The sequence below is a fragment of the Ochotona princeps genome, chromosome X (genome assembly GCF_030435755.1).
Source record: "Ochotona princeps isolate mOchPri1 chromosome X, mOchPri1.hap1, whole genome shotgun sequence".
Classification (NCBI taxonomy): Eukaryota; Metazoa; Chordata; class Mammalia; order Lagomorpha; family Ochotonidae; genus Ochotona; species Ochotona princeps.
In genome coordinates this window covers 85,799,954-85,944,132 of record NC_080865.1, presented here as the reverse complement: position 1 = coordinate 85,944,132, position 144,179 = coordinate 85,799,954, and the positions used below count along the sequence as shown (strand labels likewise).

Here is a 144,179-nt window from a genome sequence, read left to right as displayed (position 1 = left end):
CAGTTGTCCCAACAGCATTTATTGAACAGATCTTCCCATTTGCCTGGATTGTCGTTTGTCTTTTTGTCAAAGATTATTTGGCTGTATCTGTGTGGGTTTCCCGGATAGCTAGAACCATCCTTAAGAACAGGAAGTTAGCAGGGGGAATCACAGTTCCGGACCTCTGGACATACTATAGGGCAGTGGTTATCAAAACAGCGTGGTACTGGCACAAAGATAGAGAGGAAGATCAATAGAGCAGAATAAATTCTCTACATTTTTAATGGCTTAATAGCTCATTTCTTTTTAGAAATGTTTACTATCTCACTTCTGGCTTACCACAATTTATTCAGTCACATACTAAAAGGACAACTAACTGATAATTTTTGATATTCAGAATCTTTTTTTAAAAAACACCCTGGTTTGTAGCATTTTTTTCAGATTTTTTCATTGTAAATGGTTTCATCATGGCTGAATTCAAGCTATTAAGTTGATGTCACCTAATGTAGGTTTGGAAAATGTTATTAATTAGTGCCATTTTGTGAGCTTGTGTGAGCCAACTCAAACATACCTCTTCCCCTCTTCCTCAGCCAGAAATTCTTCTGCTGGTCACACCTTGTGGTGTGACTCAGAACCTCTTCACTGCGGCCCTGAAAATTATATCCTTCTCAGACTGGGATTGTTACATTTGTCCATTTACCATTGCCACTAAGCAATATACTCCTCTCTTCCAACAAAACAAGAAAACAAACAAACAAACAAAAAAAGCCTTTACTACTGCAACTGCCCCTGACGACTGGCAACTATCTTCATTTCACCATGCCAAGAGCCACGTATATAAAGGAATGTTCATGCCTGTCCTTGGGTAGATGGGCTAGCCCCCTAGGATTGGATAAGCGTCTTCTTTGTTTCTGAGCTCCTATTATTGAAGCACAGAATACTTAAAGAGTCAAAGAGTTAGACTTGAGTGTTTTCAAATCTAGCCAAATCTGGAGTCACTTTAATTTGAGACATACAAACACAGGATGTTTTAAGCTTGAAACAGGTGTACAAGAAGTAAGGAAAAAAAAAAAACAAGAAATTGTCCTTTTTTATCAGCAAGAGGAGTCCTGCTGCTGGTTCCCCATACCTGACTGCTGTCATCTTGGGTGATGTTATAATGTGTCTAAGTAAATATGCCTATATTTTGTTCTCTTACTTTAACAAACTTTTTTTTCATATCTGTCTGGTGGGGAATCCTTCATGCACCGTGAAACAAACAACAATAAAATAAGTTTGTACATAGCATAACGGGAAGTGACTTCCTTGTTAATATAGTTATTCTCTTTGGTACCTACCAGGTCTTTATTTCTAAAAGCGTACACATCACTTTCTGGAATGAAGCCTCCTATCTGTGGAATTTGTCCATATGTGCTTATCTTTGGAAAGATTCTCAAGCTGGCACTAGGGACTAGAAGGAACCTCACAAAGTAAATAAATGTGGTTGAGCCATTTAGAAAAGACAGATGTACATTTGGGGAAAATGTACTAGAAAAAAACTGAGGGACAATGAAAACTGAAGTCGAATCTCCTTTTAGCTTCGGGACTAGCAGGAGAAGATTCCCTGAGAGAGGACGCAGCTTGCCTGCTTTAATAGACCAAATGAGTTGATATTTTCTGCTTTAATTAGGCACACAGATCTGCTGTAAAATCACATGGTCAAATGGAATAACATGGAGGAGCACTTCAGCTAAAATAAATCCCGGGGAATACTAGATTGTGATATAAAATGAGTTTTTTTGAAGTAAGTTTCAACCCAAGTACCTTCCCAATTCTCCCTCAAACAGCCTTCTTTTGTTGTCTTCCCATTGCAGTGCAGAATTCATAGTTGAAATTTTACATAACTTTTTTAGTTTAACTGACACTAACATGGGTTATCCAAGTCCATGAATTTGAAATATCACTACTGACAACGCAGAGTTTGATCACATATTTCCGTATCTCCTTTTCATTCATTTTTGTCACAAAAACATGTGTTACTAGAACAGAAAGGCAAATGCAGCGATTATTGCCCTAGTAGGCATGAATCTAAATATTTGAAAGCATTTGCAACTGCTATAATATTGCATGTAAATACATTTAAATTAATGGTCAACATTACAAGTCCTGATGATACAATGGCAGTTTATGGACTACAATCATTTTCCAAAATTTGGTTTGGAGTTTAAGTAAAAATAGAGAAGTAGTTGTGCTCCTAATTTTAGTCAAGGAATTACTGACTTAAGTGTTCCAGTTTAAGAATCTTTACTCTAGCCCCTGAGCAGTCCTCAGAAAAAGAAGAACAGTCAATTCCTTCAGGACTCAGAAGAGGAGCCTTCTCTGGTCCTTACTTAGCTCCAACTTTGGCTTCACACCCTCTCTTGCAATGACCATCAGGGTCGCTCTGGAGCCCCCAAAATTATATCAGATAGACAGAGAGAGACCAATAGGGAAATCTTAGAACAGACAAGAAAAAGTCAGCCTGGACTCCCATATACCTTATTAGGTAGGACATGACAATCAGATACTCCTCATTAAGGTACTGAAGATTTCTCTGCACACCCCTCCTAAAACCATTTTGTTCCTCAATCCTTAACATATGGCTTGTTTGAGGTATAAGCCTGTTTGGACTATCCTAAAATTAACGAAGCTCAGTAAAAATCACGCTTGAATACTATAAGCTGCTAAATATAAATATGAAGGGGAAAAAAGAGGGAAAAAAAGACATGAGACAGCTGAATAGTACCCTATAACCATTTTAAGGTTTATAGCAGTCGGTTATGTTTAAACTAAAATTGAGATGTCAATGAAGTAGTCACAGGATATGGTTAAGAGCTTGCATTTTCTAACACATTGGTCACTCATGTCAATTAACTTCATGATGTTGTAAAATTCCATGTTCCTTCCTGTTGTTGAATTTGTGTAGTGGCTTTCATTGGAGGGGATGATATTCTTCCAGCTCTGCTTTCAGACCAAGGATGGTCTCCCAGTGAAACTGCTGAATTTATCTGGACAATAAAACACTGGACTCTGCTTTGTTTCTTCGGTTGCACCAAATGTCTGCTCAGAAAAGCGATGATCCAAATGTTCAAGAGCCACATGTATCTGGTGGCTGCCATTTAAGAGCACAATCCTGCGTCAATATCAATTAAAAGCAGTTAAATAACATATCAGATAAATATCATATATCTTTAAACAAAAACATTATTTTATAAAGGCCTATTTATTTTTATTTGCAAGGCAGGTTTACAGAAAGAAAGAAAGACAGGTAGCTCTTCCATCCTCTAGTTCACTTCCTAGATAGTTATAAAGGCTGATCCAATATCAGAATCCAGGAGCCACAGTGCTCTTCCAGTTCTCCCATATGGGAGCAGGCGGCTACAGACTTGAGCTGTCTTCCCAGCCCATCAGCAGGGTGGGTGGGAAGTGCAGCATTCAGGCCATGAAATGGCACCCATATGGGATGCTTGCACTTGCAGGTGGAGGATTAGCCTGATGAGCCAAAGCACCAGCTCCTAAAAAGTATTATTTTAAGTTTTAGAAAAATTTTAGGTTATAGAAAACATTGCAGAGATAGTAGTCACAAGATTATCAACCTCATCTCTCTCCAAACATCAAGACACAAAGATAGTAATTGTACACTGAGGACTCAGAAGGAAGTGTCAAGTCATTGCATACTAGCATAGTGTTGGTCACTCCATGAACAGCCCAGAGCAGAATTGCAAGGCAATGATCATAGGTTGGTAACTACAGATGAAGCATCTGGACCATCTGTGGCCTCAGACAGAAAAAAACCTATGTGAACAACTTTTGAGGTTTTTTCCTAAGTCTGGTCTTTCCTAAATCTAAGTCTTAGGGTATTCTGTATTGCTGAAATAGTAATAGCATACCAGCAGTCAACTTGAAACATAGACTTAGGATGTAATCTAGTGGTATAATAATGGCAGTGATCAAAAGCTCATAGAAACTAAGCAGTCTATATAGAAATAAAGAATATAAAACCCGATTACAAAGACTTGCATAAATATCTAATTCTTCAATATTATTGCATGTCAACGAGCATCAAGAACTTTCAGGGAAACATACCTTCACCAATAGGATGAAAAGGAATGCAGATGAAACTGACTGAGAAATAAGGAATTGTACAATCTCTCAGAGTATTTAAGGCACACTTTTAAGGAGATTCCACAGGTTTCAGGAAAACACAGAGAAAAAGGAAAGAAACGGACAAACACAGCAGAGTTAAAAGCTAAACATTAAAAGAAAATCAAAATTTATGAGCTGAGGCGTACAATAAAAACAAACAGAATGTAAGAAAAACGAGTGTGCTCAAAGATAGGGGTTAAAAAATACAGTCATAAAATTTAAAAAAAAAATGAAAGAAGGAAGGAGAGTGAAGAAGTCTTATTTGAATATGTGAAACCTATTAAAGAGCAATTAGGCTTACTGGAACTCAAAAGAAATCTTGAGAATGCCATAGAAATTAGAATATTATTGAAGAGGTAATAACACAATGTCCTAAGCAAATAGAAAACTACAGGTAAACAAGTTCATGAACACAAGCATCACATGTCAGGTTCAACTCAATCAAGTCTCCTGCAAGAAAGAACATTAGTATATCAGCAAAAGTAAAAAAAAAAAATTACTGTCTACAAACATTTCAATTTAACTTGACAACAAGTTACTAAATAGAAATGTGACAGGCCAGGAGAGAATGGAATGAAATAGTTACAGTGCTAAAGCAAATAATCTGCAAAACAAGAATAGTAACTTCTCTTTGTTTCTTTTCCTATCCTGAAATGCAATGTTAAGGTCCAGCGTGGGGGGGCTTAACAAGTAAATCTGCCTGAAGCACTGACATGCCACATGGGCACCAGTTCATGTCCCAGCTACCCTACTTCAAATCCAGCTCCCTGCAGAGGATGGTTCAAGACCTTGGGCACCTGCATTCACTTGGGAGACCAGCAAGAAGCTATAGGTTACTGACTTTAGAAGAGCTAAGGTTTGGCCATTGCGACAATTTGGGGAGTGCAATAACAGATGATCTCTCTGTGTCTCTCTTTCTTTGTAAATCTGCCTGCCAGATAAAGGTGACCATTTTTTTAAAGTACGAATTTAAATATCAGTAATGTCCTTTGATCTCTTTGTTGTAAGTGAAAATTTTAAAAAATCATAATAGATAAATCAAAACTAATAAAGTTTGGAATCATAATACACTACTAGAAAAGATCACTTAATCATAGGAGAAAAAAGGATAAAGAAGTAAGACAAGGGGGTGGCTGCTGTGACACAGTAGGCTATGCCTCCCTGCCAGTTGTGTATGGACCCATATGGGTGCTGGATCATATCCTGGCTGATCTACTTCTTATACAGCTTCCTGCTTATGAACTGGAAAAGAACCAGAGAATGACTCAAGTCCTTGGACCTCTGCACACATGTAAGAGACCCAGAAGAGGCTCCTGGCTTCCAATCAGTTCAGCTCTGGCTGTTGGGACCATTTGGGGAGTGAACCAACAGATGGAAGATGTGTGTGTGTGTGTGTGTATACCTCCTTCTTTCTGTAAATCTGCCTTTCAAGTAGAAATAAAATTTTTCTTTAAAAAAAGAAAATACAACTATACATTGCTTATAAGAATCTTCATTTCTAAGGACATACATAGACTGAAAGTGAAATAATGGAATAAGCCATTTCATGGAAACAACAGTGAAAAGCATCAAAGGTAGCCATTATTTATATCAGATAAAATATACCTGTAAGCAAAAGAAAAATGTCTGTGACTGACAAATGAGTTAATATAGAAAGAGGAATTAACAGTTATAAATGCACAAATATTTGAGTCCTCAAACAAATGAAATGCTAATAAACAGTGATAGGTAGAGTACAGTAAAATAACAACAATGGGCTTTAACCCCTCACTTTCAGTAATACACAAAACAACCAGATAGAAAATCAACAAATACCAGAATTAAATTACATTCTAGTCAACTGGACCCAGCATTTACAGACATTTGCAGAATATTCCACCCAAAAGTTCCAGAACACATATTCTTCTTAATTGCACATATGTCCAGAAAAAGGTTTAAACAAAATCAAAATTACAGAAATTATATCAAGTGTCTTTTCATACCCCAATGGGATAAAGGTAGAAATCAGTAACAAGAATAATATTGGAAACCATGTAAGCAACTTTTAGAAATTAAACTACTTACTCTGGAGCAACTAAGAAAAAACATAAAACTTAACAATTTTTTTTAAATTCTTGAAACAGATGAAAAACACAGAAAGATTTTGAGTAAACACTAAATTTACTAATCCCCCCCAAAAAATAGAAAAGCAAGAAAAAGCAAGCAGAAAGTCGGCCTAAGAAAAGAAAAAAATAAATAAACAGTAGAAAAAATGAAGTAGTGGCTTTAAAAAAGAATATTTAAAGGGTCAATGACAACTGAAAATACACCGACCATGTGATCTGACTATCCAACTTCCGGGAATATGCCCAAGGTAATGAAATCTGCGTAGCAGAAAGTGACCCGTAATCCTATATTTACAGCAGCACGATCTACAATAGTGAACACACAAAAACAACCCAGATGTCTTCCAAAATAGGAATTGAAAAATAAACTGTGGTGAATCTACTCAGTCATTAAAAAGAATGAAATTCTACCATTTGCAGCAAAACGGTCCTAAGCAGAGACCCTTATGCTCAGTGAAGTAAGCCAATCCCAAAAGGACAAATATCATGTGTTCTCTCTGATATAAGGTAACCTTCATGCAGAATATATATATATATATATATATATATACACACAAATACATACACACATATATATACACACAAATATATATACACATGTATTTATACACACACGCATAAATATTCACCTGGAGGAACGGTGTAATATAGATTAGCATACCAAGAAGTGAAGATATATTGCAGTTTGTATCTCTACTCCCAAACAAAAGATGAACTCCAAATAAACTGTTAAATATATATTGACAAGAAGATGCTGGATTTTCTACCATTATCTATACTGATAATGTCAGGATACAGTTAAATGCAGAATGATGCACCTATGTCTGTTGCTGAAGGACTCTATCATTGTAATAATATGGGGTGGGGGAAGAGTGGGGGAAGAGTGATTTCCCCTACTTTTCCCTGATCCTCACTTCTTTCCACCCTGGTCAACCCTATAATTACAATCAAACAAATAAAAAATAAAGAAAAAATCAATGCAATTAAGAGCTGGTTATTTGGAATGACAACCTTAGATATACTGAGAAAAAATGAAATCAGTTGGAATAAGAGACATAATCATTGAAACCACTGAAATGCAAAGGACCACTGGAGATTCTTACAAGAATGAACAACCATACAATGATAATTTTTACAACATGGAATAAATGAAAAGACTCCTGAATACATAGATTTTGCTAAAGTTTAATCATATAGAATCAAAAAACCTAAACAGACTAAGGATAAGTAATGATACTGAACCAAAAATTTAAAATGCTGTATCAAAGAGAAGTCCAGAAAGATGACTCACTGCCAAAATCTACGAAACATTTAAAGAAAAATTAACACAAATTTTTCTCAAAGTATTTGATAAAACAGAACACAGAAAATTCTTTCAAACTCATTCTACATGGTCAGCATTATTACTGATACCATTAATATGTGCGCAACTCCACGCACATCCAGTTGTATACACTAGACATCTACAGCTTTTTGTTCACCAATACTACCTCAATAAAAACGGTTTAATGTTAATTTTAACTCTGCAGTGAAAATCTTTCATATGAAACTTATGAATATATCTGCATTAATGCTTTTCTGACAATGCAAACTATATTTTTACAGCTTATAACATGCTAATTAATTGGTAAGGAACTGAAGCACAGAGAAGAATAAACAATATAAGTCAAACTATAATACATGCAGCTAGTAAAAATACACTTTTTGTGCTGTCTATGAAATATTGGTGCAAAGCAGAATTTCCAAGTGCTAGTAACTACAAAATTGAAGAAATAACTTTTTCAATGTGTCAATGTAGCTTTAGAATTCATAATCCTAATGAATATGGCAGGAGCCTGCCTCCTCTTTCCTTTCCTTCCTTCTTTCTTCTCTGAAAAAGACCCACATTAAAACTACTGTCACCTGTTAACCACCATGTTTGCTTCCAGTAAAAATAGTTGAGAGGGGGTAACATTAGGGGGCTGGTATCAACAGACACAAACTTTCCAAAAACTGCCACAAATGTTACAAGTCAAAAACTACAACTGGGCTACTTCTATTGTTGTTATTTTTCTATTTAAGAAATAGTGAAAAATAAGCAATAATCTTAAATATGTTAAGATGCGTTTTATTTGTTCAATTCAAAACATCAAAGTGTCTTTCTTTTATATAGGTTATTACCTTGTTACAAATGTACTAACTTAGGTTCATGTAATCAAACCCGTGTCACCAAGATTTCTGCCTTTTGGCCAATATTGGTTAAGTTCACTACTTTTCATGTAACTACAAATCCACAGACATAATAGTGAAGACCAACACATCTAAAATGAGCTATAAATTTCAACTTGCAACACCCCTGTCATACTAGAGCTAAAATCAACAGATAGTGACCTTGCAAACATTCTCTATGGAAGTTCTTGCAGTGGTGTTTAAATCAATACTTCCAAAGCAAAAAAAAAAAAAAAACTGAAATGCTAAACTGAAGAAAATAAAAAAAAATTATGGAAATATTTTGACAAATTTTTAAATGGGACCACATATTTTCTTGGCCTAGGCATACAGTTAACAGTGGCCTTCAAAAGGAAAGATAAGTTAGAGAATTTATTATCCTGTTTATTGCAGTAATGTAAAGAGAGATGAAATATTGGTTGTTCAAAGTTTTATACCTTGATCAGAAGTGGTGATATGCATAATTGCATACTAAGCACAATCCCCAAGAGTAAAATTCAGGATGTCAAAATAAACATTTGTTAAATCAACATCTGTGCATTCACAGTTTTATGTAGTTATAGTCCTGTAAATGATGCCCTCTTTTTACTTAATATGTGTTTCCCATATTGTTACATACGTGTAATTATAATTTAAAGCCTACTTTGTATACTATAATTTACATACCCACTAAACTATTTTTAGACATGAATGTGGGTTCCAAATCTCTGCTATTATAGATAATGATCTAACAAATAGAATCTTAGGCTCAACTCCCAAGAGTAAAATAAATGGTCAAACTTTATGGCTGTACATATATATTGCCAAATTGTTTTACTTGTTGCACTAGTTTACATGGCTAAAAGCAATTTAATCATAGACTTGCTTGCTTTGAATAGACTCAATTTTTCTAATTTAATAGGTGTAACCACAATAAATTATTTTCTTCAAATACTATTGCTTTACCTATTAGCATCGGAGTATTTTCCCTATATTCTCCCTGAGGTTTTTTTGCTTTATCTCTTACTTACCATTCATTCTCTTTATTCATTGACATGTGAGAGTCATATAAATTAGAAATTTCTTTTTAGTCATTATTGATGCTAATTTTTCATCAATCATACTCAATAAAAGCATATAGATTTTTTCCTTCTTTTTGTTTTATGGGATAGATTTTTTCACTTATATTTCATTGGATCTATTAAATTTTCTTTTTAAACCCTCTCCAATTTTTTCAAATTGTAGAAACTTTTCATCTATCCAAAGCTCACATTCTGTTTTCAGTTTCCTTTTTTTATCACATGCCACTACATATAAGTCCTTAATTATTCTGAAGCTTATTTGGAAATGAAAAAATTTGTTAATTGGAATTTTCTCCAGATGATTTCACCCAGTTGTCCTCAAACACTATTTATTAAATAATTATTTGTATTTTAAGATATTTTCTTTTATTACATACTTAGGTTCACATATAATTTGCACAACTTTTGGACAACACAATATCTATTAGCTGAAACTAATATTATGTCTACAGTCCAACATCTACTGTAACCAATTTGTCCTGTTTATTTTTTTGAGTTTTAAAACCTCACCTGCTTTTGAAAGATTACTTTTGAAAAGACTGTAAGATCTTAACTCTGGTATTACATGAATATATAAATTAAAAGATGAAATTACTTAAGTTTATGGCTTATTCTTGTTAGATTTTCTGCCATTCAGTCAAGCTGCCAGTAATAAGGAATATTAGTTGTTTTATTACAATACTTTTACATGTTCTCACTCTATAAAGTCTCATTGAATGTATCAGAGTAATAAACATTAGCAAGCAATGCTGTTACAGAAAACTGAGCTGGAATTATCACAGTAACTTTTTGAATTCTTTGGTAGATCTAGATGCATAGTGTAGATAAAAGTACTAAGCTAATTTACTTTTGTAGCACCATCATTAATATTATCCAATTAATCTGTCATTTGAATTGCAAGTCTGCATGTGTAATTATTTGTGTAGACAGCACAACACAATTTGCTGAAATAAGCATTTTTAGGTAATTTCAGAAAGTGACACTTGAAATAACAGTAATCCCTTCCAGGTTCCAATAAGCTTGTCTCTATGTTTTGTATTGCAAATAAGCAATAAAAATATATCACCAGTCTTTGTTTTTACATTTATTTGAAAGTCAGAATTATAGAGAAAGAAAGATCTTCCATTTAGTAATTCACTCCTCAGATAGCCACAAAAGTCAGAGGTGGGCCAAGCTGAAGTCAGGAGCCACAAATCCCTTCCACGTCTCTTGCCTAGGTGGCTAGGGCCCATGTACCCGGGCTATTTTCTGCTGATTTTCACAGGCAACGAAAAGAGGGGTGGTACAACTCTTGCAGAGCTGAGGTGCTGCAGCATATTGGGCAGGTCTTTGATAATGCCTTGTGGGATAGCTTTGGTATCTATGCCAAATATCTTGATTTTGATTCTGTGTTCTCCAGATGGTAGAAACCTTTCACCCTGTGCCCACAGGATGATGGGGTTTCTCTTGCCATTGCCAGGCTTCTTGTAAGCCTAGAGAGAGAAGTGGTTACCTAGAATCATACTGAGGGTTCATGTGAGGGAAGTACATTCTAACAAGCGGGTCATTCAGTTGACAGGTAGGCAAATGGGTTTACATAGAGTGGGGGAGATGTGACTTCCAACTGGTGATCCTAAGATAGTTCATCTATGCCAATTAATTCTCCCAGAGATTTTCAACCTTTAAGCTTAAGGGTTGCTGAAGGGCATAGATTCATCACATTTTCTATAACTACTTCTTACTAATTAGGAACTAAGTCTTGCCTCTCCCAGGTTCAGAAATCTTTCCCTATCATCTCTAACGGATCTGTCTCCTGAGCCAGAGAATTTCCAATCAGTGTCAATTGGTTGCGTTCCCCACATAGCCTTCATTACCAGACCTCTGCCTGTGTAGCCAAGCTCTGTCCCAACCAGGCCTGCTAAGCTGGTGAGATCAGGGCCACCCCTGCCGATGCAAGCCCAAGCCTTAGGCCAGATGATTTGCAGGGCCGGGTAACTAACCCCAGCCTGCTCATTGGCAAACTGCCCTGGCCCTCTTCCAAGAAAGAAGGAAAGAAGGAAGCTATACGTCTATGTAGTCACTTTTTATGATGTCAAGAAATTTTCTTATATTCTTAAATTGTTTCTTACTAGTAACAAGTGTTAAATTTTGTCTGATTCTGTTGGCATCTATTATGATTATCATATTGCTTTTCTTATTTAAAATAACATCATTTATTAGTGACTCCCCCATGCTGAAAATAATGGTTACCATCGATTATATGATTATTATGTATTTTGTACATATTGCTTTATTTATCCTCACAGTAAATCTGCTCGTTAGATGTACTATTGCTTTCCTAGGACTGTTCTATTAAACTACCACAAAGCAGGTGATTTAAAAGAAGCAAAACTTATTTGCTTTGGATTCTTAACATTAAAATACAAAAATCAATATTTTGGCAGAGCCCCAATACCTTTGAAGGCCCAGAATCTGTGTTTCGTTGACTCAGCTGTTAGTGGATCCAGGATATTCTTGGTGCTTCTGTTCCACAATCACATGGCCTTTCCTGCTTTGTATATCTCTGTTTTGTTTCTATATTAAAAATGCTGGTATTGGAAGTAAGGATGGGAACCCCTCGAGATCATTGGATTAATCACATTTACAAAAGTCTATGTCGATATTAAGTCATTTTCATAGAAACTAGATTGTTAGATCTTAAAGATATTTGGAGGAGCTATTGTTCATCCCTGAACAATCCACCATCTGTACCCTCACCCTGTTCAAATTTTGTGATCATTCCACAGGAAATATACATTCATGTCACTCTCACATTCCCAAAAGTCTCAACTCATTTAAAGCATAATGTTCAAATCCAAACTCTCATGCAAATAATTATCTGGGTTGAAAATATACAAATGATTCCACATTTTACCTTCTAAGTAATCTTAATCTCACCTGTTAAATGATGTAGAGCAGGTATGGGTAAGACCTTGGATTTGTTTTGTCCAAAACCCCCTCTCATTCTGTGGATGTGTCTACATAGAAGATGGCTTATCTACCTCAAAATATAGAGATGGTACAGGCATAGAATATATAGCCCCACATTAAGGGAAAAAAAAATAAAGGAGTCACTTACTGGTCACAATATAAAGGGCTGAGTTTTTGTGCCTGAGAATAATGCTTTGTAGCTCACAGAGTCCTCCGCCCTCTGGGCCTGTGGTGAATCCCACAGACCTATGATGACTCTGTTCTCTGGACCAGTGGTGGCTCCACTTTTTGTTCCTGCCTCTGGCTCACAGAGGTGACTCTGTCTCGTGTAGCGGTTGGGCTTGTTTCTGTATCTGCCTCTTCCCTTGAATTTGCCTCTTTGGTCTCAACCTCTCCATCTATGAAACAGTCTTTGTTTTGTAAAAGTGGCTATGTTTGCAACCAGGTAACATTCTCAACCCCAGTTCTTGTTTGAGGAATTTTGGAAGACCAGTGTCCCCTTTGTACTTCGTTTTTTCTCAATCCCCTTCAATTCAGACTGGTGATATTTTGCTTATACATCCCAACCAGTATTGTCAATTTCCTGTGTATCAAGAGAGTGCAGTCTATTATTCCAGAGGGCTCTCCACATATCCTTTCTCCCATCTTCTTTCCTGAAATTTTACTGAGATTATTGATTAAACCATGAGTCATCCACCTAATCTCTTCAGCAAATTTTGTTCAACAGCACTCAGGACCTTAATCCCAACGTATGTTCCCTGAAAAATGAATTTAAAATTGGTGTGCCTATGGGATTTTGAAGACAAAGAGCTTTTATACCAGCACCTTACTGGCATCTCTGAAAAACAGCAAATGTTATAATCTGAATAGCCATAATTCCCCAGATCATCAGATGCTGGTGGGTTTTTTTTTTTTTTTTTTTTTGGCTTTACAGTTTCTTACTTAACCCATCTTTCCATCTCATACTTTACTAAAGAAGCAAGGAAAACTTAGGCCACTCTTCCAGTACTTTGCTTGGGAATATCCTCAGCTAAATATTCAATTTTGGGGCTAATGTGATGGCACAGCACGCTAATCCTCCACCTGGTGGCACTAGCATTCCACATGGGCCCTAGTTCAAGTGTCTGAACCAGCTCCCTGTTTATGACCTGAAAAAGGAGGGCAGGATGGCTCAGATCCTTGGGATCTTGCACCTGCATGGGAGACCTAGACGAGGCTCCTGGCTCCTGGCTCCTGGCTTCCAATCAGCTCAAGCTCTCATTATTGGGACCATTTGGAGAGTGAACCAGCAGACAGAGGATCTCTCTGTGATTGTGACTTTCAGGTATTTAATTTTATTATTTAAGTTTATTTTATTTATTTTAAATATTTTTCTTAGCAAGTTTTTTTTTTCTCTTTACTGGAAAAGCATACAGAGAAAAAGAGAGGCAGAGAGAAAGATCCTCCGTGCACAAGCAGGGAGATGGATAGTAAGTGGAGCAGCCAGGACGCAAACTGACGGCCATGAGATGCTGACACTTGAGGGTGGAGAACTAGCCCGTTAAGCCACAGAATTGGTCCCAATTTTTAAATATTCTTTAAGTTCTATTTATTATACTTATTTCAAAGGTAGAGCCAGAGAAAGGTCTCATTCACTGGTTCACTCCATAAATGCCTGCAGTGGCCATTAGTGGAGCAGAACCCAATCTGGAAGCTAGGAAATCAATCCAGGTCCCCACATTGATCACAGGGATCTAATTAGTCTAGCTCTCATCTTCAGCATTTCAGGATGAGAATCTGGGACTTGACCCAAGGCCTACCAATTGGGATATGTGGCATGCCAACTAACACCATAATGATATTACAACAAGCACTCCACCCTTGGAAATGTTTACAGTTTATTTATTATTGAAAAAGTGACAGAGAACAAAAAAGAAAAGGAGAACTTCCATCCAGTGGTTTATTATCCAAATGGCTGCAACTACCAGAGCTAGGCCAAGCCTCCGACAGGAGCCCAGAACTCTGTCAGGGTGTCCCACCTCGGTTTTAGGAACCCAAGCACATAGACTAACATATATCATCTTGCCAGATGCATTAATAGGAAGCTGGATTAGAACTGCAGCACTCAGAACTTGAGCTGGCTCTCCAATAAGTATAATTCTTGCATTGCAAGAAACACTTTAACCTACTGCACCACCACACAGGCTTCAGGACTACACTCTCTTTAATGGTAACTTTTAAAGCTATATGTTGTGGGGCTGACACTGGCATAATGCGGCAGGCATCTGCCTGCAGCACCAATATCCCATATGGGTGCCAGCATGGGCTGTTTCACCTCCAATCCAGCTCCCTGCTTATGGCCTGGAAAAGCAGTGGAGGAAGTCTCAAGTCCTTGGTCCCCTGTACTCACATGGGAGACCAGGAAAAAGCTCCTGATTTCTGGCTCCTGGCTTTGGATCAGCTATACTCCAGCCACTAGGGTAATGTGTGAAGTTAACCAATGTTTGGAAGGTTTCTCTCTCTCTCTAACTCTCTTTCCCTCTTTCTCTATAACTCTGCCTTTAAAATAAAAATAAATCTTACAAAAATAATTCTGTAAAAGTATATATTGTATATGATTTAATTCATTCTGGATGATTTAAAACATTTACAGTAGTGTGTTAAGAATGTAAATCGACATGATACAAATACAAGCTTATAATTTGCTCAGTAATTTATCTATGGTTTATCCTTTGTTCTTAGGGTCTAAATGTGTTACAAAAAATTCATAATCCCCAGTGCAGAGGTATAGACAGGTAGAGACTCTTGAAATATGTTTCGGTAATGAAAAGTGTCTCACTGAATAGATTAATAGCGTATATATAAAGGATTTACAAGAATGGGTGTTCACTATGCTTGCTTCTGACATGGGAAGACAGCTGTACCCACCTTCCCATGCCCTTTTACCATTTTTTCTGTGACGATGCAGTAAGATGGTTTCCAGCAGATGCCAACACCTTCATCTTAAGCTTTTTTGCCTCCAGGAAAGAAAAGTATTTCATTCTTTATGAACTATCCAGGTTCTAGTATTTTATTGTATCAGCACAATACTGAATAAGATACCTTTCATCTGATTTTATAACTATTGGTTGTCTCTTTTCATATCTCTGGTTGTCTCTCTTTATATCTCTTTTATAAATAATACATAGTAACTATTTACTAGAATGTATCTCTCTATACACATGCACACACATCTATGTAACTTCCTTGGATCAGGAAATAGAACATAATCAATATGCTAGAAATTCACCATGTGCCATCTCAATTCTCCTTTTCAAAGTTATTGTATAAATATCTTAGGGTTTTCTCCTTGGACAATCATATTCTCTGCATTTAAAATATGTGATACGGTCCCGGCACGGTAGCCTAGCAGCTAAAGTCCTCACCTCACACTGGGATACCATATGGGTGCTAGTTCATATTGTGGCTGCTCCACTTCCCATCCAGCTCCCTGCTTGTGGCCTGGGAAAGCAGTCGAGGACAGCCCAAAGCCTTGGGACCCTGCACCCACGTGGGAGACCTGGAAGAGGCTCCTGGCTCTTGGCTTCGGGTTGGCTCAGCTCCAGCCGTTGTTGCAGCCACTAGGGGAGTAAATCATTGGACGGAAGATCTTCCTCTCTGTCTCTCCTCCTCTCTGTATATCTGACTGTGCAATAAAAATACATATTTTTAAAAATAAAAAAATATGTGCTTCTTCTTAAAATTCAATTATTCACCATTGACGAAGAATTATGCTGCAGTGTAGAGTAGGATACAGTGCAAGTTCCAGTCTGTGAAGGAAAAGCATCAGTATTTCATTATAAAACATAGTAGCTGCATAGTTTCTTCTAGATGTGCTTTATCAAATCTGGAAGGTTCCTTTTTTAAGATATTCCCGGATTACATTTGCTAAGCATTTTGTTGAATTATTTTGCATCTATGTTCATGAGGCGCATTGGTTTGTAGTGTTTTTATCTTTTCTAATTTTGCTAGGATTTTTGGTTGCTTGTTTTCAAGTTAATGCTAACTCCAATAAATTTCATGGAAATTATCAAGACTTCTGTTTTTTTTCAATAACTTGTTTCAAATTATGCTATTTCTTCTTTCAATGTTAGAGTTCACAGATGCAAGCATGGGATTTTTTTAAGATTTATTTTTTGTTTTTATTGGAAAATCAGATATACAGAGAGGAGGAGAGACAGAGAGGAAGATCTTCCATCCACTTGTTCACTCCTCAAGTGACCGCAACAGCCAGTGCTTTGCCAATCCAAAGCCAGGAGCTTCTTCTGGGTCTCCCACACAGGTGCAGGGTCCTAAGGTTTTGGGTCATCCTTGACTGCTTTCCCAGGCCACAAGCAGGGAGCTGGATGGGAAGTGGGACCACTGAGATTAAAACCGTTGCTCAAATGGGATCCTGGCACGTGCAAGGTGAGGACTTTAACCGCTAGGCTATCGCGCCAGGTCCAACCATAGGTTTTTAAGCCATCAATCCAGTAACTTTAATTGGTGTAAAATAATTCAGATTACTGATTACATATTTGCTAATTTATGTTAGTTTGTAATTATATTAGTCTCCTGTGTGCTTTTGGAATAGATTATTACACAGTAAGTAATTTAAACCAATGCAATGAACTCATATAGTAACGCATATCAGAAACACTTAGGAAGTCTCAATGGGTTAAAATCAAGGTGCTGGCAGGGTGGCAACCACTCACAAGAATTTGGATCTCCTATTTTCTTGTTATATCTAAGCTTCCATAGCTGAATTCTTTGTATTGGTTGGCTCAGGAAACTGTCCTTTGCCTTCAAGACAAGAGATATAATTATCTTCAAATCTCTTTTTCCTTCTGCCTTAAGAGACCTTTTTCTTTTCTTTCTTTCTTTGAAGGACACTTGTAAACACGTGTGCCTCACCTTTCTAATTCTGAATAGTCTCCCTATACTAGGCTTCAAACCATACCAGCAAACTCCCCTTTCTGCCATATAAGATAATATTCACAAATGATTATGATGTGTACACATTTTCATGGGGAGAAGGAAAATTTTAAAATAAACCACACTGGAGTTTGCGGATTGGACATTTTCATTTAAATTGTTGGAAGTACACATGAATAAATGTAGCATTCTCTTGCTAACCTTTGCGTGTCTTTATAATATGCAATTTTATTTTGTTAGTAATTTTTAAAGATTTATTTATTTAAGAAAGTGTTGCAGAGAGAGGGAGAGCAAACAAAGAGAGAGAGCTTCCACTTGCCTGTCCACTACCCAGATGTCTGCAATAGCCAGGGCTGAGCCAGGCTGAAGCAAGGAACCAGGAATTTCTTCTGGGTCTCCCATGTGGGTCTAGACGCTGACACAACTGTGTCATTTTCCACTACTTTCCCAACGTTTTACCCAGGAACTGGATTAGAAGCTGCGATTAGAACTGGATTAGAAGTGTCCATATGCAATGCCTAAGTCACAATCATTGGCTTTACCTGCTGTGCTACAGTGCTGGCCTGAATAGTGATAATTTTTGTTTTACCTCTTTTTAAAGTCTTGCTAAAGTTGATTAAACCTTATCAATTTTCATGAAGATCTAATTTTTTATTTCATTCAATTTTCCCTTTGTCACTTTTTGCTTTTCACTTAATAAATTCCTGTTTAATCTTGATTTTTCCCTTAAATGTATTTGAAGTTATTTAATTAATTTCTAATTTCTTTATTTGCAAAGCTTAGATTACTGACTTGGGATTTTTTTTAAAGATTCATTTATTTTTATTTGAAAGCCAGAATTACAGAGAAACGAAGTAACAGAGAGCTCTTCCATGCACTGGCTCTCTCCTCAAATGATAACCACAGCTAGCTCTAGGCCAGAGTGAAGGCAGGATCCTGGAGCTTTCTATTGGTCTCCCACATGGGTTCAGAGGCATAGGAATTTGAGCCATGCTCCATTTGCTTTCTAGGTCATAAACAAGAGCTGAATGGAACGTGGAGCATCTGGGACACAAAGTAGCACCAATAAGGGATGCTTGCACTGCAAGCAGAGGACTAATATGCTACACCAGGGCACACACACCTTTTTTCACTTTCTTGTAAACTTTTAGTGCTATAAAGTTACCTCCAAAACATCTTTAGCTATATAAGATTTTGCTTTATTACTAATAATTTTTCAACTCAAATATCATTAGGTTTTCAGGCAGTTAGAATAAATGTTTTACAATAGCATTGGGAATGCAAAAATTAAGCACTGCTAGAGGTGCCTTTAGCGACTCACTTTTACATCTGCTTTTCACCTCCATTCTTGACGTATGTTTTCACTGGATATATAACTCCAAGTTGACAGCACTATTTATGTCATCCTATTTTCTTCTGCCATCTGTTGTTTCTGATGAAAAATCAGTTAGCAGAATTGCTGTTTCCTTATAGATAATGAATACATCTTCTCTGGCTTTTTTCACAATTTCGGACTTAATTTCTAGTACTTTGACTATGAAATGTTAAGGCTTACATTTTTTATTTTACTTAACAATATAATTTTACACATTTATGTTCAATATCTGCACAAAATATGTACCTTTCCAATCAGAGCAATCAAAACTTTCCCTTCTGTGACATTATTGGAGGCTTAGAAGTTCTTTTTTTTCATATTTGTTCATAAAATACATGCTAAGTTACTATTAACTATATTCATGCAACCACATTGTTTAGCAACAGAAACATATTCTTCTGATCTTCCTCTGACCTGGCTCTCACTACCCCAAATCCTTCTATCCCTTGTTACCTCTCCCAGCCTCTGTCAATCAGTATTCGGTGTTTATATCGACATTTATTTTAACTCCCATGTAGAAGGAAGATCATATTTGTCTTTCTGTGTTTGATTTATATCATTTAACATGATGCCCTCCTCTTTAACATGACGTCCTCCAGTTTCATCCACTTTGCTGTAAATATTGTATTCTCTGTTCATTCAATGATGGACACTTGGACTGATTACTAATCTTGCCTCTGGTAAAATGCTGCTACAGCAAATCTGATGGGGTTGATATTTCTCTGATACAATTACCTCATGTCTCTTGAAGGCATACCCAGCAGTGAGATTTCTAGATTACATAGCATCTCTGTTTCTAGTTTTTAATGAGTCTCCATACATGTTTTCATAATGTGTATTATGAAAAAAAATTATTTTTCATAATACAATTCCACAAGTTCAGGGATTTCCCCTTCCACTATCTCCATCTCCCCACCAAGAATTTGCCCTATTATATTATAATAGTATAATAATCCCAATAATCAGCAATAATCCCAAGTCCATCATTCTGCTATTTAAGTGTATCATGACACTATAGTTATAGATAATGCAGAAAGTTCAGCATCTTACTGCCAAGATATATTTGACATATTATTTTGTATTCCCACTGAAAGTATGTAAGAGTTCTCCTTTCTCCATACCTTCACCAGCATTTTTTGCTTTCTATAATGTTGATAACAGCCGTTATGGCACAGGATAAATCATATCTCACTGTGATTGTGATTCTCATTTCCCTGATGGATGGACGGTGGTACAGAGCATCTTTTTTCAGATATTGGTTAGACATTGAAGTTTCTTCTTTTGAGTACTGTTGGTTTTGTTCATTCTTTACCTATATCAGTTGTTTGCTTTGTTTAATTTTTTCGAGTTTCTCATATGTTGTGGATTAATATCCTATGTTGGACAGCAGCTTGTAAATATTTTCTTCATTTCTGTCAGATGTTTATTCGTTCTGTTGATTATTTCCTTTGCTATGCAGCTGCTTCCAATTTTGATGTGATTCCATTTGTCCAAATTTCCTTTTGCTGTCTGCACTTTGGGGGGTTTACTTTAAAAAGTCATTTCCTGCAGTATTTGACAGTTTCAAAAGCTCCTTTACCTGTTTTTGTTTTCACTTAAACTTGTGAAGTTCTGAACTATTGCTTCTTCAAAATTTTCATTGTTGCACTCTTTCTTCTATATTTCTTGAATGTTTTGAACATGAATAGTTGGTTCTTTTAACTCAGCTCATTTTAATTTTTAATCATTTTCCTCCTGTTGCTCAGGTTTTGTCACTTCTATTGATCAATTTTCAAGTTCATCAATGTCCCTCTGCTACTGAGCCATCCAGTGAACTGGTTTTGTATTTCAGTCATAGTATATTTTTGTTATAAAAAAGGCTGCTTCTTTCTACATTTTATTCTCGATTTCTTTTATACAACTTCATATTTAACAGCTGTTGCCAAAGTTCTCATATTCGTCCATTTGATCCCTTTTTTATATAGTTTAACAGATACTGGGGGTCTCCCTTCCCCCTCCCTAATATTCCTCCCCACTGTTCCACCCTCCAGTCTTAGAATGAGTGTCTTGTGTGTGTTTTCACAAGTCCATCATGCTGTCCCTCAGGGGTCCCCCAACAATGGAGGAGATTATCAGCAGTTTCATTGTGAGTCCATCCCTGCACTGTACGCACGGGGACATACCTCTCTCCGTTTTCACCTAAGAACATACTTACTTCTGCCACACTTCCACTATACATCCTCTTATGTATAGTCTACCACAGGCGGAAAAAATAGTGACTCTTCATCCCCATGAAGTGAACGTACTTGTAACAAAGGTATGAATGTGACATTAGGGTGTAAGAGAGTTCAACATCTTCCTGTATGAATAAATGTCAGCATATGTCTCATGCGACTCCAATGAAAGCACAATAAGGACTAGATTACCATTGCTTATGGGCAATAGCAGTAACGGTGGAAAGGGGGACATTAATAATCTCAGGTGATGGCAAGCAATTAGTCTCATATGGGTGATTGATTTATAGGTTACATCACAAGATCTTATTATGAAAAGTACAAATAATTAGGAGGTGCAGTAAGGTTAAATTCACAGGTAAAATCCTTAGATTTTACGTCATATTATCTTATATTAGAGCAAACATGATATCTGTCCATTTGATCATGTTTAAAGTGTCTGCCAACTAATTGCCACTCCGGTCTAATTTCAGCCTTAGGGCCTCTTTATTCTTTTTTTCTCAAGACATTTTAAATTTTCACGCACTTCATATATCAAACAATTTACAACTGTGCACTCACCATTTTCCTAATTCATGAAGCTGTGGATGTTACTCAGATTTTATTGAGTGTATTGATCATTGTGCTGTATCACGCAGTCATCCTGGCTAGGCTCATCATGCAAGTTTCAGCCTGCCTGTGTGGTCTGTGGCCACAGTTCCAATTTCAAAACGTTTTTAGCGCTCTTCAGTTATATTTTGGTTTGTAGTCTGTGGACGAGGGTGTGGTGTAGCTCAGTCCATCAAAGTTCTTTGGTATCCTATTTTGGATCAGTCTTATACATGTGTCACTTTGAATGAACTTACAGATTTCCCCAAAACTCTCCCCCTCCATAACTTGACTCATATTTTCAGGGTCCACATGACAAAACTAGGGACTGCTGCTTCTGTTTAGGAATGAACAGAAATGTTCCCTGCCCTTCCTAAGAGCTTGGATCCTTCCAGCTCTCATTGCTGGCTGTTGCCTCCGGCATCGTAAGATCAGCTGATTGTTAGTGGAGAAGAGAACAGAAGAAAAAAAAAGTGCCGTGTTGAGTGAACTCATTGGTGATTTGAGTGTACTTCAGATTCTAATGCTGTTCGCCACTCAGTTCCTGCTATTGACTTTGCAATTGGAATTTTTGGGCATGTTTTTGATGTGATTTGAGTGAAGGCGAGATAAAGCAACAGGCATAGATTTTTTATCTTTTCTATGTCTAGAGCTGCTCTAGCCCATGGCTTTGAAAAGAGTTGATGCTAAAAGATATTTTTGTATGATTTCTGAAGTTAAGTGGAGAGCTTTAAATTCTATGTTTTATTATATTAGCTGCTTCCTTAATACTCAATATTTTCCAGAGTTCACCAGTAGCTCTAGTTTTCTAAGAAATTTACCTTGAGTTTTATCAAATGATACTTGCATGTTTATTGAGAAGGTAAGGTCATTTTTCTGCTCTGATAGCCAATTTCTGTGACAATTTTTTAAAAACTTACTTATTTCTTTGGAAGGCAAATTTACAAAAAGACAGAGACAGCAAGACAGAGAGACAGAGAGAGATCATCCATCCACTGGTTCACTCTCCAGACTCAGTGGCTGGAGCTGGCCTGGTCCAAAGCCAGGGCGCTGGAGCTTACTCTCACAAATGTGTGCAGGGACCCAAAAACCTGGGCCATCCTCGGCTGCTTTCGCAAGCCATTAGCAGGGATCTCAGTGGGAAGGGTAGCAGCTGGATTTCAAATTAGGCCCTATGTGAGTTGCTGATACCACAAGCAGCAACCTTACCAGCTACTTCACAGTACTTCATAGTCTCAAACAGGAAATTCCACATTTCCAAAATAAAACCAAGTTCATCCTAATGATTTACCCTTTCCATTAACTCAAATTCCAATTTCTTACTACTGTTTTATCTAGGAATTTTGCATCTAACTTGATAGTGTGGGATTTAATTTTCTCTTCCTTTAGTGTCCATAATAGATTTTGATAAGTTATTCAGACATATATTTTTCACTCAAAGACAGCAGGCAGAAGATGAATAATCTTGGCTTTAGGCTCATGTCACATGTTCACTTTCTCATACATTTCCAAAATGAAATATTAGAACAATCAGTAGAGTATGAAATTCATTTCAGTCTGTAAAATGCCACCTGGACTTCATATCAGGAAAGCCGAATGAGTTGATCTATTCATTAGCTTTTCCTTGGTCATACTGACCTCATTCTTTCCTGCTTATTTTTACATTCCTGACTGTTCTCCCATTTCTCCACATTACTTGGTTCTTTGATGCTCCCTGATTTTCTGTTGGATGCAGTTCCATTTACATAAACATTCCTGGGCCTGTTTTATTCTATCACACATAATACCTTCTACGCTTCAGCTGGAGTAAAGGGGACTTCTGAAGTCAGTGCAGAGATAATACTTCTATGAATATATTTTTTATCTTTTTAAAACACTTTTCCCATATATTTTATGTATTAAAAATATGATTTAACAAAAAGAGGAAACCAAAATTGAAAACCAGCCAATGCAAAATTAATTGTATATAAAGTTGGTAAAATAATCATACAAAAAAATAACATTTTAAGTGATTTTAGAGACTGCACATCACTAGCAGAATATATTTTATAATAAAAGAACAGAAAGAATTTAATACTGACATAATTTTACTCTTCATGAAAATATTCACTGTCAGTGGCAATATTGTCCTTTTAATTTTAATGTTGTTAAATATATTGTACTTTAAGTCAAATAAATAGTTTATATGTTAATCTTTCAATAAAATCGAAGAAAAACAACATTCAAATATAAAAAATACTTTATCAAAAATTGACTTAATAATTAATCTTATTTAGTATGTAAATGACAACTAATACCCTTCATTATAAATAGATTTCTTGGTTTATTGAATAGCTAGATTTAATGACAATAATCCATATATGTAATAAGAGATTAATAATGAAAATGTATCAGAAAACCAACCAACTATATGAAAGGAAAACAAATAATCCAGCAAAAGAAGGAGGCATAAAAATTGCCATCAGATATATTAGGAATACTTACCATTCGTAATTATTTTAAAATTTCAAATTGAAAACACAACAATAAAACATCTCACAACTGTTGGAATAGCTTTTATAACAAAGGCAAAAGAAAACCAGCATTGGAAAAGATGTGTAACATAAGGAAGAGGTATACACTCTTAGTGAGGATGTGAATTAATGAAGCTACTTCAAAAAACCGGAAACAGGTTCCCAAAACAACTGAAAACAGAATTACTATAAAATTCTGGATATTTTCCTAAAGATGTGAATTCAATCTATCATAGGGACCTGCATTCCCATGTACAGTATAGCATTATTCCTAATAACAAATGCATGGAAGCAATCTAGGTGTGCATGAATAGAATAAGTCAACTGTGATCATATGTGTATATATATATACATATATATGTATATATATATATATATATATATCCTAAAAAAAATTCCGACACCCTTGCTGGAACTGTACAACATTATGGACTATAAACCCGGAATAGAAAGGCAAATATCACATTTTTGCTTCTACATAAAAACGCAAATAATTGAACTCAAAAGAAGCAGCATAGAAGAATGGTGAGTACCAGAGACTGGGGTCTGAGTAATTGGGGAAATAATAATTAAAGACTATAAAGACTAACTTAAGGAAGAATAAAGTTTTCTTTATTCTTTGAAATATATTTTACAGCATGGTGAAAATAGTAAATAATAATGCATCATATATTTAAAATAATCCAAGAAAATAAGTTTTAAATTCCACCATAAAATATGCATATTTGAAAGAAGACATACACTAATTGGTTTGATCTGAACAATCTATGATATATTATCTTAACATCACTTTGTGCCCAATAAATAAATATATATAAAACTAGAATTTGTCCATTATAATTTCAAATTGTGGTATACATACATGATGGAAGAATCTTAATCATAAAAATGAATAATCCTGTCTTTTACAGCAATGGATGCAATTACAGGCCATTACCTTTACTGAAATAAACCAGTCCTCAAAAGACCAATGCCATGTTTTCCTTGATCTGTTGTAACTGATATACAAAATGCAAAAAAAGTAATACATGAGTGAAATTCACATTCTGAGATTTGATTACTGTTTATACCCCTTGTCCATGTGCTGCTTGAAGAACAGTGACTTTTCCACTCCTTAGTTTTGAATTCTTTGTTTAGCAGTGACTTAAGCTTATGATCATAAAGTAACACATTGGTAAGAACTAAAAGAAACATAAAGGAGGATGAAGCATGGAAGTGAGTGAGGCACAGAGGGTAGGTAAGAATGATTATGCTCTTAAAACTGCATATACTAAATGCATGAAATTTGTTCCCTATATAAATAAAAAAATACAATTTAAAAAGGGAACTTGGCATTTTGTTACAGCATGTGAAGTCACCACTGAGGAAGCCTGCCTCTCATACCAGAAGGCTGATTTGAGTCCTCACTATTCCACTTCTAATCTGGTTTCTGGTTAATGTTTCCTCCAAGGCATTAAATGATGGCTCAAGTATTGGGCTCATGTCCCCCTTTTATGGTGTTCTGGGCTCCTGGCTTTGGCCTGGTCCAGGCCTATATATTGCCAGCTTTTGGTGTGTCAATCAGTCAATTGAACTGTATCTATCTACCATCTATCTATCTATCATCTATCTTTTTATTTGTCTATCATCTCTTGCTCTCACCCTGTAACCTTTTGTCTAATTCTGCCATTTAAGTAGAAGAAAATATTTTTACATAATCAAAACATTTTTAAAACAAGCAGACACCAGTATCAATAAGCACATCTTGTCCACAGATCTTGGTTTCTAAATACTGCTGTTAACTGACATAGATCACAGCTTCTTATTGAAATGATTTATTCCAGGCCTTGGATAAAGGATAAGGACACCTTAGTCAAGGGCACCCACTAATGACAGAATGCAAGGAGGAGGATCAATACTGTATCAACAGCAGGAGTTGACATTTTTTAAATCCAGCTTGTGATGTTACATTGGAGCTTGAGAACCAAATAAAGATTTCACAGTTGCAGTATCAACCTAATAGTAGTAATAAAGTATAATGAGCTTTTACTCATTCAGCATATGAAGTATTTTTCGCTAATGGTATTTCACTGTGAATCAACTTTCATTATGTTCTTAATGCTTCCCAGAGTTCCACCTTGGTGATTATATGATACTCTATTATTCTGTATAGCAATCACTTAACAGTACTTTTGATCTGAGTTCTATTTCCCCACTATCTTTACAATTACTGTTTATTTGAATTTGGAATCTCAAAAACATATTATGAGTGCTTTGATTAATGTTTTGGATGGCTCTGAGTAACCATAGAGTATGTGTTATATCCGTCAGTTATCCTCTGAATGGGCTAATGGACGTATTATAAAATCTGCTGATTTCTATTGTAGAGTGTAATGTGCTTGCATGTATGTGAAGATAAGGATATATGAAAAGATAATACTATTATTTGCTTTATAATATCTGCTGCTGTTTTATACCACTTACTTACCAGTTAATATATCCTACACATAAAAAAAAAAAAAAACGCCTTTCTTAATAAAATGTTGTATAACACTGGTAATTCTTAAAATTATTTCGGTCTTGAAGAGTTGACCTGGCTAAATCAGTATTTTTGATTTTTATTTAGATATTAACCTTAAAGGAGAATTAATCAATGTTCCTTCCTTATTTTACTAATTCTTGCTCTGATATACTATATGGTGATTTAAAAAACATTGAAAATTAGCTATATTATTATAAAACATATTTGTGAAGACACAATGCAATAGTTTTCACTATAAACAGCGCTGTGTAAACTCATGAATATGTAAACTTAGACCACTGCCTATACTCTGGTTTCTCTTCCAAGTATAGCATCACTACTCTAATCTTTCCAATGATTACATCCCATTCTGGTTTATATGTTTCCATTATGTTTTGCTATTCATAAGTTAATGAACAGTTTGGTGGTTTCTACTTATTGGCTGTTATATGAATATTATTTTCACAAACATTTGCATACAAGTTTTTATATTAGCATATGTTTTCAATCAACTTGAATATATGCCTAAGACTGGAATTGCTGGGCTATGCTGTCCCTTGTTGTTTATGTTTTTCAACATTCTGAGAAATTGCCAGTTCTCAGAATGGCAGTGAAATTATAATCCTAACATCAGTTAGTATGGTTTCCAAATTCTTATCATCATTACCAACATTGTTATTGTGCAATGGTGATTGTTGCATTTCTAGTGGATGTGATATCTCATTGTGAATTTGATTTTCATTTGCCTAATTAAGGATATTTAACGCCTTTTCATGTGCTTATTGGATATATGTATGCCCTCTTCAAATAAAAACTTGCTATTTAGATTATTTCATTTTTAAAATGAGCTGCTGCTTTTAGTATCATAAAGTTACAAGAAACATTTGTTCTGCTTACCTTAAGTTCATTACTAGATCCTCAGTGAATTTTTCTTCCATTCACTGTTCTGTTTAATTTATTAATATTCTTTCAGATTTAGAAAGGGTCTTAATTATCATGCAGAACAATTTCATCTGCTGGTTCATTCCCCAAGTGGCTGCAGAATTCAAAGCCAGGAGTCAGGAGTTTGTTCCAGGCTTCCCACATGGGTGCACGGTCCCAAAGCTTTGGGCCATCCTCTACTACTTTCCAACACTATAAACAGGGAGCTGGATCGGAAGATAGAGAAGAGATAGGCTGTGATGCCAAAGTCACAGAGAAGGCCAGGTGACTGCAGTTTTCCACCCTCAGTCTCAGAAGTAGATAAACAACTCCCCACCAGCAGGCCTCAAGACACAATCTTCTCTGTCCTGCAAAAATTACAACTAAAGAGGAGGATTAGGCAGTAAGAAGGCAAGGTGAGCTCACCACACAAGGAAAACTTTCTTAAAGGATCTCATACAAACTTTATACAAAAATTACAAAACCTCCAGATCACTACTTTTCCACGACTATTCCCTGTTGAAGAATCTCTGGCTGCCTTCTCAAGGGCATTCCTTCTACTGCTTGGAGTAAAACTCTTTTGCTAAAAATTTCCTTCTCAGTTTGTTTATCTGCTTAATACTTCATGTCATGGAAGACAGAGCAAGTACCCAGGATTCATGTCAGCATTAACAATTTTAATTTTAATATTTGATAGTCTAGAATATTTTGCTTCTGGGGAATGATTCATGAATGCTTTTTTTTAAAGTGTATTTTTGCTGTAGTTGATTGGATTGTTTCACAAATTTGTTTATTATTGGTTTATAGAACAGTATATTTTTTCCACTGGACTTTGCAGTTGTCCTATGCAGTTTTGAGAGTAGGGTATTGAATTCATTTTAAATTATTTATTATTTCCTTCAGTTCTGTTAATTGTGCCACATTGTAAGGAATTCAGTAGACTGATAGAGCCAGGTCCTTGGTGAAGGAGAAAAAGGAAGAAGTATACAAGATGGTTGTTTCTGATAGGCAGTTTTGCACCATGAATCCCACTTCCATGAATTTCCAGTTTTATCACAATGTATCAAGGAAGCAAGAAGGTTTCTTTTTCTTTGTATTTCATTTTCAACCCATTTGGAATTTTTACAGTCTGAAGTCCCCCGGAGAGAGCATTTGATGCGAGTTGACCAAATCTATCCCAGAAATGAATCAGAGGCAGACTCACAGAAATCAGGAGTCTTTATTCACCAGCTGGCACCAACCAGTGACCGTCCAATACCACTGCTAAGTGGAAAAGGGGAAAGGCTCTGATCAGCTGTGTTCAGGGGTTTTTAAGCAACAGTTATCCAATCAACAAAGAGTACTGGTACATTAAACAAATCATTCAATCACCCAAGCTTACAACAGTAATCAACTGTAGTGGTGTGAAATACAGATACCAAATCAATTTAAACATTATGCATTTTAAATTACCCAGTCAGTAAGAGCTACATTCTGTCTAAGAGCAGACAACTCAGCCAGGTACACAGGTCACTCCTATTCCATGTAAAGAGACTAATTTGGGGCAATTAGGTAACCACATGAGCTGTAAAACAAAAGCAAGATCTCATCCCAGAATGAGATATTTTCTTGGGGTAAATACACTAAAATTCCCAAGACTTTCTGAGAACCCAAGGTCGTGGCAAAGGTTGGGTTACAGACATGTCCCAGACATGTTTCAGGAGATCTAGCCTTAGTGTAGCCATTTTATTTATTTATTTATTTTTGGTTTGGGCCTATCACAGATTTAGTTAGAAGTTTCATGGAAATCCAATCTAATAATTTCTAGCTTTTGATTGGACAATTTAGTATATTCACATTAAGTATTACTATAATACAATGTATATAAACTATTTTGTATTTTGTGTTTTTTACATTTCAGCATTTTCCATCTGTCTCTTTTACTTCTTTATTTTGTATTAAAGGGAATTTCTTGCATAGCATTAAAAATTTTAATAGCCTATAATATTTGAATTTTTATTCTAATACTTTATTGTCCATAATACACAGATTAACTGATATATTCATTCCAGATATATATTTACTTAATTCTAGGGAAGAAACTTTGCTTGTTTATTTTCCAATGTCTTATGCTCTAATTTTACATACATCTTATCTATATATATTTAATTCTATCAATACATTGTTCTAAATATCGCTCTACATAATCAATGTTTGAAAGAATTTTAAGAAAACAATTGAACATGGTGTGTGCAAATATAATTTTGAGATAAACTATTTATTTGAAAGGCATAATTGGCGAGAAAGAGACAAACAGACAGAAGACCATTCAGGTCTTCCAGGTGGATAGCAGGGAATTAAGTACTTAAACTACCATATGCCATCTTACAGATGCATCAGTAGGAAACTAGGTTAGAAGTAGAACACTGATTTTTGATCCTAGGCACTCCGATCTGGGGTGTGAGTTTCATAAGCAGTGCAGAATTGTTAGCAGTAGCTATTCTGCTTCAACATTTGTAATTTTCTTCTTTTTTTCCTGTGGATTTGTTGCCGTCTGGGATCACTTCCCTCCTCCAATACTCCAATATTGCTTTTCTCACATCTATTATCTTTGCATTGTTATTGTCAAGCAGATTATGGTTATGCTAAAACCTCTACGATACAGCTATCTGCAGCTGTTTCAATTACTTTCTTAAATCAGTGAAGAGAAAAAAGGGAATCAACTTTCAATTATAGTGTCTTTTATATTTCCCTGTGTAGTTAACATTAGAGGTACTCATTATTTCTTCATTTGGATCAATTTACTATTAATGTATTTTCATTTGGGCCTGAAGTATTCCCTTAATAATTCTTGTAGGATAAAGTTTCTAGTGAATAATTTCATCATATCCTGTTCACCTTGGAATATTTATTTTTACCTTCATTTTTGAAAAAAAAATATTTTTAGAGCACAATACATATTTTTAGCACTTAAAATATTACAAACTTCCGGCCTCTGCATTCCTTTATTGCTAATGAGGTGTCTGTTGTGAACTCTAGTTGGGCTACCTGGCATGTGATTGAAAATCTTTTCTCCCAAAACTTTCGATTTTTTTTTCTTCAACATTTTTCATTGTGATGTGAAGTGTGGGTCTCTTTGTGTTTATTCTACTTAGAGGTTTTGTACGGAGTAGATGGATATGTTAACATTTCAAATCAAATTTGAAAAGCTTTCAGGAATTATTTCTTCAAGTATCTTCTCTGTTCCCTTGTCATTCTCACCTTCTGTTATTTCCATTATGCATATTTGGCCCAAGAATCTGAGATCACCTTTGTTTTTCAGTATATCTCTATTCTTTTGAATAAGTAATCTTTTTCAATCTATCTCCACGTCCCTTGGTTGTTTCTTTTGCTAGCTAAATGTCACACATTTCATTTCTTACCAAGATCTAGTGATTTTCTAAAGGTATCTGCATTTGCAATATACATTCAGGACAAAAATGCATATATATAAAAGATGTAAATATATAGAAAATATATAAATATAAAATATATAAAAATGGGGCCCGGTGTGGTAATCTAGCGGCTAAAGTCCTCACCTTGCACCTGCCGAGATCCCATATTGGCGCCAGTTCTATTCCTGGCAGCCCCGCTTCCCATCCAGCTCCCTGCTTCTGGCCTGGAAAAGCAGCGGAGGACAGCCCAAAGCCTTGGGACCCTGTAGCAAAGTGTGGTAGATAGGGAAGAGTCTCCTTGCTTGTTGCTTCGGATCAACTCATCTGCAGCCACCACGGCCACTTGGGGGGTAAACCAGCAAACAGAAGATCTTTCTCTCTGTCTCTACTCCTCTCTGTATATCTGACTTTCCAATAAAAAATAAATATTTTTTAAAAACTTTAAAAAATATAAAATGCCTTCATATATTTTAATAAAATAAACACTTACTTAAGTTAAACAACAACACAATTAAATTTTGTATGTGAGAGAGCTACCCAAATGAAATTATCTACATGGTTTGAGAATTAAACATAGACCGTGGGTCTGGTGCAGTAGCCTAACAGCTAAAGTCCTCACATTGAATGTGCCGTGATCCCCTATGGGCACCAGTTCCAATCCCGGCAGCCCCTACTTCCCATCCAGCTCCCTGCTTGTGGCCTGGGAAAGCAGTCAAGGACAGCCCAAAGCTTTGGGACCCTGCACCAGCATGGGAGACCTGGAAGAGGCTCCGGGTTCCTGGCTTCGGATCATCAGAGCTCCGGCCGTTGTAGCCACTAGGAGAGGGAATCATCAGACGGAAGATCTTCCTCTGTCTCTCCTTCTCTCTGTATGTCTAACTTTCCAATAAAAATAAATGTTGAAAATAAATAAATCAATAAATAAAGACTGTGGGGAAAAATACAAAGATAGGGTTGCATATATTAATAACAAAATGAGTAAAGAAGATATATTATTGTAAAAGGAGTGTAATTCAGTAAATACAAGTTATAATATCCATCCACCAAACAATATGGCATCCAAATAATCAGCACAGAAATTTAGGTTTTTTTTACTCATCAATTGTGATTTTGTTGAAACTTCAGGACAATCTCATTTATAATAGTTACAAAATACTTTGAGATATATTTGCCATAGTACTTGAAAGACATTGATAATCGTTTCCACTTAAGTAGTTTGGGGCGAGAATATATATATATATCACCATGCTCCTGTACAAGTCATTCCTACTTCAGTAGTTTTCAGTTTATTTGGCTTTAAATTCACTTTGGCATCCAGAAGCATGGTTGCTCCAAAAACTCTCAGATAGCTATATCCCTTTTATTGTGTTAGTTTACAAGAGTAAAGGGGGTTTTAGTTTGCACATAAAATTAAGCTTACTCATCTGCTGACCATGAAATAGAGAAATTATCCTAGATTATCTGATTGAGTCCAATGCAATCAAAGGGTTCTTAGAAGTAGAATTGGCATACCAGAAGGGTCAGTGTCAAAGTGATGCAATTTGAGAAAGACTCATCTAATCACTGTTGGTTTTGATGATGGAGGAACAGATTGCGTGCTAGTAAATAAGAGATGATTGGTTTCTTAGAGCCGCAAAGAAGATTTCAGCTCTCACTCACATGAAAATTCTGAGTTAGAGAACTGTAAGATAATAAATCTATTTCACTTTAAGCTATTGGATTTGTGCTTATTTTTTAGAACAGCAATGGAAAGCTAATGCACTCAAAAATATACCACTCACTTCGTAAAACTTCCTACTCTCTCTGCATTTCAGAGTTGTCTGGATAGTAGGTCCGAGGCTTATTTGTTGTAGCCTTGCTCTGCAACATACTTATGCAGGTACCATCGGAAGGGAGAGATACATTTTGATATCCCAGTCACACTTAAATCACTCTAAAATTTTAATTGCTTTACTATCTCATAGACATCGTACTGTTCATTCTTATAAAGATATTTTATAGAAAGCAAAAGATATCGTGACAAGAACTATATGCATTGAAAGTGTCCAGAGATTCCAGCTGCAGGTTTCCTTTCATTCCATTACCGGTTCATGCAATGATGTCCTTCATTACCAAATCGCAGAGCCTTACCTGTGCATGTTTAGCAGCACCATTTTCTTTTTCTATTGTTTATCTCTTTTTTAAATGATTTATTTATTTCTATTATAAAGGCAGATTTATAAAGAGGAGAAAGAAAGATTTCCCATCTGCTGGTTGCCTCCCCAAGTGGCTACAACGGCCAAAGCTGAGCCGATCCAAAGATAGGAGACAGGAGCTCCTTCGGGGTTTTACACATCGATGTAGGAGCCCAAGGCTTTAGACGATCCTCTACTGCTTTCTTAGGCCGTAATCAGGGAGCTGAGTGGGAAGCAGCTGGTACATGAACCAAAAGCCATATGTGATCCTGGCACTTGAAAGTGAAGAATTAGCCAATTGAGCCATTGTGCTAGCCTGAGTACCATCTATTTTTAATTAATAGATGTCCTAACTTGGCCAGAGGCAATACTTTTGTGTAAGTGTGAAATCAATTTAGATTAGATGAAATTAATTTATACTATGCACATTTTTCCCTTGTTTCATTGCACTCCAGTCAAGTATCATCCTGACATAGTAAGCTAACTCTTGTGGTTTTATATGTATCAATATGATTTAATATGCCCTATATTTGGTTTAATAGCTTGGACTGATGTAGATTTACAGACTCAAAAGTCATTTAAATGAGAAGATGAATGGCACTTTATCCATTACCCAGTGCTATCTGTGAAAATTCCGATGCCAATCTGAGTACTGCTTTTTTGTGCTTGACCTCTTTGTGGTGTTTTGCTTTGTTTTTCTTTCCTATCTTATGTGCTATACCTTCAGAGTCCTTCAATCTTTGGTGTTCCAAACTTTCAGAGAAAAGTAGTAAGGTTTCAATGGTTTGTTTTGTCTCTGTTTTACAATACTTCATCTCTCATATTTTTCTTTTGGGCACATATTTAGGCCTTTGAATCTGAAATATAACATTTTTTACGTTTATATAACAGGAAGATATAGGGAAGAAGGGAAGGAGGAAGAGAGAAAAGAAGAGGAGGAGGAAGAGAAGAAGAAACACAAAACAATAAATGAATGCGACTTTTCGTTTTCCCCTGGAAAGGAGGAGCTGCACGACGGACCCTGGCATGGTGCGTTGGCCTGGACAACAAAGTGCTGAGACTTTGGCCAACAATGGGAAGAGGCTCTTGTCATCACAAAGCGTACCTACAGGTGTTTGCTGAAGACAACTTCACCAGATCACAACTTCCTGTAAGTGTTTGGAATATTCTGGTGCAAATTTTCAAGGAGCAGGCAAGCAACAAGACATGAGCCAGCAACTGAGAAAAAGGGCCAAGAATGGTGGCCAGAAGTGCCCTGGTGGGAGAGCCCTCCGGGGCACTAAAACAAAGCAAGCCAAGCCGAGCCAGACGCAGCAGGCGAAAGTGGAGCTCCTCCAGCCAACATGGCCCTTCCGTGATGAGGACGCATGCTTTGCACGTGACCTTCCAGGTGCAGGAGAGGATGACTTCCCTGACTGCTACATAAAATGTGTCATCAGAGGTGAGTTTCCTCAGCCGCTCCTAGAAGATGACTCACTTTTTAAGTCTTTTGAGGGAACCGAACAAGATATTTCCCAGCAAGTTCTTGAAGCAAGCGCTTTTCTTGAATGTTCTTTGTAATATATGAAAAAGGGGGGAAAACAGCAACTTCCTCAACAGGAGTTTGGAAAAAATTCACGTCCCGAGTATTCAGAGTACGTGACAGGCAAGCAGCGTCCTCCTGGAGGAATGCCTGGCCTTGACTTAATGGATCCCAAACTGCTGGCAGAGTTTGCTAAGAAGTCGAAAGCAAATAAATGTAATGAAGAGACATTCGCTTGTCCTGAGAGTGGATGTGCAAAAAAGTTGAGGGATAAAACTGCCCTGAAAAAGCATCTGCTCATTCACGGCCCCCGACACCAGGTCTGTGCTGAATGCAGGAAAGGGTTCTGCGAGAAGTCAAAGCTGAAACGCCACTTTCTGGTTCACACTGGAGAGAAGCCCTTCCAGTGCACCTTTGACGGATGCGGAAGGCGCTTTTCCCTGGACTTCAATTTGTGCACACATGCACACGTTCACACTGGTGAAAAACCTTTTATGTGTCCCTTTGACGGTTGTAACAAGAGATTTATTCAGTCAAATAACCTGAAAGCTCACATCATAACTCATGCAAAGACGAATTAGAATCAGTGGAAAGAAAGATGGAAAATAGCTCCCCAATGGGACAAGTGTATTTACAAAGGTGCGATTGAAAACAAATATGCCTTTTTAAATATTATTTACAGCAAGGAGGTTTAAAATCAATAATGCCACCAGGCCAATTAATTCCATAATGATGTAAATTTTTGCTGATGGTATGTTGGAGCTTTCAATTGACTGGGATGATACTCTGCTGGCTCTGTCTTCAGACCAGAGAGGGTATACCTAAGAAGCCGTTGAACTTGACGGGACAATAAGATACTGGACTCTATGTTTGGTATACGCTTGCAATGGGGAAATCTCAACTGAACTTGAGCTGTGGTTATGCAACAAGGTGGAGGAATCCACCATGGTGGGAGGGTTTGGGGAGGGGTGGGGAGAACCCAAGTATCTATGTAACTGTGTCACATAATACAATGTAATTACTGAAGTTAAATAATAAATAATTAAAAAAAATCAATAATGCAACCCTTGAAGGCATATTTTCCTGTTAGTAAGGTGCACCTAACTACTTGGTGGTACTTACTTTTAGAACATTGTGTGTTCAAAGTCTGTTTCTGACAAGAAGGTCAGTGATACATTACTTTAGATCATTATCTTTAATGCATTCTGTATTAGCTGAGAGTAGGACGAGGCTAGGGATAAGTTCCAGATGTCTCATGCAGGTGGCAGGAACTGCTTCAGCTGTCACTACTACCTTCCCCCCCACCCCCAACGTGCACATTAGTGAAAAGGAAATGGAGCTGGAACTGAAAAGCAGGTACTCCAGTGTGGGATGGTGCAGTCACTGAGTCAAACGCTTGCTCCATGAGGTCTCATGGTAGTTAGCTTAAGGAAACTGCTCCTGCTGTCATGATTTCCTTCTCTCCATCGTACATGTTTTCTGCTTCTAGATTCTTTGTAAACTGAAATTGGAATACCTGGATTGATTGCTTTTCTTAAAGTTTTCTGTCCACGTAATCCAGTTGAATTTATTTGCCTACAATTTTTTCTACTATTCTCTGGTAATGTTTTATTTCCGTAAGGTCAATATGTCACTGTCATCAGAAAAGTGTTGTTTGTACTGTTTTTTTGTTTCTGTTTTTTTGTGGAATATATCTATCCTATAGAACTTCTTGTCTTAATGAATGAATGTTTATTGTAGAGGCAGAACAAGATATACTGTTGTTATTGTATGGATTGTGGATTGTTATAACAGATATTTGTTAGGTTTACTTGATTTATAGTACAAGTCTCTAATTTCTAGTTTCTAGATATTCTATCCGTTTTTCACAGAGAGAGATTTATGTGTCTTACTCTTAGTATTGAATTGCCTATTTGTGCTTTAAACTCTTTCAAAATCACGTACTTATTGTGGGGATTTCTGTAACCAGGTGTATTTATAACTGTCATGTCTTCTAAAATAATTGCTCTTTCTATCATGAAAAAAATTCCCCTGGGGAGTGAACTAGAGGATTAAAATTAACTCTCTCTCTCTCACTCTCTCTCTCCTTTCTCTCTCTCCTTTTTCTGTTACTCTGCCTTTAAAACAAAATATTTTTAAAAAATAATTAAAGCAATAAAAATTAAAATTTCTTTTGTTTGAAGCCATTATTGTAGTTCAGTGGCCTAAGCCACTACTTACAACATCTGCACCCCACGCAGCAGCACTGGTTTGAGTCCTGCTAGCTCTACTTCTGGTCCTCAAAGGAAGATGGCTCACGTGCTTGGAACCATGCCAGCCACATGAGTAACCCAAATGAGTTCAGTGCTCCTGTCTTTGGCCTGAACCAGTCCCAGCATTTACATCATTTGGGGAGCAAATCAGCAAAGGTAAGATTTGTTTCTCTTTCTCTCTGTGTGTCACTTAGCCTTTCAAATTAAAAACAAAATTAAGATACCTTGTTTAACTTTGGAAAAGTTTTGTCTTCCACTCTGTTTAATCTAATATATAACCATTCCAGTTCTCTTTTATATAGTTTGAATGGCATAACTCTATTTTTTAACATTAGACAAATTAATTTAAATTAATTTATCTACTTGCTGTAGATAGCACATATTTGAATCATTTTTAAAATCCATTTTACAGATTTTGATTTTGACTCACCTGACGAATATACCTACATGCAATATAATTAATAATGTACCTTTCATTTTGCAATCTTTTCCTGTGTATCAGTTTTGTCCCCCTATCCACCTGTTCTTTCTCTGAACTACAGTTATTTTTTTAAGATTTATATTATTTTTATTTTAAAGATAGAGTTACAATAAAAAAGGAGAGAGAGAAAAATCTTCCATCTACTGGCTTACTTTCAAAGTAGCCACAATGACCTCAGCTGAGCCAATCCAAAGATAGGATCCCACGTGGGTGCAGGGACCGAAAGAATTGGGCCATCTCCCCTGCTTTCCCAGGCCATTAGCAGGAAACTGGATTATAAGTGGAGCAGCGGAGACACTAACAGATGCCGATAAGTGATGCAGGCACTGAAGGCAAAAGTTTAGCATATTATCCCAGGGTGCCAACCCCCATCTGCTATCTCTTGATTTTGTGTCATAAAGATGTTTTCCAGTCAGTGCACCTTAAATATATTTGTATGCCTATAATACAAAGAAATTTCAAAAATGTCATGCACATTTCCATAAAACACTTGAAGTTCACTCATTAATGTGTGTGTTCACCATTTTACTAGTAACCCTGAATATTACAATTAAAATCTTGTTACAATTGGGCCAGGCACGATGGCCTAGCAGCTAAAGTCCTCACCTTCAATGCACCGGGATCCCATATGGGTGCTGGTTCTAATCCTGACAGCCCCACTTCCCATCCAGCTCCCTGCTTGTGGCCTGGGAAAGCAGTCGAGGACAGCCCAAAGCATTTTACATTCATGCATTTTGCATTCATGCATTTTACATTCATGCATTTTACATTCATGCATTCATACAATAATATTTCAAATGAGAGCAAAAGTACAGTTACATATAAGTGGAATTATACAATGTTTTTGTATATTTATATGTATACTCAGTTTTTAGGTGTCCTTTGTAGATGTATGTATATTCATATTACTGTTAATAGTTCCTTTTCTTTAATCTAAAGACTCTGGTTGGTAATTTTGCATGACAGCTCTTTTAGTCTGTTTGTACTATTATAAGAAAATTTCTTAAGCTGTTAATATATCAACTAGAGAAATATATTTCTTACAGTTCTGTAGATAGAACTGCAGACTCGAGGAGAGGAAACTTTGATGCCAGAATTAGTTTTTGCTTTCAAGGTGGTTTTTTTTGCTGTGTTTCCCTGTGGTATATACACAAACACATCCATGCATATAGATAAACAGATATACACATTCATTATTACATAAACACTAGATATAATCAAGATATTACAAAGTAAATAAATTAAAATATGAATTAAACATGCATGTCTGCTTTAAGTAGGAATTCAATTTAGCAACTTTAAAGGTGCAATTAGGGTGTGACACTCGGGTTTAATAGACTGTGTCAAGCCTACAGCACCAGCAAATCATCCATAAGCCAGTTCGAGTTCTTGCTGTTCCTCTTTGATCCAACTCCCTGCTTATGGCCTTGGAAATTAGGAGAAGATGGCTCAAGTCCTTGGTGCCCTGCAACCATGTGGGAGCTTGGATGAAGCTCCTAGCTTCAGGCTGGCCTAGCCCCCACAATTGTGGTCATTTGTGGAGTGAACCAAGTAATGTAAGATCTCTCTCTCTCCTCCCCACTCTGTCTCTCTGTGTTCTCCCTTCTGTCCTGTAACTCTGCCTTTCAAATAACAACAGGCACAGTTAAGCATTTACAAGTGTTATCAAGACAAAATAATGTTAAAAGATAGAGATGTGCCATTCAAAGGGGGGGGGGGGAGTAAGCAAGCTGGGATGGTTTTACAAAATACCACAATTAAATAGCTGATCTAAGATAAATTTATTGTCTCCCAATTTTTGATATGAGAAGCATATTATTGGTGTGTTAGCCAGTAGGCTGTTCTCCTGTGGCTTCCCTCCCTAGCTTGTATGTGATCACCTTTCCCCACTGTCTTCACATGAGCTATCCTCTTTGTGTGTGTCCTAACCCCTCTTTTTATAAGAACACCTGATATCTGTGATGAGAGCCTCCACAAATTATCTAATTTTAGCTTCATTACTTCTCTAAAGATTCTAAATACAAAATATGCACACTCTCAGTTGCTGAGGGTTGGGAATGCAGCATATAAATGTATAGGGGTTTTCAATTCAGACCAGATCTAGTGCTTGTTTTGCCATATGTCAGCAGTTTCAGAAAAGTTAAATGTTAGGCTACTACCTAACATTGGGTTATCATTGACACTTCATGCTTTTCCTTGAGATTTGTATAATTGATTCATGAATAAATTATTTTTTCAATGAATATCCTGCTTAACTGAAACTCATGACATTGTAAGGACCCCAATATTAGAACCATTTTGCAAATTGCATTATTCAAATAATAAGATAAGGTTAAGATTTTGCCATTTAAAATAACCTCTCTGAAGCTGAATTTCTATTTACCACACTATTCTGCACTCTTTAAAGTTACCTTCCCCATAAGATGTATCGTGTTTACTATCTCAACGTTGTCTTCTCCTCCATACTCTTCAACTAATTCCAATAAAACTTTTTCTCTGTGACTTCATCAAAGGTATTCTTGACTAAGTCAACAAAGTGGTGCATTTTCAGGACTTATTTTACATAGTCTAACAATGGTGGTTAATAAGTACAATGTTTTCTTCTCAAAAAAAAAACACATACTTGATTTTCATAACATTCTATGCTACTTTTTTCCTTTCTATTTACATTTTATCCTGTTTCAGTGGGGAAAATGGCTAGGAAGGAACATGAATGCCCTTGTTAGTGTACTAATTTTGGATTTATTGAACTATGTTTGATTCTAACTACTATAAAAATATTGTAGAGTGAATAGGCTACAAACAACAGAAATTGATTTCTCACACTTCTGGAGCCTTGGAAATTAAAGATAAGGTGATAAAATATTCAGTATCTGGTGAAGGCCTGTTTCTTGGCACATAGGATGTACTTTCTCGCAGTTCTCACAGGCTGAGAGAAGGCAGCTTGCTGGGACCTCTGGGCATCAGCCCCAGTCATGAAGGCGTTGTCATAATTTGATCTCCTCTCAAGGACACAGAGAAAATATTTCATCATTTCACTTACATATAAGATATAGAAAACTTGAATTTATCAAAGTAAAAAATAGAACTATGTGACCAGAAAATTCATAGTGGATAAAAATGAGATATTGAGCAAACAGTACAAGTTTTCATTATACATGTGTAATAAATTTGATAACATATTATGCAGAATGCTTATTATAACTAATAATAGCAAATCATATAGTCAGAAATTGCTAACAGAGTGGATTTTAAATATTTCTAAAGAAAGAAACAGTAAGTTTGTGAGGTGACAGATTTTTTTTAAGAAGCCTTATTTAATCCACATTGTAAAGTCATATCATAAATGCTCATCTTGAACAAAATTATAGGACAAAAGGACTGATGGGAATATGAGAATATTCAATTCAAAATCAGCAGAATATATGATCTCAAGCATGTATGCAACATCTCCAGAATAGCTCACGAGTTAGTCCAAAAGAAATTCTTAAAAAAGATTAAAACCATACCGGGTATGAAGAAATAAATCAGCATTAGAAGAAAAACTGAAAAACAAACAAATATTCACAAATTATACAATGCCAATTTGTCAAAGAAGAAACGAAATGAGAAATTAAAAAAAATATCTTGGGACAAATGAAAATGAATAGAGCATGAACTAAAACTATATAGCAAAACATATAACAAGAGGGAGCTTTACAGCAATAAAATACATTAAGAAAACAGAAGACTCCTGAATAAACAATCTATATTAACATTTCAAAAAATCAGAAAAGAAGAACAAATAGTCCCTTTATTAGCTGAAGAAAGGCAATAAAATGTTTATAGCAGAAATAAATGAACCACACAAAAACTACCCGAAACATCAACACATCGATTGTCTCGTCAAACAAAACAAAAAAAAGAATTAATTAACAATATGAGAAATCGGAAACCTTAAAACTGAAGTCAGAGACAAAAACAAATCACACACTGCAGACTATGAAAAAGTACACACAAAATATTGGATAACCTGTCCAGGTGGATTAATTATTAGAAACATACAGCCCACAAATGCTAAATCATGAGGAATACAAATTCTGAAGAGACATTGCTAATATGAAAATGTAAGTAAAAATCAAAAGCCTTGCAATAACAAGCTTAAAGAACCCTAAAGAGAATCAACCAAAAAAGGTCTTCACCAAGGCTTATCAGAGTCAAATTGTCAAAAGTTAAAGGAGAAAACACTAAGACAGTAACAAGAAAGCATCAAGTTCCTTATAAAAGAAAATAAATTATATTAATATCATACTTCTCAACAGAAATTCTGCAGACCAGAAAACAGTGGAATGATGCATTCAAGGTGTTAAAAGAAAAAAAAAAGTCCAATAAGATTATTATATCCAGCAAAGCTATCCTTTAAATGAAGGAGAAATAGAATTCTTTCCAGATAAGCAACAACTGCAAGAATGCACCACCACACCAGTTTTACACAAAATTCTGAAGAACATCCTGAAGTAAGCAAAAAAACACATGTCACCATAAAATTTACCAACGAAACAGGTAGAATCATTTTAAAATCAACAAAATGAGCGCTTCTTGTTCCTATCTATCAATACTAACCTTGAATGTAAACAGATTAAATCCATCAACCAAAAGACTTAGTTTGACTGACTGATTTTAAAAGAATATATCAAACAAGATCATACTCCCTGTTGCCTACAAGATACACACACATATTGATAGTGAAAGATTGGGAAAAGATATACAAGACAAATGGAAATAAAAAATATCTTGATATCAGACAAAATAGACTTTAAATCAAACACTGTAAAAAAGACAAAGAAGTAAAACAGATTTTTGATAAAAATTTCAATTCCTCAAGAAAATATAATCACCACGAAACACATATACACCCAACACAAGACCAAAAAGATATATACTGTAAATACTATTAGACCAAAAGAGAAAAATAGACTCCATTATAAAAATAGGTGGTGATGGGGAGAATCAAGATGGCGGAATAGGGTAAGGACACGTTTGTACAGACGGAAAAACATTTAACCAGGATGAAGCAGAGAGGACATATTTCAGGAAATAGGAAAGGACAGAACAACAGAAGAGGGCTACCTGGAGACTGACAGACACAGGAAAGCAGCGGACACAACGGTGTGGTGTTGCAGTGACTGATATTCCAGCACGCAGATCTAAACTCCACAGCAGCCAGAACTCCACCAGCAACCAGGTGGGAAGGGACTTTCACTGGGAGCTTGGGTGGTGAACCCAGACAAAGAACTGTCCATTCTGCTGGTCCGTTTGATTTGACCAGGAGCAGATAAAGAGCAGATCTCAGACGGGCAGTGTGAGAACACAGTGGATTTCAAAGTCCAGTCAGCCCCCTTGAGCTGAATTGGGCTCCATTTTGCGTAAGGAGGAAAGGGCAAGGGAAAGGACTGAGCATGCGCTAAGCTGGGAGTGAGCTCATTTCTGTCTCAGTGAACTGCAACGACGTGGCATTCTATGGGTTCCACCCAGGGCAGGTCTGGGATAGCCCTCGGATCTGACGACCAGCAAATCAAGAACCTTAGTGGTTGTACGGCAGGCGCCATTTTGGGCACTGTGGCAATAACTTTGGGACTGCAGGGGACAACAGTGAACTGCGCATGTGCTGATCTCGCGAGAATTTGCTGAGGTCCGAGACTGCACTGGTCCCGCACAGGAAATTAATACTGACTATGGCAGCGTAAGGGTCAAAATAGGTCCGTGTGGCACCCAAACCTAACGTCCAACAGGTTCCGACAAAATCAACGCCACTAACAACCTAATTATATAGGACACATGGTGTCTCTCTAATCCTGGGACCTGCTCCAACCGAAAGTGGGAGAAAGGTTGCAGAGACAACGGTGCAGCCTCAGCACGGTATCACAGGAAGTGGTGAGTGGTGAGCCAAGAGCTGGGGCTGTGGAGACTATGGTGGAAATCTGACGTAAGAACCCAGACCTGGAATTTGCTGGAGGTTGTGGCACAAGGGGCTGCAAGGAAAAAGTTGTGTACCAACCGCAATAAGTAAAATCACATTGTATCCCTGTGGGTGACACAGCTTAGAAACCTACCCCAAGGAGAAGACTCTGCTAACCAGAAGTACAATGACCAAAAGCAAAAGAAGAGACAAAGGCACAATGAATATTACTGAAAACTCTCCTGCAAGGGAGCAAAACCCTATGCCAATCTCAGAGTTAACTGAGGAAGACATCGAGAAAATGGGGCACACAGAATCCATAAGACTCATTTTAATGATTCTGATCAACAATGAGAAGCTCATGCAAGAGTTCAAAGAATTTAAGGAAGCAATAAAGCAAATCAAGGCTGGTATATCAGAAATTAAGAACACAGTAGAGCAAATTAAGAGTACAGTGGAGAGCTTCCAAAATAGAATGAAGCAAGCAGAAGAAAGAATCTCAGAATTGGAAGATATTTCCTGTCATCAGGGGGAAGCAAACAAAAAACTGGAAGCAGAGCTGGATCAGGTCAAAAAAAGTATTCAAGAATTGAAAGACACTATTAAGAGGCCAAATCTAAGAGTTATGGGAGTCCCAGAAGGTGCAGAAAGAGAAGCTGCGTTTGCAAATGTATTTAATGAAATAATAAAGGAAAATTTCCCTAATCTAGAGGAAGAATTGGGAAACAAGTTCCAGGAGGGGCACAGAACTCCCAACAGGCTTGATCAAAACCAATCTTCACCACGACATATGATCATCAAGCTCTCTTCAATTGAACATAAGGAAAAGCTCCTTAAATGTGCATGTGAAAAAAATAAATTGACATATAAAGGAATGCCAATCAAACTCACAGGAGATCTCTCACAGGAAACTCTACAGGCAAGAAGAGAATGGAGTGACATATTCCAGATTCTAAAAGAAAAAAATTGTTGGCCTAGGATAACATATCCAGCAAAGCTTTCTTTTGTCTTTGAAAATGAAATAAAATTCTTCCACAGTAAAGAAAAGCTAAAAGAATCTGCCTCTTCCAAACCTGCCCTACAAATGATACTTCAAGATGTTCTCTTGACAGAGGAGAGGAATAGCACCTACCAAAACCAAAGGCAAATGTGACGAACATCCCAGTAAAATGACAACAGAAGACTAAACCAATGAACAACCCATCCCTAAAATGACAGGACCAACGTCACACCCATGTATATTAAACTCTGAATGTAAATGGCTTAAGCTTAATCAAACATCATAGAGTAGTAGACTGGATTAAAAAGCAAAACCCAACTGCTTATTGTCTGGAGGAGACACACTTCAACAAAGATCAGCGGAAACTATATCACATGGGTTTTGTTATTCTCTGTTAGTTTCATCTCTTCAAAACACTTCCTTCTGATTAAATCATTCAGTGACTCGTAGATCATACGGTAGCATCATTTTCTTCAAGAATGTTCTTGATTTTCATTTCTTCAGCTACACATTAGTCATTTAATAGCATGTTATTTAACTTCTTGGTGTTGTTAATTTCTTTTTTCTCCTGGATGTTGATTTTGTTTTGTGGCTCTTCATTTAAGGGGATGTATAGTAGCTGTGTAATGGAGACTGCCATATCTAGTAACATGTCATTTAACTTCAGGCATTGTAAATTTCTATTTGTTGATTTTGTATCATGACTTTTCATTTAAGGGGATGTATAGTAGTTGTGTAATGGAGACTGTCATATCTAGTAACATGTCATTAACTTCATGGCATTGTAAATTTCCTCTTTTCTTTCTATTGTTGATTTTGAAACATGACTTTTCATTTAAGTGGAAGTACAGTAGCTGTGAAATGGAGACTAACATTCAAATGTGAGGATGTAGTGTGGTATGCATTTCTGCTTCCAGACAAAGATGGACTTACAATGAAACTGTTTACTATTTCTTGACAATAGGATTCTGGACTCTGCCATTGTCCAGGCCCACAATGATGGACATATGACAGAGTATGAAGAACTATATGTTAGTAATGATATAGAGGAACTGGGGGGGGGAGGAACCTGGGGAGGGGATAAGGGAATATGAAACTGTGCTATAAAATAATAAGGATAATAATAAAATGTATAAAAAATCATTTCTAACATATTAACAAAAAAAAGGTGGTGATGTCAACATGCCACCCTACTCAAAGGACATATGATGGAGAAAGAAAATCAATAAAGGTGCATTGTAGTACGACATACTTTTGAGCAAATGGACCTAACAGACGTTTTCAAGACATTTCACGCAACAGCCACAGAATATACATCCTTTACATCAACACATGGAGCATATTCTAGATAGACTGTATCATGGGTCACAATTCAAGTCTTAGCAAATTTAGAAAGTTTGAAGTCATACTGTATATCTTCTTAGATTATAAAAGAATAAAAGTATAAATCAATAGCAATAACATTTGAGCACTCATAAATTAAACAATGTGCTACTGAATAATCAACGAGTCATTGAAAAAATTAAAAAGGAAATTAAAAACTGTGATACAGCAAAAGCAGCATTAACAGTGAGGTTTATAGCATTAATTGCTTACGTTAAAAAAGAAATGTCTCAAAGTAAATCTCTGACATTGGATTTCCTTCCTCCTTCTCTCTTTCTTTCCCTCTCTGCGTGAGAGAGTTTTCAAAACATGAAAATAAATCCTAGTGCCAGCTCTGTGGAGTAGTAGGTTAAGCTTCAACTTGTGGCACCAGCTTCCCATTTTGGTACTAGTTCAAGTCCTGGCTGCTCCACTTCTGATCCAGCTCCCTGTTCATCTCCTGAGAAAGCAGCAGAGGATGGTCCAAGTCCTTGGAAGTTCCTGGCTGCTTGCTCCTGCCTGACCTTAGCCACATTTGCTGAAGCTACCTGGGGAGTGAACCAAATGACTGAAGATTCTCTCTCTCTCTCTCTCTCTCTCTCCCCAGCTAGATAGATAGATAGATAGACAGATATCTGTAACTCTGCATTTGAAATAAAAATAAAATACATCTATAACAAATGGAAAGCGGGTAATAATCAAAGGTGGAGAGGTACTTCAAAGTGCTAGAGTTAGTAATTTTATCTAGTTTACGCAAAACAAAGCCATCAGGGTGTGATTCTTAGCTTTTTCTATAAGAAGCTGAAGGCTTGTCTCCTTGCTTTCTCAGGATAAAACTGGAAGCACAAATAGTCTCTTAAAGAGATTTCCTTGCTTCCATAATATTTTGTGATATAACTGCACATTCCAGGAAGTGACATTCACATTGTAGAAACTGCCAATCAGCCGGTATTTTCATGGTAAAACTAGAAACTCAGAGTGGACTGGCACTTTGATCTTGTTAAATACAGCTCTTGGGGAAAAATAAGCATCTTATATGCTTTTACAGAAATTCTTCTTAATTCTACAAAAGACTTGACCCTATCTGCCTGTTAGTCTAGCTCCTTACCAGATTTTATGTTGAAATAAGGCAATTAGACTTTCACATCTGTATTTATGTATTTCCATATTGTCTCTAATATTTTTTCCAAACACAATTCAAGCACTAATCAAAAGAACACTCTAGCATCTTCGTTCAATAGACTCACAGTATTTGCATAAATAAATCAGAAAGCTGGAGTCTCTGAAGTTTAACTCTATAATTTTAAAATTCTATACTAGGTTAATGATTCTTATTGTGATATAATTTTATCAACTGGTCATTTAAAATGTAAGTTCCGATGTGAAAAAATGCAAAAATGTTAAAGGTTGTTATTTTTAAAACAAACTGTGAAAGGCTTAATTTGGAAGCAGATGGGGAGAAATTTTGTGTGGTGCTGAAGCAATGCTATTTATTGTATGTGTATATATACCACAAAATGGAAATGCTCAATATTTTCAAAAAGGTCTTTCAGAACTGCAAATATGCACAAATCACTCAGCTACATGCATATCCAGTAAATATGTGTACATGTGCATGTGTTTAACTATAATTTAATGTTAATGTGTTTCCAAGTTATTTGTTTTATTTAAGACATCTTTCATTAAATTTGACAGTTTTAAAATATCTTAAAATATTTTTTTCTGTACTTTGTTTGGCTTATTTCACTTACTTAAGAAAAAAAATCCATGCTGGAGTTTTCCGCTAGTATTTTTCTTTATATAATTTCATGTTATCATTTTTAAAAACCTCAGAAATTTTCAGATCAATCTTCGGCTGCATAAATTGGAATGTTTCATTGTCCTGACTGCTTATTATTTTCACAAACTGTGATTTAGGAGGGAGGAGATGGCACAAAAGTATCTTTCCATGCTAGCCTGTCGCAGGCAGCCACTCATCTGATTCCTGTCACAATTCATTATTTTAGTCTTCCAAGAATTTATGTAAATGAGTCATAAATATAACGGTCTCCTTGAGTCTGACTACATACAAGGATGATGTTTATTTTCAGATACAGCCATGTGAAGAATATCTATAGTGCATCCCAAGTCATTGCTGAGTAGGACTCCACTGTGTAAATATACTACTCTGCTTATCCATTTCATTGCTGATGGCAGTTTTGTCTATTTCTAGTTTAGAGATGAGTTAAATTCTATTAAAGCTAGTGTGTATATATGTATATATGCATGCTTTATATCTATCAGTTATTTAAAAGTAAAATAATTGAAGCATATATAAGCCATGTGTTCTTACAAAGAGTAAACTGCTTATTTTATATTTTCAAATAAGTACGCATGCAAAAATCATCACTACCATTAAGATAATTAACATGTCTATCATCTCTGTGATGGTTTCTACTTGTAATTTGTTCCTACCGTCCCCACCCATGTTTCCATCTGGCATACATTTTTTTATGCCTAGAGAACTTCCTGTTATGCTCTTGAAGTTCATAATTACTGGTTATAAATTATATCAAATGATTGGTTGATTTGGTTTTTTTTCCTCTCACAGTACTGTAATGCTGTTGCTCTTCCTACTTTTCACTTGCATCATTTGCAGTAAGAAATATGGTGTCATCTCTATATTGGTTCTTTTACTTAAAGCATGTTTTTCCCCATGTTAGTAGCTTTGAAGATCTGTTAATCACTGCTTTCAGATAACTGATTTCAACATCTACTAGTGGGTTTATCTTCTTGCTTTAATGTGCTTCACATTCCTTGTATTTGTCGGGTTTTTGAGTTTATAATTTTCATCAAATTCAGAAAATATTAAGCTATCTTCTACAAAATATTCCTTATTTCTTCCTCCATTTTAGAGAATTCTAATACACTCGCATTAAATCACTTGAAGTTACCACAAAACGTACTAGTAGTACATACTCTTAAAACTACATTTTGTTCTCTGATTTCCTTTTGCAAGTTTATATCTGTTTTCTGGTGTGGCGTGTTTAAGTGCAATTTACCAAATTCAGTGTATTTTGCAGCTCAAATTTTTATTTTTATCTTTCTTGTTTTAATGTAGTGTCATTCATGTCGCCTATCTGTCTTCATAAATAGCTTCTGAATTGCTTCTAAGTGAATTGGTATTAATAAATCACTTTATATTTTCAAAAAATTATAGACAGTATAGTTCTCAGAAACTCCACAACCTGTTTTCTATATTTGTTAACCTGTATATCAGCATAATGTACTCATTTTGGCAAGGATTAATATTTGTTCAGAATTATCTAAGGTAGCAATTTTATTAAACTTTTTTTTCCATATCAGTGTGTGTGTGTGTGTGTGTGTGTGTGTGTGTGTGTGTGTGTGTGTGTTCTACAATCCCAGGATGGCTATTACATTGCACTTGCTTATCATGTCTCTTTAAGTTCTTACAGATTATGACAGTTTTTAGAGTTTCCTTATTTATGATGACATTGACAGCTTCAAAGATAGCTGTTCAGGTACTTTGTAGACTGTCTCTCACTTGAGATTTTCTGATGTTTCCTCATTTTTTTCGTATTCTTTGGGCTATAGTTTTGAGTGAGGAGAACACAGGTAAATTCTCATTCTCATTTTATGATGGTAAAGACACATGGTTTACTACGATCACTATTTATCTTGGTCACACAACTGAAGTGGTGTTTATCAGTTACCCTTCTGCTTTCAATCCTGTATTCATTGGAAGCAAGTCTACAGGTATGAACTGAAAAGTTATACCAAATTTCTTTAAGTGTAAAATATTTACATAAATTATTTTTAATTATACCAAGTCTATTCTCTCCCATTGATTTGTTAATTATTAATTTTATCACTATTCACTCTTAGGTGCTTATTTTACAATTTAGGCTCTAATTCATTATTTACTTTGTTTTTCTTATTGTTATTCTAATTATTCTAGTTTTGATCACTGAAATTTTTTCTGTTGGCTCTTGTGTCCATTTGACATATGATCTTTTTTCTTTGTGAACCTTCATTATTTTGTAGAACTACAAGTCCCCTAGGAATATCTTCTGTATTTCCAACCTAAGTCCTAGAGTCAGCCATTTCTCCAATGAATCCAAGTCTTTCTGTTGGAGAAAAGTCTTAGAAATCATGGTTTGAGCAGCATTTGCTGCCAGCTGATGAGATCATAGCTTGGAATGTCTGTGTTTCATAATGTTAGTGTTGAAGCGCTGATGTGCGTTCTGGGACGCAGCAGGTGATAAGTTAAGTGCCTCCAGCCCTGCCACCCACTTGGGAGGCTTTGGTGGAGTTACTGGTTTCTGATTCTAACCCTGTCTTTATTAATACAGGTATGAAGATAATGAGCCATTGGGTGGGTTCTCTCTCTCTCTCTCTCTCTCTCTCTCTCTCTCTCTCTACCTTTAGAATAAGTAAAGAAACTTAAAACTAAACCAAATATGGGGGTTAAGGTTGCTTATTCCTACTGGCTGTCTTGTCAGTGACAGTCACTGACTTGATGGCCAGCCCTCTCAGTTGCTACTGCAAACAAATATACATGTTAATCCACAAATGCAGAGAGCAGTAGACAGGCCTATGTTAAGCCAAACGTGTCCATACTGAAATCTTCAACTCTAATCCATCATCATGTGAGTCACAGCCTTCTCCACTTAACTATAATTTCATATTGAAAAAGTGACACATTTGACTTCAAATATCAACTGCTATTTGCTAAATTCCACTATCAATTGCCTTAAGTCATCATTTCTTGTCTATATGACTTGAGTAGACAACACCAATGATAAAGCAATGATCATTATTGAGACATAGGAAAGATTTAGAAAATGAATACATGTACTTAGCAATGTAAAAACTGTTAAAAATATAATACCTGAAGAATAAATAAAATAGGAGGCTCTATATATTCATAAACACCTTTTTATCAGCCTTAATGTTATATAGTATACAGATTCTAGGTAAATTGATTCTATAATCATAAGTTGTTTCTTCCTACCAGATTCCTATAGAAAGAAGTTGCAAACATAAAGATAGAAATTCCTATTGGCTTTGAAGTGCTTGTCAGTGTAGCTCGTAACTTCTTTTCATTGTTCAATGATGCAGTACTCTTTAAGAAATTTATGATGACCAGGTGTACTACAGGCCCACCTAGGAGTTACCTGAATGCGGCAATTACATTTTATCCAGACCTGGAATCCCCTAAGGCCAACACTGGCCCTCCGGGACATTATCTGTTGGCAGAAGCCAAAGACATCTTGAATCAAGTGATCAAAACCTTGAAAGGCCAGTTGAATCATGCCCTTAAGTCTGTGAATGCCTTTTCATAGGGCATACAAGAACACCTTGTGCTAATGCAGACATATAGAAGGCTGAATTCTGCTTTTATGTTGTGGGGATTCTGTTTCAGTCATAACATTGTTGTTGTTATTTATTACCACCAACAAAGCGTCTTCAAAAAGTTCAAGAAAATAAAACCTGGGGCCCGGCGGCATGGCCTAGCGGCTAAAGTCCTCGCCTTGAACACACCGGGATGCCAGATGGGCGCCGGTTCTAATCCCGGCAGCTCCACTTCCCATTCAGCTCCCTGCTTGTGGCCTGGGAAAGCAGTAGAGGACGGCCCAATGCATTGGGACCCTGCACCCGCGTGGGAGACCCGGAAGAGGTTCCAGGTTCCCGGCATCAGATCAGCGCGCACCGGCCCGTTGCGGCTCACTTGGGGAGTGAATCTCCTCGCCTCTCTGCCTCTCCTCTCTATATATCTGACTTTGTAATAAAAAAAAAAAAAGAAATCTTTAAAAAAAAAAACAAAGAAAAGAAAACGTGCTGCATGGACTTTAAAAAATCCCGCTAATGCTGCAACGTGGATGAGTTTATGACACTGTGTTAAATGAAGTATTGACATGAAGTCAGATACTGTATGACTTTTAATATATAATGCATTTAAGTTGTTAAATTGATAGAAGAATAAAATAGAAGAGTGGCCATCTGAGACAATAAAGTAGGGACATGGGGAGTTGTCGCTTTGTGTATAGAGATGCCCAATTTTGCAATATTAAAAAAACTAGAAATCTAGGACTGGACATATCAATGTGGATATCTTAGCCTTTTTCCTGTTTCTGTAATGAAATGCCTAAAACTGGAAGTGTAGTTAAAAGTGAGGACTGCAGGTCTAGCAAAGCAGCCTAGTGGCTAAAGTCATTACCTTACAAGCGCCTGGACCCCATACGGGCCCCGGTTCATGTCCCAGCTGCTCTGCTTCCCATCCAGCTCCCTGTGTGTCCTGGGAAAGCAGTTGAGGACAGCTCTGAACCTTGGGACCCTGCACCCGCGTGGGAGACCTGGAAGAAGCTTGTTGCTCCTGGCTTCGTATTAGCTCAGTTCTGGCCATTTTGGCCACTTGAGGAGTGAACCAGTGGATAGAAGATCTGTCTGTCCTGTAAATCTTTCAAAAAATAATAAATATATTTTTTACAATGGGGATGGGGTAAAAGGACTGCTATTTGGTGGAATTGCTTAGACACTGCCTATAATGTCTGCATCCCACATCAAGACCCTGGTTTTGAGTACTGGCGCCACTTCTGATTCGTTTCTGACTAATAACTGGAAGCCCAAAGACCCAGACTGAGTACTGGACTTCTCACTTTGTTCTGGCCTAGCCCTTAGCGTTGCTGTCATTTGATGAATAAAACAACAAATTGAAGACCAACAAGTCTCTCTCTCTTTCTCTCTGCCTCTTTCAAAACAAATTTAATAAATTGATACAATTTTTAAAGCATAAAAAGTGTTACTTAACTGAAAGCCAAAACCACATAATACCAGCTCTAGTGTAGGCTCCCTGAGCTATCTCACCATGAGTGATGACATCATGACAAGAGCCCATGTGTGAGCAAGAGATCCCAGTGAGACAGGAAACCAGAGGCCTCATGAGAGCCATGCCAACTGCTTCTGAAGACATATTCCCAATGATTAAATGGCTTCCCACTATACTCCACATCTTCAAGGTTCCAGAAACTCTTCACATTGCTATACTGGTTACCAAGCTTTCTACACACGAACTCTAGGGGGACATACCTAAAACACCTGCATGTCATATCAGTGGACATCTATTAAGGAACATGTTTAAAATGATTAAGATGATCATTTTTATAGTTACTTCATATTTCAGTGTTTAAATTTTCCTTTTTAAATTTTATCCAACTGTGGAGAGTTGCACTTTCTTATGATAGCCCAGGCTGATTTATACCCACAGGGACCACTGGAACCATGATTAAACGATCAATTTGGTATATAATTATTTGTGACTTTTTTACTAGGGTTAGTTTGGCTGTCATGGGACCTTGGTACAATAATAAATACTATTGATCATTTTTTTCAGAAATATTCCCCTTAAAATTTATCTGGTGTGCTAATATGAGAATGTATGCATACATAAAATAAATATGTACTCATTCTTATCAGAATGGATTAACTCATACAGAGTACACTAATTGCACCAATAATTTGTAAACTAAGAACTCACAAAACATTCTGGCCAACATATAAAAACATTGCAATCTAGCAATATTTGATTTAGCAGAAAATCAAAAAGTCATACACTGATTTAGAATAAAAGCATAGACATGTGCGGCACACATAAATGCTTAATTCCTTTGCATGAATTTTTCACTTACATTCTCTTATCTGGAAAAATAGCTCTAGTTGCATCGCAAATCACTAGATTCATTTTATTTTGACTTGTCCCATGTTTGATTTGTGTCTTTCTTAGTGGAAAGACACACATATCACCCTTTCATTGAGCCATTCTGTTTTCCTCATAAAATAATATCATTGCAGTGAGTCTGCAAGAAAATTACAAAGTTTTGAAGATGTTCTTTGCCAGTCATTCATCAAACTGAATTTCAGATAGAGATATGGCCTCACTTCAACCAAATTTAATAAATGTAAGTATGAATTTATGAGACTGATCAATCAATGGCTGCTCACTTCACAAAAGATTTTATCCAAAATTAAATATCCTGCTAGTAAATTCGAATGAGAAATAAAATTTTGATCTCAGTAATATGAGTACTTCAAAAAATTCAAGGAAATGTGTATTATGAAAAAAAAACTATACACAAATTTTAAAAACTTCTGCTACTAAGTAAATATTTTGGGGCTTCAATTGGACATAATGAGTTGTGGTATAGTACATTAAGCTGATACTTCCAACAGTGGCATTTGGTATCAGAATGCTAGCTGTCTCCACTTCAGTTTCAGCTCCCTGCAAATGTGCCTGGGAAGGCGGTGGAGAATGGCCCGCCACCTCTATGAGAGAATAGAGTGGAGTTTTGGGTGTTGGGTTGATCCAGCTGAATCGATCATAAGTTTCCTGTGCTGTAAATGGCCTGCAACAAAGGCCACCCAAAACATATTTATAAATGAACAAGTTGTGTTTCTTATTGTAGTTTTCTTGGTCAGAAGATGTAAGGAAAACATTATAGGGCATGTACTTTGGCTGGGTAATCTTGTGAAAGTGGTAAGAAAGCAGAGGCTTGATTTGAACTAAGTGGTTTTAGGAATTGGGGACAAACTTATTAGTAGACATCTTCACAAAAGTTAGTCCTAGTTTGGACAGATGATGAGGATAAAGCTATAATTGGTTAAGGAGTAACAGTCATTCAACTTAGTTCAGATCACAAAATTCTTGTGTAGAAGATTAAAATTTTTATACACTTCCTCCTATAAAATGAGGAGGGTTGAATGATTTGAAGTTATGAAATGGTAGGACTAGATTTTATTTAACAATTATGATTAATAGTTTAGGAGATAAATATCATAACCAAAGAACTCCACTGACCTAACAAAGTGATCCAACTGGTCTTAGAAGGTTTTCATCACTAGACCAAAGTAGTCATTTGCTTCTCCAATAGATAAGAGCCTAGATAATAACCAGCATTATCCTGGAGTGATTTGGGTAGGAAATTCCAGATTTGGAAGAATGTAACTTCCACCTGTATGTAACTCCCAGACCAACTGGAGCCCATTTGGTCATCATAAATTCCCTAAAGAGCAAGGAATCACAAACCAATCAGAGGAAGGTCAAAAATACCATTGATCAATCAGGAGCTTGGGCATGAGCTGATCAAATACCTTTCAGCCCCCATTTCAGTCTATAAGAAACTTCACCCCTAACTCCTCTGGTATTCTGGGAATTAAGCAATAGATTCTTGCTTTGTACTTTTCAGTATTAACTCTCTCCCATTACTCCAATATCAGTAACTGGATTTCTGAGTGTTGGGTGAGCAGATGAGGTTCAAACTGCCTCCAACCAGTTCGGATGTTGTTCAATTATAGTTAATTTTATGAAGTAACTCAACCATGACGCAGGATGTGCAGATTTGGTCAAATATTATTCTGGGTATCCCTGTGAGGATGTGTTTGGGTGAGATGAAGAGTTCATGTGGTAGATTTTTAGTAAATCCAATTACTCTTCGTTGTGTGAATGGGCCACATTTAATTGTTTGAAGTTCAAATGGGCCATAAAGATCAACATCCTTTGGCAAGATAGAATAATCCAGTTGATTGCATTTAGACATCATCTGCAACATCAGATTTTACTGGTTCTATAAAATACATCCTTTATACAGGAATTGTGGCACTAGATTCCCTAGGTCTCCAGACTACCAGTTGTTCATGCAGTTTTGGACATGTGAGCCTCAACAATTACACAAGTCAGCAATGACAAATTTTGTTCCCAATACATACAAATCTCATTCTGTTTCTCTGAAGGACCCTGAGAAATTCATGTTAGTAGAAATGATTTGCTATCACGTCAGAATAAAGTACAAGATAATAGTTGGAACCAGTGTGATGGCTCCAATGGCTAATCCTCTGCAGCAAATGTTGACATTCCATATGGGTACCACTTCTTGTCCTGGCTGCTCTGCTTCCCATTCAGCTCCCTGATTTTGGCCTGGAAAGCAGTAGAGGATGGGCCAAAGCCTTGAGACCTTGAATCTGTGTGGGTGAGCTGAAAGAAGTTCCTGGATCCTGGCTTCAGATTGCCTTGGCTCTGGCTGTTATACCCATTTTAAGAATGAAATAGGCAATGAAAGATCTTTCTGTCACACTTTCTCTCTGTTAATCTGCATTCACAATAAAAATAAATATTTTCTAAAAATGATAAAATAGTATCAGACTATTCAGACAGTGAGTGGAGCTAGTGACAATATGGAAGCAGATTGAGAAAGAATTCAAGATAGAAAGGACAGGAAACAGCAAAAATACAGTGTCTGGGAACAGATGACAATAGAGTTTCAACAAATGATAAGTGAACAGGTTTGACAAAGTTTGACAAAGAAGTATAAGATAAGGACTTCAAAATGTTCTTGTGGGTTGGGTAAATAAGAAATAGATGAGTGATACATATTCACATTATCAGGAGCTGATCATTGTACATTATATATATATATACACACATATTATACAACATAAATATGTGTAATTTTAAAAATGAACTGTTAAAAGAAGTAGAATTTATACTACAAAGAATTACACTATCCAATAAGAGATTATTCTAGGCAGAAGTATATTTTATATCTTGTATTTGCAAAGGACTTCATCATCTACACAGATATTTCACAGTTATTTATTTGATTTAATCTTAGCAGCACTCCATGAGGAAGGAATGAATCTGATAAACTGAAAATGTGAACTAAATTCCCAAAATTTTAACTGTCTAATGTCAAAGTCAATCAAAAAAAAAAAGAAATCCAAATCTGCCTATTCCTAGAATAGTTTAATTTACATCATGTTATAAGGAACTTCCATTAAGCTGCATAATGTTCTGCAGAACCTAGATACAGACTGGCAGAAAAGCTAGTTTCCTTGTCACCAATATCACAAGTCAGGGACTAGTTTAAGCCTCTTTGACTTGAAAATCTATTTTGTAAATTTCTTCCAGTTTTTTATTTACATGGAGGCAGCAAATTTCATATATTATGTGTAGTTTTAGAAACGTGATGATTCTTCCTATCCTATATTTTCCTATATTTCCTCCCTCCCTTCTACTTTCCATCCTCATCGTTTCCTCATTTTTCTTTAATTTTTTTACAATAGCATACTTTCAACTTTCTTTATAATCACAATCTTAACCTTCCACTAAATAAAGAATTCAATAAGTAGTAGGTAGAAAAAAATTTTCAATAGTATAGACAAAGGCTATAAACAATAAACAAATCTCAACACATCAATTTCATTCATAGACATTACATCTTTTGGCATTCTACAAATTAGTTACCACAAATCAAGGAGGATCTATGATATTTTCCTTTTTGAGACTGGATTTTTTCACTAAGTATCTTGACTTATTTCACTAAGTATCATGATTTATTGCATCTATTTTATTGCAAAAGACATGATTTCACTCTTTTTTGGCTTAATAGTATTTCATCGTGTTTGCATAGCACAATTTCTTTATCAGTTGCCAATTGATTGGCATCTGTGTCAATTTCATGTCTTAGCTAATGCAAATTAAGCTGGTGTAAACATGAGAGTACAAAAAATTATTTGATATGCTGCTTTCATTTCCTTTGATAAAATCCCCAGAAGTGTAATGTCTGAGTCAAATAGTAAATCTATTTTCATATCTCTGAGGAATCTCCAAGTTGTCCTTCATAATGATTATACTAGTTTACATTCCCACCAACAGTGCATTAAAATATATTTTCCCCACATCTTTACCAGAACTTACTGTTTTTCAATTTTTGGATAATAGGATTCTCACTGGGTTGAGGTCAAACCTCATTGTGGTTTTTATTTGCACTTTCCTCATGGGAGGCTAAACATCTTCTCATGTTTCTGATGTCATTTGTGCTCTGTCCTTTGAAAAACACCTATTAATGTTCTTTCCCTATTTCTTAACTGAACTGCTTGTTCTGTTGTTTCCTGACCTCCTTGTATATCCTGGATATTAATTATTCATTAGAGGTAAAATTGATAAATATTTTCTCCCACTTTGTTGATTGCCTCTTTTTAACATCTATTTATTTTCAATGGAAAAGCATATTTACAGAGGCAGAGACAAAGATGGACCAAGAGCTTCTTTCAGATATCCCACATGGGTACAGGGTCCCAAAGACCTGGGCCACATGGCTTTCCCACATAAGTTCAGGGTCTCAAAGACTTGGGCACCCCTCCACTTTTCCCAGGCTGCAAGCTTGGAGCTGGATGGGAAGCAGAACATTCTGAATAAGAACTGCTGCCCAAATAGGACGCCAGTTGAACCATTGTGCTGACCCCAGGTTGTCTCTGTTGAGTGCTTCTTTGAATGTGCAGAGGCGTCTGAGCTTCATATCTCATTTGTCTACTTTTGCCTTTGTTGCCTGTCTTTCTGGGGTCTTATCCAAAATCTTTTACCCCTCGCTGTGTCTCGCAGTGGCATCCTTATGTCTTCGGCAAATAGTTTCATGGTTTCAGATCTTAGGTTTAAATCCCTGATTCACTGAGTAGATATCTTTAGAGTTATGTATTTATACCGGAAACGCAGATTTACAGCAAAAAAAAAAAAAAGATATAAAGAGGAAGATCTTCCATCCTCAAGTTTACTCCTCAAGTGGCCTCAATGGCTGGAGCTGAGCTGATCTGAAGTCAGGAACCAGGAACTTCTTCCAGGTCTCCCACGTGGGTGCAGGGTCCAAAGGCCATCCTCTACTCCTTTCCCAGGTCACAAGTAGGGGGCTGACTGGGAAGTGGAACAGGTCACAAGTAGGGAGCTGACTGGGAAGTGGGACAGCCGGGATACAAATCGGTGCTTAAATAGGATCCTGGTGTGTGGAAGGTGAGGATTTAGCCACTGAGCCATTGTTCCGGGCTCCATTAAGTAGATTTGTACAGAGCGTGAGATAGTGCTTCATACTTTTCTGCATGCAGTGATCCAGTCTTCCCAACACCATTTTTTGAAGATTCTGTCCTTTCTCCAGGGAGTGATTTTCAAACTTTCTAGAGAGAAATGTATCTTCTTTTATTTTTTATACCATATTGTAGAATAATTCTTTAATTTTTAAAAAAGATATACTTTTTATTGGAAAGGCACATATTCAGAGAGAAAAAAATTCAGAGAGCAAGATCTTTCATCTGCTTTTTCGTTCCCCAAGTGGCCGGAACAGCAGGAGCTGGCACAATTGGAACCAGGAACCAGAAGTCTACTCTGGATCTCTCCCATGGGTGCAAGGCTCCCAGGCTTTAGGTGATGCTCTGCTGCTTTCCCAGGCCATAAATAGGGAACTGGGTCGGAAATGAAGCAGCTGCACCACCAATCAGCACCCACATAGGATGCCAGCACTTGTAGGCAGAGGATTAGCCACTTGAACCATTGTGCTAGCCCCATTGTAGGGTAATTATGTTCTATGTGTTGAGTACGACTTTGCATGCAGTTATATTTTCTTTTAAAATGGTGATGTGTATAATAGTTACCATACAAGTACCATATGTTGGATATTATCTATGTCACCTTACAAATGCTTGATCATTTAATTCTCCTGAAACACATATGGGTAGGTATTATTTGGACTAATACCAGATTGGAAATGAGAAAACTAAGTGATGCATGTAGCTGATATGTGGTAAAATTGGGACTTAAACAATAATTTCCAGTATGCTGCTGTTGTGTTCTAACTTCAAAAGAGTGCCATTAGTCTATAATTTAGTAAATAAATCTATTTCCTATACTTTTCTTCCATTCATATATGTCTTACAAATTTTTTTTAAAGATTTATTTATTTTTATTACAAAGTCAGATATACATAGAGGAGGAGAGACAGAGAGGAAGATCTCGGTCCGTTGATTCACTCCCCAAGCAACCACAATGGCCAGAGCTGTGCCGATCTGAAGCCAGGAACCCCTTCCTGGTCTCCCACGCGGGTGCAGTGTCCCAATGCATTGGGCTGTCCTCGACTGCTTTCCCAGGCCACAAGCAGGGAGCTGGATGGGAAGTGGAGCTGCCGGGATTAGAACCGGCGCCCATATGGGATCCCCGTGTGTTCAAGGCGAGGACTTTAGCCGCTAGGCCACGCCCCCAGGCTCTGTCTTACAGATTTGAGCTTTATTTCTCCATGTTCTTCTCTAGCATGACTGGCCCTTTATTCTCTTTCTCCCTGTTACCTGTTCTATCAGTTTTCTGCTTTTTGTCCTTTCCTGCATGTCATTAAACATTATGTTGTCTTCCTTGAGATGTGGTCCTGGAACCTCAGATAAGTCTACAGTACTTAGAGACATATATGTTTTGATAAAATATGAAAGATTCAAATGTTTTACATATTAAAAACATGTAATTGTTGCTTTGTACTTTGAACTGTGTACGATAATTATTCCTTTGTGTTTAGTGAATAAGTTCTTAAATAAGTCTGTTTCATCTGCCAAATTTAATATTACAAGAGCAACGCACTTATCCAGTTTTTGAGAGGACCCTGCCTTTCATCTTTGCCTCCCCTCCACTCCAAAGGAAAATTGCAGTGTAGTATTTTCATCAATCTTCATGCAGGACCTCTAAAAACATTAATTTGCTTAATCCATAGCACTGAGCATTACAGCTGTAGAAAAGAATGCCTTGGACTATAGCTTAAATACTTTACATAGACATAAGGTTGATAGGTTTTTGAGACCTCTAACTGCTGAAAGTACATCTTCTACTCTGTCATTAATCGATTGATGTTATTTGTTTGCTCTATAATAACAGAGGAAACTTCATTACCACGTTTCAATGATACATAACTAGAAAAACAGTAGATTGTCTAAATTGGAAAAGAGGAGATAAGTAAATTTCTATCCTTTTTGTTTTTTTCTTGCAACTCTGTGAAAGCACAAACAGAACTATATGGCCAATCATTAAAATCCTTTTATTTTATTACATAGGCCTAGATCAAGATAATTCCTTTTTAACACAACAGTGATGATGTTGCAGTGTTTCTCAAAGCAGTTCTATTTCTAATGTTTCATTAGCTTTTTAAACATCTTGCTTTGATCCAGAGTATTTTTTTTAATTTCATTTGTAAAGCAAGTAAATGTAATAAGCATCCTTTGGAAAATCAGTCTAGCTTAAATCATGCATTCTTTATACACTGTTAGGAGGAGAATGGTTAACATTTGTAGCCTCATGACTTGCAAATGAAAGAAAATAATAACGCTTAGCAAGACATTAGAAGAGCACATTCGCCATGAATCATACTGCCCTTGAAGGTGCAGCTTAAAAAAGCAGAGAAATAGATTTGACACCACTTGGACTTGCAGCTCGGACATGCTGCATTAAACTGTTCAAAATTAATTTAATCTGAGCAAGGAGAATAATAGCCTCTCAGTTCAAGGCTTCTGATAGCAGTAATTTGCACTCGAAAGTACTTCCAAAGGGAAAGAATAAATGAAGGGCGACTCTCCAAAACCGAGTGAGCAAATGTATTCACTAAATGAAAGCCTCTTGATCACCCTATAAAAGATCATCCAAAAAAATGACACATTCTACTTCATCCTCTTGGGTAGGAATTTTCTCTTGCAACTGTTCAGTAGCTCAGCTTTGGGGATAGATTCATCCCTTTTTGAACTGTTGATGACTCTGGAGGAAGTGCCTGGCTTCAGTCGCTACATTAATTCAGTGGCCCAAAACCAATTTAAGGAAAGATCATGCAGTCACAGGCTTGGTGCCCAATATTCCTTTCACACTCTTGGGAAATACTTATCTTAGTGAATAAGTTTGCAAAAAAAATCATAGTAAGTATTTGGTGTTTCAGATTCTCCATGGCACTTCTTTTTATAAACATGGAAATATTCTCACCAAATCTACTAAACACAGTAAAGGACAAGTCTCCAAAGAGATAGTCTTCATACTACAAGGTCTGAGCCATAGAATGATCAGTCAATGGAATGACTGTAGGAGGTAGAACAGGGCATACAATGATTTGAGTGAAGTCAACACAATCTGCTTATGCAAAATTGTGTCTTTTATGTACTTAGCACAGAGTCAAAAATTCTGCCTAGTGGTCGTTCTCTTGCAGATTATGCTTGGCCTCAGAAATCATTGATATATTTACTTATTACATTAGCAAACACATAGAAATGAGCAGAACTCGGGGGTAGCGGGCACAGCATATGCATAGAATAAATGGGTTTCAAAAATATGAGCAGGTGGGTCATTTTGGCCATAAGTGGAAGAGAGGACTCCTGAAAACTGCCTTGTATTCATAGTTAGTGCAAGGGAGTACGTGTAAACAAAAATAGTGATTTAAAGTGATCAAATAATTACATACACAAAGAAACAAAGCTAAGTTCATTTTAGACTGCTTTTTTTTTTTTTTTGAACTAGATGTTAATCCAGTAGTTTTCTGCATACACTGGGAGAAGTTATTTTTCCCTTGATTTGAGCTCTAATGATGGTGAGACAGCACATGTAGGGAAATACAAAGAACAAATTTATCCAAATAGCATGAGAATAAGTAATACTTTAGTATTCAAGATTCATTTTCAGTTCCTTAGTTGCTTTCTTTTGCAAATTTAGACAAGGAAGGTAATTTTAAATTCTCTGGTAACAATTTCTTCTCAATAATTTATCTGCCAGTAGTTAGTTGTTTCACAATAATTTGAAGAATGCTGGTTATGCCAAAGGCCTTTTTAAAATGTTGATAGTATATGTTAAAATTTACAGTAAATTAGGACTTCCAGAATATTATACAACGTACCCATTTCCTATTGATTAAGGGCGCCAATTAAAGCTCCCCTCCACTAACAAAAAGGAACAATTAGCACTGGAATGTAGCATATAGTGTCTTGTATTCTCATCTGGCCTTTAATATAATCTTCATCATAGAATTAACTTGTTTTTCATGAGTCAGACTGATATTATCAGATGAGTAGTTTCATAACTTTTTATTAGAAATTTTCAGATTGACTGAAATTTTAATTTCTGTTTAGAAATTTTTTACCTTCAAAAGAAATAAGCTTTGACATATGACTATCCCAGCTATTCAATAATAAACAGGGTCATGCTTCTCAAACTGCTGCTTTGAAAGTTTGGCATCATATTAATGCCATAAAGTAGACAATAAAATATCAGACCCCAGCCCTCACACTCCTTTCCCATGGGATTCATTCCAAAGATCTAAGAAACGTTTTCCACCTTTTAGAACAACCACTCTCCAATGGAGGCAACATCCCTGAAGTGTAGGCTCATAGCCCCTGTTTTCAAATCCCCACTGTGCTAAAACACTAGCCATTATTAAAAATTGCTACAAGTTATAATTTTTCCTTATGCTATGCAGAAATACACTGCATACTGGGAAACATCCACTTTTTGATCCTAGGTCTTTTCTCTGAAAGTCTCCAAAAAAACCAAACATAAATCATTATCATCATGGCGATCCTCAACTATTTAATGACAACAACTATATTCCTCTGTTTTCTACACTGGGCTAAATATCTTTAGTTTCTTCAGACATTCCTTCCATATCATTTTCACATGCATTAACACTATTTTCACTAATTCTGAATAAATTCTAGGTTGTCATTGTCACTCATAAAATGAGTGTCTAAAGGATGCTGCGTGATAGCTTAGTGGCTAAAGTTCTCACCTTGAATTGCCGAGATCCCATATGGGCGCCAGTTCTGATCCCAGCAGCCCTGCTTCCCATCCAGCTCCCTGCTTGTGGCCTGGGAAAGCAGTCGAGGACGGCTCAAAGTCTTGGGACCCTGTACCCATGTGGGAGACCCAGAAGAGATTCCTGGCTCCTGGCTTCGGATTGGCTCAGCTCTGGCCATTGTGTCTGCTTGGGGAGTGAATCATCTGATGGAAGATCTTCCTCTCTGTCTCTCCTCCTCTCTGTATATCTACCTGTCTAATAAAAATAAATAAATCTTTTAAAAAATGAGTGTTTGGATATAAACATATTATACGAGATGTGCTTTGAACAGTGTAAGCAATTTTCACACTGTTCTTTCTTTGAATTGTTTAAAAAAACTGGATGTTAGTAAGTTATCCTAAACATAGGCCTCTGTGAATGTATATGCTTTTTATTTACATACACATGTCACTGTGGTAGCATATAATGTTGGTAGTGAACAAAAACCTTTTCATTCGGTTTGTTCTTTTATATGCGGGAAAATAATAGCTTTAATTTCCATTATGTAAGATTATATTAATTGTGGTTCCTCATTTGAAGCATATTGAAATTTTAATAAAATATAATTTACTAACATTCATTTCACACAGTTTTAACCTGTTGTATTTTTTGAAGTTTTTTGAAATGGGTTCATTCAAGAAATGACCAAAATATTTTAATTCAGAATAATTATTAAAATCATGTTGAAAAGTCCCTAATGACCTCCCATCAATTAGTCAAACATAAAAGAGTTTAAATTCTTTTTATTTGTAAATATGTTTGAAGATTTTGTCACACTCTGGCTATTTACATTTAAAGTTACTAATTACATCTCTTTCACCAGTTTTGACAATGGTACTGATACTTATGTCTTACTCCATGAAGCTCACTTACTTAAAGCATAGTTACATGGAAATTAATATATTCATGGGAGAGCGATTGGTTACAAAAATCAGTTTTAGAATATTGTCCTTACCCAAGAAGAAACCTTACAGTAGCTGTCTCTTTCAGCAACGCCCACAAACATTTCTAAAAGCAAATCCCTTTCTAATCTCTATATTTTTCTATTATATATCTTTCAGCTCAAAATGGCATACAAAAAACGCACATGTGGAATTCTTTTGCTCTTTGACTTAACATAGCCGTTTCAAGGTTCATCTCTGCCGTAGCATGTGTCAGCACATCATTCCTTTCTCAGTTGAATATTCATACTACTGAGTTGTAAGAAGTGTGCCTCATTTTATTTATCTATTCGGTTGAAGAACATTAGGATTGTTTCTAACTTTTGGCTTTCATTAGTAGGGCTGCCATGAACAACCCTGTAGAGGTTTTTGCTTTGACATGATTTCATGTTCATGGGAAATATACCTAGGAGTAGAGTTGGTGCATCAAATACTATACTTGACTGTTTCAAAAACTGATGGAGCGCTTCCAAACACAGGTGCATCACTTTATATTCGTAGCAACAATGCATCGGGGTTTCAAATGAGCCATATGCTTAACAACTTTTGTCATTATCTAATTTTAATTATTGCCATTTTAACAGCGGAGATTGTCAGCATTTATCTCATGTCTCTCATGTACATTTTCTCATGTACCATTCATATGTTTGATTATGTTCTATAAAGTCAAATTATTCTGCAATTATTTATATACTGTCCATTTTATCAATTTCATTTTTATTGCTTATGCTTTTGGTGTCATAGCAAAAAAAAAAAAAAAGAAACTTTGGTTAATCTACCAGTATGAAGAATTACATGTATGCTTTCTCCTGAGATGTGTACACTTTCACATAGCGCTTACATGTACACCTCAAGCCATTTTAAACTAATTTTCTTGTTTAATATGAGTGGGTTGTCCAACTTCACTATTTCACATGCACATATCCAGTTGTCTCAATGTCAGATGTTTAAAGTATTATTCTTTCTCCCACTGAATTTTTTTTTGCAATCTTGGATCATAAGCAATTGGCTATAAACATGTGAGTTTATTACTGTACTCCATTTCATTCCATTGTTCTCCATGTCTGTTATTATTCCAGTATCACACTGTCATGATTACTATAGCTTTGTTGTAATATTTCAAACAGGGAATTTTAATGCCTTCAACTTTGTTATTGTTCTTGTTCAAGTTCATCTGACTGTCGTGGATTTCTTGAAATTCTTGGTTAATATTGAAATGTTTCATTCAATTACTGTAGAACACACAGCTGATATTTTTACAAGCTTCTCCTAACATAAAAATGAATTAGGAAAGTATTGTCTTATTAAGTCTTCCAATTAATAAACACAGAATATATGCCAATGAACAAACACATGATATATTTTCACTTTTATGCCTATATTTTAATGATATTATTGTATATTTCAAATACATAATTCTTTAATTCTTTTGTCAAACATATTTAAATTACTTTATTCTTTATATAATTTAACAAATGAAGTTGCTTCCTGCCTTCAACTTCATTTATTCATTAATGGTATAGAAATAAGACTGGTTTTCTATATTTTTCATGGGTCTTGGAACATTGTTAACTTATGTACCAGTTTTAATATTCTTTGAGCCCTGTAGTTACATTATTTTCAAATATAGATAACTTTAACTCCTTCTTTGTGATATGGACTAATTTTATTTATTTTTGTCCCTATTTGCCATAACTAGGACCTTCAGGACAATTTTAAATAGAAGTGATGAAATCTGACACTGTTTTCCCTGATTCTGGAAATGAATAATTCAGCTCCTAACTGTTTTTGATAACACTAGCTTTAATTTGTTTGTGGATGCACTCCAAGAAGTTCAGAAACATTCTTCTGATTCTTTGTTTATTAAGATGAACTGATGTCAAATTTTGTCAAAAATATTTCATGCATGTATTAGATGAGGGTACTTTTTTTTAATTGCCTATTCGTGTTTATTATGTACACAGAGGGGGCTGTCTTTATAAAAAGCTGTATAAGCATTGATATTGGAGGGTAATACCTGATAAAGAATTGAGGCCTTCTATGTTTGTAAAAAAAATGTGTTTAAAGACAGTGTAATTGATTTTGAGAGCATATTTATGATTGCAGCTTTAAAAATTTTTGTCAGGTAATCCTATATTGTCTTTCCGCTTTTTAATTTTTTTCTGTCATTCATTTATTCTGTTTATTTATTTCAAGACATTTGAAAGAGGCAGCCAGAGTTCTCTCATTCTTTAGTCCAATCTGCAATTGATTTCAGTATCAAAATATGGCCGGCAAAATCCTAGAGGATCCTAGAGCTTCGTTCAGATCTATGGCATAGGTGGCAGCTGCTAAAGCACTCTAAGTGATCTGCTGCTGCCTTCTCAGGCGCACTAGCAAATACATGCGTTTATTCTGGGGGGAGTTCCATTCTATTTTGTTAGTTTATGCTTCAATTTTTATCCCAATACAATATTTGCTTGATTAAAATAGCCCCACATTATATCTTGAAATACTATGATATCTCCAGTTTTCTTTCAATATTTAAGAATGCTTCAAGTCTTCAATCTGTTTTTATTTCCATATGATGTTTAAGAATGCTTTTTCAAATCCTATGAAGAATATCATTGGTATAGTGATTGCATTGAATTTGTCAATCATCTTTGGTGGTATGGACAATTTACTACTATTAATTCTTCTGAACCATGAACATTGAAGTCTTTCCAGTTGTGTCTGTGTGTTTCTCAAACTCCTACTTTGTTGTTTTCTAACATTCATTATATACTTGGTTGGATTTATTGCAATGTATTTATTTTGTGGCTGTTTAGAATTTCTATGAATGCATAACTCAATTTTGGCAAATTGTAGTTTTCTACGAATTTATTTGTTTTTTTATTTTGCAATTATACCATGATAGCTGGGCATAATAGTTTCTAATGATTTTTTGGATTATTTCAGTATCCATTTTAACATTTCATTTTCATCTTTGATTTTATTGATTTGACTCTTTTTTTCCTTGGCATACCTAATGTTTTTATCAATTTTACTTATCTATTCAAAGGATCAACTTTCCATCTTATTAACATACTTGTATTTCAATTACTATCTTGTTTATTTCTTCTGTAATTTTTACTTAATTCTACTAACTTTGTATCGGCTTTTCTTCTTATATTTTTCTGGATTCTTGAAATGCATTGCTGAAGTGTTTTATTATTTCTTTTTTTTTTTCATGGGAAGTTGATTTATTTTGTAAATACGTTTTTCTTTTTTACTTTTTTTTATTAATTATTTTGCATTATGTGACAGTTTCATAGGCTCTGGGAATCTCCCCACCCATTCCCACCCATTCCCACCCCTCCCCCCTGGTGGATTCCTCCACCTTGATGCAGTATTACAGTTCAAATTCAATCAAGATTCTTTCCTTGCAAACGTATACCAAGCATACAGTCCAGCTACTTATTGTCCAGATGGGTTGAACAGTTTCCTGGGGAGACCATTTCTGGTCCAAAGTTAGAGCTGGTAGAATATCATCCCAGTCAATTAAGAGTCCCAATATAACATCAACAGCAATTTGCAATATTACGAAATTGACATGGTTTTGAGTAACCAGTAAGTTAAAAAAAAAAAAAAAAAAAAAAAAGCAAGTTCTTAACCACAACCTATGATTAGCTCATTGACATTTCAATTTTAGTTTATATACAGGACCAGCTGCTATATACCTATAAGGTACCATTCAGCTGTCTCGTGTCTATTTCATTTTAGTATTTAGCCATTTGTTGTGTTGAAGTATAATTTTACTGATCTTGGCAGATTTTAGGATAATCTAGACTGGCTTGTAACTCTAACAAGACATTTGTCAACAATTAAGGTGCAGAACATTTTTTTTTTGGAGGGGGGTGTGCAGGAAAGTCCCCAACACCATGGTGAAGAGTGACTAATATTCGTTTCCCACCCAGCGAGGCATGAGCAAATCCATGCCAGCTCTTTCCTGTCAGATTCCAAGCTCTACTTTTTGTTGTTTGTCTATTTATTTTAGGTTTTTTTAGTTTGTATGATTGTTTGCTATGAGGGGTTTTCGAAGCGATCCTGATGGTCATTGCAAGGGAGGGTGGGGGTCCAGAGGTGGAGCCAGGCTCGGACCAGAGAAAGCTCTCCTCCCTGGTCCCGAAGGACGTTTATTGTTCTTCTGTTTCTGCGGACCGCTCAGGGCTTCTGGTTGTCTTTCTGATGACGTTGGTTTCTGCATGGTAGTGTTTGAACTTCTTCCATCCCCAGGGGAAGCTCCGGTTGGGGGTGGGTGACCTCAGAGTACTCGGCCTCTGAGGGCATCCAATTCCCTGTGGCCTCCTTGGCAGTTGGGATATAGTCCTTGTTGCTCGTATTAATAGTTTGTGGTGAAGGTCTGGGAGTCTTCATGGTTGGGATCCAGGCTTTCTCCTTGCCACCTGCTCCACCCTGGAGTGGCTCCCTGCTCCACGCACATGACCTCCTGTTAAGAGGTTGTCAGGATCACACCCGATTCCCCCCTCATGCATTGGTATAGTAGTTTTACTATTGTTTAGTGCCGCTTTGAATCTGTTGTCTATGAATTACCAGATTTGATCTTGATAGGCTATATTGTACTTTTTCCTCACTCTTTTTATGGTCTTGAAAGGCTTCCCTGCACTCCCCCGCATTACGGATTAACATAGCATATTGAGGGTATAGTAGGTTTTACAGTTTTTCGATGTAGATCTTAAGTATTCTGACATTAATTGTTGGTTTATAGATTATATCGCATTATCTTATTGTATTGGATACAGGTTGTTAGAGATTGCAATAATATTACAATATACAGGTACTATCTTTCAGGTTGTCATCTTTTCATCTCAAATTAAGGCAAACATGTGGTATTTAACCTTTTGGGATTGGTTCATTTCTCTTAGCATGATGGATTCCAGTCGGGCCCATTTGTCCACAAAGAACTGCATTTCGTTTTTTTTAATAGCTGAGTAGTATTCCATAGAGTAGATGAACCATAGCTTCCTTATCCAGTCTTCTATTGATGGGCATTTTGGTTGCTTCCAGGTTTTTGCGATTGTAGATTGTGCTGCTATGAACATAGGCGTGCATGTTGGTTTCTTGTGTAGGAGATGTTTTGGATATATCCCTAGGAGTGCTATTGATGGATCATATGGTATGTTGATTTTCAGTTGTTTGAGTATTCGCCAAACTGATTCCCATAGAGGCTGTACCAGTCTGCAGTCCCACCAGCAGTGGAGAAGGGTTCCCTTTTCCCCACATCCTCGCCAACAAGTGTTGGTGGTATTATGTATGTGTGCCATCCTTACTGGAGTTAGGTGGTACCTCAAGGTTGTCTTCATTTGGATTTCCCTTATTGCCAGGGAACTTGAGCATTTTTTCATATGCTTGTTTGCCATTTGGGTTTGTTCCTTTGTGAAATGTCTGCCCATTTCCCGTGCCCATTTCTTGAGTGGCTTGTTTGTTTTGACATTTTGGTTGTTTTGTAGCTCTTTGTATATTCTGGAAAATAGCCCTCTGTCACCTATGTCGTGTGCAAAGATCTTCTCCCATTCTGTGGGTTGCTTTTTTACTTTGTTGATTGTTTCTCTAGCTATACAGAAGCTTCTTAGTTTGATGAGGTCCCAATTGTTTATTTTGGTCTTGATTTCTACTGCTTTTGGAGTCCTTTTTAGGAAGTGAGGGCCTACCCCTAAGTGTTGCAGTGTGTTTCCAACATTTTCTTCCAAAAGTTTGAAGGTTTCTGGATGTAGGTTTAGGTCTTTTATCCATTTAGATTTGATTTTGGTGTATGGTGAGAGATGTGGGTCTATCTTTTTGTTTCTGAAGGCTATCAACCAGTTGTCCCAACAGCATTTATTGAACAGACCTTCCCATTTGCTTGGATTGTTGTCTGTCTTTTTGTCAAAGATTAATTGACTGTATCTATGTGGGTTCCTGTCTGGTGTTTCTATTCTGCTCCATTGATCTTCCTCTCTATCTTTGTGCCAGTACCACGCTGTTTTGATAACCACTGCCCTATAGTACGTCCAGAGGTCTGGAACTGTGATTCCCCCTGCTAACTTCCTGTTCTTCAGGATGGGTCTGGCTATTCGTGGTTTTTTGTGTTTCCAGATGAACCTTTGGATCATTTTTTCCAGTTCAATGAAGAATGATTTTGGCAATTTGATTGGAATTGTGTTGAATGTATATATCGCCTTTGGCAATATAGACATTTTAATGATATTGATTTTACCTATCCAGGAGCATGGGATGTTACTCCATCTTTTGAGGTCTTCTTCAATTTCTTTTTTAAGTGGTTTGTAATTTTCCTCAAATAGGTCTCCTACATTTTTGGTAAGGTTAATTCCCAGATACTTCATACTTTTCTTTGTTATTTTGAATGGTATTTTGCTGGTTAGATCTTTTTCCATCTTGGGGCTGTTTGCATACACTATGGCTGTTGATTTTTGTTCATTAATTTTGTACTCTGTCACTCTACCGAACTCTCGTATAAGTTCTAGGAGTCTCTGTGTTGAGCCTCTTGGCTCTTCTATGTAAAGAATCATGTCATCTGCGTATAGTGAAAGTTTGACTTCTTCATTTCCAATTTGGATTCCTTTGATTTCTTTTTCTTGTCTTATGGCCTCAGCAAGTTCCTCTAGGACTATGTTGAATAGCAGTGGAGAAAGTGGACATCCCTGTCTTGTTCCAGATCTTAGTGGGAAGGGTTTCAATTTTTCTCCATTCAGTATGATGCTGGCGTTGGGTGTTTCATATATTGCTTTGATTATGTTGTGGATTTTTCCATCTATGCCTACCTTGGTTAGGGTTTTTAGTAGGAAGTGGTGTTGGATTTTGTCAAAAGCTTTTTCTGCATCTATTGATACTATCATGTGATTCTTGTTTTTCAGTTTTTGGATGTGATGTATCACATTTATGGATTTCCTTATGTTGAACCACCCCTGCATTCCAGGGATGAATCCTACTTGATCGGATGAATGATCTGTCGGATGATTTTTTGAATTCTATTGGCTAGGATTTTGTTGAGTATCTTAGCATCAATGTTCATCAGAGAGATAGGTCTGTAGTTTTCTTTCTCTGTAGGATCTCTGTCCGGTTTTGGGATTAAGGTAATGTTGGCTTCATAGAATGAGTTTGGAAGGGTCGCTTCCTTTTCTATTGTATTGAAGAGTTTGTAGAGGATTGGGGTTAGTTCTGTTCGGAATGTTTTGTAGAATTCTGTAGTGAAGCCGTCTGGACCTGGGCTTTTCTTTCTTGGGAGGTCTTTAATCACTGATTCAATCTCTGCTTCAGTTATGGGCTTGTTCAGGTCATTTGTTGCCTCTGGGCTAAGTTTTGGCAGGTTGTATAAGTCTAAGAACTTTTCCATTTCTTGGTGGTCTTCTGATTTGTTGGAGTATAGTGCTTTGTAGTAATTTCTGATTATGTTCTTAATGGTTGCAGTGTCTGTTGTTATGTTGCCTTTTTCATCTTTGATGCTGTTAATTCTTGCCTTCTCTTGTTTTTTCTTTGTCAGTCGGGCCAGTGGGGTATCTATTTTGTTTATCTTTTCAAAAAACCAACTTTTTGATTCATTGATTTTGTGTATAGTTTTTTTTGTTTCTATCTGATTAATTTCCTCCCTTGTTTTGATGATTTCTTGCTTCCTGTTGTATGTGGGGCTCTTCTACTGCTGTTTTTCCAATTCCTGGAGGTGTGTGCTTAGTTCCTGTATTTGACACCTCTCTTGGGCCTTGACATGAGCTCCAATTGCGATGAATTTACCCCGCAGCACTGCTTTGGCCGTGTCCCATAAGATTTGGAATGTTGTGTCAGAGTTTTCATTGGTTTCCAAAAATTTTTTGATCTCATCTTTAATTTCTTCTCTGATCCATTGTTCGTTTAGTATCATATTGTTTAGCCTCCAAGAGTTTCTGTATTTCCTGGGGCATTTTGAATTGCTGATTTCCAATTTTATTCCATGGTGGTCTGAGAGGGTACATGGTATGATTCCTATCTTTCTGAAGTTATTTAGGTTTGCTTTGTGTCCTATCATGTGGTCAATCCTGGAGAAGGTGCCATGTACTGCTGAAAAAAATGTATAATCTGTGGCCTTGGGGTAAAAAGTTCTATAAATGTCTACCAAGTCCAGTTGTTCTAATGTTTGTACGAGCTCTGTTGTTTCTTCGTTGAGTTTTTGTTTTGTTGATCTGTCTGTTGTTGTTAGCGGGGTGTTAAGGTCTCCCACTATTATTGTGTGCATATCAATGTCTCCTCTTAAGTCTGTAAGTAATTGCTTCACGTAGCTAGGCACGTTGGAATTTGGTGCATATATATTCACAATGGTGATTACTTCCTGATGTATCAGTCCCCTCACCAATAAATAGTGACCTTCCCCGTCTTTTTTGATATCTGTCAGCTTGAAGTCTATATCATCTGAAATTAGAATAGCTACCCCAGCCTTTTTGTCTCGTCCATTGGCATGAAATATCTTTTTCCATCCCTTTACTTTCAGTTTCTCAGAGGCTTTTCTGGTTAGATGTGTCTCTTGTAGGCAACAGATTGATGGGTTCTGTTTCAGGATCCAGTCTGTTAATCTGTGTCTTTTGATTGGTGAGTTTAGGCCATTTGTGTTTAGAGATAATATTGAGAGAAATTGATTTTGAGCTGCCATGAGTGTGTGTAAGTGTGCAGGTGTGTATTTGCGACTATTAGAGTCTCTGCCTTGTTGACTGTCCTCTTATGAATATTAGTGGGGAGGTCTTCCCATTTGCCATCTTTGATTTTGGTTTTCATTTTTTCTCTCTGGGTTTAGCACCTTCCTGAGGAGGTTGTCTAGGGCCAGTTTTGTGCTAGTGTATTCTTCTAGTTTCTCTTTGCTGTTGAAATATTTAATTTCATTCTCAAATATAAATGAGAGTTTTGCCAGGTACATTATTCTCGGTTGGCAATTGTTTTGTTTCAGGATTTGAAAGGTTTTACCCCACTCTCTTCTTGCCTGGAGTGTTTCTTCTGAGAGATCTGCTGTGATTCTGATTTGCCTTCCTCTGAAAGTAATCTTGTCCTTTTTTCTTACTTGTCTTAGAATTGTTTCTTTGTATTCGCTTGAAGGCAGTTTGAGGACCACATGTCTGGGTGAGGATCGCTTTGGGTCGACTCTATTGGGGGTTCTCTGACCTTCCTAGATTTGTGCTGGATTTATATTTCCGGTGTTCTGGAAGTTCTCCTGTATTATTTCATTGAAGACCCGTTGCAAGCCTATCTCCTTTTCCACTCCCTCTGGAAGGCCTATTATTCTAATATTTGATTTTTTGAGGTTGTCTTTCATTTCCTGTATGGACCTATTGGCTTTCTCCAGATTTGTCTCCAACTGTTTGATGAACTGCTGCCTTTCATTCTGAATGTCTTCCAATTCTGATATTCTGTCCTCTGCTGTGTTCATTCTGTTGGTTAGGCTTTCAATTTTGTGTTCTATATCGAGGATTCCCCTTTTGAATTGATTTATTTCTGCAATGATATGGTTTTCGAATACCTTGGACTCTTCCCAGTGCTTCTCGCTGTCTCTGATGAATCTCATCACTAGTTTCTTAAATTCCTTCTCTGGTAATTCCTCTATGTCATCATCTTGCATCTCATGTATTAAGATTAGTTTTTGGTTGTTTTGGGGGGAAATGCTTGATCTTTCTTCTGGGTCATTACCTTTTCTGATATTTTTCCTCATTGTGTTGTTGTTTCTTGCCATTTTTGGGATTTTAGCCTCTGACTTGCTTGTCTGGAGCCGTTGCCCCGGTGCTGTAGCTTATAGGAAGTGTGACCCAGCAACTGCTGTATGGCGTGTTGGCCTAAGTATAGCTAAGCACAGCAGGGGGTTCCAGCTGCTTGTTGTTCGGAGTTTGTGGACCACAGCCCCGAGCTGGGTCAGGAGAACTCTATGTCCCAGCCCTAGTGCCAGGCCTTCCCCCTGCAGCTCCCACTCAAAGTCGTTGCCTCACTGGAAGCCACACTGCTCCACGCCTCCGTCTGAGTTCGTTGACTCTGCTGAGCTGTGTTTTGCCTCTTGGGCTCAGAGCCTCTGGGCCACCTCAGGACACAGGTCTACAGAGTCGGTCCCGCCTCTTGGGCTTGGGGCGAGAGCCGTGTGTAGCTGGGGCCTCTGCGCCACCTCAGGCCACAGGTCTAGAGAGCCGGTCCCGCCTCTTGGGCTTGGGGTGGGAGCTGCATGTGGCTAGGGCCTCTGCGCCACCTCAGGCCACAGGTCTAGAGAGCCGGTCCTGCCTCTTGGACTCGGGGTGGGAGCCGTGTGTAGCTGGGGCCTCTGCGCCACCTCAGGCCACAGGTCCACTGGGAGAACTTGCCCAGTGGTCCTGCAGAACCGGCTTTGCTTCGGGGTCTCCTGCTGAGCTGAGCACAGCAGGGGATCTATTCAAGTTCACAGTCCTGCCCTGCCCCCTTTACAAGGCTGTTCTTTCTCTTTTTTTTTTTTTTTTTTTTTTTTTGCACTTTCTCAAAGGTGTTCTGCCGTTGGGAGCAGAGCCGTGGGAGTCATGCAGCTGTGCTCCCACCAGCCTGCACCTCTGTCCAGGGAGGCTATGCCGAGTGTTGCCCCGCTCCTAATGCTCAGGCTGAGCTCAGCAGCAGTTTCCACTGGAGACTTTTGCAGTTAGTCAACCTTTCGGAGCCGAGTTGGGGATTACTGTAACCCGGACCCAGAGCGCAGCTCCAGTCTCCTCTGCACTCTCTCAAAGTTGCTGACCTGCTGGGAGACAAGTTTCTGGGCAAACCCCCTGCTTATCTTCGTGGGATGATTCCCCCTTTGTTCTGTGGAATGGTTAAAAATCTAATTTGCCCCTGCTCGGTGCTGTATTCCTGCCTCTATAACCCTGCTTCACTAGCTCTACTAAAAGGCCATGTGACCCCAGGCCTAATGGTTTAGGGGCAATTGCCCAGGTACTCTGCGGGGGTCCACCTGCCTACGTGACACTCATCCCATCACCTGGATAGGAAGCCCCCACCTCACCTTGAACTAACCAATAGTGTGAAGGTCCCTTATACAAATGAAGGATGCTAAAATAACCCTCTGATTGGCTGATTTCTGTATAAATACCCTAAGATTTGGAGGCTCGGGGTCTTGTTCCTCGGAGACCCGGCCGTGTTTGAATAAACGTTCCTGACGACTCCTGACTCCTGGTGATTCTTCGGGAAAGAGCGGCGACGGCGGTAGCGGCGGCAGCGGCGGCAGCGGCGGCAGCGGCGGCAGCGGCAGCCGGGGCGGCAGCCGGGGCACCGCGTCCGCGGTGGGCGACTGTGGCACCCAGAGGGTGGCAGCAGCGGAGGTGGTAGCAGCAGAAGGGGGCTCCAAACGGCGATTCCAGCGACCGCGAAGAAGAGAAGCAGCGTGGCCTTGACCACAGCAGCGGCGGGGACGGCCCCAGGTTGTCCCTGACTGCGGAGCTGTAACATAGGTCCGAAGAGGAGGCGCCTGTAGAGCTGTACGCGGACCGGCCTATCATTGGCCAGTAACACTGAGCTGTAACACTGTTCTAGGTCGTAACCAACTACGACCGAAAGAGCTGACGGCCCCACCTCCGTCTGTTCGCTGCCCGAAGGGAGCCCCGCCTAAGCCCACCTGCCTCAGGCCGAGGTCGATCTGTCGGCCGCTCTGCGGTCCGAGCCCCACCTGCCTACGGCTCAGGGCTTGCCGGCTGCGGGCCCCGCCCACCTGCGGTCCAGGAATACGCGGACCTGCCGGCTGCCCCACGGGAACTGAATCCACCCAAAAACCCTGTCGTCGTCGCCAGCACAACATTTGGAGGTTCCACCGAGATTTTGAAGATCACCAGGAATCGGGACCGAACTCAGAGGGCGTGTGTGGTGAGTCTCACATAATTTTTAATTCTATTTTTCCTTTTTTTTTCACCTTTTTTCGGCCGAGTTTTTGTGTCTAGTTCTTGGTGAGTGGGCTAGAAGGCCTCTCCCACCTAGGCATCTATTTTTTTTCCTTTCCACCCATTTTTCTTTTTGACCGTGCTTCGCCTCTAGTGCTTAGTGAGTGGGTTGGAAAGTCACTCCGGGTCAGGCACCTCTTTGCCGAGGAAAAGTTGGTGCGTTCCCTCCCAATGCTTTTTCTTTTAGCAGGCTTGTTAACCGTGTGTCTGTTTCGCCGTGAAACCGTCGTATGTTTTCGTGTCTGCCGGCTATAAGATGAATGCTTGCCAGGATTAATTGGCTGCAAAAACTTGAACTATTGACTGTAAAATCTGGAACTAACTTTAAGAGGACCTCTTACTTAAATTAAACCTGTGAAGTGGCGTGCCTAAGTTAAATTGAACCCATCTGTGGCCGCCTAGATTCAAATCAGAATACAGCGAGGGAAAGTTTCTAGATTAGTTTTCTGAGCAAGCAGGACGGCCGAAAAGTCTCCGGAGGATAGGGAGTCGGCAGCTGACATTACAGGGTCTGGGCGGACGCGTAATTCGGCCCTGTTGGCTGGGGCTTCCTTGGTGACGACCGGGCCCCCACGGCTGACTTCCCTGGGTCCAAGTGCCTGACTTGAGGGACTGTGGGCTCTCCCTGGTTCCGAGGCGGACGAACCAGCCTGCCTGGGTTCCGAGTCCGATGAGTTTGGAGGCGGCCTTCTAACTGGGCGTCAGGTTCGATAAGGCCTCCGCCTGCAGAGTCTGACGGGGAGGGCGGCCTCCTAGCTGGGTTCCGGATTCGAGGGGAGCAGGTTGGTTCCAAGCTCGAGAGGAAAGAGCCAGTGTCCGAGTGCCAAGTCAGAGGGACCGGTTTGTGTATGTGTAGCCTGAGTTCCGAATCCGAGTGGTTGAAAGGTGTCCTTTCCACCTGAGTTCCGGGTTCGAGAGGCTGTGATGTCTTTGTCTTGAATTGGATGTGTCCCTGTCTGCAGCCCTGTTCTCATTTGGGCTTGAAGTCTGGAGGCTTTCTCCGGGTGATTTTGAGTTTGGAGTCCGTGAACTCCGTTTCCTGGTGCTGCAGGTTAGCCTCAGCGTGGCATTTAATCATTGAAATGCATATGTAACAGGACCTGGCTGGAGCTGGCCATCCACCCCCGCCCTGTTGGGGAGAGGCCTGGGATAAGTTAACTCTTTAAAGACTGGTTCTCATCCCTTCTCTAGAATTACTCCTGCTCTCTGCTTCCAACTGGACGTATGGGGTTCTATAACCTTTGATCCTCAGAGTATTCCACCACTATTAGTGATGAGCTTAGGTGCTGAATCGAGCTATTTTGTGTTATGACAACTGGCTTCAGTAATGAGCTGTAATAGTTTTGCAATGCTTTCTGCTTTTTGGTTTTGAAACTTAATGAAGCTTCTAGTGTCCCAACATTGGTCAAATCCGGTCTGCTTATCAACGTGATCAGATGAATGTACATTTAACCAACTAAATTGTTCAAGCTTCTGAACTAAGTTTCCTGACTTTGGGAGCTCCATAAGGATCCATGGAACTCCCAAAGGTAGAGACAATCCGGATAATTGTTATTTTAAAATAATAATCTTGCAATGTTATAAAACTATGCCGGGTTGGTCACTAAAATGCATTGATGTTCAAGTATATGGGTCGAAATGTCTTGCATCACAAACTTGTTAGTGATGTGGTCTTATCCCTAATTGCCTCCCGTAGCATCCTCCCTTTAAGCTTCATTTCTCCTAAGCGATATAATGGATTGTTGAATTGCAGCTGCTTAGTGGTGAACACACAAAAATGAATAAAAAAAAGGAAGTAGTTTATGTTACGGGTATTTTGTTTCAACACTAATAATTACGTTCACAGCACAATTACGATCTGCGCTAACAGGTGCATGGATGGACAGAGCCAGAGTTCCTCTCGGCGCCCCTTTGTTCCTTACTCTCCCCATCTAAAGCCATGTTTCTCTTCCTCTATTAGGTGTGAGCATCTGACTAACCAACGACATGGGGCAGACCATGACTACCCCCCTTTCCCTCCTGGTAAATAATTTCAAGGAAGTGAAGACCAGGGCGCATAATTTAAGCCTGAATGTTAAAAAAAGAAAATTAATAACGTTATGCTCGTCAGAGTGGCCATCGTTCAATGTTGGCTGGCCTGCTGAGGGTACATTCAACATGTCTGCTATCAAAGCTGTGAAGGAAATCACCATGCACCCCAAGACGGGGCATCCGGATCAGACACCATACATAGTTGTCTGGGAAGACCTAGTTAATAATCCCCCTCCTTGGGTAAAGCGCTTTCTACCCCTACAGGAACCTCAGGAGGCAGTGTTGACTGTTCGAGAACACCCAGAGAAACGACCAAATGAAAACAGACCTTCAGCGCCGCTGTACCCCGTCTTACAGGGGGGTATGGAGGAGGATTTAATTTTCCCTCCGCCGTATTACTCTCCTGTCCGACAGGGCTCGCCCCGCGTCGCCCCCTCAACCAGAGCAGACGGAGTGAACGGGGGGCCAATGATGGGGCCAGCAGCAGGCACCCGACACAGGGCACAACGCATGGTACCTCCAGGGCCAGCTGATTCCACGGTGCTGCCACTAAGGGCCATAGGCCCTCCAGATGGGGAAGGAAACCAGCCCCATCACTATTGGCCCTTTGCCACAAGTGATCTGTATAACTGGAAGATGCAGAGTGCTAAATTTTCTGATAACCCCAGGGAATTAATTGATCTTTTAGACTCTGTTCTTGTTACCCACATGCCAACCTGGGATGATTGTCAGCAGCTCCTGCAAATTCTCTTCACTACCGAGGAACGCGAGAGAATCCAGACAGAGGCTCGCAAATTGGTACCAGGAGCCAATGGAGAGCCTACCACCAATATAGATGTGATAAATGAATGTTTTCCTCTCTCCCGCCCTAGATGGGATTTTAACACGGCTGAAGGTAAGGAGAGACTCCGGGTCTATCGCCAGACTCTGTTGGGAGGCCTCAAAGCAGCCGCCCGCAAGCCCACTAACCTAGCCAAGGTGGGGAGCATACAACAGGGTAGGGAGGAAAGTCCAGCTGCATTTCTAGAGAGAATCATGGAGGCTTTTAGACAATATACACCCATGGATCCGGAAGCACCAGAAACGAAGGCAGCTGTGGTAATGGCTTTCATCAACCAGTCTGCCCCAGACATTAAGCGGAAGTTGCAACGCATAGAAAGACTGGGAGAAAAAAGCATCCAAGATTTGATAGTAGTGGCAGAAAGGGTGTACAACAACCGAGAGAGTCCGGAAGAAAGAGAAGAGAGGCGACATAGAGCCAGTGAGCAACGAGATCACAAGTTTACTAAGATACTACTGGCAGCCACAGCCAGAGACTCGAGAGAGAGAGAGGAAAGGTTGAAAGATATAAACAGAGAACTAAATGAGAAATTTAAAGGTAGACAAAGCGAAAGGCCTAAGGACAATAGAAACCAAGAGTTCACAGGAAGGCCTAAGCGTAACAGGAGCCAGGCCTGTTTCTATTGTGGAAAAGAAGGACATTGGAAAAGTACATGCCCCGAGAAAAGGCGACGCCGTCACGAAACACCAGTATTAATAGCGGGAGAACTAGATGATTAGGGACGTCAGGGTTCGGACCCCCTCCCCGAGCCCAGGGTAACTCTTAAAGTAGAGGGGACCCCAATTAATTTCCTGGTAGATACAGGAGCGCAACATTCAGTGCTGACAAAACCCCAAGGGAAGCTGTCAAACAAAACTTCCTGGGTACAGGGAGCCACAGGAATGAACCGTTACTCTTGGACTACCCGAAGAACGGTGGACTTGGGAATGGGCCGGGTATCCCACTCGTTCATGGTCATTCCTGAATGTCCCTACCCACTGTTAGGAAGAGACTTGCTCACTAAGATTGGTGCGCAGATTTGTTTTCAACCCGAAGGACCTCAAGTCCTCGACCACAAGGGACAACCCATTCATGTCCTCACTTTGCGGCTAGAAGATGAATACCGTTTACACCAGCAACCTACTCCCCCAGCCTCAGATATGGATGACTGGCTACAAAAGTTCCCCAGTGCTTGGGCAGAAACAGGAGGAGTTGGATTGGCTAAACACAGGCCACCTATCCTCGTGGAGCTAAAACCTGGAGCCGATCCAGTAAGAGTTCGTCAGTACCCTATGTCAGCAGAGGCACGGGCTGGAATAATCCCACACATTAGACGGTTGCTGGATTTAGGCATATTGAGACCATGCCAGTCGGCATGGAACACGCCTTTACTGCCAGTCCGCAAGCCTAACTCCAGCGATTACCGGCCAGTCCAGGATCTCCGGGAGGTGAACAAACGGGTAATGGACATACACCCTACCGTCCCTAACCCTTACACTCTACTCAGCTCCCTGCCCCCGGACCATTGTTGGTATACTGTTTTGGACCTAAAGGATGCCTTCTTTAGTTTGCCTTTAGCCCCCAGAAGCCAGGAAATGTTCGCTTTTGAATGGACAGACCACGAGAAGGGTATTAGTGGGCAACTGACCTGGACCAGATTGCCCCAAGGGTTCAAAAATTCGCCCACCATTTTTGATGATGCCTTACATGAAGATCTAGGTGAGTTCCGTGTAACCCACCAACAGGTCACTCTTCTACAATATGTTGATGATCTCCTGATAGCCGCCCGTGACTATGGGACCTGCCTAAAAGGGACAGAGGACCTTCTCCGGACACTGGGTGAACTGGGGTATCGGGCCTCTGCAAAGAAGGCACAACTCTGCAAGCCCAAGGTAAACTATCTTGGCTATGTATTAGAGGGTGGTCAGAGATGGCTATCAGATGCCAGAAAAGAAGCAGTCTTGAAAATTCCAAGGCCCACCACCCCACGAAAAGTACGAGAGTTCTTGGGGTCCGCTGGCTTCTGTAGACTATGGATACCAGGGTTTGCAGAACTGGCAAAGCCCTTATATGGAGCTACTAAAAACCAGTCAGAGTTTCAGTGGACAGAGGAGATGGAAGCCTCCTTCCAAAAGATTAAAAAGGCCTTGTTATCGGCACCTGCATTGGGGTTGCCCGACATAACTAAACCTTTTCATTTGTATATTGATGAAAAACAGGGAGTGGCAAAAGGAGTTTTGACCCAGTATTTGGGGCCATGGAGGAGGCCAGTGGCTTACCTCTCAAAGAGACTAGACTCAGTGGCAGCGGGATGGCCTCCGTGCTTGCGCATCATAGCAGCCACTGCGCTATTGGTAAAAGATGCACATAAACTAACTTTGGGTCAAGAATTAAGTGTTACCACACCCCATGCCATAGAAAGTATCCTCAAACAACCACCTGACCGGTGGATCAGCAATGCAAGACTCACTCATTACCAGAGTCTTTTATTAAACCCTGCCGTCATCATCTTTAGAGTGCCCACAGCTCTCAATCCAGCTACTCTATTGCCAGACCCAGACTTGGATGCCCCCCTACATGATTGTTCTGGAATTTTGGCACAAGTTCACGGAATTCGAGCAGACCTACGAGATCAGCCATTGCAGGATGCTGAGGTGACCTGGTACACTGATGGTAGTAGCTTCGTGCGTGATGGACTCCACCGAGCGGGGGCTGCGGTAACCACTGAGACTGAGGTAGTGTGGGCTGAGTCCCTACCCCCTGGGACTTCAGCCCAGCGAGCCGAACTTATTGCTCTAACCAAAGCCCTAGAGTTGGGCAGAGATAAAAGGATAAATATATATACAGACAGCCGGTATGCCTTCGCCACGGCCCACATACATGGGGCAATCTACAGAGAGCGCGGGCTGCTCACTGCAGAAGGCAAAACTGTGAAAAATAAAGAAGAAATTCTAGCCTTATTGACTGCTTTGTGGCTGCCAGAAAAACTGGCCATAATCCACTGCCCAGGGCACCAAAAAGCCAATACCCATGCTGCAAAAGGAAATGCCATGGCAGATAAGACAGCCAGAGAGGTGGCAGCCTCAACTCCTGTGCTAATTACAAAGCTACCAAAACTAGGTAGTGCCTGCCTGCCTGACCAACCCTCATACACTCCAGAGGACCTGAAATGGATGGAGACACTGCCCATGGTCCTAGAAAAGGACGGTTGGAACTATTCTGCCAAAGGCAAAGTCATACTCCCAGAAAAACTAGGAGATGAACTCCTACACAGCATACATAGTACCACCCACATGGGTGCTAGGAAGATGCAAGACTTAATTAAAAGGGCTGGGGTAAAAATTAAAGAGGCTTACTCCAAGGTTGAACAAATTGTGAAAAACTGTAAAACTTGTCAGTACGCTAATATGACCAGAAACCCAGCCAATCCTGGGTTTAGACAGAGGGGGAACCGTCCGGGGGCCTATTGGGAGGTAGACTTTACTGAGGTGAAACCAGGAAAATATGGCTACAAATATCTGCTAGTTTTTATAGACACTTTCTCAGGATGGGTAGAGGCCTACCCCACCAAGCACGAGACAGCCAATGTGGTGGCTAAGAAAATACTAGAAGACATCCTACCAAGGTATGGCTTTCCTACTATGATAGGATCAGATAATGGACCAGCATTTGCATCTCAGATAATCCAGGCCTTAGCCTCAGTACTCGGAGTAGACTGGAAATTACATTGTGCTTATAGACCCCAGAGCTCAGGGCAAGTAGAAAGAATGAATAGAACTCTAAAGGAAACCCTGACTAAACTAACCTTAGAGACTGGCGGTGACTGGGTGTCACTCCTCCCCTATGCCTTGTTCCGAGTAAGGAACTCTCCCTATAAGTTAGGCCTAACCCCCTTTGAGATCATGTTTGGAAAACCTCCTCCTATTATACCCAATTTGAGAGCTGAAATAATAATGGAATTTAATGATCATAACTACCTTCAATCCCTCCAAGCCTTACAGCAGACTCATATCGACATTTGGAGGAGATTAGAAGCCCTCTACAAAACTCCACCACCACCGGAGCCACACCGATACCAACCAGGAGACTGGGTGCTCGTCAAGCGACACCGGCGAGAAACTCTTGAACCCCGTTGGAAAGGACCCTACACAGTCATCCTGACCACTCCAACGGCTCTCAAAGTAGACGGAATAGACGCATGGGTCCACTACACTCACGCTCGCCCTTACGAGCCTCTCCCAGAACCAGACGACACACAGAGGTCAAAATGGAAAGTCACCAAAGACGACAGCAATCCTTTCAAACTCAAGTTACGACGTGTCACCGAGCCCTAAGTATGGTTATGCTTATTCTACTTCTTGCAGCCGAAACTCAGGGCCTGACTTTGAGACAACCGAACCCACATCTCCCGTACAACTGGGAATTGAGACGCTTCATAGATAACAAAGATGGCAAGGTTGTACTAACATTCAGTGGACCCCTAGGAGGAGATCCTCCCCACTTTATACTCTCTTTATGCGACCTTGCCCCCGTCAATCCCTGTGAGCACACACCTATGGTAATGAGTATCACAGACTTTTACATGTGTCCAGCAGGAGGATCATCTTATTGTAACCAGCCTAATCATTACTATTGTGGATATTGGGGATGTGAAACAGTGGCAACCGCCTGGCAACCGTCTGAAGCAGATGAAGATATAACTGTTGACTGGTGGCCCTCGGACTGCACTCCTTGGCGATTAGCAACCCCTGGACATAGGGGGAAGGGATTGTGTGAACTCATAAAAATAGAGGTAACCAATCCAATGGATAAAAAATGGGACTATGGAAAAATGTGGGGAGTGCGTTATTATGAGAGAGGAACAGATAGGGGAAATGTGTTCATAATTCAGAGACGCCCAGAAAATGGCACATCTTCTATAGGCCTGAATTGGGCCAAGAAGCCAAAGATGATGTCTTTGCCTGCTAAGAGCCCGAAGGTTGGCCCTATCTCATTACTGGTCCTGGCACCAATAATGGGCTACCTGACTGGAGCCCAAACTGCAGAAACAACTGCGTTGTTCATCTTCATAGCCCTTACAACCTTGCCTGAAGGAATAGAGGCTGCACCACCACCAGGAACAGCAGTGCCAGTAGTGCCAGTACCTCCAACCCTGAACTTGGCACCAGCCGCGGACAAAGACCCACTCTGGCACCTTCTGCAAGCAACCTTTCAAGTACTCAATGCCTCGAATCCTAACCTAACTCAGTCTTGTTGGTTGTGTTATAGTGCAAGGCCGCCCTATTATGAGGGCATAGCCACCAATGACACTTACACAATGTCCAGTGGGTTTAATGAATGTAGATACCAACATGAAGCTGATGTCAAACTCACTCTACAATTGGTTAGAGGGCAAGGATTATGCATAGGTAAAGTTCCAGAGTCGCATCGTCACCTATGTGTTGAAACTATACAACCTACAACCTCGGCTTATGTTATACCCTCAACCAACACTTGGTGGGCCTGTTCCACTGGGTTGACCCCATGTATTCACACTCAGGTACTCAACAGGTCCCAGGATTATTGTGTACAAGTTCGGTTGTGGCCTAAAATATTCTATCACACAGACGCAGAGATTTATCAGTCCATAGAAAGTGGGCTCCATAGTATGAGAGTCAAGAGGGAGCCAATAACTGCCATTACCCTCACAATGTTATTGGGATTGGGAGTAGCAGGAACGGGCACTGGAATTACTTCTCTGGTTCTACAAAACCAGTACTATGGTCAACTCCGAGCAGCTATAGACGTTGATATAGAAAGGATAGAAAATTCCATCTCCCTTTTACAGGACTCACTAACTTCCCTAGCAGAAGTGGTGCTACAGAATCGCAGGGGGTTAGATTTACTGTTACTCCAACAAGGAGGGCTATGTGCAGCATTAGGAGAAGAATGCTGCTTCTACGCTGATCATTCAGGGGCAGTGAAAGAGTCTATGGCTAAAGTGAGAGAAGGCCTGGCCAAAAGGAAACAAGAAAGAGAAAACAAAATAGGGTGGTTTGACTCTTGGTCTAACACATCTCCTTGGCTGGTTACATTGGTGTCCACATTGATGGGCCCTCTAGTCATTCTTCTACTGTTGCTGACGGTTGGGCCTTGTCTTCTTAACAAGCTGCTCACTTTTATAAGAGACCGTATAAGTGCAGTACAAGTAATGGTTCTGAGATCCCAGTATCACTCTTGCCGGGAATCTAGCCTTGACTTAGAGGCTTCCGAGCCATGATTGGCTCTTGCAGTTACTAGAGAGAGGGGGGAATGTGGAATGGTTAAAAATCTAATTTGCCCCTGCTCGGTGCTGTATTCCTGCCTCTATAACCCTGCTTCACTAGCTCTACTAAAAGGCCATGTGACCCCAGGCCTAATGGTTTAGGGGCAATTGCCCAGGTACTCTGCGGGGGTCCACCTGCCTACGTGACACTCATCCCATCACCTGGATAGGAAGCCCCCACCTCACCTTGAACTAACCAATAGTGTGAAGGTCCCTTATACAAATGAAGGATGCTAAAATAACCCTCTGATTGGCTGATTTCTGTATAAATACCCTAAGATTTGGAGGCTCGGGGTCTTGTTCCTCGGAGACCCGGCCGTGTTTGAATAAACGTTCCTGACGACTCCTGACTCCTGGTGATTCTTCGGGAAAGAGCGGCGACGGCGGTAGCGGCGGCAGCGGCGGCAGCGGCGGCAGCGGCGGCAGCGGCAGCCGGGGCGGCAGCCGGGGCACCGCGTCCGCGGTGGGCGACTGTGGCACCCAGAGGGTGGCAGCAGCGGAGGTGGTAGCAGCAGAAGGGGGCTCCAAACGGCGATTCCAGCGACCGCGAAGAAGAGAAGCAGCGTGGCCTTGACCACAGCAGCGGCGGGGACGGCCCCAGGTTGTCCCTGACTGCGGAGCTGTAACATAGGTCCGAAGAGGAGGCGCCTGTAGAGCTGTACGCGGACCGGCCTATCATTGGCCAGTAACACTGAGCTGTAACACTGTTCTAGGTCGTAACCAACTACGACCGAAAGAGCTGACGGCCCCACCTCCGTCTGTTCGCTGCCCGAAGGGAGCCCCGCCTAAGCCCACCTGCCTCAGGCCGAGGTCGATCTGTCGGCCGCTCTGCGGTCCGAGCCCCACCTGCCTACGGCTCAGGGCTTGCCGGCTGCGGGCCCCGCCCACCTGCGGTCCAGGAATACGCGGACCTGCCGGCTGCCCCACGGGAACTGAATCCACCCAAAAACCCTGTCGTCGTCGCCAGCACAACATTTCAATACAGTAGCCTCCTTTAGGGTCTCCTGCACTCCAGTGGTCTGTGCCCCTGTGGGTGTGGACACCTGTCCTTCCAACCGCCTTTGTCCTCCCAGGAACGGCTGAGATTCTGCCGCCTTCCCCCTGGCTGGGATCGTGACTCACCAAAATTCTCATGGCGTGCTGTCCCCTCTTTTTTCCTTTTTATCGTTGTCTCTCCACGCTGTGTAGATCTTCTTACTTCAGCGAACTCCAGTGACCTTCCCACACCTATCCCATCATTTCTGTGTCTCCTGGTTTGTTTCTCTGCTGGATCAGTTCCCCTCTGTCCCCACACTGCCCTACACCAGCTCTCTATGGTCGGCCATCTTCCTCACTCCTTATTATTTCTTTTTTCACTATAAACAGTTCTCTTATGAATGCTTTTACTGTATCCCACATGCTTTTGTAATTTTTGACTCATTGTTCATATAGTATCATGTTATTCATTTTCCATGTATTTGTAGAACTTCTAATTATGTTGTTAACTTCCAAATTTACTACATTGTATCAGAAGAGATGCTTAAACTTTCAAACATTTTGAATTTCTTAAGATTTGCTTTGTGGCGGGCCCGGTGGCATGGCCTAACGGCTAAAGTCCTTGCCTTGAATGCGCTGGGATCCCATATGGGTGCCGGTTCTAATCCTGGCAGCTCCACTTCCCATCCAGCTCCCTGCTTGTGGCCTGGAAAAGCAGTCAAGGACTGTTCAAAGCTTTGGGACCCTGCACCCAAGTGGGAGACTCGGAAGAAGTTCCTGGTTCCCGGCTTCGGATTGGCGCAGCACTGGCCGTTGCGGTCACTTGGGGAGTGAATCATCGGAGGGAAGATCTTCCTCTCTGTCTCTCCTCCTCTCTGTATATCTGACTTTGTAATAAAAATAAATAAATCTTAAAAAAAAAAAAGATTTGCTTTTTGGCATACTACATGGTCTATCCTATAAGATGTTTCATGTACTTAGAAAAATAATTAAAAATATGTACAAATAGGAAAGGAGGAAGTCCAAATTATCCCTACTCACAGATAACATAGTTCTATATGTCAGGGAAACAGAAGACTCCACCAAGAACCTGACAGAAGTGGCACATAAACAAAGTAGCATTATTGCTGGAAGGTAATGTTTAAAGTCTTGATTCTGCACTAGGATTTTTGTGACACTATACAGTGGGGAGGCAGTGGGTATCTTACTATTTCTGAGCAGGAATGGAAGCCCATGTGCCACAGATGGAATCCTATGATAGCACAGTTAGAGGCTAAGGCATTGGACACATCTCATTACTTACTGCAAAGACCAAACTTTTGGCTCTCAGCCTGTCTGACATCAATCTACTGGAGGCTATGGGCCACCTTACTACAGTCTAGTGAGCATGGACGTCCAGGCTCTCCATACAACACTTTCCAGCGTTTGTAGGGATTAGCCAAACATTTTCACTAAAATTTTATTTGAATATAGAATTTATTGTCTAAAATGTTTAGTCTTAATAGTCTGTCCCTTTCCCAGTTTTTTGATTAATAGAGCCCTTTTCATTGATACTTATTCGTGTTTTGAGGTTTATTTTTCTTATGCTCTAAGTTTGGTATATTTGAGGCCAAAGAAATGCCTATATAACTTACCAGCATATTGTTTGTTGAGGCTCTGAAGTCCATAACCAGCCTTCTGCCTTCTCTCTGCCTTTCAGAGTCTTCTTAATGTTTGTGTTTTATGCAACTCATAAGGTTTAAAAGGAAAATTAAAGAAAAATATATCTGTTCATTGTTCCAAGAAGCAGAAAAAACACTTATCCATATTTTTCTTTTTTTCTTTCTTTTTTTATTAATTATTTTGCATTATGTGACAGTTTCATAGGCTCTGGGAATCCCCCCACCCCTCCCCACGCCCCTCCCTCCTGGTGGATTCCTCCACCTTGATGCAGTATTACAGTTCAAATTCAATCAAGATTCTTTCCTTGCAAACGTATACCAAGCACACTTATCCATATTTTTCAAGCAAACTCTTCAAGTCAACTACACATTCATCTGACTTAATGTTACCCATCCCATATTCACATTAATGTATCAGTGTCTGCCTGCTTTCACTAAGCAAGTGAGTACTGAGCATCTGCCAAATGCTAAGAACTAGTAAATAATCCAGTATCTTGACTGTCAAAGAGTTCACAGTCTAATAAAGGAATCCAGGAATATTTGATTAAGGTATAATTCTAAATATACAATGATGTTAAATAATGGATATTAATAGATAAAATCAGATATTCTATTACTATACGTAGATATCTAGATATGATATCTCCTGGGAATCCCTGAGTCTCCCAATGTGATAGTCTAGGGAATGTTTTAACAGAGGTAATTTAGCTAGCTAAAGAAAAACTAGTTCAATGGGACTTTTTTTTTACTATTGAATCAAGGGTACTATTTTTAGGTACTATTATTTTGCTAAATGTCCACAAACTGTTCAACAAAGAAGTTGGAAGAACAGTTCAAAGACATCTGTAGTCTGTAATTGGGAGAATTCACATTTGTCACGTTTCTGGAAAGAAAAGGTGAGTCAGAGAAGACTTTGTATATCTTCATTCCCTTATCCCATAACAGGGATTTTATTAACACCCCTGAAAATTCTTCCATCCTCTTGCATTGAATTGACCTGCCCTAAAAGCTTTAAGTATTGAAAAAGCACATTAGTGATCTCCTATTATTATTTTGCACATATTGGCTCTAATTTCTCTTTTAACTGCATTTATTCAATGGGTTCCAATAGGAAAGTATTCATTCTTCTTATAAAGGTTAGCCACTAAATAAGGTTGAATCATTATACTCCCTCTGTCATCTGTTATTATGTCTCTAGGAAAGGGCCTCTCTTGTCCTAGTTTTTATTCTTATGTTATCAAAGACCTTTTGTCCACCCGCAGCGTTTTTATATATCTCTGCACATTCTGTGCTTAACCTTTCTGACCATATTATTACAGAATATTTTGTATTTGTCCTTGATTATACACACTTTCTTCTATGTTTGCACGTCTCTGAAGAAAAACATGAACTCATGAGAGGTTTTCCCCGTGCAACCACTCTCTTTTGATGCTATTATAATTTTTTTAAAATCTCTCATTTTTCTTAAGCCATCCATGTCTTACATATCTACCTCTGTCTGTCACAGAAGGACTAAGTTCTCATCTTCTCCACTGTCCCATCACATTTTGATTTCTGAAGTCAGGAATACCTCTGAATATTCAAAGCTTCCTTTGTCTTCATAATCATTTAGAGATCTTTTATCTTGAATTTGTACATCACTGCTTGGCCTTTTGGCTAAGATCATGTGTAGTATCTTGAATTAGTACAAGGGTACTATAAAAAGTATATGAAACAATGGAATGAAAAACTTGGAAAACATGCAAACCTTTTTCATAATACACATTTTCAAAGACTTATTAAAAAGCCCACCTATGTGTTCATAATTTGAGCATGTGTTTCTTTCCCATAGCAATATTGCCAAATACATCCTCAAGTATATTATCATTTTCCCCCAACTCGTTCATTTGTAGGAACAAATACTCTCATACTGTAACCCACCAATGTATGGATGTGTAAATGTAATCTTGCCTCTTGATTTATAACTATACAATATGTGTCAGATGCTTCTATCTTCAAAATGTGTTCTTATATCAAGATATAATATTTTCTCCAATGCATTGATGTAAATGTAACCCGTACTCTGGTGAAGAAAGATGGTGAATTTAAAGAAAAAGGACATTAAATAATAAAAACAATTTATATCCCACCAATATGCTTTCACTACAAGCTACTCAAAAAAAGAAATCAAATGAAATAAAACTCATCACAAAACTGTGTCTGTATCACCAAAAGAACAAAGGTCCACAGCACTGTAAGCTTCGTCTTGTAAATTTCAAACTGTTTTCATGATGAAATCTTAATTTATACCAAATAGCATGAATTTCCCACCATAAGGCATATAAACGTGAAATCTAAAGAACTGTGGAACTATCAAAACCACTTGAGCGGGACCCGTGGCACATGCCAGGCCGGGGACCTGGAATGGGTGGGAGGCTGGGTGGAGCTTCTCCCTTTATCTCCCTCCAGATACAGAAAAATAATAATAAAAATAATGTGGAAACAATGGTCTTACCCACTTTCCTGTAGCCTTTGACCCTTTGTGCCCTAATCAACTAAGTAAAGATTATCAAATAAAATAATTTTTAACAAGATTAATTTATTTTTATAGGAAAGGCGGATTTACATATGGAAGGAGAGACAGAAAGAAAGGACTTGCATGTACTGGTTCACTCCGCTAGGTGGCCACAACAGCCAGAGATGAACCCATCGCAAACCAGGAGCCAGGAGTTTCTTTCAGGGCTCCCACATGGTACAGAGGCCCAAGTACTTGAACCATACTCCGCTGCTTTCTCAGGCCATAAGCAGAGAGCAGGATCAGAAGTGGAGCAGCTGGCACATGAATTGCCCTTATGGGGTTCCAGTGCTACAAGGCAAGAGGATTAGCCATTTGAAACATTATTTCTCTTAATATATAAATAAATAAAATTAGTGTTCTATTCTCAGGCCTTTAACTTCTGTGGCAAAAGCAGAGAAAAGTTACACAAGAATTTGGGGCAGGGGGAAGCCAGATGTGAAATTCAAATACAAATAATAAAACTGGATCAATAAAGCTTATTTAGATGAAAAATTAATTACCCAAATGTAATGATTTTCAAAAACCAATTTGTGAGATGTGTATTTAGCCCAGCTGTTCCGGCACTGTTTAAGATGACTCTGGTCCACATTAGAGTACCTGACTTTGATTTCTGGCTCCAGCTCCCGACAAGAGCTTCCTGTGATAGATCAAGTTATTGGATTCCTGCTTCCCACATAGGAGATCTGGAGTCAGTTAGTGCTGCCCTGCTCACAGCTTTGACTCTAGCCAGTAATTGTGGACAGAAAGAGAGAAGCCAGCATTTGGTTTCTTTCTCTCACACTCTCTGCCTATCTGTATGTGTGTATGCACATGTGTATACATATTATAGATACATAGCTTTCAAATATAGCTATGTCTCTCAAGTAAATATCTTTAATGGCAGTTTGTGGTAAATTGTGTGAATTTTATGGCATAATAGTCAAAACAAAGAGAAGGAATAAAAGTTGTGTCCAAAAATTTGGCCTAGGGTCATTGAAGAAGGTCTAAGATTTACATAATTAAGAATAAAAAGTAAAACAGGGAACTGAGTCAAAAAAAAAAACTATAGAAACATTCCAATATGAATGATGTTTAAAAAAACTCCTGTTAGATTGATATTATGAAAAGAGTATTCATGGTTAGAAAACATTTTGTTCCAAAACAGTCTTAACCCTTAAGTTTACTTTTCCATGAACTTTCTAAACAGACCATGTGCATTCTTTAAACTCTCAAAGTTGAAAAGATCTGATTATTAATACTTTATTTATTTAAATATCATAAATAATGTTTAACATAAAAATATATGATGAGGTTTTCCAATTAGAGAGACTATTTTGGGAACCTTATAAAAGGATTTAGCATGTGTATCATGGGCTCCCCATGAAAGTCAACCGAGGGGTTGGCACTGCTGCAGTGGCTAAGACAATGCTTGGACACCTATAGCCTATATATAAGGGACTATGCTCCATGGCTCCACTTCTGATTCCAGCTTCTTGCTAATGAGCACCCTGGCAGGCAACAGGTACAGGCTCACATACTTGAGTCTCTGCCACCCAAGTGAGAACTCAGGGATTGAGTTCCAGGAACCTGGTTTCAGCCTGGTTCATCTCCTGCTGTTGGGGAAATTTGGATAGTAAACAAGCAGATAAGAAATGTCCCCTCTTTCGGGCCCGGCGGCATGGCCTAGCAGCTAAAGTCCTCACCTTGAACGCCCCGGGATCCCATATGGTCGCTGGTTCTAATCCTGGCAGCCCCACTTCCCATCCAGCTCCCACGCATTGGCCTGGGAAAGCAGTCGAGGACGGACCAATGCATTGGGACACCTCCCCCGCGTGGGAGACCCGGAAGAGGTTCCTGGTTCCTGGCCCATTGTGGCTCACTTGGGGAGTGAATCATCGGACGGAAGATCTTCCTTTCTGTCTCTCCACCTCTCTGTATATCTGACTTTGTAATAAACTGAATAAATCTTTAAAAAAAAAAAAAAAGAAATGTCCCCTCTCTCTCCAAATAAAACTAAGCCTTTTTTTCCCTAAAAATATGGTGCAAATTAAATAAAATTACTTATAAAGAATTTTCTAGAATTACTCAAGAGGACAAGGCATACATATAATCAATTGAGTAGAAATTCTGAATATCTAGAGTCAGAGCAACAGAGAAACAAGAGTAGGTCAATCATCAATCTAAAATACTGCTGAGTGTGGCCTATTGAAGAGTTGAGAACAATTCCTTCTTAAAGCAGCCTTGGACACACTCAAAGACCAGCCAACAAATTCAAACAGCTATAAAGAACATAAGGCTGTCAGCAGCATAACACAATAACAAAGTTCACTTAAAAGGCTTCAATTTGCTACAACCCCCTTTTCAATACTACAGATAAAGTGCTGAGGTCACATTGATAATCTCCAAACAAACTGATTATAGTTTTTATTTTTTCTGTCATAACTGTAACCCTAATCAGTTATTTTTCTTACAAAAATATTTTTATAATATATGTAGATGGTGTTTAAAAGCCAAAGCAATACATACCACATTCCTTTTTCCATTTTTAAGATTATTTATTTACTTATTTATGTATGTGAAAGGTAGAGTTACAAAGAGATTGAGAGAGAGAGAGAGAGAGAGAGCTCACATTCACTGATTCATTCCCAAGATGGTTGCAATGGCTGAAGCTGAGCAGATCTGAAGCCAGAAGCCAGGAGCTTCCTCCTGGTCTCCCACATGGGTCCAGGAGGGCAAGCATCTCTGCCATATTCTGTTGCTTTCCTAGACACATTAGCTATGAGCTGCATCCAAATAGAGCAGTTAGGATTTGAAATGGTGCCCATATAGAATGTTGGTGAGACAGGTGGCCGCTTTACCTGCTGAGCCACAGTGTGTGTCTCTTCTGCTGTGTTTGGAGTGCTCCAAGGAAAGCATCACTTTAACTTTTCACACAAAGTAGAATTCCATCTTTCACAAGAAATGGTGTGATGGCATCCATGCCTATGTGCTGATGGGGGACGGTCTACTGTGTAAGCATTCCTGTTGAGCACTAGTAACTATTTCAGCTTAAGGCTCTTTTCAAGAGCTGCCTTCAGAGCTACCAGTTACCACCAATTTTTGGATTTTCTCAGGTTTCATAGTGAAAATTGATTTATTTTATGAGGTGTTAACCTGCAAGTCTCTACTTCTCTAATTAGTTATGGTTGAGAAAATAAAAGCCCTAGTGAATTATTACTTCTATATCAATTTTTCTCTTTCAAAACTAAGTTAGCATCTTTTGTCTGCCTTCATCACTTCTCGCTTTCACCTTAGTGGTTTTATGACATTAAAACTTCTTCACTATTATGTTTGGGAGATCTCAAAGTGGAGAGAGAAGGACGTAGCCTGAAAGAAATCTCAGAACTACATTTTCAGTAAAGGGATTCTGACATGATTAATGAACTTAAGAGAGATGTAAAATGGTGTCTCAGATAACCCCAGAAAGAATAAAATTTGACAGCATACCTTATTCTAGCATTCTCCCTGAGTATAAAATGTAAGCAGAATCTACAAAATCAGAGTTTTGACTCAAGAGATTCTCATGATGGATGGTGGACCTGGAGAACGAAAGATATTGTCTGTTAAAGGAAAGAGGATATCTACACTCAGACAAAAAAATGCAGATACATATCCTGCAAACAAATATCAAGCCATTTCCTTCAGTCTCTTGAAATAGACATCTAACTACAATTTGCATTCTTGAACACTCTGCCCAGGTTTTGAGTTTAGATTAAATAGCTTAAAACTTCTATTTGGAGTTCCAATGCAATTTATGAAGCAAAAAGAGTTACTATATCTCCAAAAAGCAATTCCCAGATATCAAATTCAGGGTAATTTTATATGGAAAGATATTAACTAAAAGAATCAATTCACTTTTAAAGAAATATATGAAAATTCTTAAATAAGTCGAAGTTCTTGATGAGCTAACAAAACAAATAAAATAGATACATTTACATGAATGTGTCAAAAGTTTGGAGATGACACTAAAGCCATCTGCAGCAAAAATATATACAAGTAAGAGCCTACATTACAAAACAAGTGCGGACCCAGCACAGTAGCCTAGTGGCTAAAGTCCTGGCCTTGAATGTTCCAGGGTCCCATATGGGTGCCGGTTCTAATCCCGGCAGCTCCACTTCCCATCCAGCTCCCTGCTTGTGGCCTGGAAAAGCAGTCGAGGACGGCCCGAGGCTTTGGGACCCTGCACCCACGTGGGGGACCCGGAGGAGGTTCCTGATTCCCAGCTTCGGATCGGGGCAGCACCGGCCGTTGTGGCTCACTTGGGGAGTGAATCATCAGACGGAAGATCTTCCTCTCTGTCTCTCCTCCTCTCTGTATATCTGACTTTGTAATAAAATAAATAAATCTTAAAAAAAATTAAATTTATGGTTGAAAATATTTTTCCATAAAGAAAACTCCAGGCTTTGAGGGTGTCACTAATAATTTCTCTCAATCACTTATGACTTTTATGTAAGTTATCCTACAAAATTGTAAAATGCTAAATAGCTCCCAATTCATTCTTTAAGACAAACATTCTTTTGTCATGCAAATAAGATAAATATAACAAAAGACCCTTATGCGCCTATTTCCCTCAAAAATTTCCTTGCAAAAAATTTAAACAAATCTTGGTAAAGTGAATTTAGTATTATATTAAAAGGATAACACATTGTAACCAAATGGGGCTTATCTTAATTTGGTTTAATATCAAAAAATAATTAGTGGGACACATTATAATACAAAATTATGCAATGAAAGCCATATGAACATTTTAGCAAATGCAGTTAAAAAACAGATTTGACAAAATTTAGCATTTCTTCATTATAAATACTTAGAAAAGGAAGCACACCAGAAATATTGTCTTCCTGATGGACAAATAATACTATATGTAAGTGTATAAGAGGAAACATGGACGTCTTCTTTCAGCACTTCTACTTACTATTGTATTGAAAGTTCTTGTTAGAAAAACTACACAAAAAGTTAACGTAATATGTCCAGTTTGGAAAGAAATGAATACATCTATGTGTAGTAAATATCATATATGTAGCAAATTGTAAGTTCTCAAAAGCTACTAAAAGCAACATGGCAGTTTAACAAGGTGGTGAGTTATAATTTCAATATATAGAAAAAAATGGCATTTTCATATACTTGCCAAAAAATGAGGAAATTGAATTTCAAGTATCATTTACAAGCTGTCAATTCCTTTAAAAAATTATACCCTTTGATCTTGTCAATGTACTGAGCTCCTGTCCATTTGGTAGGCAGCATGATAGGCACTGGGATATAGAAAACAAATGATCAATATCCTTGCCTTCATGAAACATCCAAGTGTGGGACAGTGCATAAAAAATAAGTGGTGATAGCAGTGTTACTATGCGGCATTTCTATATTTGATGAAGAGACCCAAATGAAGGAATGAAATGATTCATACCATGGTACTAGAAAGAGCTAATGTAACAGCCATTGGATATACCTTTGAGGAAGAACAAAAACTACTTGGGCTGATTAGGGATGAACATTGAAAAGAGAAGTCACATATGAGGTTCAAGTGGTAGCCAGAATCCACATCAGGTGAAGCTTTAAAGGTTGTGGAAATGATAGTTGATTTTAATCTAAATGTAGCTAGATGTTACTGGAGCATTTGAGTAAAGTTGCAATATGGTCTGATTTTTACTTTAAACGAAAGATTCCGCTTCCTCTAGCAGAATAAAGAGGAAGAAGAGAAACCAGTTATCATGCATTGCTCTGTGATGGCTTAGACCAGCATGTGAAAGTCAAAGAATGAGATTTGGAATATGTTTTAAAGTGAGAGTATGATAAGATAAGCATGATATATAGAGAAAGAAAGAAGTCAAGAATAACTTCCAGGTTTCAGGCTGAGCAACTGAACAGATTGTGTTATTTATGGAAACAAGGAATACTGAAGCAGGAATGGGTTGATAAGCAATCAACAGGTACACTTCTGCAGTGCTATGTCTGTGATGCTTCTCAGCTATCCAATGACAGATACAGACTAGCTGATTGAAAAGAATCTGGAACCCAATGTGAAAATCAGAACGAATGTAGAGAAACAAAAATCTGTTTTGAGGCTTATATTCCAGAGACAACAGCTAATACTTGAAAAAAATTACATTTACCAAAGTGTAACATGCATATAAAACTGTACGATTAATGTATTCATTTTGATGTGAACTTACAGAGCATTATTACAGTTCAGATAATAAAGGGATCTTTCATCCTTAATTATTTCCTTCTCCCTTCTATTTTCTGATGACTCTCAACCTTTAAAACCAATGATATCTTAACAGATGCCTTAGTGTGCAATGCAATGCTGTTATTGGCATCATGTTATGCTGCAATGCTCTAGAACTTCTTTATCTTGCAAAATTAAACTTTCCGCCCCTTTTAACTCCTGCCCATTACCACCTTTCCACAATCCTTGGAAACCAGCATTTGACTCCTTTACAGTCAAATTTAGATATACAAAACATCTCAGTCCATTCAGACTGCTAAGACAAAATACTGTAGATTGGGGGAGCTTATTAACAAGCCATATTTTCACATTCTACAAGCAGAGAAATCCAAGATCAAGCTAACAGCAAATTCCTGTCTGATAGGAAAGAGCTGGCATGGATTGGCTCATGCCTCGCTGGGTGGGACACAAAGATTAGTCACTCCTCACCATGGTGTGGAGGATTTTCCTGTACACCTCCCATCCAAAAAAATGTTCTGCACCTTAATTGTCGACAAATGTCTTGTTAGAGTTACAAGCCAGTCTAGATTATCCTAAAATCTGCCAAGATCAGCAAAATTATACTTCAACACAACAAATGGCTAAATACTAAAATGAAATAGACATGAGACAGCTGAATGGTACCTTATAGCCATTTTAAGGTATATAGCAGCCGGTGCTGTATATAAACTAAAATTGAAATGTCAATGAGCTAATCATAGATTGTGGTTAAGAACTTGCTTTTTTTTTTTTTAACATACTGGTTACTCAAAACCATGTCAATTCCATAATGTTGCAAATTGCTGTTGATGTTATATTGGGACTCTTAACTGACTGGGATGATATTCTACCAGCTCTAACTTCGGACCAGAAATGGTCTCCCCAAGAAACTGTTCAACCCATCTGGACAATAAGTAGCTGGACTCTATACTTGGTATATGTTTGCAAGGAAAGAATCTTGATTGAATTTGAACTGTAATACTGCATCAAGGTGGAGGAATCCACCAGGGGGGAGGGGTGGGGAGGGGTGGGGGGATTCCCAGAGCCTATGAAACTGTCACATAATGCAAAATAATTAATAATAAATAAATAAATAAATATACCTTGACAATAGGAAAAAAAATTCCTGTCTGATGAGGAATTTTTTCCATGTTAAGCTGATGACATCTTTTGCTGTGTCATCATCACTTGGTAGTAGGATAAAATGAACTCCTTTAGGCTTACCCTATAAGATGAAATAATCACCCAAAGTATGCTACTTCCTAATATCATAATCTTGAAATAAAGATTTCAATACACAGATTTGGTGATAGTGACACAAACTTCCAAACCATAGCACTGTCCCATTGAAAACATTTGTAATTTATACTGAAATATGGATACAGATATACATAAAAGACAATTGACTGTGACAAAGACCTGTCCAGAGGGGGGCAGCACAAGGGACTAAAGAAATTTACATGAAATTATATGATTTCAAATTATCATGTTTATTCAATGCCAATGACAACTCTAAATGCTAGATTATATTACTCCTATTTTTACGTGGAAAACATAGACATTGAAGAGTTTGGAAGGTACATGATTGCATGACATAAATAAAAACCTTGAGCCTCATGTTTAAAACCTTAGCCATGAAGTACACAGTATCACTTTATGCATAATAAATTAATCTGCTTCAGCGATGTAGCCAGAGGGTCATACAATTAGTCTGCTTTGACTCCCAACTATACCTCACTTTATGTCCAGATAAGGGTTTACTAAAGAGTAACTCATGTTCAGAATAGATCAGAGCATGGATAGATTTTGCTATTTTCATAACACTAGCATCAACACAATTTATGCAAAGCAAAATCAGAAACACATGAATTAACATAAAGAAAGTAAATGGAAGGAAAATGTTCATCATGAATGACATTCAAATTCTTTCCCTGTCAACAGAATGACTATAGCAATTTAATCATTTTCCTACATTATTCAACTTAAGTTATCCAAGTTTATCTCTCATTATACATAATTTTAACGTAAAAAGGAAATGCTTCAGGTAAGTTAGCTTTATCCTCTGATTTGAATTTACCTTTTACAGAACATGGTATTTGAAATGTACTTATACACACAATGTGATAGTATCTCAGAAATATTTCACATTTAATATTTTTATAACACTGTAAAGTATCTCAAATAATGCCAGGGACATTAAAATATACAGATCAACTTTATCATTAATGAAATTAGATTTATTAAGGATATTTAATGAAGCCGAGTCTTTATTGGACACCCAACATCACTCAGTGATTTAAACTAATAGAAGTGTTGTGATTTTAAAAGTGTCCAGACTCAGTTATTTCTAGCTCAACCACTCATAGTAGCTTTTCTTTGACTTCTTCTGATACACAAAACAATAAAAATTTCTACATATGCTCAAAATGTTATACTTTGTGAAAATATCTTTTATCTTCTTAATAACTATTTATATTCATCTTTATACATAGAGTTAGATGCTCACAATGAAATGTCTATTTTGATGAACTTTGACAAGTGTTCAGGTACAAAAGTATTTGACAATCAAGATATCAAATACTTTACTTGTCAAATATTTGATGGCCTCTTCTAAGCCTTAAAATAAGCAGCTGTTTACGCTTCTTTCTTACATCCCACAAGAAGAATTTTAACATCCACTTCATTTTGCCATTTACATACTGCCCTTTATTTATGAGTTAACTGCTGTCACCACTTTCATAACTACCACAGTCATTTAGACCATCGTCATCTTTCACTGGATGAATGTAACAGCTTCTTTAAAGGTCTCCACTTCCATACTTGCTCAGAAACAGACTATTCTCTGCCAAACAGCCAATGTGATCCTCAGAAAACTGATGTAAGATCATGTGTCCAATACCACCCAATGGATTCCCAATGGTTATAAAATAATATAAAACTTGGCTTAATTTTGCCTCTCTACTCCTATTCTGACTTCATATCATATCACTTAATTTTGTCCTATTTAATTGCAGTCATGATAACCTTTTATTGTTACTTACATGTGCTAGCCACACAGCACACAATCTACTTTGTTGTTCTCTGTCCAATTTCTCCTGTGTGTTCTTCGGGAAGTAGTTGAAATTCTCTGTTAGTGGGGGAAAGTTTTTGAATATCCTCCATGAATCATAACTAAGATCACTTTTTATTTCCCTTTCCCTATTTTACTTTTCTTCAAGGTAACTGGTACCAATTGAGTATTGCATGTTTATTAATCTGTTATCTACCTTACTCATCTACACTTCAAAACTTTCTGAATTTCTACCCACTGTTCTCATTGCTTAAAACTCTGCTCAGCATGTCAAAATATCTCAATAAAAATTAACTGAAAGAAAATGTATGAATTATTTTACTGTGACTGCCTAGTCCACTCTAAGCAACACATGCGAAGTTCTTCATAAGTAATAATCTTGCTTCATTCTTCTCACAATAACTCCTATAATGTAAATGTTAATCATTCAAAAATCTTGGTTGATTGAGTTCTGCATATCTGAAACACGAGGATAAAAATTAGCTGGAAACATTAATGTCCAATATTATTTTGAATTTGTTAAAGGAATAACTAATGGACTTCATCACTTATAAAACATATGAAAGTTGCTTTTCGGGTTTAACAAATTATAGGGTACTTAGTGCTGTATGTGGAAAATGGATTTAAAATGCAAGTTTTGGAAGGCTGAAATGCAAAATCCATGAAGCAAGGAATGTTTTTAAAAGTTCATGAAATATGAATGTTATTAAAATCTATGCTCAGATTTCAAAATATTTTATTAGCAAAATAAAGCATCTTTTAATTCCACTGTTATAAATTCTTAAATATCACTTTTATTTACTGCATTTGTTCCATATCAGAAAGATTTAGATTCTTTTCTATATCCTTTATTTTTAATTGAATTTCAGAGATTAAAGAAAATTCAGATCATAGAACTAATACATGGCAGAACTAGAGTTCAAATATTTTAGCCCATGGTTCCAGATACTGTGTTCAAAATTTTTTTTTATTTTCCTTCTTTTTACTTCTCCAGCCGTTCTAGTTGCTACCTATATTCTTCCTTCATCTTTCATTCTGTAATCCATGCCACAACTTGAGAAGTGTGCCACTAGTCATACTTTAACTGATTTTTTTAAACCTTCACCAAAATTACTCGTACATTGGCTTACTGGTAGGCGAGCCCAAGTTAAGGATAAATGACCTCTACCACTCAGTGCAATAACCTCATATAACAAAACCAATATTTTTAACAAAAATCTTTTGGTTACCTAAAGAAATGAGAAATTACTGTGAGAATCCTGATACTGTGGCAATCAGAAAAGGTTGCCACACGTTTTAGACCTGTTGAAGATCCTTGTGCGCATCCATGGTGGCAATTGGTGATTGTCTACTTCAAGAACAAACCCTTGGTATATGAAGGCACATAAAAAAGTTTATTAGAAATCAAAGTATAAGTTCATGTTGGAACTATTATTCTTAAAAATACACGCAGAATTGTTCATTAATACACATTTTCCATGATCTTTTTGATGATTTTTCACCTCCATGGATTCCAAAATTTTTACAACCAAATAGGATTTTCTTTTAAATCCATCTTTCCATGAATCTTTTAAGATACCTTATATACACATATTAATGGATTAATCTCATGTTACTAATGTGAAATAGTCAAAATTTCCACGGAATTACCCTTACATAGCACTTAGCTGACAACTATTTGTATTTTAAACATGGAAACAAATATAATGGGTGAGGACTAGTATTAAAATTATTGTTCCTCTTGATTTTCTGTAGCAAATGATATGAGAATTAAATATATAAATCTACCCGCTAGACCACGCCACTGGGCCCTGAGAATTAAATATATAAATCTTAAACCACATTGCTTATTTTCACACCTGAATATTTTGTAAACACTTATTCAAATGTTTCTATCCCCAAAGTTGTAGATTTGTCATTGTCGTGGATTAAATATATATATATATATATATATATATATATATATATATCTCAAATATTTGAATAATCTGCTAGAGGAGAGAAAATGCCTATGAGCATTGACAAAAAAGAATTTAAGATGGACTTGTCCAGTTTCAAGTTTAATCTACTCATTTGAATAATGCATTTTAAGCACTTATAAAGTGCAAGACATTGAGCCAGGAACTATATTCTGAGTGATGAACAAAACATACCATAATCTCTATTTCATAGAACATGAAGAATAGTAGGGGAGTTATAGACATAAAGCAAAAAGCTACTAAAGAAAATATAAAATTCAGTGATGATCAAGTTCCATAGAAATAAGATAACAGTAGGATCAGATTTGGACAGGAAGCTCATAGAAGGATTCGTTAAGGGAAAGATAACAAACCTAAGATGTAAAAGGTGAATACAGTTCACTAAGTAAAAAGCGAGAAAAAAATATTCCAGGCCCCTGATAAAGAATAAGGCCACTGTGGAAAATTAGAGGTAATATGTGCATGATGATTCTAAGAGTTTGATGAAGCCTGATTATGCTGCAAAGACTTAAGAAAATTAGTATAAAATTTAATTTAGAAGAGCATTTTCATGGTGAAATGGAATTTCTGTTAAAATTATTTTCTATGGATATGACCAATGTTAGATTCTTTACATACTGTTAACATATGGAATATATTTGGCATTATTCTTACAGTAAACATAATTAAGCATGTAAATGATAATCAAACACAAATATAAAACAGAAAATGTGTCACTTAATCTTTACATACCTGCTTAGACTAGATACAAAAAGAGAAAGACATGTATTTCTGAAGATTTAAAAATGAAAGAATAAATTGAAACGGAATTTCATATAGAAATTATTTCTAGAAACAGATTCTTTAATGTTTACCTATTAAGATAATTTGTTTTCTGAGAAAAAGCTAAAGAAAAAAATAATATGCCCTGTATATTTAATGTATTTTAACCCTCCAAGTGCTCTGACTTTTGAACACAAATTGTTTCCTAAGCTACCCATATTTTACTATTCTCCTCCATTCAGTTAGAACTTTTTTTCTCTCAGTTGGATCAAGTGTGCTCTTAATGATCTGGATGACCCCCAAAATATAACCCCCAAAATATATATGGTTCTATATTTTTTATTTCCTTTAAGATTTTTTTTTATTGGACAGTTTGCTATACAGAGAAGAGAGACAGAGAGGAAGATCTTCCTTCCAAGGATTCACTCCCCAAGTGGCCACAATGGCCACAGCCTAGCTAATCTGAAGCCGGGAACCAGGAACCTCTTCCAGGTCTCCCATATGGGTGCAGGGTCCCAAGGCTTTGGGCTGTCATCTACTGCTTTCCCAGGCCACAAGCAGGGAGCTGGATGGGAAGAAGGGCTGCTGGAATTAGAACTAGCGCCCATATGGGATCCTGGCACGTGCGAGGCAAGGACTTTAGCTGCTAGGCTATCATGCCAAGCCCTATTGTTCTATATTTTCAATGTATTTTAGCCCTTACTCTTCCCCCTCCCATTCAATTAGTTAACTACACTCAGTTCCCCCTACATTTTTATCCATACTCCTTTTATTATAAGGCTATCTCTACCACTAAGAGGTTTTTTTTTTTATTAATTACATTGCATTATGTGACACATTTTTATATGCACTGGGATTCCCCCCGCCCCTCCCCAAACCCTCCCCCCATGGTGGATTGCTCCACCTTGTTGCATTACCATAGTTCAAATTCAGTTGAAATTTTTTCATTGGAAGTATTTACCAAGCATAAAGTCCAGCATCTTATTATCCTAGTAAGATCAATGGTTTCTTGGTAAGCCCATCACTGGTCTGAAGGTGAAGCCGGCAGAGTATCATCCCAATCAATTAAAAGCCCCAACATAATGTTTACAACAATTTACAACATTATGGTATTAATTGACATGGTATTGATTAACCAATATGTTAATAGGAAAATGCAGGTTCTCAAGAGGTGTTTTTATAGGAAATAAAATTAAGAAGTTAAGGGTAAATGAAACCCATGGTACATATTTTAAGATATGCTTCAACACAGACATAGCTATATATTTTTTCCATTATATTTATAGTAGATTCTAGATGGGGGAATTAAGCAAAAGAAATAAACTATTTGAGCTGTGCTATACTCATTATGCACATCTATAATTTAACACATAGCTTTAGATTACATGTGGGAACTATGTATATACAAGCAAATATATAATATATGTTTAATAACCCTATGAAAAAATATAGCACTTAAGAGGTAAATTCTGTTTGGGGGCATTTAGTCTAAATTAAACAAGAGAACCAGAATATGTATAAAATCCTCTTCTTATTTAAATAATAGAAATCCTTTATTAAATATACCTTAGATTCAGAACCAATAGTATCCACTCTCCAAATCTCATTAAACATTAAAATAAAATTTTCTAACTCAAATCTTACTAGCAAAAGGAGCATTTAAAAGGAGTATTTTTAAAGGCATTCGTAAAGAAAATGTCCATTTTTTTTCTTTTACACGTACACTCTGCTCAATAAGCTTGAAAGATTTTGAAAACTTTAAGGATCAAAGAGCTTTAATTTTTTTTTCAATTTCATGTTTTTGGTTTAATAAGAACATTCCAAACAATGTTCCTGAAAGCATTCTACAATAATAAGCACTTGAAAGATAATCTGATTATGTGGTTGAGCTCACTGTAGCTGCAATACTTCATTTTTTAGTACAGTGATCAAATCCAGTATAATTGCTTCCCTCAACTAAAATACAGTGTGCTATTGAACATGAGCTACAGTACTGATTTTAAAGATCTTATTTTTACTGTTATAGAACATTTTGAATATTCTTTCAAGATTTATGAAATGGTATACAACACTATGTTTTCTAAAATATGACCCTTTAGTATAGTTGTACTTTGAAAATATTTCCAAAATAGCAAACCATTTCATTTACTATGATCTATATGAATTTATAATAGAATATAATTTATAAGATCAGAATTATGAAAAGATGCCTATATATAGCATTCATTAAAACATTATCAAGTTAGTCTCCATTATTGATCAAATGGAGTTTAATTCTAGCATTTATTTTGCTTACTACTGAAATCTGTGTGCACTTTTTATTAATTTTGGTATCTTTGAGTACAATGAATAAATCGTACACAAGCCATATACTCTATTTCATTATTCAATTCTCTTGTGTCATAAATGAATCCAAACTACCGGAAAGTCCAAAATCCATGTGATGTTGGTATTGGATATTAACCAAACAATGAAACACTATGTAGATTATGACACATTGGATGTATCTCAGAAGAAAACTCTGAAATATATCCAGTTGTTGTCCAGAGTAACTTGCAGAACAGTAAATTTAAAAGGAAAATAAGATGATGGGAGTAGAAAACATAAGCTTGGCATGCGATAAAAAGAATAGAGAGCCAAGCACACCGTTACAGTGTAACACACAAGTCTCTATTCTAGTGGAGTAGGACAAATTTGCCAAGCCATAAATGTGGTATGGTCACTGCAGGATATGGAGGAGAGAATGCAAAAATGTTTATTCACAAAATAAGTTTCAGATAATTAAATCAAATGTTAGTGTCAGAAACATGGAAACAATTTGGTGAAAAACGCAGATTTCTGAAGCTGCTGAACTGTTAAAATGCAGAGTTGACTGCAGCTTTGCTGTCATGAAACTCTATAATACAAAACCTGTAAAAATCTGAGTGCATCTTGGAACTTATTCTGAGAATATCCGGTTACCAGAATTATCATCAAGCAGAAGGCATTGCTCATTAATTGTTATTTTTGTAAGCAAAATATTTGTAGAGCTTAAGCTGTTACTACAGAGAGAATCAATGGCCCTGTATTGCATTACTCTCAACATATTGGATTGCATTGTATTCTCCTTTCTTCTCCTAGAGATTATCAGGAATCTAGGCAATAGTCTACCTATTTATTTAAGTCTTAGTGAATCTATTATTTGGGTAACAGAAATTCTTAACTATGAATGGTCACACAAAATAACATTTATTTGTGTTGCTTACGTATGTTTTCTATGAAGGGACAAAATCTAGATGTCACTCATTGAAAAAATCACAAGAGTTCCATTTTTGGTTTGTAATTACAGAAAACATGGTGAGGAACAAGACAGTGTTGATTCTTTGTTTTCAAATGAAATCTTCAATTCTAAATTCATTTGACATATAAGAGAGTTACATCATTAAAATGGTTACCTTGAGTTTTCCCATCAGTCCAAATTGCTGTTTATGGTGGATCCACAAACACATCAATCTCTATTGAAATAAATGGATCTCACTCTTTTGGGGACATGATGAAGGCAACCTCAGTTCTTAACAACAATTTCCACATCATCAGGACAGTAGGCAAATCAAGATTTACTGAAGTCAGAAGCCTCCAGCCATAGAAGTCATGGGATAAAACCTCCAAGGGAGAATCTAACAATTAGAAATGGGGTGGGAGAGATTTATCAATGATTTGAAGCCACCAGAAGGGTGGGATAAACATTTCTCTTTGTATTAAGTCTCATGTTATAACTAGAAACTCAGAGGGTGGGATGGCACTTTCATCTTGTTAAATGCACTAGCTGGGGAGAAAGAAGCATTTCACTGACTATCAAAGAAACTCACCATATTTCTGATCACAACAGGAAGCTGATGAAACTTCCAATTAACCAATCAACTCCTCACATTGTTGGCATAATTGGGGATGACACACATTCATTAATAATAATATATGCTACTTAATATATTGACATCAATTGATACCTTTTCCATAAAAGAAATACCAGACGTTTTAAAGTAGATAACAGGGAATTTAACATTATATTATCTGTGAGTATGTTTTTGTTGCTTCTGGATTTATTTCTTTGCTTAATCCTGTCAATGGTCATATAGAATATGCTAATTTACAGATGAGGAACTGAAGGCTTAGCAATGCTAAGTAAATTTCATGATCACCTATGGTGACATTTTATGTAAAAGCATAATGCAAAGAAGCTATTTTAATTCCATTTTCATAATCATGATGGTATCTAATATCCTTAAGCAATGGGTGCAAATATGTCACATATCAGAACCTTAAAAAAAGACATTTTATTTTTATTTGCATGCAGAGTTACAGAGTGGAGAAACAGAGAGAGAGAGAGAGATCTTCCATCTGCTGTGATCCAGGTTTGCGCCTAATATTTATGTCCTAGGTTCTTCCCTCTTGAAAAGCATTTTAAGTACAGGCACTGACATGGCTAAATTAAGTGCAAAGGTTTAGACAGAGGGTGAAAAATACAGACAAAGTGGGACATATTTTTGGAGTGTGAGCCAGAAAGGCAAAGAGTAATAGAGAGAGACTGCTACCTTTTCTTCTTGGAGGATATCTGTGGGAAGCAAGAGAGTAAGCAGATATATGAGAAACCAAGAACCTGAGAACCTGTGAGATGAAGACAGAGTGAACAATGAAGCAGGTAATGAAGAGAGACAGAGTCCCTCCTAAAGATGGGATTTCCAAGGGGCTTTTGAAATGACAGGCAAGCATCATTTGACTCACATATGAGTGGAAAGGAATCCATAGTCGGGGAGGTGTGGCTTTGGTGACCCTGAACTAACTGCCACTGCTTCACTCCCCAAATGGCCTCAACAGTCAGGGCAGGACAAACCTAACGCCAGAAGCCAGGATGTTCTTCCTGGTGTCCCACATAAGTGCATGGGCCCCAGAACGTGAGCCATCCTCTGCTGTTTTTCCAGATAATAAGCAGGGAACTGGATGGTAAGTGGGGCTGACAGACACAACCTGGCACCCATATGGGATGGAGCTGAAGCTTATCCTACCACACCACAGCACTAGCCCCTTCATGTATCAGTTTTAAGTATCCTGTGCTCTTCTAAGTTGCAGGTATTTCAGTGAGATTTCACATTGCATTTTTTCACAAAATACTTTTCTTATTTTTTCTTTCTTTCTTTATTGCTTTCCATGAGTGCAATATTCTCTTTTTTCATTTTTAAATTATTATTATCATTTTATGATACAGTTCCAAAGGAGCTGGGATTATCATAACTGTCCTCCACAATCTCCCTCACCCCACTGATTTGCCCTATATTATTACAATAGTGTAGTTCTCCATAAACAGTTGTGAATCCAACAATGCAGAATGGACAACAGCAGAGAATCCAGAGTCCTATCGCTTAGATACATTTAACAGTTTCATTGGGAATCCATCTTTGTCAGGAAGTAGAGATGCATACTGCATTGTATCCTCACATCTGGATATGACAGTCTCCATTACACAGTTACTATACATCCCCTTAAATGAAAAGCCACAAAACAAAATCAGCAACAGGAAGAAAAATAGAAATTTAAAATGCCATAAAGTTACATAACATGCAACTGAATGACTAATGTTTCGCTCAAGAAATGAAAAAGAAAATCAAGAACTTTCCTGAAGAAAATGATGCTGCTGTATGATTTATGAGCTAGTGAAGAATTTAATGAGAAAAAAATTATTTTGAAGAAATTAAACTAAAAATAAAAATATCAACATTCCTGAGATATAATTTTCACTGATCCTTGTTGTTGACATGTGTCTCCTGTAGGCAACAAATAGATGGGTTTTAATTTATAAATCCAGTCTACTAATCTGACCTTTGATTGATGATTTTAAATCATTTACATTTAGGGTTACCATGAATAGGCAATAATTTGGTCCTGTCATTTTATCAATGGGTTGTTCAATGACTTAGTCTTCTGTTGTTATTTTATTGGGATGTTTTTCACTTCTGCCTTTGGTTTTGTGGTTGTGATTCCCTTTCTCTGTTGGGGTGCAGGAAATTTGGGGGATGGGGAAGTCCCAGGCCCTATGGAATTGTACAATAAAATCTAAAAAAAAAGAAAGAATAACTTTAAGTGCCATTTGAAGGGCAGGTCTGGAAGAGGTGTATGCTTTTAGCCTTTTTTTGCTGTGGAAGAATTTTATTTCATTTTCAAAGACAAAGGAAAGATTTGCTGAGTAAACTATCCTGGGCCAACAATTTTTTGCTTTTAGAATCTGGAATATGTCACACCATTCTGTTCTCTTCTTGCCTGTAGAGTTTCCTGTGAGACGTCTCCTGTGAATTTAATAGGCATTCCTTTATATGTCAGATGATTTTTTTTTACGTGCACATATAAGGGGTTTTTTTTCCTTATGTTCGACTGAAGAGAGCATGATTATAATGTGTCGTGGTGAAGATCGCTTTTGGTCAACCCTGTTGGTAATTCTGTGCCCCTCCTGGATATTGTTTCCCAATTATTTCTCTAGATTAGGGAAATTTTCCTTTATTATTTCGTTAAATACTTTTATAAACCCAGCTACTCTTTCTGCACCTTCTGGGACTCCCATAACTCTTACATTTGGCCTTTTAATAGTGTTTCTTAATTCTTAAATACTTTTTAAATACTTTTTGGCCTAGCTCTGCTTCCATCTTTTTGAGTGTTTCCACACTATGAAAAGAAATAACTTCCAATTCTGAGATTCTTTTTTCTGCCTCCTTCATTCTATTATTGAAACTTTACATGGAATTTTTAATTTGCTCTATTGCATCGTCCATTTCCAATAATTTGGCTTGATTTTGTTTCAGTGTTGCTCTTTACTACTATGTGCTACTCATTGTTGATAAGAAGCTTTATAGCAAGTGTTTTGAATTGTGTATCCTCCATTTTCTCAATGAGTTCCTCAGCTAACTCTGAGGTTAGCAGAGGCTTTCGCTCCTTTGCAGGGGAGTCTTTAGTAATATTCATTGTGCTTCTGCCTCTTCTTTTGCTCTTGGTCATTGTACTTTTGGTTCCCAGATTATTCTCCTTAGGGCAGATTTTTAAGCTGTATCACCCACAGGTCTACATTTTGAGTTTATTTATTGTAGTTGGTATGCGATTCTTTGTTTGCAGTCACTTGTGCCACTCTCTTCAGTGAGTTCCAGGTCTGGGTTCTTATGTTAGACTTCTACCACAATCACCATAGCCCCAGCTCTTGGCTCACCACTCTCTACCTCCTGTGATCCGATGCTGTGTCTGCACTGTTGTCTGTACAACCTTACCTCAACTTCCTGTTTGAGCAGGTCCCAGGATGAGGGAGACACCAGGCATCCTTTATAGCTAGGTTTTTGGTGATGCTAATCTTACTGGAACCTGCTGGCTGTTCTGAGAGCCACACAGACCATTTTGTGAGATAAGATGCCACGTCGGTATTGTTTTTCCTGTGGGACCAGTGCAACATAGCAGGATGGGCAGTTCTTTGCCTCTGTTCACCCGCTGAGCTCCCGGTGATCTCCCCCTCCCACCTGGTTGCTGGTGGAGCTCAGGCCACTACTGGAGTTTCGAGTAAAACTTGCTGACTGATGCTGGGGTATCAGGTCACTGCAACACCATACCATTGCGTATGCTGCTTTTCCATGTCCGTCAGTCTCCAGATGTCCCTCTGCCATCAGTCTGTCCTCTCTTAGTTCCTGAAGTGTGCCCGCTTTGCTTCACCCTGGCTAATGTATCTCCATCTTTTTTAATATGTCCTTACCAAATTCTGCTATCTTGATTACTAAAAATACTTTTTGTAAAGAAATGCATGTTTATGTTCAATTTAAATTTTTAAGTTTCCATTGTTTCTACATTTTGGATGAATTTAAGGATCAGTTTTTGAGATGACCTAGCATTTTAATATAGAAATGCACATTAAAATTGACATAAGCCTCATTTCCTTGCAGATGAAATTTTGTTTTGAACACTTCTGGCTTTATAGCCAGGATTTCTGAACCTTGGTAACACTGACATTTTACAAAGGATACTTCTCTGTTCAGTGGGGCTATTTTGTGTGTTTGGGGACATATAACAATATCCTTGACCCCTACAGAGGAGATGCCAATAACACCTTTTCTTCTGAGTCATAAGGACTAAGATTGCCTCCAGAATTTTCTAACATAAAGGTGCTTTCAGAGGCAAAACATCTTCTGTTGAGAACCAAGTTTTCTAACAATATCATCAAATAAAAAAAGAGCAGATAAGAGTCTTCAGTGAAGTTTTATTCAACCCAAAAAGGTGACATCTTTTAAAGTGCTTTATGATTAACTTAAAAATGTTAGAGTTGCAGGTTGAACAAAAAGATTTTAAATACATGATTATACAAATGGTTTATTGTCATCAAATTTCATTAAAATTGAGGAAATTGTGTTAAGTTAATTTCATATTATGTCATAGAGCTTGAAAAATATGAATTTATTACCATGAGCTTGACCTTTAAAAATTATCATAATAATATGCCCATCACAGTTGTATATTGCAGAGGTTTCTTCCACCTTGTGCCCCTCTGGGTTGGATCTTATCCTTGACCTAACATGCTATTTTCTAACTAAATTAATACTGAAAAATAAAAAAAGAAAATATGTAAATATGAAATGCCCCAAAGCAAAAACTTAATTTTCAACACAGATGGGTTTGAGGAGGTTTAATGCCAATGTGTTAAAAAAAAAAAAAAATCTTGTGCCGGGGGGAACTTCATTTGGAACTGAGAGAAAGTGTTTCCTGTATTACCCTTACAGAATGATGTTGCTCATTCCATATAGAGCTACTTCAGGGATCATTTGAAATAAGATAAAAAGCACTACATATCCAATTCTTTTTCAACCCCAGCAGTATTATTCACTCACTCAATCTGTCCTGTCCCCGAAATTTGAAAAAAAAGTAAAAGGAGATAAGGAGGCAGATAAAATGTTTTATAATTTCATTTTACCAGGCAGAAATTAATCACAAAAGGATAATTTAGAAATTTTTAATCAGTGACAATTTTACATGAAGTTAACAGTAGTTGCATCAAAATGAGGATAAGCTCAATTCCCATTCCATATGGTGAACTGATACCAATGAAGTCATTCCTGTTTAGCCTAGAAAATCTTCAAGTTATCATCCCATGATTACTTTCCTGAAAACTTTACTTTTTTTAATAAGAAGGTAAGGAAGAGCCTGGCATGGTAGCCTAGTGACTGAAGTTCTCGTCCTGCATGTGCCAGGATACCATATGCATACCAGTTCATATGCTGGCAGTCCCACATCCCATCTAGCTCCCTGCTTGTGGCCTGGGAAAGCAGTTAAGGACGGCCCAAGGCCTTGGGACCCTGCACCCATGCAGGAAACCTCTAGGAAGTTCCTGGTTCATGGCTTCAGATCAGCACACCTCTGGCAGTTGCGGTCACTTGGGAAGTGAATCATCAGATGGAGGAGCTTCCTCTCTCTCTCTCTCTCTCTCTCTCTCTCTCTCTCTATATATATATATATATATATATATATATATATATATATATGACTTTGCAATAAAAATTAATAAATCTTTTTTAAAAAGGTGTGGCAGTGTTGGAAAGAGGCAAGTTCACTCACTTAATACTGAGCTAGTCATTGCTTTCAAAAAGCTGGACATCTATAAATAGGGTTAACATACAGGGAATTGCTTATACCCTTGAATATATTCATTCAATGTGCAATCAATGTCATACTAAACAGATTAACTGTATGAGTTAGAAAACAGAGAGATAGTTAAGACGTATACCCCTATGAAAGAAAATTGTCTAGGTTTCAAGAAATCCTATTTGATCATGTATAGCTTGGGTTAAACAGTCTATTTGTAGCTACAACACATTCCATGCTATTCCAGACTGGACATTGTTCCTATGAATTAATTGAATTTATCCCATGTTTTGATTTTCAAAAAGCATGTTCAAAATAAACACAAAGACTGCATAAGAAAGCTATGGTTCTTCTATTATATGGAATACTACTCAGCTATTAAAAAAAAAAGGGAATGCATTTCTTCATGGCCAAATGGGCCCAATTGGAAACCATTATGCTAAGGGAAATGAGCCAATCCCAAAATGTTAGATACCACATGTTTGCCTTAATTTAAGATGAAATGATGTCAATCCTAAAAATAGTTCCTGTAAATTGTAATATTATTCCAACCTCAAACAGCCTGTATCACATGCAATAAGATATTGTGATGTAACCAATGAACCAATAAGCAATGAGAGTCAGACTGCTTATGATCTACGTCTACAACTGAAAAGCCTTATATGCCTTTAAAACCCTATATTATTCCGTAATGGGTTGGGAGAGCAGAGAAATCTTCCACCTTCTTAAAGTGTGTGAGGAAGATGTTAAGTATAGTCTATCAAAATTGTAGCAAAAACTGTAAACACATACAGTAGAATCCAAGAGCGAACCTGACAACCTCTTAACAGCAGGTCATATGCACAGAGCAGGGGGGACCCCAGAGTGGAGCAGGAGGACAACAGGAGGCTTGTATCCCAACCCTGGAGACTCCCAGATCCTCACCAAGGACTATCAGTATGGGCACCAAGGACTACACCCCAACTGTCAAGGAGACCACAGGGAATTGGAATGCCCTCCCTGGCCAAGAACTCTGAGGTCACCCACTCCCTTTTGGATCTCCCACATGGGATGGAAGGAGCCCAGATCCTTCCTCACAGGATATAATGCCATGGGAACAACAGCCAGGAGCCCTGAACGGTCCTCAAAAACAGAAGAACAGTAAGCTTCCATCGGGACTAGGGAGAGGAGCTTTTTCTGGTCCTTACTTAGTTCCAATTTTGGCTCCCCACCCTCTCTTGCAATGACCATCGGCGTCGCTCCTGAGTCTCCCCCCCAAATTAGATCAGATTGACAGGGACCAATAAGGAAAGCTTAGAATCAGACAGGAAAAAGTCAGCTTGGACTCACATATATCTTGTTAGATAGGACACAAAGATCAGTTACTCCTCACTAAAGTATTGAAGATTTCTCTGCACATCCCTCCTAAAACTGTTCTGCACCTTAATAGTTGACATATGCCTTGTTAGTGTTGTAAGCCTGTTAGGACTATTCTAAAATTCGCCAAGTTCAGTGAAAATCATGCTTAAATACTATAAGCTGCTAAATATAAAAAATGAAAATAGACACGAAACAGCTGAATAGTACCCTATAATCATTTTAAGGTGTATAGAAGCCGGTTGTGTATATACTAAAATTGAAATGTCAATGAAGTAGCTTTAGGATGTGGTTAAGAACTTGCATTTTCTAACATATTGGTCACTCAATACGATGTTAATTAACTTCGTGACGTTGTTGTTAACTTTGTGATGTTTCTTCTTGTTGAAGTTGTGTTGTGGCTTTTCATTGGAGGGGAAGATATTCTGCCAGCTCTACTTTCAGACCAAGGATGGTCTCCCAAGGAAACTGTTGAATTTATCTGCACAATGAGATGCTGGACTCTCTGCATGGTCCATGCCCACAATGAAGGAATCATAACTGGTTATGAACTGTACTACTGTAACAATATGGAAGAATTCAATATGGGGGGAGAGCTTGGGAAAGGGTTGGGGGAATCCCAGAGCCTATGAAACTGTGTCATAAAATGAAATAATAATAATAATAAATAAACACATTATTCTTGAATCTGAATTCCAAGTCATACCTCTGTGTAAATGTACCTCCGTAACTTATTTTGTGGTTGGACTTATACAAGCAAGATTTGTAGCAGCTATTTCTTTATAAATGTGAGATAGCCTTGCTATGGCAATGTGGTTCACCTGGAGCATTCAGTTCCAAATGAGAATGTATCAAAGGAGAAAGTTTATGGCTGTACTCTGAGACCCAAGTCCACTTTAAAAAAAAAAAGTTACTCTGATGGCTGTGGTTTGCTCTTCTTAGTGCAGGAATTATATCCTTTATAATTTAAATGATCACAACATGCTTGAAACACCTTCATCCTAGTCTAGATGAAGGTTTATTACTTTGTGCTACACATTTTTTTGCAAATTTATCTAATAATAAAATTAGGCTGAAATCATCATACATATAAAATTATTATATAATTTTTATACAATAATGTTATTGTAAGTCAGTAAATATCCTAACCCAAAAAAAAAAAAAACATATCTCTAGAGAGAACACCATCATTCAAATGAATGACAAGGGACACTAGCAATGAAAATTAAGTGATAAAATCTTCTTACCAAAAAAAGTACATCTAGAATGTGCAACATAGTCATATCACGGATGAAACCTTCCTTAAAAAAATCATGTATGTCACCCAAACTGTCCACAGAGAACAGAATCGTGGAAATTTTCTTTTGACCTGAGAAGCCTTTGGGTTTGAATGCCTGCACACTACCACGAGATGCCTATGTTCAATATCAGTTCCGGCTTCAAACTAACACAGACCCTGGAAGGCACCAACGATGACAAATCATCCAGTTCTTCTCCCCCATGTGGAAGACACGGCTGAGTACCCAGTTCTTGTTTCAGATGCCTCTCAGTCAGGGGGGAAATAAACCTGCAGTTGGGAGTTCTGTAATTGTTCTCTGTGTGTCTTTGTGTTTTGTTTTGTTTTGGGTTTTGGCTTCCCAAGTAAATAAGTAAAGAATCTTGAAACCTAAAGATAAATAAGGACCATAATTATATTTCTTAGTTTACTGAACTCTATACATTTTTTAATTTATTCATTTAAGCTTCATATTTATGCTTAAAACACATAAATGTCTGCTGTGTTCACTGTAGTAGCTACCTATCACCCGTAGGCACTTGTGTTTCTATTTAGATAAAAATGAAGAGTTGCAAAGTACACTCATCTCTCATGTTAGTCACATTTCAAATGTTCAATATCCAGAAACCCATCATCATCATCATCATACAAGAATCTATTGTGCAAGGCTTAAAAGCACAGTGTCATGAGACATGTAGGAATCTTGAAGTGTTTAAGATCTTGGAGGTACTTTCCATTTTATCCACTTGTAAGTACTCAACTTTCAAAGAAAAGGAGCTTCTAAATACTGATCAGTCTTATCTGATTATGTAACACTTCTAACAGTCATTCTAATTAAACTAGAAAATGTTAAATTGAGACTTTTATATTTCAAATAATCTTAAAAACAACTTTCTTAATTTCATTGGTCAGCTATTCACCAAACTGATGAGAAGTCTAAAGAATACAAAGAGAGGATTATTATACGTGATTTTTCTGATTGCCCAGTCATTATCACTATTATCTTCTTAGTTTTCACTTCGTTTGAAAAATTATTATGAGTGAGGGTAGCATATCAATCAGGGCTCACCAGAAATACTGACAGTAGGAAAGTAGATATAGAAACAGATATACTACAGATTAGATTGTCGATGTATGTGTGTGTGTGTGTGTGTGTGTGTGTGTGTGTGTGTGTGTGTGAAGTGATTGTAGGAGCTGGCAAGCACAAAAGCTTTAAAAATTCCAACCATTTGTAAATCCAAGCAGGAGTTTATTCTACACTCTTAAAGCAGAATTAATTCCTGTCCAGGAAACATCAATTTTTGCTCTGCAGGCTTTCAACTTGGATTTTTTAGGGTAATCTCCATTACTTAAAGCCAAAATAATATAGATATGGATCATATCTACAAAACAACTTCACTGCAACATGTTTAAATAACCAGGTCTACAAAAACAGAGATACAAAATAAGCCACCACAGAGGGTAACTAAGTAACCTTAATTCTGTAAAATGTCCCCATGGAAGGGAGGTCTCTTTCCAAGAACAGTGTCCAGGTCTTCATAATAGTTTTTGTCTAACACATCAAACATGGGTGAAAAACTAAACAACCTCGGTTACAATAAAGATCTAGACAAGATATTCATCATCAATATAATTAAATGGGTGAAAACAACTCTTCGTTGCAGTGGTGGTTTAAAGAATTGTCAGCAATTTTGGGCTTTTGTCCAGAACTGTTTCCACAAAACTGGTGAGTTCTGATTCATTAACCTCTGTCAAAACTCAGTGAAAATAACAGTACACACCTCTATCCTTCCCCTTCCCATCCCAGATTGATTTTTCATTGTTACAATCAGACCTTGCTTTTCACAACCTCCTTCTGTTTTCAACATTTTTCTCACTTCAATTTATTTCAAGAGTACAATTATAAGTTTAATTAATGAATTTTAACACTTTCTTCAAAAGAAATATTTTAGATTAAAAAAGACAATTTTACACTTCTAAAACTAGTCTATGTTAAGGTAAAGATCTTGGGAAAGTATTTCTATAATAGTCCATGTTGGATAAGTTCTAAACCCAAGATAGGGAAGAATATATTCAGCATTTTCTGCATTTCTCATAGGCATTTTTAATGTGTATTTATGGCTATAGAACAAGAGAGAAGCTAAACATTCTTGCATATTTTAATCTCAAATCAAATTTACATGTCTCTTCCCCAAAAAGACTTCATTATACCTCTTAACTTAAATATGAGAATGTTAAATAATGGACTGTATGATAAGATCCAATGGTACTATGGAAAACCATGCATTCACAGATTTCCAGGTTACATACTTTGAACGTTCCAAATAAGAATACTTAAATTTATAACATGGAATAGCAGTTGCAGTATAAGATAAAAGATGGATAGTGAATAAATACAAGGCTGAAATCATTCACTGAGAAGGCTCTTGCTGACACCATAAAATATGGGAGCATATCTTCAACAGTCTCTGTATGTTGAGAGCCTTCCAGGAGTAGTTTGCAATCACTTGTTTGTTATCCACTATTGCACTTGATATATAAACAGTGTGTTTTTTAGTCCTTTCAAGAGTCTTCATTCTTTTTTCAAACCTGTAAAAAAGTGACAGGATTTCCATGAAACTCTATATCATGAAATGATAGTGTTTACTTATTCAACAAATATTTGTCGAGGTCTCACCTAGGCACTAGAGATGCAAAGATAAATTATCTAGTGTCCTCCGCTCAACAAACTTACGAGATTTTTCAGCAGTGGTCACTAGCTTCTATCACATTGTCATCCAGAGGAACTTAAAGCAGCATAAACACAGCTAAAAACAATCCTGGGAAGACTTTCTTGGTGATCATTTTATTTGAAAAATATTAACTATTTTTAAAGTAATATCTAATTTTTAATATTTTTTAATATCTAGTATTTAATTTTTTCATGTTACTATAATGATGGTCATTTTCTCTAGTCAACTTGAGTGAATCACTGGGTGCCCAGATATTTGATTGAACCTAATTCTGGATGTGACGGTGAGAGTACTGAGAATAGGATTAGCATTTGAATCAGTACATTGAAGAGGGCAAAAATGCCCTCTTTAAACTGGATAAACCCCATTCAATCAGTTGAAGACTTGAATAGAATAAATAATCGGATCCTTCTGCAAGAAAGAAAGAATTTCTTCCTGCTTGGATGTGCTGAGCTAGAGCACTGATGGTTTTTCGTGCCTTCTGATTCAACCTGCAGCAATGCCATTACCTTTTATGGGCATCCACCTTCAGATTCCTCAGGCTGCATAATCATGTGAACATGTGCAAGAGTACTTTAAAGTGTTTCTTGAAAAGTGGAATTAAAAGAGAGTACATATTTATTTCATGAAATTTTTAAAGATTTTCTCATATACCTCTATGTATGTAGTATGTAGGGTGTGTGAGAGAGAGAGAGAGAGAGAGAGAGAGAGAGGGAGGGAGAGAGAGAGGGAGAGAGAGAGATGCAGACAGAGCTCAAGTAAGTTTGTGTGTGTATAAAACCTTTTTGTACAGTTTATCTGGGGACTCTTAATACAGAAGAACCCCCTTATATCCTCATCTGGTTTCATCTAGTTTCACTTTCATTAGCATGATGCAGTTGGCAAAACTTTAAAATGCTACATTATTATGAAGCCAACCAAAGAGTTCGTTTGAACTTCACCGACTGTTCATCTGTATCTTTTATCTGCCTCAGGATCCATACCAGACATTGCAGTACATTTAGTTGCTTTTACGGCAAACTATTATGGTGCCATCTCCAAAGTCCATGTTGGAATTCAATCCTCAATAGGGCACAATCAGGCGGTATGACCTTGGAAAGGCAATTAAGTTATGAAGACTCCATTCTCATGTCTGGGTTTGGCCATTTTGAAAAGACCTGAGTTGACGCTAGCACTCTGGCTCTTCATGTCTTCCACCATATGAAGACCCAGCTGCATTTTCTGTGAGAAGTGACTCAAACATTGGCCCTGAAGGCCTCAGCCATTTTGTGTCTTCTTCCCCCATCTCACAGATAACAAAATGTGGTCATCCACCAGTGAGATGTAACCTATGTCATCTTGCCTGGGAACCCCACCCACCAATCTCCACAGCCCTTTCCCCTAATCCCTTCCCATTTACCAATCACCTGGGGCTCCTACAATCTCAGTCAACAATCCCTTGAGGCCCACCCGCAGCACCTCCTAACCAATTCCCCACGCCCCCCACTCCTTCCAGGCTCACCTGCGTTGTATAAAATGAGGCTCCACGTGTGCTCCAACCCTTTTCCTTCACTCTCCCACCACCCCTTCCCATTTCTACTTTGTTAGAATAAAGTACCTCCTACAGTACCTCGTCGGGTCTGATATTTCTGGCTTAAGGTAAAAGAAGACGTGGCTGCGGAATTAGCTGCATGTAAAGATATATTGTGGGCAAAAAGAACCTAACATTTTACCCTTAAAAAGATGCAGCAACAAAACAATATTTTGCAATCAGAGAGGAGATCTCTCTAAATACCAGCCATGCCAGCACTTTGAACTTAAGCTTCACAGCCAACAGAAATATGAGAAAATATCTAGTGTTTGTAAATTGCAGTCTCAGATAATTGTTGATAGCAGCGCAGATTGACAGCATGCCACCCTATCGTCGCCTTGGATTTGTAACATCTGCTCAGCCTTTTCTTGTTTTTGTTTTCATTTTGAGATCTGATCATGATATCTTAATTTGGGTTTTCTGATGAGGGATCAGCACAACCTCCAACTACAGGCTGGCATTCAATAGGAATGCTGATTCTAGTCCAGCTCCCTCCTTATGGTCTGAGAAAGTAGCCGAGAATGGTTCAAGTCCTTGGGCCGCTATGCCCTGTGGGAGACCTGGAAGAAGCTGCTGGCTCCTGGCTTCAGATGGGCCCAGCTCTGGCCCATTGTGGCCATTCAGGGTATGAACCAATGAATGGAAGATCTCTCCCTCTCTGTGTTTCTACTTCTCTGTCTACTTCACTTTCAAATAAAAATAAAATAAGTCTTTTTCAAAAAAGACAGTAGACATTCGCAACTAGGGTATACTCATAAATCAGGTCATGTTTATGACAATACCTCTGATAGTAAATCATGAAGATTTTTTTTTTCTTCAGTATGAGCTGTTTTTGATTCCTGAAACCAGTGGATGATAATAGAAAGGAACATAAACTAAAGTTTATCCCTTGTTTCCTGGTCTCGGTGGAACCTCCAGATGTTGGCAACACCCTCGTCGCCACGTACCCCGAGCCGAGCGGAGGGACTAGGGTTGCAACGCAGACAACGCAGAGAGACAAGACAAGGCAACACGCAGTACACCGAATGCCGATCGATGACAGATTGCTCTTTATTGCAACTCCAGACTTTCTTTTATACTCTGCTTAGCTCCTCCCAGTAGTGGCCACCCTAAATCCCTTCAGTTCCTCCCAGTGTTTATCCAATCCTCTAGTGGCCACCCTAAATCCCTTGAGTTTTATCCAATCCCCTGGCAGATAACTTGACAAATAGGAAGCAGGAACTTGCGGTTAAGCCAGTGGCTAGATGTATCAGGCCAAAATTACCAATCCTGTTATGCTCTGAGAAACAAACTAAGCTGTGGAGTTAATCCTTGGGAGACTGGGGCCTGCAATTGTGGGCAAAAAGAACCTAACATTTTACCCTTAAAAAGATGCAGCAACAAAACAATATTTTGCAATCAGAGAGGAGATCTCTCTAAATACCAGCCATGCCAGCACTTTGAACTTAAGCTTCACAGCCAACAGAAATATGAGAAAATATCTAGTGTTTGTAAATTGCAGTCTCAGATAATTGTTGATAGCAGCGCAGATTGACAGCATGCCACCCTATCGTCGCCTTGGATTTGTAACATCTGCTCAGCCTTTTCTTGTTTTTGTTTTCATTTTGAGATCTGATCATGATATCTTAATTTGGGTTTTCTGATGAGGGATCAGCACAACCTCCAACTACAGGCTGGCATTCAATAGGAATGCTGATTCTAGTCCAGCTCCCTCCTTATGGTCTGAGAAAGTAGCCGAGAATGGTTCAAGTCCTTGGGCCGCTATGCCCTGTGGGAGACCTGGAAGAAGCTGCTGGCTCCTGGCTTCAGATGGGCCCAGCTCTGGCCCATTGTGGCCATTCAGGGTATGAACCAATGAATGGAAGATCTCTCCCTCTCTGTGTTTCTACTTCTCTGTCTACTTCACTTTCAAATAAAAATAAAATAAGTCTTTTTCAAAAAAGACAGTAGACATTCGCAACTAGGGTATACTCATAAATCAGGTCATGTTTATGACAATACCTCTGATAGTAAATCATGAAGATTTTTTTTTTCTTCAGTATGAGCTGTTTTTGATTCCTGAAACCAGTGGATGATAATAGAAAGGAACATAAACTAAAGTTTATCCCTTGTTTCCTGGTCTCGGTGGAACCTCCAGATGTTGGCAACACCCTCGTCGCCACGTACCCCGAGCCGAGCGGAGGGACTAGGGTTGCAACGCAGACAACGCAGAGAGACAAGACAAGGCAACACGCAGTACACCGAATGCCGATCGATGACAGATTGCTCTTTATTGCAACTCCAGACTTTCTTTTATACTCTGCTTAGCTCCTCCCAGTAGTGGCCACCCTAAATCCCTTCAGTTCCTCCCAGTGTTTATCCAATCCTCTAGTGGCCACCCTAAATCCCTTGAGTTTTATCCAATCCCCTGGCAGATAACTTGACAAATAGGAAGCAGGAACTTGCGGTTAAGCCAGTGGCTAGATGTATCAGGCCAAAATTACCAATCCTGTTATGCTCTGAGAAACAAACTAAGCTGTGGAGTTAATCCTTGGGAGACTGGGGCCTGCAATTGTGGGCAAAAAGAACCTAACATTTTACCCTTAAAAAGATGCAGCAACAAAACAATATTTTGCAATCAGAGAGGAGATCTCTCTAAATACCAGCCATGCCAGCACTTTGAACTTAAGCTTCACAGCCAACAGAAATATGAGAAAATATCTAGTGTTTGTAAATTGCAGTCTCAGATAATTGTTGATAGCAGCGCAGATTGACAGCATGCCACCCTATCGTCGCCTTGGATTTGTAACATCTGCTCAGCCTTTTCTTGTTTTTGTTTTCATTTTGAGATCTGATCATGATATCTTAATTTGGGTTTTCTGATGAGGGATCAGCACAACCTCCAACTACAGGCTGGCATTCAATAGGAATGCTGATTCTAGTCCAGCTCCCTCCTTATGGTCTGAGAAAGTAGCCGAGAATGGTTCAAGTCCTTGGGCCGCTATGCCCTGTGGGAGACCTGGAAGAAGCTGCTGGCTCCTGGCTTCAGATGGGCCCAGCTCTGGCCCATTGTGGCCATTCAGGGTATGAACCAATGAATGGAAGATCTCTCCCTCTCTGTGTTTCTACTTCTCTGTCTACTTCACTTTCAAATAAAAATAAAATAAGTCTTTTTCAAAAAAGACAGTAGACATTCGCAACTAGGGTATACTCATAAATCAGGTCATGTTTATGACAATACCTCTGATAGTAAATCATGAAGATTTTTTTTTTCTTCAGTATGAGCTGTTTTTGATTCCTGAAACCAGTGGATGATAATAGAAAGGAACATAAACTAAAGTTTATCCCTTGTTTCCTGGTCTCGGTGGAACCTCCAGATGTTGGCAACACCCTCGTCGCCACGTACCCCGAGCCGAGCGGAGGGACTAGGGTTGCAACGCAGACAACGCAGAGAGACAAGACAAGGCAACACGCAGTACACCGAATGCCGATCGATGACAGATTGCTCTTTATTGCAACTCCAGACTTTCTTTTATACTCTGCTTAGCTCCTCCCAGTAGTGGCCACCCTAAATCCCTTCAGTTCCTCCCAGTGTTTATCCAATCCTCTAGTGGCCACCCTAAATCCCTTGAGTTTTATCCAATCCCCTGGCAGATAACTTGACAAATAGGAAGCAGGAACTTGCGGTTAAGCCAGTGGCTAGATGTATCAGGCCAAAATTACCAATCCTGTTATGCTCTGAGAAACAAACTAAGCTGTGGAGTTAATCCTTGGGAGACTGGGGCCTGCAATTGTGGGCAAAAAGAACCTAACATTTTACCCTTAAAAAGATGCAGCAACAAAACAATATTTTGCAATCAGAGAGGAGATCTCTCTAAATACCAGCCATGCCAGCACTTTGAACTTAAGCTTCACAGCCAACAGAAATATGAGAAAATATCTAGTGTTTGTAAATTGCAGTCTCAGATAATTGTTGATAGCAGCGCAGATTGACAGCATGCCACCCTATCGTCGCCTTGGATTTGTAACATCTGCTCAGCCTTTTCTTGTTTTTGTTTTCATTTTGAGATCTGATCATGATATCTTAATTTGGGTTTTCTGATGAGGGATCAGCACAACCTCCAACTACAGGCTAGCATTCAATAGGAATGCTGATTCTAGTCCAGCTCCCTCCTTATGGTCTGAGAAAGTAGCCGAGAATGGTTCAAGTCCTTGGGCCGCTATGCCCTGTGGGAGACCTGGAAGAAGCTGCTGGCTCCTGGCTTCAGATGGGCCCAGCTCTGGCCCATTGTGGCCATTCAGGGTATGAACCAATGAATGGAAGATCTCTCCCTCTCTGTGTTTCTACTTCTCTGTCTACTTCACTTTCAAATAAAAATAAAATAAGTCTTTTTCAAAAAAGACAGTAGACATTCGCAACTAGGGTATACTCATAAATCAGGTCATGTTTATGACAATACCTCTGATAGTAAATCATGAAGATTTTTTTTTTCTTCAGTATGAGCTGTTTTTGATTCCTGAAACCAGTGGATGATAATAGAAAGGAACATAAACTAAAGTTTATCCCTTGTTTCCTGGTATTGTACTTTAAGCACAATATTATCCTTATAGTCTCAGTATTTATTTGAAGTATAGAGTTGACATCATTGACAATCAGAGCCAATAAAAAATCTCCTAAATGCTGAAACACTTTGAAGGTTAGAAGAAATCTTTAATATTAAACTAATAATGGTTGTTTAAAAAATATTACATGTTTCAGTATAGCATGGTGGTTTAGCATGCTAAGTCTCTATTTGCAGCACTCGCATCACATATGGACACTTTGTTATGTTCTGTATGCTCCACATAAAAGATCCTTGCTAATAGTTTGAGAAAGCAATGTAGGATAGCTCAATTTCCTGGGACCTTACACCCACATGGGAGACCTGGAATAAGCTCCTGGTTCCTGGCTTCAGCTCAGCTCAGCTCTGGCCATTGTGTTCATTTGGGAGTAAACAAGTGGATAAAAGATCTCTCTCTCTCTCTCTCTCTCTCTCTCTCTCTCTCTCTTTCTTTACTTTAGTAAAAATTGTTATAATTATATCACCTTACACTTTATAGAGGCTTTATATATATGTGAATAATTACTTATGCAATACATCCCCAAACTCCCAATAGGAAAACACAAAGCAAAAAATCATAACTTGATAATGAAAAAAAACCTGTTATAGAAGTTGTCATGCTTTTATTGCCCATGAAAACTAATGCAATATGCACACATAGAACTCAAGTGGACTAAATATGCGTCAGTCAGATTGGTTGAGTTTATAGGCTTTGTACCAGTATCCCAGGAGATTGACACATCAAAAGCTTAGTTATCACCCACACAGAAGGAAGTTCATTCTGACTCTGCGAGTCTCCCAAGCTTCCGATGTCCCTTCTTGTTTTGTTCCCACCCCTAAGGTGATAAACACATGCTTCCCTCATTCGATAGCAAGGGAAGCAAGAGAAGAGAATCCTACCCAGAAATATCACGTGACTTCTGCTTCCATTTCATGGGAGAAGCCAAATTGTTTCACATATCTAACTTCAGGGGGAATGTGGACTCCCCTGCTGGACAACCACTCCCACTGGAGAGCGTGAGTTGGGATGGGGGCAGACCAGATCAGGCAGGACTGCAACACCTGTGGGCCTCATGTGAGCTAGATCAAGGAAAAGCCAGGTTGGGCTGACCGTTCCGACTGGTGCAAGTAAAAATTAGAGTGGGTGAAGTTTGGTTGGGCTTTGCCGCAGTATCAGTTGTCAGAGGCTGGCACTGGGGGCTAAATCTGTCAAGTTAAACTCCAGAACCACCTGGAGAGTGCATAATTTTGGAGTGGGAGTGTCCTCGTAGGGAAATAGTGGGCACCTCCCTCTTGGGTTGCCACCCACACTGGAGAGCATGAAAACTAGGACGGGGCAGGGGTGGCTAGAAAGAAAGGGGCCCACCAGTATGTGTGTGGGCTGGATAGTAGGGATGGTTGGGTTGAACTAGGCTTCAATGCCCATTGACATGTATGAGAGCTAAATGGGATGTGGGACAGACTGAACAAGTCTGCGCTACATACTGGCAAGCAGGGGAACCAGGGTACCGGTCTGGCCTGGTGGGGGTTATGGGGAGTCGCCCCAACTAGGCTGCAGCTCCCACTGGTTTGCTTAAGGGCCGAGTATGAAATGGACAGGATCGGGCTGGACTGCAAAAACCATTAGTTCACATGGAAGACAGGGCTGGAAACAGAACTGACCCAAAATTGCAATGACCAGCATGTGCATGAGCTGATTGGGGCGACGGACTGTGCCGGACCCTGTACTGGCAGGCACACACAAGAAGCAGATCTGGGATCACCTCAGACAAATCTTCCTTGGAGATCCGTCCAACTGAACTGCTGATCGCAGAACCCCAACCATGAAGAGACTATGTCAGCCAGTGGATTCTGAATAGATTTCATCATGCTTGGAAGAGCGAGATTGGCAGCAATTCAGAACAGTTGAACTATCAAAACTGCTTGAGCAGGACCCTCGGAGCATGCCTCACATTGGGGACCTGGGATGGATGGGAGGCTGAATGGGGCTTCTCCCTTTGTTTCTCCTCTGACCCCAGATACAGGGAAAAAATGATATTAGTGTGAAAAAAATAATTATCATATCATACAATTAACCTATTTAAAGTATACAGCTAACATTGCTTCCTATTATCAGAATTGTGCAGTCCTCAACAGTCAATTTTAAAACATTTTTGTCACTTCAAAGAGAAACCCTCTATCTATTAGTGTTCACTCTACCTATTTCAGTGCTCAGTAGCCCAAACTACTTTCTATTGGTTTGCCTGTTGCAGACATTTGATGAATAGAATCACGCCATGTGTGGTTTTTGGTTCCCTGAGTAGAGCTTTCAAGGATCACCCATGTCACACTAGATATTGCATCTTTTTTATTGCCAAATTATTTTCTTCTATTGGGATGCATCACATTTTATGTATTCATTCATTAATGGATTTGCATTTAGATTGTTTCTACTTTTTGGCTATTATGAATAATACTACCATGAGTATCTATGTGCAAGTATTATGTAAATGATGTGTTTTCATTTGTCTTGAATGTGTACCCAGGAATGGAACTGCTGGGTCACATAGAAGCCACTTCCCTGTAACTGCATATCAAAGTTATGTGGCTCTTTGTAAACCCACAGTCAGTGGGTTTCAGATACTACATCTGTGGTATTGTATTAACTCCACTTAGATCAATCTCCTTGCTAGTACTCTCATTGATTAGTACCTCATTCTTGTGCTTACCAATTTGCCTTGGAGTCTGGTTATTTCTGCAGGGGTGTTGCCCTCATTATGCTGTGAATATTTGGAGAGTAGGACACACCAATTCCTATATGTTTCTAGGCAGTGACTGCACTGCAGCAAGTAAAAACCGTGATACTTTGCTATATCTCATGGGTGACGATTTTCTTGTTTTAATTGTTAATTTTTCCACCATCACATGGGTCATTATGGAGTAGCATAAATTTCTACAAGGTTTTTCTCTTTTTCATCACTGCAGCAACACATTGGTATTTTTGTAGCATGTTCTTTAACATCATGTTGATGACATTTTCTGTTTTTCTCCCTGTTGTGAACTGTGTTTGCTGGCTCTAATTTTAAGAGGGCTATAATAGAATTGTAGTAGAGACTGACATATTCAGATGTGGAGAAGCCCAGTGAAACAGTTGAAAATATCCTGCCATTAGCATGCTGGACTCTCCAACACTGTTCATGCCTACAATGTCAGGAAACACTTCAATAACAGCATGATGGAATTATGACTGTTCATGAAGGACCCCCCCCCATTGTAATATTAGAGGGGAAATCAATGGGGTGAGGGACGTAAGGGGATGGGAAATCCCAGAGCCTATGGAACTGTATCATAATAATAATAAAAAAGATGTCTCTAACATGATCTCTGAAGTATTTAATGTTATGTAAATACTTAATAGTGTCAATTAATGTGCTTGCAAACAGTGGCTTTACTCTAAGTCCCCCAAAATTCCATAAAACAACATATTCATTTGATAAAGATAACTCTTTATAACAGTTCCAGACGAGAAACCATTCAGATCAACTAATATCAGACTTATCTAACTGCCAATCAAAAAGAAATATCTCAGAGTTTTTGAAACTTAATTTCAGCATTAATAATTTTGTGTTGTTTATTTGTATCTGTTTTTTAATCACAGACTTATCCTTAAAGTTATACTGAAATAGCATCCTATCTTCTTTGGTATATATAATTGGAAGTTATACATTCACCTAAGGTAAAAACACAAAATTACAACTTTAATTTAAATCCTATGCTAATTGATGAACACTTGGTGAACTATTATTTTCAAACAAAGAAATAATATCTCTGTCAAAATTCTTCTTACACCCATCATATGATACATTTTATCCTGGTTGTCCTTGATTACAATTGGGACAAATTTTCCTGCTAGCAAAGTGTAGATATATTCTTAAAATATGAATGAAGTTGATTACAAATGACAACTTGGTCCTCCTCTTCAAACGAAATTAGTTTGCTTTTTAAGTCCACTTTTCTAGAGTCACTCACTAAAGCACCCATTCTGAAAAATAAATTTCCCAGGCAATTCTGTGAAGTCATGCTTCCTTAAGGGAACAATATTCAACTAAATAGCCAAAATACCACCAGATTGCATTTCAACTTTAGACTTTTAGTACATATATTTAAGCCTTCCCTGTTTTCCACGGCTAATACTAAAATACTATCTATTAAGATATACTCATTGCCTTGATTTAAGATGAAATGATGTCAATCTGAAAAATAGTACCTGTAAATTGTAATATTATTTCAACCTCAAACAGCCTGTATCACATGCAATAAGATATTGTGATGTAACCAATGAACGAACAATCAATGTGAGACTGCTTATGATCTACATCAGAGAATTGTAAAACCTAATATACTTTTAAGACCCTATACTACACGGAAATGGGTTGGGAGAGCAGAGAAATCTTCCACCTTCTTAGAATGTGTGAGGAAGACTTGAAGTATAACCTATCAGGAACATAACAGGTAACTCACAGATGACAGACTCAAATCAGCATTAGACAATAATAAAACTACAAAGACATATAGGGGGAATCCAAGAGTGATCCTGACAACCTCTTAACAGCAGGTCATATGCACAGAGCAGGGGGGACCCCAGAGTGGAGCAGGAGGACAACAGGAGGCTTGTATCCCAACCCTGGAGACTCCCAGATCCTCACCAAGGACTATCGGTATGGGCACCAAGGACTACACCCCAACTGTCAAGGAGACCACAGGGAATTGGAATGCCCTCCCTGGCCAAGAACTCTGAGGTCACCCACTCCCTTTTGGATCTCCCACATGGGATGGAAGAAACCCAGATCCTTCCTCACAGGATCTAATGTGATAGAAACAATAGCCAGGAGTTCTTAGCCTTCCTCATAAACAGAAGAACAGTAAACTTCCTTCGGGACTCGGAAGAGGAACTTTCTCTGGTCCTTATTTAGTTCCAACTTTGGATACCCACCATCTCTGGCAATGACCATCGGGGCCGCTCCTGAGCCCCCCCCCCCAAAAAAAACAAAACAATCAAACAAAAAATTAGAATAGTTAGAGAACAACAAGGAAAACTTAGAATCAGACAGGAAACGGTCAACTTGGACTCACATATACCTTACTAGGTAGGACACAAAGATTAGTTACTCCTTACTAAGGTATTGAAGATTTCTCTGCACACCACTCCTAAAACTGTTCTGCACCTCAACTGTTGACATATGCCTTGTTAGAGCTATAACCCAGTTTAGACTATCCTAAAATCTGCCAAATTCAGCAAAATTATGCTTCAACACTATAAACTGCTGAACACTAAAATGAAAATAGACACGAAACAGCTGAATAGTAACCTATAATCATTTTAAGGTGTATAAAAGCTGGTTGTATATAAACTAAAATTGAAATGTCAATGAAGTAGCTTTAGGATGTTTTTAAGAACTTGCATTTTCTAACATATTGGTTACTCAATACCATGTCAATTAATTCCACAAAGTTGTAAATTGTTGTTGATGTAGTGTTGAGGCTTTTAATTGAACGGGATGATATTCTGCCAGCTCTACTTTCAGACCAGAGATGGTCTCCCCAAGAAACCGCTGAATTTATCTGGACAATAAGATGCTGGACTCTATGCTTGGTATATGCTTGCAATGAAAGAATCTTGACTGGATTTTAACTGTACTACTGCAGCAAGGTGGAGTAATCCACCATGGGGGGAGGGTACAGGGAGGGTTTGTGGGAATCCCAGAGCCTATGAAACTGTGTCGGGCCTTGCGGTGTGGCCTAGCGGCTGAAGTCCTCACCTTGAATGCCCCAGGATCCCATGTGGGCACCGGTTCTAATCCCAGCAGCTCCACTTCCCATCCAGCTCCCTGCTTGTGGCCTGGGAAAGCAGTCGAGGACGGCCCAATGCATTGGGACCCTGCACCCGCGTGGGAGACCCGGAAGAGGTTCCTGGTTCCTGGCTTCGGATCAGCGTGCACCGGCCGTTGCAGTCACTTGGGGAGTGAATCATCGGACGGAGGATCTTTCTCTCTGTCTCTCCTCTCTGTGTATCTGACTTTGTAATAAACTGAATAAATCTTTTTTAAAAAAAAAGAAAGAAACTGTGTCACGTAATGCAATGTAATTAATTAAAAAAAAAGATACACTCAGGCAAGACAAGTTTGCTTTTTTCTCTCAAGTATTCCAGAAAATTTGGAGAACTATGATGTATTTATTTTTATATTACAGGAGTATTGTTCTTCAGATCATACATTGGGAAATATTGAATTAGACAGTATGCTGTTCAAGGGCAGTGACCATGATTTATATTTCCGATGTAATTTCTTCAGTAGCTAGTACCTTAAGGTTAGTAAGTGTCCAATAAGTGGTAAATGACAGACCAATGGATGAATTGACAGGTAAATTAATTAATTAAACAATTTATAAAATGACTTATGATCAACAGTTGAAATAGGTCACAGACTTCACTCTATGAAATCAAAATTGCTTTGTTCCAAGAAAAATTCTTTTAGTATTCTACTAAATGGCCTTTTAAGATTTGAACTTGACATTATCATCAAATCAGTAGATACATTTCATGAAACAATACATGATTTTGACCTTTTTTATTGTAGCCACCACACCATCAGTCTGCTTGATTAACTTGTCAGCTTTCTCCTCTCCAGACAATGAGCCAAACTCTTTGTGCTGAAAGCTTTTAAAATGGCTAAAGAATCCATGATAAGGTCATGATATGTCAATAGAAAAAGCAGAGCAAGATTCTTTATTTTATCTTAATTTCATAAGATGAAAATGACTGAAAATTGATTAATGGCTATCTCATGACGCTTCATTTTACTCATGATTTTTTATGCAGGTAGGACAGCACACAAATTTTCTTAGTATAAAGAAGAAAGTAAATCTAAGCTATGGTTCTATCTTAAGACTTCACAAATTAGAGTTCTTTATAGAAATATATGCCGTGATAGGTACTCAGAAAATATACTTTCTATTGAACAAACAGAATTGTACAATGCCTTGAATCAAGCAGGCAAGTAACACCATTTCCTAAGTCTACTTGTTGTCAATCAACACTTGGAAGATCTGATTTCACACAAAGCATATTAAATATTAGCAAGGATTTAGAAATTAAGACTTCTGAGTACTTATAATCATTATAAATCACATAGAAAGAGAAAGAAATGACTATGTGAGTCAGCCCAAGGCAGATCCACAGAGAGAAGGAGATGCAGAGAGGAAGATCTTCCATCTGCTGGTTCAGTCCCCAACTGGCCACAATGGCCAGAGCTGAGCCAACCTGAAGCCAGAAGTCAGGAGCCTGTTCCATGTCTCCCACACCGGTGCAGGGTCCCAAGGCTTTGGTCCACCCTCCTCTGCTTTCGCCAGGATAGAAGCACAGAGAGCTGGATGAGAAGTGAATCAGCCAGGACATGAAATAACACCCCTATGGGATGCTAGCTCATGGAAGTAGAGGACTGGTCTGTTGAGATATGACACCATTAAAACAACAACAACAACAACAAAATATTGTAATAAGCATGTGTGAGTTTATAAACACTCAGGAAATAACATAAAGAAAAATACATAAAGGAAGGGAAGGTTAGAATGGTGATTCAGAATGAATCAACTGCCACTGGTTCTCAACTACAAATGATCTTGTCCCCTGGCAGACATTAGATAATGTTTGAATATATTTGTGTCCCGTTTGAGGCCTTTCGACCAGCATTTAGCAGATAAATACTGTAAATACTGCTAAGCACCCTACCAGTGCACAGGAGAGTTCCACAAGACAAAGAATTACCTGGTCCAAAATGTTACCAGTGCTGAAATTAAAAAATTGTGAGCTGTGCTCTAGTTTGCCAAATGCATTGTTCAGTTAATTTTCGACTTTCCTCATCTTCCCACATTAGGTTGCTAAGTTTGAACCAAAACAACTAATATTTGAATACACATATTTTTCCTAATATTGTAATAACTGCCTATTTTCATTTGACCTTTATGCATCAAGATTATTTCAGACGTGGAAGTAAACAATATTATTATTATTTGTTAGATCATGAAACTTCCTATGGTAATTCTAAATTTTCAAATAGAAATAGTGTATTACAAAGAATTAATAACAACTATTGTAATTTGCTTTTTCTTGAAAGTAAAAAATAAAAGCAGGTATGGTGATCACAGTGTATAAATCAGCATGGATAATTTTCATTTTAATGACATTTTTTGCTCAAATGCTTTTACGAGTCAGAGACGCAGTCTCCTAAAATCATATGAGATATTTCTTTGTTTATTCCATTATCTTTATAACCAGTAAGTGAAAAATGTCAGGATTAGGCAAAGAGAAGTTTGAACGTTGGTGTAATTAACTTTTTAAAATGCAGACAATTACAGCCAAATGTCTCAACTTTGTCAATGAAAAGTACCTGGTCTGTGAATAAAATTATCTACAATATAATGATCTCATTTCTTGCAGTATTGCATGTGGTTTAATATAGCCTTTGACTTGTGTTCTAGAAGAAACTTAAGCCTCAGGAGAAGCTTAACAAATTAGGACTCCTTTCTCACATTTGGTAATCTGAATATATGCATGATTTTCAAATGACCTTCAGCAAAAGGCATTAAACAATGTCTAAGCCTTTCTCGTAGACAAGAAATGTTAAAATTAAAAAAGATCGTAGCAAAATGTTTGATAGTAATTCATATACTAATACTACCTTCTCTGTCTGGCACCTGCAACCGTAATGTTCTTTAATTTCCAGCACCCTTTTATGCAGTGTTTCCACTCATCCCTCCCTCATGTGGCAAATATCCCATATGCCAGGACTGATATGGCCGTGCTACCTTCAACAGATGCTCCATTTGATCACTGACAAGTATTCAACATAACCAGTCTATACTAATCATTGCCAAAGTATAATTTTTCCAAGTGATTATATCTGCATTTTAGTATGGAATTTTCAGAAAAGCAGTGTCTTACAGTAAAACAGCAATTCAAAAGCCACACTAGGCTATTAACATATTGATTGCAATGTGACTTAACATATTTATTGATATATTATGTTTGCAGTTTGGGGCCAATGCATTGGCACAGAAACCTAAACCTCTGCCTGTGACAACCTCACCACATATGGGCACCCACTTCCAAATCAGATCTGTTAATGGCTGGGAAAAGCAACAGAGTATGGTACAAGGCCTTGGGATCCTGCATCTACATGGGAGACCAGGGAAAAGTTCTTTGCTCCCAGTTTCGAATAGGCCCAATTTTGGCCATTGCAGCTATTTCAAGAGTGAACCACCTGATGGAAAATCTCTCTGTCACTTCTTCTTTCTGTAAATCTGCTTTTCAAATAAAAATAAATCTTTTTAAATATATAGAACTTAAACAAATGATAATTAATACAATTAAATGACACACTTAAGAAGATAAAATACAAAATATTTGAGAGATGGATATCTTTGACAAAAAGTGAATCTGAATATGAAATATAAGTCCATAATTAGTGACTAGAGGAAATTACTCCATCCTGTCTAGTATTAGTATACCTTTCTGGTAGGATGTAAAGTTACCCATTTTAATAAATATTAATTTTTAAAATACTATTTTTATGTGCAGTGGTCATTTCTCAGATTATCTGGATTGGAACCAATGAAATGTATGAAGAGTTGACAAGTATATAAGTACTCATCATAGGATAAATATCAATGCACATTTGCCAATTTATTTTTATAGTAACTCTAGCTTAAGTCAACTATTATAAATGAATAGCATATAGTAAGGAGATACAGGAAGACAGGGATTCCACTAGACAAAGACTGGATATAATTAGTATGAAAATCTAGTTCATATGATCTTTAACTGCAGATGATAGTCATCCAAATTATCAACAGAAACTCAAGAAAACATAGAAAACGGCTACACTCCTACAGTCTCAGAGGGAGGTTAAGATGCACGTTGCCATGACAAAACTGTAAAAAGGAGTGAGTCTAGATGTTACAGTTGAATACGTAAGGAGAGATGATAGACTGAAAATAATGTTTATACCAAAAACAGAGGTAGAATTTCATAGTAGGAGGAAAAAAATATACAACATGATGAAGTAATATGTCAGCAGGATTATAAAATATGCAACAAATTGCCAAGAGGGAAATGGTTAAAGTAAGAAAAGGCTAGAAAATCCTGTAATAGCTTATCACTAAAATATATTTAAAAATAAAGCATAGAAATACTGCATATCATATCCAGGGTGACTCATAAGAATCAGAAAGTACACCTAGTCAGTGTCCATGTTGAAAATGATAAGACAAGTGTCAAGAGACCTAACAGTTGTCTAAATCACAAAATCCATTAGTGGCGCAATAACCCTTTCCCGTGTAGAGGGAAAACATAAACAATAAACGTAAACAACACAGATAATTTATTTTCCCAAACCATGGCTTAATTTCCCCTACTTTAATTTTCCAAAGTAACAAGAGATGCTCTGCAGTGGGGATTTTTCTCTCACTTACCTCTTAGCAAAAGATGAATGCTAATACTAGATAGCTTTTGTTCACGTGAAAATCAATAGCAAGCATTAATTCATTCTTACTGTGTATTAGATGCTGTGCTAAACACCTTACATACTTTTATTTGCTTTTATTTAACATGTGTAGCCATTCAGGGGAAAGGCAGTATTAGTATTTGATGTTCTGATAAGAACATTGAGGCCTATCAGGAGTAATTTCCCTAAAAACTAAAATCTACACATTTATGCATATGTAGTTTTTAGTTAAATATGTGTGCATATATGCATATATGTGTGTATCTATGCACATTTTTAAAAGTAGGCAACTACTGAACACCTTTAAGTGTTTGCCTTCAAAAGGTGGAACTCATCCATAATGCCTAGCTTGCCAGTTTGTCAAGGTCTATAAATATAATAAAACAAACAAGTCTAAATAACCTTGACTTTTCAGTAAGATAACTGGCAAATAAAATAATAATCCAAAGAACAGAAATGTATTTGTGAATCTAAGAAAGACTTTGTCTCCCTCAGAAGCAGACACATTTTTGTGAGAAAAGTTGTAGTTTTGTGATGTCCACTAATGCAGTAAAAGCTTAGAATGAGTCAATGTAGGAAAGAAGTTTGAAACACAGATGAGATGGTTCTTGTCAGAAAAAGGCAACGTGTGGGCCCAACGCGATAGCGTAGTGGTAAAAGTCCTCGCCTTGAACGCGCCGGAATCCCATATGGGCACCGGTTCTAATCTCGGTGGCCCCACTTCCCATCCAGCTCCCTGCTTGTGGCATGGGAAAGCAGGCGAGGACAGCCCAAAGCTTTGGGACCCTGCACCCATGTGGGAGACCCAGAAGAGCTCCTGGCTCCTGGCTTCATATTGGCTCAGCTCCAGCTGTTGTGGCCGCTTGAGGAGTGAACCATCAGATGGAAAATCTTCCTCTCTGTCTCTCCTCCTCTCTGTATATCTGCCTTTCCAATAAAAATAAATAAATCTTTTAAAAAAAAAAAAAAGAAAAGAAAAAGGCAAAGTATCCTCTCCAGTGAAAAAAGAGGGCAAAGGGGAAGATGAGGTCTGTGGGACACATTGCTTTTGGCAGCAGTGAAGTGAGGTTGGGGAGCGGGGGAAGAAAACTTAATGGTGTATATTTTATTTATTCAATAGGTAAAAGGCAATCAGCTACAGAAATCTGGAGGCTTGAACAGATTGATAAAAGTTTTGAAACAGTTGTAGCAATTATAAGTTAAATGAGAAATGCAGTAAGAATATCAGGGAACATTAAATAGCCTTCTGAGGAAGAAAGTGAATATTGATTATAAAGCTGATGCATGAATTTTTGGTGTGAAATATACCACATATGATTAGCTTTTGCATCAACCTGACTGGATCATACTGCCCAGATAGTTGGTGAAACATACCTCTTGCTGTATTTACGAAGTTATTTTGAATTACATTTATAATTAACAACATTTTTAAGTAAATCAACGTTTATCATGTGTGTGGGCCTCATCCAGACACTGAATAGAAGAAAAGCTTAGTCTCCCTCCAATTTCCTCACAGATAGAAATTGTTCAAAATACTGCTCTCAACCCCAGAAAACAGCAATCTATAAGTGGACACCTCGTGTTAAAAAGGAAAATGTGTTTGGCACAGCACTTGGGCTACCAGTTAGGATGCACATATCCCACATCAGAGGTCCTGGGTTCAAGTCCAGACTCTGATCTCAATGCTAGTTTCTTATTAATGTGCACCCTGGCAGCTTAGGGTTCAAATACCTGCTTTCCTGCTCCCACATAGGAGACCCAAGTTGAATTCTGAGCACCCTGTTAAGGCTTAATCCAGTCCTATCTGTTGTGGCCTTGAGGAGTGAACCATTGGCTAGGAGACACTTGTCTCTTTCTATCTCTCTCCTGATTGGTCCATATCCTTTATATGCCTTAGAGAAAAGATTGGCAATAGCAAGAACAGCGACATAAGAATCTGAATTGGCTTAGCTTGTATAATCCTGATGGAAAAACTATCACCTTATCATTGACTTCCGATATCTCTGCTTTGGTTTTGACTGAGTACTTCCATCTGTGGGTAGCCACTATCTAGACTGTACTTTGTCTTCAGGATCATGTTGCTAAAGTCATGTATCAACTCCCATTGCAATTCTTCAAAGAAATGCTTTAGGATCTTGCTCTCATTTTTTTTTAATTTTCTGTGATAACTCTGCTTTTGTCTGTGGCTGTTCTTAATGTATTAGTGTTACATATATACATATGTGTAGATAGATAGATAGATAGATAGTTTTTGGGGGTGTTCAGGCTATTTTGCTAGCCAAATTTTGGGAGAGCCCCAACAATGCCCAATTTTATTTTGAGAAAGTCAGCCATTGTGTAGTATATAAATGCCTGTGGAAATGGTCCCAGAAATTCCTTCTTCTCTATAACAATACCTCTGCTCATTCCTTTCATCAAACAGTGCCAGTTTTTGTGACAGTTTCAATGGGAAGTCATCACACCTCCACCTTACAATCCCGATTTTGCTATTTCTTCTTTTGGTTTCCTCATCTTAACAAAAGATAAAGAGTATCCATTTTTCTTTCATTTAATAATGTTGAAAAGACTGCATTGACATGGTTAATTCCATCCCTCTCAGTTATTTAAAGACAGATTAAGTGATTGATATCATTTATTACAAAAATTCTTGAATTTGATAGAGACAAAAGCTCACAAAATGTTCATTGTCCAGCAGCAATGGAATTGGTGCACACAGAGCATACATGGACTACCTACTGATGGTTAATAGCCAAAGTTGATTTACAGCATCAGACTTTTTAAAAGATTTTATTTTTATTGGAAAGTCAGATATACAGAGAGGAAGGTCTTCCATCTGATGGCTCACTCCCCAAGAGGCCACAATGGCTGGAGCTGAGGCAATCTGAAGCCAGGAGCCCGGAGCCTCTTCAGGGTCTCCCATGTGGGTGTAGGGTCTCAAGGCTTTTGACTGTCCTCTACTGCTTTCTGAGGACACAAGCATGGAGTTTTTGGAAGCAGGACTGCTGGAATTAGAACCAGCGCCCATATGGGATCCTGGCTTGTTCAATGTGAGGACTTCAGCTGCTGTGTTATCGCACCCAGCTCCAGTATCAGGTTTTTAAGGAGATGTTGTCATGTACACATCAGGAATGGGGTTTGGGATTTACAATTCAGCGGCAAGAGACATTCCCCCAACATGCAGTTTGTTCAACTAGCAGGTTCCTTTCCTCAGTCTCTTAGTTCCTGTCCCCCTGCGTGGGGGAGGAAGCACCTCTCTGTGAACTATTATCTAAACCTGCAGACTAGTGAATTTCTTGTCAATTCATTTCCATATTAATTGCTACCAGGGCCTTCCCAGAAGAATTGAGACTAGGTCTGGCTCCACACTGGCAAAGATTCATGATGTCCTTCCACAAGTTAATACATATTCTTTAAGATTTTTTTTTATTGGAAAGGAAGATTTACAGAGAGAAAGATATACAGTGAGAATGTTCTTCCATATTCCATCCTCTCTCCAAGGAGCAGTAATGGCCAGAGCTGAGCCAACCTGAAGCCAGGAGCCAGGGTTTCAAGGCTTGAGGCCGTCCTCCACTGCTTTCCCAGGCCACAAGCAGGGAGCTGGATGGGAAATGGAGCTGCCGGGATTAGAACTGGCGCCCATATGGGATCCCGCCAGATGATCCAGCTACTAAGCTATCGTGCTGAACCCCAAAGTTACTATTTTTGCTTTTACTGTTTAATTCTGTTGTCTTTGACTATCTTTAAAAAATCTCGTGTATGTGTGTGTGTGTGTGTGTGTGTGTACTCTGCATTCAATTTATCTGAATAACCAGATTAATAATACACCACCTATACAGAAAATTGAATGGAACATCAGCACATAATAGGAAGTTAAATTTTTCAGTATCATTTGTTTCTGCTTTATTGAAGCCATCAGCTTATCTGGAAGAAACCCCAAAGTAACAATTTTATGAAGTTCTTCATTGTATTTTCCATAAAAATATTGTTGAATACTCCGTCCATAGTATGATACACCGTTCACTTTTTATTAATGTAGTGAAATTTATCTCTTACATTTATGTACCAGATATAGTTCTATTAATCTTTTATGGCTGAATTATTTTCTTTTATTTACTGAGAACCATGTAACTGCTTTTGCATTCAATTTTTAAAACATTTATTTATTTAAAACACAGAGTGACAGAGCAAGAGGGGCACACAGAAAGAAATCTTTTACCTGCAGCTTACTTCCCGAATGGTTATAACTGTTGTACCTGTGCTAGCTTGAAGCCGAGAGGCAGAAACTCCAGTCAGGTCTCTCACATAAGTAGCAAGGATTCAAGAACTTGGACCATCTTTTACTGCTTTCCCAGGTGCATTGGCAGGCTGCTGTATCAGAAATGGAGCATCTGGGACTTGGATTGATGCTCATATTGCAATTCAGCATTGCCAGCCTCTGCATTAAATTGTAAATTTATTTCTTTTTAGTTTTTATTTTAAAACTTAACTTTGTATCTTAATCTACTTATCTACTTTAAATGTATTTTTTTAATTTATGAAGAGAAAAGGGGAGAGACATAGAGTGTCAGAGATTATCTAGCCACTGGTACATTTTCCAAATGACCACAACAGTCAGGACTGGGCCAAGCAGAAGTTAGGAGCAGGTAAATTAATCCAGGTTTCTCACTTAGAAGAGAGGGACTTAAGTACCTGAGCAATTACCTGCTGTATACTAGGATTTGCTTTAGCAAAAGGTGAACTCAAAAGTGGGAACATAAAGGAAATATTCTGGGAATTGTATCTATGAGTGATCTTGAGCTTACTAAAAACTAAAAATGTAATAAGAAAGAAAGGGAAGAAAGGAAGGAAGGAAGAAAGGAAAGGAGGGAGGGAGAGCGAGAGAGAGAGAGAGAAAGAAAGAAAGAAAGGAAGGAAGGAAGGAAGGAAGAGTGGAGTTCTGACTCCTGACTCGAACCCAGGCAGTTTTATATGGGATGAGAGCATCCCATGGAAATGGTATATGATCATTATACTCAATCCTGTCACCCCATGTTTACATTTGGTAATAGAGATTTTAGAGGTAAATGTCATATTTGTTTCTAGCAGGTGTACTGATATCATAGCATTAATTCTGTGTGCCTGTATCATTCTCTTGATTTTGGTTTCCCATGTTAATTTATATCTTTCTGTTATTTACTTCGCTATACTGTAATGGCTCTTTCCCCAACTTCAAAGCTTTGAGGAACAAAACAGAGTGTATCTCAATAACTATGCTGCATATTAGCGATGGGCAGAGAGGGCAGCCTGGACCAGTGGAAGGAGCAAGTAGTAAGGACATTTCACTATGGCTGATTCTTTCTAATCTAAACAAGTAGGCTACTCTTTCCCTTTTCACTCAAGCCTGTGTTAAAATAAATTAAGGATTTGTGTACAAAAATGAATTCATTGCAGATAAGCCTAAATGGAAAACGACTACAGTATCATTGCTTTTAAGGAGAATATGAGAGATAAATAGCTCCTCAGTCTTACCAAAACTAGTCATTTTCACCTAAAGAGATATCATGAAACATAATTGCTTTATCCAAAGTCTTGGATAATATGAACTTAAAAATATTATCAGTTTGCTTTTAAAATTATGTTGCTTTTCTATGTGTATGAAAATGCATGTTATAACTCCCAGAAGTCTTTAATAAATTCAGTTTCCTCATTTGCTGACTAAAGAGCTAAACCATGTATTACTCATCATTCCTTCTAGAAAATGTGCATGATTTCATCGTTTTTTAAAGTTGTGTTGACCAAATAACTATTCATAGTATATTTTCACTGTCATAAAATGGTAATTGCTATTACCTTTATTAAACCTTTATTTATAGAACTAACCACTATATATTCAGTGCCCTACTAATCCTTCTGAGCCATCTATAATAAAATAATCTTCTGGTTAATACCCATGTCTAATTCATAATGCTATCATAAAAGATACTAGTAGAATCCCAAATTACCTATAGTACTAGGGAAATGTCATATTCAACATCTATATTACAAGTGAGACATATAACAGATAAAACATATCCTAAAAATTTATATAGATGAACATTTTAAATGCCACTATGAAAACCTAGTAAAACAATCAAAATTCGTTGAAAGAGTTGTTATTAAAATAGCGTTAACCATTATCAAAGTACGAATGAGACTATCTGAAAAATTTAGAGGTGCCTACCACCAGTTGCCATTGGTTCCACAGAGAAATCAAATTCATTGGCATGGCTTTGTTAGTGACAATGAGGAATGTCTGGGAGAAGTAAGTGATTATTTATGTAGTGGCTTTGGTGAAATATGCCAGTTCCAAAAACACAAGTATCATATATTTTCCCTGATTTGTGATAACTAACATGAAAAACACTAGGAAATGTAGCGTATATGTGCAAATGTGACATTTTGAAATTTGATCATTGGTTATAGCACGCATCCATGTTCTTGAGAAGTAGTGGTTTTACCTACTTACCACTAGTTGAATAGTTAAGCTTGTGGTTATAAAGAAGATTGAAGGTATGTCATTGTAAAAATAAAAGGTGCTGGTATGATGGCAGTGCCAGCTGCAGGCATTGTTGGCATTTGCAGAATGAACCAGTAAATAAAGGGTCACTCTGTGTTTTCCTTTTAGTAATTCAGTCTTTCCAATAATTAAAAAAAATCAAAGAACATTTAAAAGAAGGAGGAGAAATTATGTGAGTGTTTCAGGAAGAGGATAGTGTGGGAAGTATTATTATGTACTGTAAATCATATATATATTATATATATAAAAATGTCTGAAATGTGTTCCTTTTATATAAATTAAATATATTTAAGAATTTATATATAATACATAATATATATAATTAAATATATATATATATATAGAATACCTGAAATTTTTTCCTTTTATATAAATTTTTTAACCATCACAAATTGGACTTTTTATTTGTCATGATTAAAAAGGCTAAATTTTAAATAGACTCTTGGACCGGAGGTTCGCAGCCATCAGCTCGTTCAACTTGAGCTGCTGTTTCTCCCCCAGTGGCTTTTCCAGAATGCTGCCTTCTCCGTGGAGCTCCATGAGTGGTCTCAGTTCAAACTTAGGTTTCTTCAGCATTTTCCCTTTTCTAACGAAGACATCATGGAAAGGACAAATAGACTGGGGAACCTTTTCTATGTCCTTTCCAATGCTGTCTGGAATCAATTTATTGACTCATTCTTTCATTTGCTTGCACCTCCCGCGTCAGGATTTCCATCGTCTTCTTCTGCATTTGGCAGACCTGCTCGTGCTGAGCATATGAACTCATCAGGGCCTAATTGTTGAATTTCTTAGTAAAAACTAACACAGAACAGACAGAGCATGTAGCTACCGGTAGTCTTGACATCAACACGAGCCTCAATTATGGTCTGCCACTTTTTGGCCGTGAACACATCTTGTCCCAGGGAAGGATCATTCCGTTGAAGTCAGTGAGGCAGTTTTTGCCCTGAACATCCTCCATGATGAGCTTGAATTTCCAAAAGACAACTTCATTGTCATGCAGGTCAGCGAGACTCATTTCAAAGACCCAGACCTTGAGGCCGTCAGAAGCAATTTTGGTTCCTTGGGTCTTCGTGACTAGGGTCTTTCCAATATTCCCGATGTTGAACATGGCTGGTGCTTTCATGTCATAACAATCTTTCTTAGAAAATGAGTCAACCACTTTCTTCTTGGCTCCTTTGTTGCCGCCTTCCATAAGGTTTATTCTTGCCAACTACCATGGTGCCACTCAGACAGCCAAAAGTTTATATAAATGTTTTAAGAGTAAAAGAAATACATGGCCACAAACTCTTTAATATCCTTTATTTCAAGATGGTGTTTTCTCTCTCTCTCTCTCTCTCTCTCTCTCTCTCTCTCTCTCTCTCTCTCCCTCCCTCTCTCATTCTCTAATACGTCTCTCTGGAAGAAGCCAGATGCTAAGTCACAAACCCACTCACTTGACCACAAGTTCCGTGTTATAAGTAAATAAGACCATTAACTAAAACGCAGTAAGGAACTTCAGGGCTCCTCCAATCAACCATCAGATGACTAGAGCCTTGGCTGCATTGTAAAATCTCATGGAAGACCTCAATGTAGACCCCCCCCACAAGTAAACTTTTCCCAGTTCTCAGATTCAAGCAATGTGATATTAAATGTTTGATGTTTTAAAGCCACCAAGCTTGGGTTAATTTGTGATGCAACAAAAAAGTACACATAGAGAATTGAATCGTAGACCCATCGGTCATGTATCTGAATTCATACACAGGAATCAAGTATTTGGATTAGTTGATGAATCATGGAGAACATGTGATAAAGAAATACACTTTATAATATGAAAAAATATAGATATGGACCTACCCATGTGATTGGTGTTGGGGTTTTTGTTTACATTTAAAGAGTTCAAATACTGATTTTTTTTTAATATATGTCTACCCTGAATTGCTGATAACTTTAAGGAAATTCTTCCTTAGGAAAGAACAATTGTACCTACCAAACAGGTCACCTACTCAACACACCACCTTTTCCTTCCCAGGCATCACGACTGTTTCTTATCCTCACTGTACTAGTAATTAGTTGGAAAGTGTTCTCTGTGTTTTAGCACTTGTAGAGTCATAACCACTGCTAAAAGAATCTAGAACCTAGCATGTTTGCTTTTCAAACATCACAGAAGTGTATCATTACCTACCTGTAAACAAACTTGGAAAAAAACACAGGTAATCACTGGCCCAAATATGTGCTGCTTAAAATACACACTCCCAAACGTTTTGATTGCCCTGATTGTTTTTAAAGTCTGAAAATCAGAAAACTTGATCATTTTTTCCCATTAACTATTTTGTTTATTCAAAGTAAACCCTACACAAGCTTGGATAAATAGTAAAAATAGTTGACAAGGTGACAGCCAATCTTATAAAATATTGCATCTGCATACTCTCACCTCATTTTTAAGCATTCCTGATGCTTTAATATTGTACATTTCTACCCCAGGATTATTTTACCTGCAAAGTACAGGGAATCTTTTAATCTTATCGTTATTAAACAAAAACAATACTGAAAATTTATATTGCCATTCTCATCTGTTAGTACCATAAATCACCATGACAAGATCTGCTATAGAGAAACTTCACAACCTTTATGATGATATTCAATGAACTACCAAAAGCAACATTATGAGGCCAAATGGAATTTGGTAGCCTCAAGAAAGACAGGAAGATTCTAGCAATGTGTCATTATATTTATTTAAACAGATCAAAACCATTCCAAGATAAGCACTAAGAATGATGGCTGGAGATGATAATGCATCAATATAAATCCTCAAATTTGATGTTACTTAATGTAAGTGAGATTAGCTTGAATAACATTGCATATCTCTTAAATCAATCTGTGTTTGAATGTTTTTCAAAAATGAAATACTCCTGTGTGAACCTGTTAATACAGAACAATGCTCATGGGATGAACTCAACAGATGGTATTTCCTACCTCCACTGATATTGCTGCTACTCTCATCTTTGTCAGAAGTAAATAGTGGCAGTAACAATGTAATAGCACTGTATTTTCCAGTTCTTTCTTTTTTTATGCATATTTTCTGGAGAGGACATCATGTTCACATGGAAAGGTTAGTCACTGAATTATGTTATACCAAAATGATTATTGAGCTCATTTATTATGTAAAACTAGTAAAAAAAAGTGACATATTTTAACTAACACAATGAAGGATGCAAATGAGAATGGAAAGTAAAAAAGCTGGGGAATACTCAACTTTTGCAATGGGAACGGTGCTATCTTTTTAGCTTCTGACACTTGTAACAATGTTCATATGGAATCTAGTGTTACGAATTGCAAAAAATATCACTTTTATAAAAAATGGCAAAAGAAGAGTAAAAAGGAAGGAGAAGAGAAAATATTGAAAATAATCAGTATACAAAA

General features: G+C 38.0%; 3 protein-coding genes and 1 pseudogene across 3 annotated transcripts; 3 read left to right on the top strand and 1 right to left on the bottom strand.

Moving 5' to 3' along the window:
- Positions 1-34,180: 34,180 nt before the first annotated feature.
- LOC101519282 (zinc finger protein 42 homolog) lies at positions 34,181-76,116 on the top strand. The gene is given in 5 exon segments (XM_058659165.1): positions 34,181-35,256; positions 49,245-49,406; positions 50,772-50,932; positions 75,435-75,625; positions 75,837-76,116. Coding segments are annotated over 5 exon segments (1,749 nt in total). The 5' UTR covers positions 34,181-34,301.
- A 2,216-nt stretch (positions 76,117-78,332) lies between these two features.
- On the top strand, positions 78,333-82,684 carry LOC131478655 (uncharacterized). Its single transcript, XM_058659163.1, is given in 2 exon segments — positions 78,333-82,623; positions 82,626-82,684. Coding segments are annotated over 2 exon segments (4,350 nt in total).
- Positions 82,685-83,362: 678 nt separating this feature from the next.
- LOC131478654 (MLV-related proviral Env polyprotein-like) lies at positions 83,363-85,904 on the top strand. The gene is made up of 2 exons (XM_058659162.1): positions 83,363-85,213; positions 85,704-85,904. The coding sequence occupies exons 1-2, from the start codon at positions 83,363-83,365 to the stop codon at positions 85,902-85,904; spliced, it is 2,052 nt and encodes a 683-aa protein (XP_058515145.1).
- A 55,306-nt stretch (positions 85,905-141,210) lies between these two features.
- Positions 141,211-141,997, bottom strand: LOC101531900 (small ribosomal subunit protein eS1-like; annotated as a pseudogene).
- Between the last annotated feature and the right edge of the window lie 2,182 nt (positions 141,998-144,179).

Coding starts and splice junctions, on each gene's coding strand:
- LOC131478654 (XM_058659162.1), top strand. CDS start 83,363: ATGGTTATGCTTATTCTACTTCTTGCAGCCGAAACTCAGGGCCTGACT. Junction 85,214..85,703: donor ACCGTATAAGTGCAGTACAA/GTAATGGTTCTG, acceptor TCTTCGGGAAAG/AGCGGCGACGGCGGTAGCGG.